This window comes from Mesoplodon bidens (genome assembly GCF_964165515.1).
Source record: "Mesoplodon bidens genome assembly, chromosome: 4".
Classification (NCBI taxonomy): Eukaryota; Metazoa; Chordata; class Mammalia; order Artiodactyla; family Ziphiidae; genus Mesoplodon; species Mesoplodon bidens.
This window is the reverse complement of record NC_138160.1, coordinates 146,001,057-146,142,817: the sequence shown is the minus strand read 5'-3', so window position 1 is coordinate 146,142,817 and position 141,761 is coordinate 146,001,057. Positions and strand designations below refer to the sequence as shown.

The 141,761-nt window shown below is 52.7% G+C and overlaps 3 protein-coding genes across 3 annotated transcripts; 1 reads left to right on the top strand and 2 right to left on the bottom strand.

The window, feature by feature from the left end:
• Window positions 1–6,297: 6,297 nt before the first annotated feature.
• Window positions 6,298–47,167, bottom strand: ELAVL1 (ELAV like RNA binding protein 1). The gene is made up of 6 exons (XM_081231670.1): window positions 47,003–47,167; window positions 31,983–32,170; window positions 23,107–23,210; window positions 19,070–19,223; window positions 14,173–14,398; window positions 6,298–11,404 (listed from the first exon to the last, which is right to left on the bottom strand). Exons 2-6 carry the CDS (start codon window positions 32,152–32,154, stop codon window positions 11,080–11,082), a joined length of 981 nt encoding a protein of 326 aa, XP_081087796.1. The 5' UTR covers window positions 32,155–32,170; window positions 47,003–47,167; the 3' UTR covers window positions 6,298–11,079.
• A 21,481-nt stretch (window positions 47,168–68,648) lies between these two features.
• On the top strand, window positions 68,649–71,518 carry CCL25 (C-C motif chemokine ligand 25; the record flags this gene model as incomplete). The annotated part of the gene is given in 5 exon segments (XM_081232722.1): window positions 68,649–68,683; window positions 68,685–68,803; window positions 70,427–70,544; window positions 70,620–70,756; window positions 71,087–71,518. Coding segments are annotated over 5 exon segments (540 nt in total). The 3' UTR covers window positions 71,218–71,518.
• A 2,433-nt stretch (window positions 71,519–73,951) lies between these two features.
• FBN3 (fibrillin 3) lies at window positions 73,952–132,557 on the bottom strand (the record flags this gene model as incomplete). Its single annotated transcript, XM_081232655.1, has 64 exons — window positions 73,952–74,284; window positions 76,747–76,897; window positions 77,650–77,884; window positions 79,560–79,679; window positions 79,768–79,896; window positions 84,727–84,843; window positions 85,019–85,141; window positions 85,694–85,819; window positions 86,310–86,516; window positions 87,416–87,541; window positions 87,703–87,837; window positions 88,658–88,780; window positions 88,903–89,022; window positions 89,417–89,542; window positions 89,761–89,826; window positions 89,971–90,123; window positions 90,792–90,917; window positions 91,641–91,760; window positions 92,259–92,387; window positions 94,044–94,160; window positions 94,517–94,642; window positions 95,092–95,217; window positions 95,502–95,627; window positions 97,498–97,569; window positions 100,161–100,310; window positions 100,689–100,814; window positions 104,276–104,401; window positions 105,605–105,673; window positions 106,634–106,795; window positions 107,144–107,266; window positions 107,981–108,103; window positions 108,218–108,343; window positions 108,782–108,904; window positions 109,102–109,224; window positions 110,566–110,691; window positions 111,680–111,805; window positions 111,975–112,097; window positions 112,450–112,575; window positions 113,509–113,634; window positions 114,664–114,792; window positions 115,147–115,272; window positions 115,451–115,675; window positions 117,925–118,050; window positions 118,322–118,372; window positions 118,478–118,615; window positions 118,729–118,848; window positions 120,002–120,127; window positions 120,216–120,341; window positions 121,884–121,937; window positions 122,214–122,489; window positions 122,613–122,735; window positions 124,478–124,603; window positions 124,723–124,842; window positions 124,912–125,055; window positions 125,443–125,574; window positions 125,686–125,838; window positions 128,291–128,416; window positions 128,554–128,679; window positions 128,790–128,987; window positions 130,764–130,859; window positions 131,104–131,199; window positions 131,476–131,574; window positions 132,144–132,226; window positions 132,361–132,557. 64 exons carry the CDS (start codon window positions 132,555–132,557, stop codon window positions 73,952–73,954), a joined length of 8,526 nt encoding a protein of 2,841 aa, XP_081088781.1.
• Between the last annotated feature and the right edge of the window lie 9,204 nt (window positions 132,558–141,761).

The following is a 141,761-nucleotide window of genomic DNA, read 5'->3' as shown; positions in this document are numbered from 1 at the left end:
ATCCTGAAATTCTTAATACATCTTAAAAAACTTTATTTTTAAGTGTGGTAAAATACAAATAACATAAAATGCATCATTTGTAAAAGTGCACAGCTCAGCAGCATCCAGCACATTCACACTGTCGGGCAACCATCCCCACCATCATCTCCAGAACTTTCTCAACTTCCCAAACTGAAACTCTGTCCCCAGGAAACGCTGACTCCCCATCCCCCTCCCCCAGCCCCTGGCCCCCACCATCTACTTCCTGTCTCTATGGATGTGACTCTAGGGACCTAGCAAAAGTGGAATCATACAATATTTGTCCTTTTGCGACTGGTTTATTTCACTTACCATCATGTCCTCATGGTTCATCCGTGTTGTAACGTGTGTCAGAATATCCTTCCTTTTAAAAGATGAATAATAGTCCATTTTATGTATATACTAACATTTTGTTTATCTGAAATTCTGAATAAGTTTTGCACAAGGGGCCCTGCATTTTCATGCTGCACTGGGCCCCCCAAATTACACAGCCTGTCCAGCTGGCCCCTGTCACACTAGATCCAGTAGGAGAAATCCTTCCAGGCCCAGCCAACAGCTTACTCAGTCCCCTCCTCCCTGAAACTCCCTGAAGGGAACCCAGAGGGGGTCAAACGACTAACTCCCCCCCATACGCTGCTTTGGGGAAGAACTCGGAGAAGACCCAGTGACAAATTTTGAAGGGCCTTTTATGGGTTGAATTGTGTCCCCCCACAAAACGTATGTTGAAATCCTAACCTCCAGGACCCCAGAATGTGACCGTATTTGGAGAAGTAATCTCCAAATCTTTCGAGAAGTAATCAAGTTAAAATCATTGTGGGCCCTAATCCAATAGGACTGGTGTCCTTATAACAAGGGGAAATTTGGATACAGAGACAGACATGCACAGAGGGAAGACAACGTGAGGACACAGGGAGAAGACAGGCATCTACAAGCCAAGGAATGGCGCCACCCCTTCCGCTGAGGCTCGCACGGGGCAGGCACAGGGAGAACCCAGGCCTGTGTGAACCCACCTGCCTGTGGATGCCCAGGGGCGCCTGGGATGCTTTCAGCCTCTCCCTTCCCTCTGTCCCCTGCCTCCCTGACGTGGTGCCCACACCTTCCCGTCTGATGCAGGATCTAACCTGCACTGGGCAAGGGAGGATTCAAAGGGCCTGAAAAGGGGGAAGGCGAGGAAAGGGGTGCTATACACACATTGTGTCTTTAAATTAAAAATGTTTACAGGTTGCATCTTTGTGTGGCCAAAAGGGTTTAAAAAGAACTTGATCTTTTTTTTTTTTTTTTTTGGCTGCATTGCCAGTCTTTGTTGCTGTGCGCGGGCTTTCTCTAGTTGTGGCGAGCAGGGGCTACTCTTCATTGCGGTGCGCGGGCTTCTCATTGTGGTGGCTTCTCTTGTTGCAGAGCATGGGCTCTAGGTGTACAGGCTTCAGTACCTGTGGCATGTGGGCTCAGTAGTTGTGGCGCACAGGCTTAGTTGCTCTGCGGCATGTGGGATCTTCCCGGACCAGGGATCGAACCCATGTCCCCTGCATTGGCAGGCTGATTCTTAACCATTGCGCCGCCAGGGAAGCCCCAAACTTGATACCTTTTAATGTTCTTCTTCAGTCACGAAAGTAGATGAGTGAAATGCTTTACGATTTTTAAAAATTACCAAAAAAAAAAAAAAAGAGAGACCAAGCCTTTTGAAAAAGGGTATTTAAGGTTTATGCTTTTGGTTTTCTGTGGGTCCGGGGCCCCGATGCATCCACAATCAACAATCGTCCTCCTTCGCGCTCTAAGAAGCACGTTGATACCTCCATCTGGGTCACATCTCTTTGTAAGTTTCCCTTTATTCATTCACATTTTATTGTCACCTTGAAACGCTGCCCTGTGGTCCATTTGTTCCTTAGCCGCAGGCCTCCTAGGTCAGACCACAGGCACCACCGCCAGATGCCACGTGAAAACTCTTTAGTGGCGTTGCCCCCTTGTGCCCCGGCCCAGTCCACACAGCCCAGGAGGTGGAGTTTACGTTGAAGAGCTGACACGAGAAGGGCAAGGCCACTCCCAGCAAGGGGAACAGCAAGGGCCAGGCCTGGCATCCAAGGAACACGGACCCCTTCACTGCTGGTGTGATTCGAGGCCCCCACCACCTTGACTTGTGAACCTTGAGATAGACACACCCAGTGCCCCGTCCCCGGGAAAGGCCTGCGTGCACATCTACGCTGGCTTTCAGGGTCTGCCTTGAGATTTCTGTGCAAGCACACATGCATGGCTCTCTGAGGGGCCCTGGTGTGAATCTTTTGGTTGCCGTGCATCCTGTATGTCAGGTGAGACATCCCCATCAGGCTATCTCCCTGTTTTCCAGGCATGCGGCAATTTTATTGATGTGGACGACTGAGAAAGCTCATGTGCATTTGTCGGTTACAACTGGCTTTAGTTTCAGAGCCTCTGGATCCCAGAGTCTCTCCCGCGGGGCCCTGGAGGTCCCGGAGCTCCAGCCCCTGCACAGACGATGTCTGAGGACTCGCTCTGCCCCGTTCCTCCGTGCTGCCCCGGGGGCTGGCTGCGTGGTGTGGGTCGGGCGGGTGGGTGGTTTACACAGTTGACCCACCAAGCTTCTCCAGGAGGCTTCACTTGACAGAGAGAAGAGGGCATTCGTGCCTGTGCCTGCCCGGCCCCACCTCTTGTCCTGGGATTCCTCCAACCGGAAAGGACTCTTCAGCGGGGCCTGCCCCGAGCCCTGGTCCCTCTCCCCGACACCCACCCAGCGGCTCTGAGCTGCAGTTTCTTCCGGGACCCAGGCCCTCACACCGCAGGGCCCAGGTGCCGCTGTGCTCTGACTCTTTAGGCCCTGCACCAAATCCTTCAACTCTAAGAAAAGCAGTCAGACGGAAGGTGGTCCTTGGAATGAAGGGGAAGGTGGATTTTTTTCTTTTTAATTAATTTACTTATTTTGGCTGCTCCGGGTCTTAGTTGTGGCATACGGACTCTTTTGTTTAAAATTTATTTAATTAATTTATTTATTTTTGGCTGCGTTGGGTCTTTGTTGCTGCACATGGGCTTCCTCTAGTTGTGGCGAGCGGGGGCTGCTCTTCCTTGTGGTGCGCGGGCTTCTCATTGCGGTGTCTTTTCTTGTTGCAGAGTGCGGGCTCTAGGCATGTGGGCTTCAGTAGTTGTGGCTCGTGGGCTCTAGAGCACAGGCTCAGTAGTTGTGGCGCACAGGCTTAGTTGCTCAAACCCGGTCCCCTGCGTTGGCAGGCAGATTCTTAACCACTGTGCCACCAGGGAAGCCCGGCATGCGGACTCTTAGTTGCAGGCATGCATGCGGGATCTAGTTCCCCAACCAGGGATCAAACCCAGGCCCCCTGCACTGGGAGCACGGAGTCTTACCCACTGGACCACCAGGGAAGTCCCGGGAAGGTGGATTTTGAGACTCCACAGTCTCCAGGAAGCCCAAAGAAAACCAGAAAACTCCTGAACAGAGAGGGTGGCAGGCCGTGGGACCCATGCTTCCACAAGACCCCAAGCTCAGAGGGCCCCACGCCCCACGCTTGGTTTAACGCTCTGAGGTCACCGACTTGAAATTCTTGGTACTTTCTGAACCAGAGGCCCCTGCAAATTCTGTCCCAGTTTGGTGGAGTTTAGGAGAAGCCCTCGGGCTCTCAGAGGACACTGTCCCTGGAGGTCCAGGTTGGGGGAGCTGGCTGTGCGCTCACGATGCAGGGGCTCAAGAGAAATTCCCTCCCTCACTTGCTCTGGGGTGACCGAAAGACCCCCGGGAGAGCTGGGGGCTGGGTCCAGGCCCCTGGCACGTGCCCACGGGCACCTGAGCCCCTCCCCACCCCTGTGCAGTTACACAGGCATAATGTCCCACCTGTGGGAGGAGTCCTGCCCCGTACACACCAACTTCCCATCCCTGGCTGGACCCCAAAATGGACACATTCAGAGGCACAGAGCTAAGGGGCAGTCCAAACTCAGGATGCTCTGTATCAAACCAGTGGGGGGAAAAAAAAATCGCCAGCACCGAACGGTGTCTGTTTTTCCAACTGGCTAAGCTTCAGGGCATCACCTTTAAATGAGTACGTGGGCAGTACTAACACCTCGCTCACAGATCAGTGAAGTACTCTGTAACGTGCACAGCACGCTGGTTGCTAATAGCGATCACCTCTCACCGCCACCTCCTGGCTCCTCGGAACTCGCTCCTGCTCGGACGCCCCGCCCCGGAGGGCCTCACATGCCCCGGCACTCGGCACACCCACAGGTCGGATGGGGGTCTTCGGTCTGTTCTTTTGGACCTCTGGGTGGGCAAAGCAAGGCTCTGAACTGGGGAGAAATGCTCCCTGGCCAGCTTGAATTGTGCTGCGGGACTTCTGGGCGGCTTCCCAGAGCCCGGGGCTGCCACTTGTCCAGGCTTGCAGGCCCACGTCACCACCATCTGTCCTGCTCTGAGTGGGCTCCAGGCCAGGGGCAGAGGGTAAGACCCACTGTGCTCTCCCTAGCGCCCCCGACTCCACAGTAAAAAACACTCTCACAGCAGAACGGTCCTTCCTGTCACTAAACAGAAACCATGGTTCTCAGGGACACCACCAGTGTCTATGATTTTCTCCCTTCTCTTTAGGAAATCCTTTGCAATTGTGCTAGGAAAGTACTGAGGTGAACAAACAAAAAGACCCAAAGACAGGGACTTCCCTGGTGGTCCAGTGGCTAAGACTCCACGCTCCCAATGCAGGGGGCCCAGGTTCGATCCCTGGTCAGGGAACTAGATCTTACATGAGTGCTGCAACTAAGACTCAACACAACCAAATAAATAAATAAATATTTTAAAATATATATCTTTAAAAAAAAAAGGACCCAAAGCAAAGGGATGCAGGCATTAAGCCCTCAGAGTCTTAACCTTGAACGGAACCGTGAAGACGGCACCCCCCTACCCCGGGCAGGCTGGCGGCAAGAGCCCCGCGGCAAGAGCCCCCCACCTCGCACGTGGACTCAGCCTCTCAGCTCTGAATCCTGGGGTGGGGGGAATCGGAAGCTGTCCTGCACACCAGACGTGGAGCTGGGGGCGGCAAGGCTTTGTGACAGCACACCCCCACTTACACCACTGGCTTCTTAGAGGGGGTCCCTGGAGCATCGGCATCACTTGGGAGTTGGTTAGGTTAGAAATGCAGAGTCTCGGGCTCAGCCCAGAACTGCTGAAGCTGGATCTGCTTTTGAACAAGGCCCCTGGGGGAGGGGGATGCACACTCTGGTCTGTGATGCGCAGGGAAGGGCTGACGCCCAGACCCCTTCTCCTCAGTGCAGTAGGTGTAGACGGCACCTGCGGAGCTGCCTGGAGGTCCCAGGACACCCCTGGAGCCACCTCCAGCTGGAGCCCAGCCGCCTTCCCCACGTGGTGCCGGCCTGCCCCTCTGCCAGGGACTCGGGCTGGGTTTTCTGAGGGAGCTCAACACAGAACCACAAGACACACACACAGACAAGAAAGAAAATCCAGTGACTTCAGGAGAGGCCCTGTAGTGCCGCTGGGGAAGCACGTCCGCGGGTTTAGCTGAGCCCACTGGGTGCGGGGGAGCCGGGGGGGTTACTGCTCTCTCTGCCAACCCTAGCCTCTCTCCTTGGATGCGTCTTGGATTCAGAGTGGCTGTGGTGTGGTACCTACTTGATCTGTTTTCCTTTCCACAAGGATCCTATGGGCTGGGCGTTATGGACCCCATTTCACAGCTGGGGAGACTGAGGCTCAGAGTCAGGGGCTTGCCTGCGGTGCACACTAAGGAGGCAGCAGAGTCAGGATTCGAACCTAAAACTCCGACCCTAAGACTCTTATGCTCCGCCCTGCCTCTGGGTGAGTTCGAACTCACCTTCCATCACCTGAGGAGATAAGTGTCAGAAGACATTTGGAATGGCCAGGGGCTCAGGTGTGGGGAGCAGACAGACAGGCAACACTCAGGGACAAGACAGGAGGCCCAGGAACCTTTGAAGCTGGAGAAGAGGAGTCCCTGGGTCTCCAGGGGGAGGGGGCTGATTTGTGAGTGCGTCCATGGGGGAGGCCAGCATCTGGGCGGGGCAGAGGGAGGTGGGGGAGCCAGTCACAGGGCATGTCCTGGTGCCTTCCTCTCTGTCCTCCAGGCTGGGCTGTCTGAGGGCTCCCTCCTTCCCCACATGGGTCAAGGCCACGGCCTGGCACAGCGCCTGGCAAGGGGCAGCCCACGCTCACCTAGGAAGGAGCAAGTCACCTGTGGCCCTGGCTGGCGCGTCACTCGGCGATGGCTGCTTACAAGTCACACACCATCACCCCTACACCACCGTGTCTCAACGATCCCACTTCATTTATTACCAAAATATCACAGAGGTCCAGTCATAGTTAACATACAGCGTTTAACACAAACCTAATATCTGTGAAAAGAACTAAGTATTCGGACAATCGAGTCGTTTGGAACCGTAACGCCCCAAACCGTTATCACTCCGTACTCCAAAAATACACTTTGAGAGCTTTGGAAACTGAATTAAAATGTCTACACAGCTATGAACAATTGTTTAATAAAACTTTTTCATGTTTCCATTACATGTAAATATATCAATTTGGCATCTCTATAAAAACTCTGAAAATGGTGCAAAAGTTTCATTCTCTTTGAGAAAGCCATTGACAAAAAATATTCACACTTCACTAAAATTTTGAAAAATGGTCTTCTTTCAAAGCTTCTTTATTAATCTGAAATCTTCTGGTTTATCAAAATCTAGGTTTGCTTTTTCCTCCTAAAACACTAAAGAACATTTATTCACAAGGATAAAAAGGCAAACTTGGGGAGATGGAAAACTGAGAAGGACTTTTTTTTTTCTTCTGAAAAGCAAAAAAAAAAAAGGCAAAAAAAGAAAAAGGCAAAAAAAAAAAAAAAGGCTAGTTACATAAGCATCCTCCAAAGAACACAATGGGATTCATTTTATTGTTGACTTTTGGACAGCAGTGTCATACTTTATTGAAAACAAACCCATGTAAAAACAAAGTTAAAATGAAAAATGGTACCTGAAAAATAAATTATTTTATATAAAACAAATCAATAACTTAAAACACACTAATATACAAAAGGTCTACCCATCTACTGTACAACATGGGAAGCAGCTGGGAAAGTGCCCCCCAGAGCAAATCACTGTAAACGGAACATTACATGATAAAGAGGTGGCCCCAACCAACAGACAAGCCTTCTCTCCTGGTGGAAGTGAAACAGTCCTCCCGAGTCCGGTCAGCCTAACTTCGGTCCTCATGGGGACTTACAAGGAGTCATTTATTTATTTATTTTAACGACCAAGCGGAAAACTGAACTCTGTCACCAAAAGGTTGTGGAAAAATACAATCATTAGAAGTCAGAGTCCAATCAAAAGGTGTGGAAATGTGAACCCTGCCGGGAGCCCTACCGCTAGCTACCGTAGGACTGTCCATTCTTGATGCCCCTCGACGGAAAGCACGTGGGGCTTCGGGTGGGGGCCGGGCCTGGGAATCTGACGAGCAGCAGGTGTTTTCCTGAGGAGCTGCCTCAGGGCCCAGGAGGTACCGCGGGTCCTCGGAAGACGGGAAGGATTTCAGGTGGAGGGTTGGGGTTATGGGGAAGAGAGGCCCCCGGCAGCTTATTCTCACTCTCTGTGATCCAACCCAGGATGGGTGCAGAAAGCACAGAGAAGTCCGGTCAGGCTGAATCGGATGGGAAATGGGGCAGCTGGGAGACGTGAACTCTGATTTTCAAGGCCAACAGCGACTGGGGTCAGTCCATGGCCCTAGTCTGGAGGCAAACCAGCGATAAGTTATTGCCAATAACTGTCTTGGGATTCATCTGTCTGCCTGACCCGGCAGGGCTCCCCCCAAGCTGCCAGCTGCCAAGGGGCCGGCTCCCTAAGCAGCACGGTTCAGACCCTGGGTTTCCAGCACTAACACCAAGTGCAGACTCTCGGAGGTTAAGGCAGCTGCCCTTGGCAAGGGAAAGACTCACCTTTTGGGGGACAAAGGTGAAACCTACCCGGTGCCACGTGCTCACGGGCTGAGAAAGCCCAGCTCCTCCGTTATTCTGGCAAGAGGGTGGCCGTGGTGGCCGGGGGATCACAGTCACAGGACGTGTGACCAGAGGCACAGCCAGTGCAGAAAACCACAGCTTGCCATATCACATCGAAAAGCTAAAGAAAGGCAGAGCCACGGGGTCATAAACAATGGATAACTCAACTGGAACCAGGTTCACAAATCTGGAGCTGCTTAGTGAACAACTATGAGGAGAAGTTACATAGGCCAAAAGAGAATTCAATTCAATCAAAAGAGAATTCTTTGGTATTTATGTACCAAACCAAAGTTTCAATAAATTAACATCATCTACTCTTAACTTTTTCATCAAAATTCCCAAATAAAAGGAGATCATTTTACGAAATACAAATAAGATTGATGTAAAAAAAAAAAAAACCCACAACTTTTTTTTAACACGGTTTCTTTTGGATTTAAAACTTTTTAAAAAATGGGATCTTCCTTTTGCAAACAGGCCTAGAGAGAAGATGTAATGAACTTTTTGGACACAGGGCCAGCATCTGGCACTTCCATGGGAGTGACAATTACTTCTCAGGAGTAAAACACGTCAAAGGCCAAATCCTCCCGCACGCTCACAAATTAAAACTCCCAAAGAAGCACATTGGGGTTTTCAGCCAGAAGGATGTTCAAGGAGTGGGGACCATGTAAAACGAGAATTTTACTGAGAAACTTCAGGCAACTCTCAAAGGTCCGTATGCGCTTCACGTTTCCTGTTCATCTGTGCCAGCACCAGGATAATCAGTGTGGTTCCAATAAAACAGAGGGGAGGAAATCAGCTGCGGTGCTGGCTGTGAGCCCATCACTTCGCAGTTTAGGCCTCTGACAGAATTCTCGTAGGAAATGGAACACCAGTGCAGGCTGGCAGGATGGTGTGTCAGCGAGGAGACTCAAGGATCACTCTCAGGACTGGGCACCTCATCTTCACTGAAATGTTGGCCTGAAGCTAGCACAACCTACACGGCGTATTTTTCCAGGAAAACATCCCAGCCCCGGGGTGCAGACCACTCCGGGGCACATGCAGTGGGGACCCTCTTTGCATCAAATCTGGGCAAACGGGCCTTGGTTCCAGGAAGAGGCACGCAAGCTAGCTTTGACATAGCATCTGGAAAATTCTGCTGCAGACAGGAGGTCCTCCATGGCACTTGGCCAACTTATGAGACAAGGCTTCAAGGTATGAGCTTGGCCCTTTGTGGGAGAAGAAGAGGGCAACATGGGAAATTCAGGAGGACCACGCAAGCAGCTGGCAGCCCCTCAGTGAAGTATGAGGGAAGCAGTGGGGGGAGACGGGCAGCCTCAAATGGTCCAGGGGTTGCTCAGAACACAGACCCGCTCTGGAGAACGCTGTGCCTACTGCCCAATGTCTTCCACTTAAATAAACAGGTAGATAAATAATGCCGCAATTCCATGACATCAATAACTAAAAAGCAGCTTACTGTTACATGTTTCAGTCTCGTGTCAAGGCTAAAAACTGCTGGTACTAAGTTATTGTGTTTTTGATTCTCTTGCACACTGGTTATTTATAAAAATCAGATCACGCTCCTGAGGAGTTGCCCAGAGATCGGGCCCTGCCTATTTACTTCTCTGGCCCTCTCTTACACTCTCCCCCTGCCGGCTCCCCATTTTAAAAAAACACCATCTGTGATGGCACAATCCTAACGTCACAGATTTGTAAATGCTTTGTCTTGAGGCAAATATGTTTGTTTCTTAAGATCTTATAAATCCTCCCTGAATGCTGGGCTGTCTGTACCTTACCTAGCCAAAAAGAAAGAAAAGGTAAAATAAAAAACAAAACAAAATTCGAGCAAAACAAAATCAAATTTAATGGTCTTAAATGCAAAAGTAAAAACAAACGAAAAACACAAAAAAGCAAAAGAAAATTAACAGAACAGAACAACCCAAAATGTCAAGGCAGTTATGAAGAGAACTTTGAAGGTTAATCTTTAAAACTACAAATCAAAGGATTTTTTTTCTTTTTTTTTCTTTTTTCTTTTTTTTTTTTTTTTGTTAATAGGTAACTGGCAGGAAGTAAGTACTTTTCTGCTGAGTGTTCATAGGAAAGCAAAGTTTCAAAACAAAATCCGACTAAAATAGAAAAAAGCCTAGCGCTCACGAGAAGGGATGCGAGAAATACAATGCTCAAATGTTTCTGTGTCATTAAAAAATAGAGCTATTTTACGCACTGGGGCCATGTTCAATGCTCTTGGAAACTGGAGAGATGATTGTGAACAACAGTATCTGATGTGTGGAGGCACCATGCATGCAATGTGTGGACAGGAATCGGGATGTCAGAGGAGCGACACGTCTTCAGGTGTGCCTGGAGCTGAGATCTGACTCTGGAATATACTGGAGTTTCCCTGAAACTCTTTGGTCCGTTCCCATTGGCGCCTGGGCTTAGGAAACCCACTTGTGTCCTCGGCAGAGCCTGGCCCGGCCTGGTGTGGCCCCCCTCCCCGCTTGTGGCCCACGGCAGACGGGTCCGCTGCCACTGCCGGGGCCAATCGGCTGAGTGAGCAGGAGGTGGCAATGGGACCTGCTTGGGAAAGCAATTTCCTGTCAACCAAAGCAGAAATCGCTTAAAATGTTGAAGCGGTTGAGAAAACGCACACAAGGCATCTGTCTAACATCTTTAGTTTAAAAACTAAAACTAAAAGGTCATTTCTTTTTGTTTGTTTCTATCCAGTTTGTGGAGACATCGAATGAAACGCGTGTTAGACAGTCTCAGAAGTTAAAGCATGCTTCAGTTTCACCACCATCCCGAAGGACTGGTTAGTCAATGCAGTCTACTTAGATTTCTGTTTAATATATATTTTAAAGGAAATAACTTAAGAAACTTAAAATTGATCTAACATTGTGGGATTTCAAACATTTGAACATGTCGGTTGCATCCCAGAGTATAAAAACCTTTTCACTTCTCATTTAGACTAAGACAAACACTTGTGAAAATTGGCGCAAAATGAGTTGTACACTAACAAAAAAGTTTCAACTTCTTCACTCTTAATTATCTATTCCGTACAAAAAAAAGCATGAGCGAGTTATTTGTGGGACTTGTTGGTTTTGAAGGAAACCTGTAAGATTTTGTCCCCCAGGCGGTAGCCGTTCAGACTTGCTATGGCCATCGCGGCTTCTTCATAGTTTGTCATGGTCACAAAACCAAAGCCTTTGCACTTGTTGGTGTTGAAGTCGCGAATCACTTTCACATTGGTAACTGCACCAAAGGGGCCAAACATCTGCCAGAGGATTCCCTCATCGGCATCTTGACCAAGGTTGTAGATGAAGATGCACCAGCCCGAAGAAGCGTTGCCTGGGACATTGACACCAGAAAGCCCACTCATGTGATCTACACCCATAGGGGAGAACCTAGCAAACAGAGAGCAAGGTCAAGGTCAGTGCGGGCCAGCGAGCTGCACGCAGCCCATGTGAGGCGCTCGGGCTGACACACCCCACTCAGTCAAAATCAGGACTTTTCAACTGAGAGGAACTCAATATGGGGGCGGAGGGAGGGCATGGGCTCCCTGCTCTGTAGGGAGTCGACTCCGAGGAGAGACGCTTGCTGCCTGCAGGGGGTCAGGCCTCAGAGCGATGGCCTCTAGTGGCCTCTGACCAGCCGCTCCCTCCACCCCTCCCACCTTCGTGGGGTGGTCCTGTTTAGTCACACCCGTACTTCCCACATTTTAAGTGATGGAAGCTTCTCCACATCCTCCGAGGTGCCGTTACACCCCCAGCTCTCCCTGGAGGAAACCGTTCCTCATCCTGTGTATCTGTATGTGTGTTTGCGGGGGTATGGTGGGGGTGGGGAGAGGGCTGAATTTTTTTTTCTTTCTCTGAATTTTATACCCCATCCCCACCCCCATCGGCACCCTCCCTCTCCGAGGGTTCACGTCCGAGCGGTGCCTGCATATAGCACACTCCCGCGAAGGGACACTGCCGGCAGGGCACAGCTCCAGACACCCTTCCGCTGCTGGCTCTTAACAGCCCAGAAGGGCCAGGGCTATGAACTCTAAGTCCACCAAGCTTTACCAAAAATGTGGAGCCCCTTTCTAAAGCGCCACTTATTAGTCACATCAAAAATAAGCCTTCTACAAGTCGTGGGCAATAAGGATTAAGGGAGGTGACAAGATTGTTACTGAAGCCACGTGGCCCTTAAGATGTTTCACAAGCTCAAAAGTAACTGTTGGAGGATCAATTTAAGAATATTTGAGCACGATACAGCATCTCTGAAGCCACACAATGCAAGTGGAGAAGTATTACCTGCTCCAAAATAAAATCAGGTTCGAGTTGTGGGTCTGATCCAGGGGTGAGTGGGGGGTGCCTTCAAGTGTCACTAAACAGATTCACACCCTCAGCAGACACGGGAGAAGAGTGGCCAGCCCCCGAGGTGCAGACCACTGACACAACGGTGATCGCTGATGCAGGTACAGAAGAATCAAGGCACACTGTGGGCCATGGTTTTGAATTTGTGAGAATAATTTTAAACAGCCCGTACCAAATGTCTGAATTGGTTAGATGACTCAGGAGGCTTGTTAGTGGTGAGACCACAGTATCATTGAAATGGGGGTGGGAAAAGGCACCCAAGTATCTGTATGAGCTGCTTTTCAGTGAGAAATGGAAAGACATTCTGACTTTTAAAAGGACCTCCTTTTCTCCAAGTTTTGTAGGACACGGACCCAAGTTACCATAGTTAACTAAATCTTGACATAGATATTATACTGAAAATAATCTGAGGTAATATTTTACTGTCTTTTATTGACATGATTCTCATTCTTATACATTCTTGTGAGTTTTCTCCTGCTAGTTGGAGCTGATCTGTTTCATCTCAACTGTCATGAAACCCACCCCCATTCTTTCCTCTGATGGTGCAAGAGGAGAACTGACTCTTCCTTGATTTGGGGACTTTTCCCAACATGATAAGAACTGACTGCAAACCCTCTCCTCTTCTGGGTTTTCTTTCTTCTTATTCTTATCTTAGTCTGCCTTCTGGTGGCAAAACTTCCCGCCCGCCCCTTCCTTCTGTCCATCTCTGGAGGTCACGGTCCCTCTCCTGCCTGGCCCCTTCTGCACCTCCCATCTCTCCTTTCTCTTCTCCTCCAAGCTTCCTGGTTTTCCAGAGTTCCTGGGTAACTCACTGAACTTGGCTATCTACACATCCCACCAGGTCACCAGTGAGGCCGACCGTGCTGACTTTCAAAACTGGATTTAGCTCACTTCTGTCCAAAGACGCTTCCCCTGCTTTGCCTTTAAACCAGAAAAGCCAATGAAGGAAGGCCAGCTTTGGAACCTGAGTTGAGAACCCTGGATTATTGTACTGTGAAAATAAGACCTTGAAAAACAGCATCTGTGGAAATGAGCAGGGTGTTACCCAACCTCACCGCTTAAAACAAAGACGGGAACCCTGAAAAGTTGCAGAGAGAAATCCATAACATACCTGAGATTAGCCCTCATGCCACTTCTCAACACTGGGAGAAGTGGGATCTCAGCTGTTCGTGAGGCAGTAACACGCGTGATTTCAGAGTCCAAGTTACTGGTTCTACTTGTCTCTGTTCTGCTAGATCCTGGCGACTAGAATCATTTTATATGGAAAGACTGAGGAAGGTGGGAAAACAGTTCACCTCTAGGATGCGGCTTTTAAACAGAAGGCATATAATAATATTTAGACACCAAATGACTCCACAAGGTAGGTGTATGAGAAAGGTTTGCCTTAGGGCCGCTGATCAAATGTCTAAAACCTGTTTAAAACTCTGGAAGAACGGCTCTTGCATAAGCACCCCTAAAGCTGTATCTTTTCTCTCCCAGGTACGGGATGATCTTTTAAACTCGTGGGTCTACTCGCATATCACTAGAAACTGCAGGCTGCAGCGCTATGCACTCACTCTCCTGGGAGCTGGTTGGAGCTGCACTACCTTTTTCATTCTAGTTAAAGACAACACTTGGATGGAAATAAACAGCTTCCATACAGATACCTTTCTGATGGAGGTGGGGGACATGGGGACATGAAATGGCTGTGAGCGCGACTTTCTGATGTGATCAGCCCAGAGGCTTCCACTGCACAGTCACCAACCAGCAGGGCTCCGCGCGGCCAGAAGGGGCCCAAGTGGCCGTGGTGGGAAGAGCGCGTCCTCCTGACCCACCTGAATCTCTGCGCCTGGTGATGAACGGGGCCTCCGAACCGCCTAGCTGGCGAGTGGTACAGCTGGGAGAGCAGCGCCACGTTTTTGTTCTGGTTGGGATTGGCTGCAAACTTCACTGTAATGGGCTCGGAGGAACCTGGGGGTTTATGACCATTGAAACTGGTAATTGCCTCTTCTGCTTCCGACCGTTTGTCAAACCGGATAAACGCAACCCCTCTGGACAAACCTTTTTAACAAACCAACAAAAATGGAGTTAGGGGGAAAACTGCAAGGATTTTTAAAACTGAAAAGCAAAAGTCAAGTCAGTCAGGCTACTGTGGTTCAAACTGGATGCTTGGTTAATGAGGTAAACAAAAATTAAACCTAAATATGGAAACATGAACAAATTAAAAAAAACAAACAATGACTAATAAAAGATTAAGGTTTCAGACTTTCTTCTGAGTTGAAGCAATGACTCCACAGCCTCAGTGCCAAAAGATACTTTGGTGACAGGAGTCTCAAATAAGACACCCCAGACCTCTTTCTTAAAAGAAGCCACATTAGAAGAGATTATGTCCTCCATCACCATTTTGATGCCAGGTGCCCACCGCAGTGTGGGTGCACGGCGTGCTGAGGGGTAGGTGGGTGATAAGGAATTGTCCCTGGGCTCCGGGAGCTCCCTCCCATGGCCTTCCCGGCCATCTGGCCACATACCCCAGCTGAGCCTTTGCAGTATGTCGCCTCCTGGGCTGGCCTGACCAAATCCCTGTTTGCTCGGTGCCTGGCTCAGCCTCCTGCATCCCTCAAGGGCGTGGAATCCTAGTAACCAAGCTGAACCCTGATGACTCTTTCCTGCCACCAACACCTCACTCACCTCTTGGATATTTCCACTGTAAGGTCCTGGGACCTCCTGTGGGCCCCAAGTTGCCCTCAGAATCAAGTGAGGCCACGCATTCTTTCCCCAGAAAACTGCCGACAATGGTGCTGACACACCCACCCACAGACTCCCCGGCAGCTGAAGAGTCCCTGTCTTGCACCCGTTCATCGCCGCCTCAAGCTGCCTTGGGAGAACACCTTCTCTTGCCACGTGGACTGAGCCACCAAAGGCAAGTCCTGGGCCTGCTGTAACCCCATCCCTCAACAGAGCAAGGACATGGCCCAGGACCAGGCTACCTAAGTCCCAGGCCCAACTGCTGAAGGCAGGGTCAGCTTAGTCTGGCACAAGTGTGAGACCTGAACAAACCAGATGGTAGGGGGCTCAGTCACCCTCTAGCCCCATATGCCGTCTCGTTCTGGGTCTGGGGGGAATGATGGGGGCCCTCGTCCCTTGAAGAACTCGAGGAATGGGGTGGGATTGAGGTGAGGGAATGTGGAGCTGCGGAAGAGAACTGGCTCCTTCTCCTGGGGAGAAGAAACAGAGGTCAAGTGTGAAGGTCGAAGTGTACTGGTGACGGCCGAGGGCCAGCCTGGGGGTGACAGGCCTGGGCTGGAGGCACAGTGTGTCCTGGTAGGGGAGGCTGAGGCAGACAGCCGTAAGACACAATTTCTTCTCTAGACAAAGGCCTTTAGCATGTGGTGAGTGACGACCATCAGAGCAGAAGAGCCCAGGGCCTCGGGCCACCGGCTAAGTGAGCGTGAGGAACGTCCCCCAGTCAGCTCCCACACCCTGGCACCTTTCCTCGCCATTTCCCGCAGGGTCCCACCCATCGTCCCCATGATGGGCAACAAGGCGTGGGTATCCCCAGCTGGCCCCAAGGCCTTGGAGGGGCCTGGGAGACTCGGGCACATCAGGCTGGTGCGGAGATGACAAGTGTCACTGCAAGGCGCGGTCGTCCCCTCGGGGCCTAGAATCCCAAGCTCTGTCCTGACTTGGATGCAACACCGTGGGCCCCCTGTGAACAAGCAGACAGTAGTCAGGGGCCCTCAGGTAGGGGCTCTTTCTTTACAACAGGAGCATCCTGTGGATGCCCTCCGCCAAGCCCTAAAGCACACACCCCAATTCTCCAACTGGGAAATTCTCCCTTCTTGGGCGCCCCCAGCACAGCGGCTCCTCAGAGTCTCAGGGCTGCCCCCGCATTGGTTCCATCACTATTTAAGTATAAATTTAAAACTGACACAGCCAGAGATGCTCACTGAATTAGTGAGATCAGACCCAGCAATTCACACGTGTGCCAGGAAAATTCTAGAGCCTGAGCCCATTTTAAAGTTTCGGTTCAGAAGGAACACCTGAAAACATACTTGGCATACACTGTTTTTATTTACTCTTAAACGGCACGAACGACAGCTTAGACAGATGGGAACCCGAACAAGATCTAACTGCAGGCAAATCCCACTGGAAGCTGTGGTTGGCTGGCTGCTACAGAAAGCTGCCTGCAGGATACGGTTCCACTCTATTTATAAAGACCTTGCAATCAAGCAGACAGAGTGTGTGCGCGCAAGTGTGGTTTCCCTGTTTGGTTTTGCAAAATGACTATCAAATGAAAACTGCCCGAGTGAAATGAAGAAAACCCGAGTAAGAGAGAATGTTACTTACGGTGAGGGAATATAAACTCACTCAATGATTGGATGAATGTATACTTTTTGAAGATGACTCTGTGGATTTTTTTTTCCTTTAGCGTTTTTAGGATTAAGAGCAGAGGCCAATAAGTGGCACGATCTCCAGATGAGTCAACTACGAAGTTCACAATTAAAATGTATAAAGAAGCAAAGACATTCTTTGAAAAAGTTCTGTCAGCTCAGGAGATAAAGGTTTTTTAAGAGAGCTTCTCTGTTTCTTCAAAAAGCACGTCATATGAAGGCAAACTTGACACACAAACTTGCTTGCCCCGCTATTCTCTGCCACAGCCACCGGGGCTCCATGGGGTCCCAGCAGAGGAGCCCTGCATGGTGGCCTCCTCCGGAGCAGAGGGAAGGAAGGGGAGCCCACAGTCCCGGGGGCTCACCTTTCTACTCTCCAATTCGACACACGGCCTAGGGGAGGGCTGTGGAGAGGGAGGAGCCCCAGGGGCTCCCTCACGGCTTCCGTCCCCCACCCTCTCGCAAAGCTCCTGAGCACAGACACAGGTGTGGGGTAGGGACCCTGTGCCCTCGCCTAAGTGGCAGAAGCTGGCGGGGAGGCCTGAGGGCACAACCCTGAGGTGCCCCCAAACTCTAGGACACACCAGCCTTGCAGAGAGAAAGGAGGCAAAGTCCCAGCAAAGGGGTGAGGGAACTGTCTGCAGGAGAGACCTCCCTCAGGATGATGCAGACAAAAGCTACGTGGCAGGGGGTGCGTTCTCAAGGTGGGTGGACTCCAACTTGAGAGCTGGGCCCTGCTCAGCGGTGCTGGGCTGGACAGAGACGAGCAGAGGCACAGCAGTCCGTACAGGATCAGGAAAAGCAGGGCCATGGAGGCAGAATACGGGCCAGCACCGTCACCCCCGCCAGGTCTCCAGGTGGCCCACTCAGGCGCTTCTGTGCAGGTGGGGCTGGGGATAAATACATGTGCTGACCAGCCGACGGGATCACTCTCTCAACTGGCACTTGAAGATAAGTAAGGGGAACTTTAGGGACCACAGGAAGCTCTTCTGGCACAGAACAGGGGTTTACACCAAGTACACGGCATCTTTACCTCATGCCCATCCCCCCGCCCAGAGCCGAGGGGCAGAAAGGAGGAGGCCGGGTGGGTGGAGTCTATGTCCCTCCAGCAGAGCCTGGGGTCCAGAAGCCCCTTCTCCTCCTCAGGCCCCTGGGAGACTCGAGCTGTCCACTCGTCTCCAGGCCGGGCCCCAGCCCAGGACTGCAGCCTGGGCAGCAGGTAGGGCCAGCCCATGCCAAAATGAGCTTCCACAGCTGGGACAGGACAAGGGAGTGCAGGTGACAAGACTGTGGGCCCCAGAGCACACAGCTTAGGGGGGATGTGGGAAAACAGGCATGCACCTCCACCCCCATCTGTCATGGGCCAGGATACCCTGCCCACCTGCTCTCTGTGTGGCTCTGCAGCCTCCCAGGGGAGGTCACCTCGGAGCCACGACTGCTCTGGCCCGACCACCCAGTGTGTGTCTGACTACCTCAGCCAAGGGGGTGGTGAACACGCTCTGTGCTGGAAGAACATAAAAACCAACCGCAGTCAATTCCACTGGCTTCGCTGAGCTCCCTGAGCAGTGATCTTTTTTGCTAGTTGGTCAGTAAATTCCCACTCCTGCTGAGAACAGAGATGAAGGGCCCTAAAGCAGGGTGGCCTGAGCTCGCTGCTCCCCAGACGGAGCCACGCACAGGGCTGGGCGGGGCCGGCCCGACCCCAGGTGTGAGGCCAGTGGGGCCGGTGGCCACAGTGAGGGGCTGCTTCCGGGGCACGCAGGGCTCAGCTTGGCAGTGCCTTACTGCTTTATGCAAAGCCCATCGCCCAAGCTGCTCGTGTCCTGAACTGAGACGACCTGAGAGGGGCTGGCAAAGTGGCCAGGATTGCCTGAGAGAGGAAGTCACTGCTTTCGAGCTCTGAGCTTTGAATGTGCGACCTGAGGCGGGCGGGGTACCCAAGTCATGAAGACTGAAGAACAGCTCCTCAGAAACAGTCACCCTTGGAGCTCTGGGGTAATGAAAGGTGGGGACTCTGGACCTCAGCTAAAGACTGTCTCACGCAGCACACCACTGCCTGCAGTAAGAATGGCAACATTCGTAGTCCAGGCTAGGACGTGTGGGTGTCTGCAGAAAGTGCCAGAATCTCTTGGTGTTTTCACCATAAGAGGCCTAAGCTTTTATGTCAGGGCTGCTTTTATGCCACTTAACCTCCCCAGCCTCATTAAACAAAAACCAACGTCTTCTCATTTTGATTCTGTCCTCATTGGTGGAATAACTAATGACAGCGATCTGTCTTCCCTAGGAGACCCAGCCCCTGCCTGGAGGAAAACCTCGCCGTATCCCGGGCCACCCGCCGTACCTGTGGTCTGATCCACGAGGACCCGGGAGTTGATGATCCGCCCGAACCGAGAGAACATGTCCTCCACATCCTTCTGGGTCATGTTCCTCGGAAGTCCGCTGATGTACAAGTTGGCATCTTTGATGACCTCTGAGCTCGGGCGAGCGTATGACACCTTGAAAACAAAACCGCTCACTGGCGTTAGGGCAGGTGTGTGGCCAAAGCATCGAGGGAGGGTGTTAAATTTTCGGGTGAGAAAAAGCCAACCCTATGGAAGGAGGTCACCTGGAGCAGCCCGTGCTGGCAACTCCCCATGGGCCAGGCAAGGACCCTCACACACCCTGATGACAAGACATTATTCTTGTTTCACAGTCGAGAGTCTGAGGGTCCATGGCTGATCAGGGGCAGGGCAGGGAGCCAACCCCAGCTGCCTGTGCTCCAACCATGGCCTCAGGCCTCTCTGGACAATGAGCAGGGCTGGGAAGGGGACCTGGTCCTGCCTGTGAGGAGCCGAGGGGACAGCGGGCTGGGTGCTCTGGGACCGTGACACCCACCTGACAACAGGCAAGCTCGCCATGGGAGCCCAGATGGGGCCCGAGTGCTGGGGGTACACACATATTAAATGACCCCATGCTTTTTAGGCTTATGTTCTGCAAAGCTGAAGAAAGGCTAAAAGGAGCTTGTGCAGTGGTTTAGATAAGAGGGTGCATGTGTGTGGGGCTGGTAGCAAGGAAAGGGTCTCTGGCGCTCTCCCAGGTTGGGGCGACAGCTGGGTGGACCCTGCAGGCCAAGGGGGCAGCACAAGGGCAAGACGACAGCTGTGTTCTCGCCACAACACTCAGGCCTGCCAGGAAGGGCAGGGGTGTAATTCTACATGCTAAGACCACACACACACACACACACACACCCCTTCATTCATGTGCTCGTTGACTCTCAAACATTCAAGGTGCACCTGGGACATTCCAGAAAAGGAGAAGACAGACACTACCTTTGCCTGCAAAGCAGAATGCAGTCTAGCGGGAGAGACGGCAGATGGAAGGAGAAACCGTGTGGCGTGGTCAGAGTCCAACTCCACCCAAAAAGGAGCCGGGCTCATGGAAGTGAGTGTCAGAGGAGAGTGGAATAGAAGTGATGCTGATCAGAAGGGTGCCCCAGGGCACCGGGTCCCGTCAGGGGCTGGTGGCCTCCACAGAGCAGTACTATACAAGCTGACGTACCCTGGAAGCTTCCCTGCACTGCAGCCAGGCCTAAGGCACTCTGGGGACACTTTGGGGCCACCCAATGGTTTGTTCACGACCTGGGGCAGAGGCAGCACTGTCCCCAAGAGGCCACCTTGGCCCCTGGGGCCTCCCCAGGGCCTCCCAGGTGGGCGTGGTCATGCTCCTTGACTACCAGGAAGGATGTTGGCCCCACTTCTGGGCCTCCACTTTCCGGATCTACGTCAACCAGCCCCACAGAACACCCCACTCAGACTCCTGCCAGAGGGGGTCACTCCAACCGTCTGCTGTCCAATTTTATCAAATGTCCCAATGAGGGGCGTCCGATTTCAGGCAGGACAGCTGAAGGAAGGAGGCAGGCCTGCTGGGACTCAGGCTAGTCTGTGCTTTCCCAGGATCAGGCTGGGCCAGTAGGGAGCTGCCTCCCAGGACCATCCTGTCTGGTCCCTTGTAGATCTGTCCAGAACAGGTTGCATTGGGGTCTGCCCTTGGCTTTTGGTCAAGGTCACTGTGAGAAAGAACATTCTCAAATTAGCACCGTGGGAGTGGTGTGGAGGCTGGCACTGACTGTAGTTATAATTGTCCCCTGATAAAGCCCCAGAGAGGCAATGCTTTCAAAGCCAAGTGAGCTTCAGCTCGTTTCAGCACAGGTGTCTGCAAGGACCTTGATGGCCACTGCAGCTTTCCTTTTCTCTTCAGCCACTGTCAAGCTCAGAGTCGAATCAGAATCCAAGAAGACTGCACTAGAGAACCCTCTCGCGGCAGGTGTGTGATGACGCAGCAGGTGCCCCTGGCCCCACTCTGAGACACTAGGCCCAGAACCCTCTTTTCTAAGCTCCCGGCACCACCTGCTCCTTTGCCTCAATCAGGTCTACTGTCCTATTCTTTTTTTTTTGCGGTACGCGGGCCTCTCACTGTTGTGGCCTCTCCCGTTGCGGAGCACAGGCTCCGGACGCGCAGGCCCAGTGGCCATGGCTCACGGGCCCAGCCGCTCCGTGGCATGTGGGATCTTCCCGGACCAGGGCATGAACCTGTGTCCCCTGCATCGGCAGGCGGACTCTCAACCACTGCGCCACCAGGGAAGCCCTACTGTCCTATTCTTAGGAAACATTCCTGTGAGAGGTTTTTGAAGAACAAGGAATTTTTGAATTACGTTCCCCCACAAATTCACATGTTGTAGTCCTAACCCTCAGTACCTCAAAATGTGACCTCATTTGAAACAGGATCATTATAGATGCGATTAGTGAAGATGAGGCCAAAGCGGAATAAGATGGCCCCAAATCAATGACTGAGGTCCTTATAAAAAGGGGAAATTTGGACACAGACATGCACTCAGGGAGAACCCCGTGTGAAGATGAAGGCAGAGACTGGGGTGATGCTTCTATTAGCCGAGGATTGCCCAAGATTCAGTGACCACCAGGCACCAGAAGAGGGGCATGGAACAGATCCTCCTTCACAGCCCACAGCCCTCCGAAGGCATGCAACCTGCCGACACCTGGATCTTGGACTTCCGGCCCTCAGAACTAGGTGTGAGGAACTGGAAGATGCAAAGGCTCAACAGGATGATCTCATTCCAGTGGCTTCGGGTCGAGGGAGACAACTCTGGTGACTCTGGCAGGCGTGTGTCTCAGGAACGAGGGCTGACTCACCAGTCTGCAGGTGAGGGGCAGTGGGCACAGTGCTGAGAGGCTGCTGCAGGAAGCCAGGTCAGGGTCCTGCGTGGGGCAGGGGTACGAGGCATATTCTACAGGAGGGCTTGGCAGGGACTGATGGTCGGGAAAACCCAAGGTTGGTCCAGGGGTAGGCAGAGCCTGAAGACAGACACTTGGGGTGGGGAGGAGGTGGGGCTCCGGGCTGAGAGAAGGAGGGCATGGTTAGCAGTGGCAGGTTGAGAGGAGCGTGAAGGTTGGGGAAGCCACCCTGAGGCCTGGAGGACTCGCCGACTTGTCCCAGGAAGCCGCCACAGCCCTTGAACTGGGAATGACGCTGATGACGGTTTGCCCAAGGCCCTCCCAGCTGGTGCTGCATGGCTCCCTCACTCCCCTCAAGTCACCTCAAGTCATCATGAACCACCCCCCCAGGACACGGCGCCCCTGGGACGCCTACCTCTGCCACACCTGGCTTTCACTGTTTTGTTTATCGTTTGTGCACACACACGTGCGCACACACACAGGCCCAGCCCCACAAGGGCATGGAATTTGTTTTGTTCACCGCATAGCACATAGTAGGCACTCATAAACATTTGCCAAATGAATGCTGAATGAACTGGTGGGAGAAGGGCTATACCAGTGACGGAGCAGGAATGGAAGCCTGGGCAGGAGGCGGGAGGGATGATGCTGCTGCCGCCGCCGCCACAGCAACGACCGGGCACGAGCAGGAGGGCAGGGCTGGCCCAACACCCGCTCGGCATGAGGTCGGGAGCTGCAAGAGGACAGGAGCACCTTGGCCAGTAGAAGAGACCGGCGGGGAGGCCTTCAGAGGAGGCTGCTGTGAGCCAACACACAAGGGACACCCGGGGCCAGGGAGGGGGCTGTCCCAGCCTAAGTCCTTCAAGGGGACCCTCTCGTTGCTGGTGGGGCTGAGGAGGACATGAGCCAGAGGCACAAGGCCTGGGACGGTCACCACCCGACACACATCTGACATGCAAAGTCTCTCTTCTGAGCAGACAGGAGGCCCCCCAGATGCCCTGAAAAAGCGGCAGGCCTCTAAGGCGCAACTGTGCTAATGGTGCGGTGATGGTGACGGTGAAGTAAGGGTAGGGGGGTCTCTCACCCAGGCCAGGGCTCAGCACAGATCTCTGTGCAGCCAGGAATGAACAAGATGGTGATTGCAGCTCCTTACCTTAATAGTTTTTGACTGGAGCCGCAGGCCGTTCAGCGTGTTTATCGCTCTCTCTGCATCCTTTGCAGTCACGTAGTTCACAAAGCCGTAGCCCAAGCTGTGTCCTGTGTGGGAGAACACAGGGACATGGGTGAACCACCGAGAGCCAGTGAGTGAGCGAGACAGAGAGATGGGGAGGATGAACAGGACTATGTCCAGCTGGGCTCAAAAGGACAAGACCAGAGAGAAGACCGAGAGAGAACACTAAGAGCCATGGCCTCTGGGAAGGTGGGAGGTAGAGATCGACGGTTACAATCTATATTGATGGTTTATTTGTTACACTCCCTTGGCAAACCTGTACATTTTCTGCAAGGAACAAATTTACAAAATGTTACTTTTTTTAAAAAAGTTTATTTAAAGAGAAACTCTGTGTTACTAAGAGCATCCTAGGGAACCCATCACCAAAGCAGTGACAAGGAGCCGTCCCACTGGTGCCGGCCGCTCTGTGTGGCTCCGAGGGGGACTGCGTGGGGGGGTGAGGAGGAGGACAGTCACAGCAGCACACAGGACAGGCTGGTGGGGAGAACCTGACTACGATCAGCTGTCAGTGTCCAGGCTGTTTTCGGCTACTTCCATGCCCAGACTGGGAAGGCCTGCTGGGCTCTGGCGCCACCCAGTGTCGGTTGCACTCACTTTCCCAAACCTGCCGCCCAGCTCGAGGAGGAGGGAGGAAGCACAGGGAGAAGCCGGGGCCCCACCTCCACAGCCCCGGCCAGGTATCCAGAGCCCCCCTGGGAGCAGCTCCCGCAGCAACAGCCTCATTAGCTGAAGCCTGGGGGAGTCGTAAGGCAGGTGCAAACCTGAGTTCTTCCCAAAGAAATCCAGGGTTACAGGCAGGGTGTCCACACTCCCTCTTGAGGAACTGTTCAGAAGTGGCGGGAGTGACCACCAACTGGATACACAGGAGGGACACGCACAGCAGGAGAGGGACTGTGGGTCCCCGGGAGGCCCAGAGAGAAGCAATGGATGAGGGTCGGAGTGGAAGGAGCCTTGCATTTTCACTGCAGAGGAGCAGGAGGCGGCCCAGGGAAGAGAACCGCTGCCAAGCTGCTTCTTACCCATCCACACGCTCTGCGAGCGGGCAGCCCCTGTGCACCGGCCAGTGCTCTCGGCACAGAGACAGAGGGGTGAGTGGGACAGAGGCCCGCCCTCTCTGAGCTCTGCACCACCCCCTCCCCCCACTGGATGGTAAAAACATGATGAGGCCTGAGCCACAGGCAGGCAGAGATCCTCACGGCAGATGTGCTGACTCTGAACCCAGGCCCATCTTGCCAATAACGAGACCCAGTGAGAGCCTAACCCAGTTTTGCCACCTTGAAACAAACACACCAAAATGCTTTATATTTTAGATTTAAAGAAAAATTACAAAGGTAATGCAGAGTTCCCATATACTCCACATCCAGTTTCCCCTATCAGTAACATCTCATCCTAGGATGGTATATTTGTTACATTAGTGAACCGATACTGATATATTAACTACCATCCACCTCTGATTCAGGTTGCCTTAGTTTTCCCCTAGTGTCCTTTTCTGTCCCAGGATGCCATCCAGGATCCCACTTGACATTTAGCTGTCAAGTCTCCTTAGGCTCTTCTTGGCTGGGACAGTTTCTCACACCTTCCTTGTTTTTTTATTTTATTTTATTTTTTTTGCGGTACGCGGGCCTCTCTCACTGCTGTGGCCTCTCCCGTTGCGGAGCACAGGCTCCAGACGCGCAGGCTCAGCGGCCATGGCTCACAGGCCCAGCCGCTCCGCGGCATGTGGGATCTTCCCGGACCGGGGCACGAACCCGTGTCCCCTGCATCGGCAGGCAGACTCTCAACCACTGTGCCACCAGGGAAGCCCACCTTCCTTATTTTTGATGACCTTGACAGTTTTGAGGACTGGTCCAGGAATTTTGTAGAATCTCCTCAATCTGGGTTCATCAGATGTTTTTCTCATGGTTGGACTGGGGTTATAATGGGTTTTTAGGAGGAAGACCACAGAGTGAAGCACCCTTCTAGTGCCATCATACTGGGGTGCAGGTTGTCCACATGACTCATCACCGTGGATGCTGGCCTTCACCCCGTGGCCAAGGCAGCTGGTCTGCCAGGTTTCTCCACTGTAAAGTTACCCCCACCCACCTCCTCCACACTGTAGCCCTTGGAAGGGCTGCCTGCCCATGTCACCTAGGAAGTCACACACCCTCAGACAGCCACTGGCTCCTTCCCCAGTCCTGCTCCCCCTCCACTCTTCCTCAACGAGCCCAAATGTATTAGCTGAGCACCTACTACGTGTCGGTCCCCGTGTCAGGCTGGCCGGGGGGTGGGGGTGGGGTGGTGGTTAATGATAATCACAAAGGAGGACAGTTCCTGCCTTAATAAACACATCCCACTGCGTGAGTCAGATAACAAAGCAAGAAACCAAAAAACAAAGCCATACACAGGTGCTACAAGGAGAATCTCCGTGGTGGTGTGAGAGGGACTCACAAGATGGTCCAGGGAAGACAGGTGTGAGACGGGGGCCACGCGCCCGGGCAGGGGTGGCGATGCAAGAGTCACCAAGAGGACCTGCAGAATCGCTGACGCAGCAGGGAGCTCCAGTGGGGCTGAGGTCCCTAAAGCGCCAGCACTCTCAGGCTGGGACCGGCTCTTGTCCTCCAGTGTGTTCTACTCTCTGTGGTGGGCAGCTGTGTGCGCCAAGAGGGAAGGCGGGTGAGGAATGAAGGGGAGTCCCTGGTTTCATCCACTGGATGAGGCCGGTGACTAAAGCGTTAACACACAGTGCTGAGTGCCCACCTCCACCCTTTCCTTCACTATAAACCAACTGCTCTCAACTCTAACCGCTTGTTAGAATCACCAGGGCGTCTGCTAAAAACTATCACTGCCCAGGCCACGTCCCGACCAATGACATCAGAATGGGGGTGGGCGAGGCAGGAGTGGGGACAGCTTCAGAAGTTTTTAAAGCTTCCCAATGATTCCAATTCAGAGCCCAGGTTGAGAACGGTCACTGGAAGTGCACGACAGGAGCGGGGCTCCCCGTGCTTATGCAGAAGAGCCCCCACTTAACGGGCTGTGCTCAGAGCAGGTGCCTGCGGGAAGGCCCTCACTTCCCAAGTTACTGTTTCTCTAACAGGGGCCACAAGCCACACGGGGTAATGATGCAGCTCCCCAGGGCCCTCCTCAGCCCAGGCGTCGGGATCCACACTTCCAAGCCCCTAATTGATGATCCTGCCCCCTAGAAGCAGCGGGCCCGCTGCAGTCAGTGCCTTGAAGGCAGGTCAGCTGCTGCCCCCCTCCTGCTTTAGGGGCGATGGAAGACCAGCCCTGAATGAGGGGGGTCTGAGGTCTGGTGGGGGAGCAGGGGGGTGGTGCTCAGGCACAAGCCCGGTCAGTGCGTGGATCCTGTACAGGCTGCTGGGGCTTGAGGAGGTCGAGGCCTGCCAGGGTCAGGGGTGGGGGCAACCAGAGCCCAGGATGGGAGATATGGTGGAGGGTGGAGGAGCAAGAGATGAGGGAAAGAAGGACGGGGACAGAGGATGAATAAACCCTGGGCCTGGTCTAGGGATGTATGAGGCCAGCGCCCCCCAGCTCTCACTTCCCTGCACCGTAGGAAGGGCACTGCTTATCAGCTCTGGTTCTGACTATGCCCAGCACCGGCGTTGCCCTCCCTCCAGAAAGGTTCAAACACCCCAGACTGGCCGACTCAGTGGGTCTGACTGGGGCCTGAGAGGCACTTCTCCCAGTCCCCAGGTGCTGTGGCTGGCCAAGGGCTGGCACCCGGGAGCTGCTGCCCTGGAGAAGGCAAGGCTGTCTCCACAAGGGGCACTCTGCATGCCTGGCTGGGTGACCCCTGGGCCAGTGCTCTTGCATTGCCAAACATCTTGCTCTCTCTTTAGACAAGGGTTAAGACTAAGAGACGATTCCATGGCATTTCGCCTTGCTTTCGTGGACCAGAGCAGCCAGACATAATGTTTTAATCCCTTAGTGTTCCTCACACTGACCTGGGGTGCACAGCTGAGGAAGGTGAGCGCCCCGTGGACGAGGCCCTCCTCTGCAACGTGAGTCCTTTCTCTAAAGGTCCACGGGGCTCAAGGGAAGACATCACTGATGGAGAGATACTGGGTCTTGGGGGGGGATGAGTGAATTAATTAGGCAATAAATAAGAAGTAGCAAATGTCCCCAAAGGAAAGAAGATGGGCAAAGGACAAGAGTCCTTTTATAAAAGAAGAGTACAAACAGCCAGAACAGATGAACTTTACTAGAAATGCAAACTGCCACCAAGATCAGATGTCATTTTTCACTTAAGAGGTGAGAAACCCTGCCTGGCCTAGGGGATGGCAGGGCCGAGCAGAGGGTGAACCGCAGACCCCTGGAGGGCCAGTTGGCAATAAGGGTCAAGAGCTTTTAGAAACTACACTCTCTCCCCTCTGCCGGTTCATTTCTAGGAAGATATCCTACAGAAATAACCAGTGAGTAAAGATTTGTGCCACGATATTTATCTCAACCGGGCTTGTAACTATGGAAAAACAGTTACAACCTGTTGTAAACTCAGAACCTGCATGCAACAGAATACCACGCAACCCCTGTGACCATGAGACAGCTGTGTTCAGTGACAGGGAAAAATGTTCACAGATACAGGAAGAAAAGTTTCCCACAGAGCTTGGGAGGTGCGAGCCCATTTTTGTAAAAGCACATGGCTGCTCACAACCATAAATATGTAAAGAAAACGCTCTGGACGGACGTGAACCAAAAAGCTAACAGTTGTGGGATTACGGGTAACTTAAACTTTTCTTCCTGCTTGTCTCATGTTAAATTTTTTTCTAAAAGGAACAGAGGTGATTCGCATTAAGAAAAAAAGTAGTCAGCTGGGTAGGTGTGGAAGGGCATCCCTGCAGCGGGAAGAGTACTGGAGAAATCACAAGAGTGTGAGAGCAGGGTGTGTCTGGGAAATGACAAGCAGCTCAGTCTAGCCCAAGAGGAGGGTGAATGGGGGGGTGCGGTGGCTGGGGAAGAAGGGGACAGGGTCTCAAGGAGACTTGGGAGCTGCAGGCCAGGGTATGGGCTTTATCCTGACCAGAGGTGCAAGGCAATGAGACAGAAGCTGAGCAGGTAGGCTGGAGCCTGGGGACCAAGTGGCCAGCATGATGTAATGCAGCAAGGTAGAGGCTGGCTCATGGTCCCACGTGGGCCATATGTCATCTGAGGAGGGGCTAGACACCAGGACAGAGAGCAGGGCAGGGCTGCACAGTAAGGCCAGGTAGTGACTGTGGATGGAACAGGCATCAACAAATGCATGTCTCCCACAGGGGGGACTGGCTGGCCAGAAACACTCTGAATCTCGAGGCCAGCACATCAAACATTCTCAGCATCCCAGCCACCACGGTGTCCCCGCTTCCTCCTATCACTGGTGCTTGGCCCATGGTCGGCACTCAATAAATATTTGCTGAATGAATGAATGTCCATGCTGATCTGCATTCTCCCCCAATCCCTAGATCTACTCATTCATTCACTCAACAAACACTGACTCTGGCTACATCTGGGAATACAATAAGGTCCTCGCCTCCGAGAACCATAAGGACCTACTGGACCAGAAAGTTGCAACCCCAGTGCAGTGTGGAAACCCACGTTGCAGGTCTGCCTGATTGCTGTGGGGACCCAGAGAAGATCATCTAACGCCGAGTAAATCAGGCCAGGAAAGACATCCTAAAGCAAACGGGGCCCAGGAAGTGAAGGCTTTTAAAGCAGGTGAGTGACAGGGTACATCTGGTATGTTAAAAAGAGATTCCTTTGCCGCAGTTGGGAGAATGGGCTGGAGGAAGCATGGCTGGCCAGTTAAGAGCCTAAAGCAACAGGGCAGGCAGAAGACCATGTGGCCTGGTCTAAGACGGTGGCAGAGGAGATGGAGGAAAAAGGATGGAAGCAACCAGAAGGACGAGTGTCAGGGACACACGTCAAAGCTCATGCTTAGACTTCTGACTGGAGCCACTGAGTGGACAGTGGTGCCATCTGCTAAGATGGGGACCCTGGGAAATAAGGAGTTGGCTTGTGGGAGAGTCAAGGTCAGTTTGGGAAACACTGAGAGGCTGAAGGGCCTAGAGCTCAGGAGAACTTTCTGGTTGAAAGAGAGGTGGCCAAACTGAATGTCCAGCTAAGCTGTGGGTGTGCATCCGCTGACCCGAGGGTTGGCTTAGAAAGAAGAGGGGGCATGGGAATAAGCCGAGGACTGCCTAGGTCAGCGGCTGGGAAGGAGCTGCAAGAGAGACAGAGGGAAGCCTCAGAGGTAGGAGAAAGCCAGGTTCATGGACCCGAGGGAAGAGGAAGCTTCCAAAAGGAAGAGACAGAGGAGATGGCTCTGTGATTGGGAGGAGAGGGAGGACATCAGCTAGAGCAGCTCCTCAGTTGGGGGCGATTCTGCTCCCCAGGGACATGGCAACATCTGGGAACATTTTTTGGTTTTCACAACTCAGAAGGTGCCCCTGGCATATCTACTGGGTGGAGGCCAGGGATGCTGCTCAACAGCCTGCAATGTACAGGACGGCCCTCCCACAAGAGTTATCTAGTTCCAAACGTCAACAGTGCTCAAGCGGAGAAACCCTGAGCTAGAGGGAGTCCGGGCATCTCTTAAAGAGCGCAGAGGCTGGAGCGTGTTTGAATGCTGGCAGGTGATCCTGGAAAGACCCACCAGGAAAGTGGGTACTTGCATAACTTGAGGTTCCTGGGATGCCAAGAAGGGAAGGGATCCAGCACAGAGGTGAGACAGCTGTTATTTTCACTGTAAAGTAGGAACGGTCATCATGTGAGAGGAAAGGGGGCCTCAGGGGAGAAAATGCGCTGAAGTGGCTGCTGTGCCACGGGGATGCCCGTGTTGTGAACTCGGTTGGGGGTTTGATCAGACGGGGTGCCTGTCTGCTGGGGTGCGAGACTCTCTCTGGGGTGGGCACCTGAGCCAGGCCAGGAGAAAGCAGTCAGACGAACATAACCGAGTCCGGGGTTTCAGCAGAGCGGTGTAATAAAGGACAAAAGAGAGTGAGATGTGAGGCCACAGCCCGGGACCAGCCTCTAATTAGTTTTCACACACCGGTGGCAGGAGGAGAAAAGTGAATGCGGTAAGTTTTCCATAAAGTCAAGTTCATTCAGTTTAAAGAACTGCTAGCAAGATGCAGAGCTGAAATACAAACCCAGGCCCACCCACTCCACAACTCCTGGTGCATTACACTCAACTTTGCCCGGAGAGCAGAAAAGGACTATTTCTGTACTGAAATAATTTCCAAATTACGCTTTTGCTGCTTTCGCTGGTTCTCAAAACCAGTTCTCTCCGGACTGATCTTGCCAAATCTAGGTGTTCCTATTAACATAGCTCACATTCCTTTGAAAACCACAACAAGCCAACAGACAAAGAAGTCAGGAATATCAACAGGACTGAAAATTCCCTTCCACCAGAACACAAAAGGAGAATGAAAGACTTAGTAGCAGTGCAGGAGAATTTCAAACCCCTCTGAACAAGGACTCTCTTATTCAGGATGGTCTCCTGGAACTGGAGAGAGTGTGGCTTCTAGAACATTCCAACACTTCAATTTTGTGTATTATCTAAAGATTCTATTTTGAAGACATTTATTACATTGCAGACTCTCAGAATTGGAAGGGTCCTTAAAGGACTTTTGAGTTCAAAGTCCCGTTCTGATGAACCAACTCCCTGTATAGTAGTCAGCCAGCCTCTACAGGAATCACCTCAGGTACAGGCATCTTCACGTTATTGGCAAAGGCTGAAAGTCCATGAAGCAGGATGATGGGTACATGGGGTTCAATAATATTACTCTACTTTAATGTAAACTGAAATACAATAAAATATTAGATTTCTATAATAAATACGGCTTTTACTTTGAAATTATTTTTCAGTGTAGGGAATCCTGGTCCCACAAGCCAGAGTGGCAGCCAGAGCCCTCCTGAGAGGACTGGCCATTCCTCAGCACAGTTATGCAGAGAGGAGGAAGAAGAGGAGGAGGAGGGAAGAGGGGAAGAGAGAGAGGAGGAGGAGGGCTCCCTAAAACGTTCCTCCCTGGGGAGAAAAGAAAGGAAGAAGTGCTTCGGAGCACCTGGTCTCCCCATGTTTTCCTCCAGAGCCCCTGAAACCATGCTCTCAGAACAGAGGCCTCTCTGTAGGGAGGGCCTTACCAGGCACCGGGCCTTGTGCAAACCCTTAGGCAGCTGGCAGCATCACGATGTAGGAGCCACCATCCCCACTTCATGGATGGGGACACTGAGACGGGGTGGGAGGGTGGGGCTCTGAGCCAGCCTGCCAACCCCACAGCCCGCCCATGACCCGCTGCCCTGCTCAAGCCCCCCTGAGAGTGCAACCTCAGTTTCAGATGTTAAGTTGATAGCACAACAGCAGACAGTCAGGGTGGCCCAAACCTAACGAAGGACAGCCCACAGGGGACTCAGTGTTCTGCTGCGGGCCTGACCTTGTATATGAGCCTGGGAAGACAGGGTGGACCTGCCTGGGCCTGCCCTGGGCAGGGCGCTGGCCAGAGTCCCTTCTACACGTGGCACCATGCCCCTTCCAGCTCTCAGAGTGCCCCTGTTCTCCTGTCTCTTCATTTTCCCTCCCCTCCCACCGTCGTGTTTTGTATATGCTCTCCATCTTATGATGGATTTTTCTCTTTGGGGAACCTACGTCCAATCTTACACCTTGGTGGGGGCAAAACAGAGTTGAGATAAAAATGAAACTTTACAGCTATCATTTCAAGGCTGTGGCTCTTCCTGGCTGAGGAGCACTGCAGGGTCACAGGCAAAGAAGACAGTGCTTAGCAGGATGGCCACACGTACCCCCTTCACAAAAACGGCTCTTGTTTCTTTACCTGCTACTTTATCCCGAATAAGTTTTGCAGATTCAACTTCACCAATACTGCTGAACAAACTTCGTAACTCATCCTGGGTCATGTTCTGAGGGAGGTAGTTGACAATCAAATTTGTTCTCCCAATATCATCCCTGCAGTCTTCAGCCATGTGGTCTTCATAACCATTAGACATTGTATTTTTTTTTAATCTGCAGGGGAAAAAAAAAGGGAAGTAAATCCCAAATGTTCATAATGCAGGATATTAAGGCAACGCTCGTGACTGTGTTGCATTTAGACATTTTTCTTTTCAACACTAGAAGTTCAACTTATGTCCACACAAAAACCTGCATGTGGATGTTTATAGCAGCTTTATTCATAACTTCCCCCAAACTGGAAGCAGCCAAGATGCCCTTCAGTAGGTGAATGGAGAAACACACGCCAGTTGTCTGGTACATGCACACAATGGAGTGTTATTCAGTGCCAAAAAGAAAGGAGCTAGGAAGCCACAAAGACGTGGGGGAACCTTACATGCACACTGCTGAGTGAAAGAAGAGCTTGAAAGGCTACATACTAGAGGGTCTCAGTTATACGACATTGTGGAAAAGGCAAAACTAGAGTGACAGCAAAAAGATGAGTAGTTGCCAGGAGTTGTGGGGAGGGAGGGTGAATAGGCAGGGCACACGGGGTTTTACAGGGCAGTGACACTATTCTGTATGAGGGTGTAATGGTGGATACATGTCATTTGTCCAACCCCACAGAACATATAACATGAAGAGTAACCTCTAAGGCAAACCCTGGGCTTTAGCTAGCATGTAATAACAATAGCTCATCAATTACAACAAAATATCACACGAAGGCAAGATTTAATAATAGGGGAAACTTTGTGTTGGAGGAGGGGTTTATGGAAACTCACTCTGGACTTTCTTCGCCATCTTTCTGTAAACCTAAAACTGCTCTAAAAATAACGTCTACCGAAACAAAAATAAAACAAGCCCAAGTCCAACCATTTCCACTTACCAAGAGGGCTTTAAGGAAACAAACCTACAAACAATTCCAGCACCACAATTCAAGCCTCTGGGAAAAGTGGGTTGTCTTGAGAACGTTCCAAAGATCTCTGATTGCTTTCTCTCATCTCCATGTGCCCTACTGATGCAGCTGTACACGGAGGAGCCTGCGAGGTGCACCTGAGCACCCCACCCAGGCACCATGTCTGTACTCTAGCAGGCAGGTAATGGTCCTCTGCGCCCCTTTATTCCCAAGACAGAGCAACTGAGCCAAGAAAGAGGTTAAGATTTCTCTTTCTGTTAGAGGAGCTTGGTCTCCAAAGCTGGCAGGCTCTGGAATACCTTTAGCCGCCTGCACAAATCTTTACTTTCACTGACAAATGCCAGAGCACAGTGATGGCTTCGGACTAGAGTCAGCTCAAGACCACTCTTCTGGAAGCGCCACTCACTCTAGGTTTTGCTCACAGGCACTGTTTTGTGGCTGCCTCGTCCAAGATGTCCTGTGTCTCTGCCTCTAAAGAAATAGGCACCCCGTGGGGCTGAAATGTCATCACTGAGAAAAAGGCCCTGTTGCCCATCAGTCGGGGTAGGTTACAGGGGAGCAGCCCACTCCTTTCTCCAGATTCCTACTGCCCAGTCCTGATTTTATGCTTCAAAACCCAGTGCCCAGGGCTTCCGGGGGGCACAGTGGTTAAGAATCCACCTGTCAATGCGGGCGACACGGGTTCAAGCCCTGGTCCGGGAAGATCCCACATGCCGCGGAGCAATGAAGCCCAGTGAGCCACAGCTACTGAGCCTGCGCTCTAGAGCCCGCGAGCCACAACTACTGAAGCCCGCACACCTAGAGCCCGTGCTCCACAACAAGAGAAGCCACCGCGATGAGAAGCCTGCGCACTGCAACAGAGTAGCCCCCGCTCGCCGCAACTAGAGAAAGCCCACGCGCAGCAACAAAGACCCAGAGCAGCCAAAACAACAACAACAACAACAACAACAACAACAACAACAAACCCAGTGCCCAGTGTCAGGAGCATTTAGCCTCCTCTAAAAATAGCCTTGCCAGCGGTTATATAGAAACCTGAACACATCTCCTGCACAGGATTTCCCACCTGCCCCGAATCAAGAAGCAGAGAGGAATCAGGTCTGGTTCCCTGTTTTCTGGTGGAGACATTCAGGTCTTCTCTACCTTCCCACCCTATCACTTGCTTCAGACCGTACACAACATGCAGAATTAGTCCAGTCTTCCAGTATTTCTTTTATTTATTTGAAAATGTTCTATGCTTCCTGCTCTTTACAAAATATTTCAGCATCAAGAGCCATAAAAGGAAAGATCGGAAACTTTAGACTTCATAAGGTTAAAAACTTCTGGACGGCAAACGCATCACACACAGACAAGCAGCAGACTGGGAGAAAATGCCTGCTCTCTATCATCTTATTTAGAGCTGCAGTTCTCACATGGGGTGATTCTGCCCACCTCCCCGCCCCCCAGCCCCTGGGACAGGGGCAGTGTCTGGAGACACTGTGGCTATCAGGACTGGGGGGTGGTGCTGGGCCACTAGCATCTAGTGGGTAGAGGCCAGAGATGCTGTTAAATACTCCATAAAGCACAGGACAGGACAGCCCCAACCAAGAATTATCTAATCCAAAGTGTCAGTACTGCTGAGGTTGAGAAAAGTTGATTTGGGGCATCTGCAAATTAAAAAGAAAAAACCCACATATCACTAGCAGAGAAGTGGACAAAATACATGAGCTGCAATTAATAGATGCTGGCAATTCATAGAGCTAATAAGCCATGAAAAGAAGCTCATGTTCACAAACAATGAGGAAAATGCAAAATAAAAAGAGATGCTACTTTGTGTCAGTCAGATGGAATACAATCCAGGATGGATAAAACCCAGTGTAAGTAAGGATAAGGGGGAAAAACACCCTTATTCACCATCGATATGAGTGTGACATGGTACAACCTTTTGGAAGGATAACATGGCAGGTCCTATCAAAATGTTTAATGTGAATGCTACCCTCTGACTCAGAGCTGTAGGAAACTGCTCTACAGAAATAATCATATATATGCAGGAAAATATGTGCGAGGAACACACCAACCCCATGGCTGGTAAGGTGCTGGACACAATCTAAGTATGTTATTAGTGGGGGATGGTTAATAAATAACAATTTTCAGTAGAAAGCATGGCATTAACGAGTTTAATAAGGAAAAACTCCACAAATCTATTAAACCTTCTGTGGCCACGAGACTTTAAGATAGATCATTAGCTCGAAAACAAACAAACAAACAAAAACATTTGTTGAAGCCCGAACCAAAGTACAAGGGTTAACTCTGAAGAATTCTAATGCACGCTGAAGTTTGCTCAAAATGTGACTCAAACATTTTTCTTCCTCCTTCCTCTTTTTTTCCTTTATCCCCCTCTCTCTTCACTCTTGTTCTGAGTTAGGCATCCACTCTTCTGCCTTTTCCCTTGCCCTGCTTTCATGGAAGATAAACTGGGCAGTAATTACCCCATTCTCGTTATCCAGAGTGGGATGTCCTCTATGCCTGGTAAAAAGTTAGCTTCCTAGAACAGTGGTTGGCAAACCATGGCCTGCAGGCCAAATTTGTTCAGCCCACCTCCTGTTTTCATAAATAAAGTTTTATTAGCACACAGCTACTCTCATTTGTTTATGAATTGTCTATGGCAGCTTTTGCACTCCAGTGACAGAGCTGAGTAGTTGTGACAGAGACCATATGGTTCACAAAGCTGAAAATATTTACCATCTGGCTCTTTACAGAAAAAGTGTGCCGACCTTTGTTCTAAAATGTAAAAAACAGAAAAATTTCTTGGAGAAAATCTCTGCGACACCAGGTGAGGCAAAGAGTTCTTAGATACCATGCCAGAAGCCAAATTCATTTAAAAGAAATAGATAAACTGGATATCATCAAAATTTAAAACTTCTGCTCTTGCAAATGACACTGCTAGGAAAACTATAATCCACAGACTGGAAGAAAATATTCAAATCACATATCTGAAAAAGGACTTGTATCCAGAACATATTTTTTTAAAAAACCTTTGAAACTTAACAATAAGAAAACAAACAACCCGATTTTAAAATGGCAAAAGATGTAAACAGATACTAAGCCAAAGAAGATACATGGATGGCAAATAAACACATGAAAAGTTGCTCAACATTATCAGTTATTAGGAAAACGCAAAGTAAAACCACATCAAGGGAATTCCCTGGTGCTCTGGTGGTTAGGACTCCACACTTTCATTGCCGAGGGACGGGTATTCAATCCCTGGTCAGCGAACTAAGATTCTGCAAGATGTGCGGTGCTGCCAACAAACAAACGAACCACATTGAATTACCACTACCCGTCTAGGAGGCCTAAAACCAAACAAGCAAGCAAGCAAGCAAATGACGACAAAACAGACAATATCAAGTTCTGGTGAGGATGTGGAGAAACTAGAACTTTCATGTACTGCTGGTGGAAATGTAAAAACGTTACAGCAGGGCTTCCCTGGTGGCGCCATGGTTGAGAGTCCGCCTGCCAATGCATGCGACACCGGTTCGTGCCCCGGTCTGGGAAGATCCCACATGCCGCGGAGTGGCTGGGCCCATGAGCCATGGCCGCTGAGCCTGCGCGTCCAGAGCCTGTGCTCCGCAACGGGAGAGGCCACAGCAGTGAGAGGCCCGCGTACCGCAAAACAAAAACCCCCAAAACAAAAAACAAAACGTTACAGCCACTGTGGGAAACAGACTGGCACTTTCTTATGCCTAAACATACTCTTACCATATGACTCAGCAACCTTTTCCTAGTCCTCACGTAGGAGAAATAGTTTTGTTCATATAAAAACCTATGCAATACCGTTTATAGCAACTTTATGAATTTTTTTTTCTTTTTTTTTTTTTTTTTGCGGTACGCGGGCCTCTCACTGTTGTGGCCTCTCCCGTTGCGGAGCACAGGCTCCGGACGCACAGGCTCAGCGGCCATGGCTCACGGGCCCAGCCGCTCCGCGGCATGCGGATCTTCCCGGACCGGGGCATGAACCCGTGTCCCCTGCATCGGCAGGCGGACTCCCAACCACTGTGCCACCAGGGAAGCCCTATGCATTTTTTTAACACTCGGTTTTTATTATTTATTTATTCTTTTTCATAGTCTTTTCCATTATGGTTTATTACAGGATATTGAATATAATTTCCCTGTGCTATACAGTAGGACCTTGTTTATCCATTCTCTATATAATAGTTTGCATCTGCTAGTCCCAAACTCCCACTCCATCCCTCCCCTCCCGCTTGGCAACCACAGTCTGTTCTCTATGTCTGTACGTCTGTTTCTGTTTTGTAGATAGGTTCATTTATGCCATATTTTATCATTTTAAAAAATTTATTTATTTATTTGGTTTTGGCTGCACTGGGTCTTCACTGCTGCGCACGGTCTTTCTCTAGTTGCGGCGAGCGGGGGCTACTCTTCATTGCAGCGCGCAGTCTTCTCATTGCGGTGGCTTCTCTTGTTGAGGAGCACAGGCTCTAGGTTTCAGTAGTTGTGGCTCGTGGGCTCTACAGTGCAGGCTCAGTAGTTGTGGCGCACAGGCTTAGCCACATGTAGGATCTTCCCGGACCAGGGCTCAAACCCGTGTCCTCTGCATTGGCAGGCGGATTCTTAACCACTGTGCCACCAGGGAAGTCCCCATGCCGTATTTTGGATTCCACATATAAGTGATATTATATGATATTTGTCTTGCTCTTTCTGACTTACCTCATTTAGTATGATAATCTCTAGGTCCATCCATGTAGCTGCAAAGACATTATTTCATTCTTTTTTATGGCTTAGTAGTATTCCATTGTATACATGTACCACATCTTCTGTATCCATTCATCTGTCAATGGACATTTAGGTTGTTTCCATATCTTGTCTATTGTAAATAGTGCTGCTATGAACATAGGGGTGCATGTCTTTTTGAATTAGAGTTTTGTCTGGATATATGCCCAGGAGTGGGACTGCTGGATCATACGGTAACTCTGTTTTTAGGTTTTCTGAGGAACCTCCATACTGTTCTCCAAAGTGGCTGTACCCATTTACATTCCCACCAATAGTGTAGGAGGGTTCCTTTTTCACCACACCCTCTCCAGCATTTATTATGTGTAGAGTTTTTTTTAATATATATATTTTAAGTTAATTAATTAATTTATGGCTGCGTTGGGTCTTCATTGCTGCACGCAGGCTTTCTCTAGTTGCGGTGAGCGGGGGCTACGCTTTGCTGCGGTGCGTGGGCTTCTCATTGCGGTGGCTCCTCTTGTTGCGGAGCACAGGCTCTAAGCACGTGGGCTTCAGTAGTTGTGGCTCACAGGCTCTAGAGTGCAGGTTCAGTAGTTGTGGCGCAAGGGCTTAGTTGCTCCATGGCATGTGGGGTCTTCCTGGACCAGGGCTCGAATCTGTGTCCCCTGCATTGGCAGGTGGATCCTTAACCACTTAACCACCAGGGAAGTCCCATGTGTAGAGTTTTTGATGATGGCCATTCTGAGTAGTGTAAGGTGGTACCTCACTGTAGTTTTGATTTGCATTTCTCTAATAATTAGCGATGTTGAGCACCTTTTCATATGCCTATTGCCCATCTGTCCCATCTGTATGTCTTCTTTGGAGAAATGTCTACTTAGGTCTTCTGCCCATGTTTCAATTGAGTTGTTTCTTTGTTATTGAGTTGTATGAGCTGTTTGTATATTCTGGAAAGTAAGCCCTGTCGGCAGCATTGTTTGCAAACATTCTCTCCCAGTCTGTAGGTTGTCTTTTTCATTTTGTTTATGGTTTCCTTTGCTGTGCAAAAGCTTATAAGTTTGACTAGGTCCCACTTGTTTATTTTTGCTTTTATTTCTATTGCCTTGGGAGACTAACCTAAGAAAACACTGGTACAATTTATGTCAGAGAATGTTTTGCCTATGTTCTCTCTCTCTTTTTATTTATTTATTTATTTTATGGCTGTGTTGACTCTTCGTTTCTGTGCGAGGGCTTTCTCTAGTTGCGGCAAGTGGGGGCCACTCCTCATCGCGGTGCGCAGGCCTCTGACTATCGCGGCCTTTCTCGTTGCGGAGCACAGGCTCCAGACGCGCAGGCTCAGTAATTGTGGCTCACGGGGCCAGTCGCTCCGCGGCATGCGGGATCTTCCCAGACCAGGGCTCGAACCCGTGTCCCCTGCATCGGCAGGCAGAGTCTCAACCACTGCGCCACCAGGGAAGCCCGCCTATGTTCTCTTCTAGGAGTTTTATGGTGCCATGTTTAATATTTTATTTATTTATTTATTTATTTAGTCTTTATTTATTTAGTCTTTATTTATTTATTTAGTCTTTATTTATTTTTGTGTATGGTGTGAGGTGGTGTCTTAACTTCTTTGATTTACATGCAGAGCAGCTTTCTTCATAATCACCAAAAACTGGAACAACCCAAATGTCGCTCAAACCTTCAGTGGATAAACTATAGCACACCATACAATGGAATACTAGTCAGCAATATAAAGGTACTACTATTCACACAATTTGTATGAATCTCAAATACATTTTGCTCAATGAAAGAAGCCAGACTCAAGGCTACTGCATGATTCCATTCTGGAAAAGGCAAAACCACAGGGATAGATCAGTGGTTGCCGGGTGCAGGGAGCAGGGGAAGGGTTGACTACACAGGGGGAGCATGAGGAAATATTTTTGTTTCCCGGGCGATAAAATTTTCCAATATCACGATCATGGTGGTGGTCACATGACTCTACTCATTTATCAAAACTCAACTCTACACCAAAAACTGGATTAAAAAGTAAATTTTAGGGCTTCCCTGGTGGCGCAGTGGTTGAGAGTCCGCCTGCCGATGCAGGGGACACGGGTTCGTGCCCCGGTCCGGGAAGATCCCACATGCCGCAGAGCGGCTGGGCCCGTGAGCCATGGCCGCTGAGCCTGCGCGTCCAGAGCCTGTGCTCCGCAATGGGAGAGGCCACAACAGTGAGAGGCCCACGTACCGCAAAAAAAAAAAAAAAAAAAAAAAAAAGTAAATTTTAAAAGATTTAAAAAGTGAAGCTTCTGCACGACTGCCCTGCTCCTCGGCATGCTGACTCCTCATGACTGACGGGCCCAGCCAAGGCTGAGCAGCCCGCTGCGGGCCCCATTCTTGGTCAACTGGCAACAATGAAGAACCCAAACACCAAGAGCACAGTTTCTCGGTGCTTCAGTGCCACCCTGCCAACCAGGCCCCTTCCCCTGACCTTTCCAAACCTGCATATCTGATCCAGGGCCAAACCAGCTCTGTTCCCACAAGTACCAACTACGACCTGGCCTTGGCATCTGCCTGACAATCAATGACTCCCAGTCATGGCCACCTCTGGTCACCTCTCACTCAGCGTGTCTCTCCGCGTGGCAGTCCTGTGGACTCCTCCAGGTCGTCGCACTCAGCCCCATCAAGCTAGTCCCTCCCCCGGCTCTCCCTGTCAGTGGGGTCACCACTTGCTGAGGCTCAGAGGTTACATGACTTTGCTCAGGGGCAGTACTCACACTGTTAATCAGTGGCAGGGCCAGGCCTTGAGCTGTGGCTACAGAGCAGTCTTTCAAGGATGAAACACCAGGCCCTTTGCGATGGCCCCTGCTTGTCCCCCTTCTCCCCTCACTTGAGCTCCCCCAGCACTCCGCAGACCTTCATCTTCCTGTGCCTTTGTTATGGCTGCTCCCTTGGCAGGGACTGCCCGCCGTCTCCACCACCTCCTCACTTGTCTTTAAAGAGTCTCCCAGGACGCTTGGTTGCTCTAGTTCTCAGTGCTCGTATACCACTGGTGTGAACCTTTATTATTGCATGAATCACTCCAACTCGTAATTAGTTGCTTTTCACCCACAGCACTGGCGAAAGCCTCGGGGCCCAAGGCTTCAAGGCCAAGGGTCCCCAGGTAAATCCAAGGTACCCGGCAAAATGTAGGTGCATCATGCAGGTACACACAGGAGAGGGGGACAGACACAGGATCTCAGACTCACCTGGGAATCATGTGTATTTGGTGCATTCTTTTACATTAAAGGGTGGCTGGAAATTGTACTGACAATCTATTAATACACTTAGTACCTTACTTTTTTAGAATCATCCCATCCCATCCCAACCCACAGAATCAAAGTCAACTGCAGGGAGCAAAAGGGAAACTTAGTTTAGCAAAGCAATTCCTGCTGATTTGGAAATGTTTCTGGTAACAGATATACCATGCAGAAGTTCTGTTAGGATGATCTCCGAGGGTTTTCAGCCCTACTGCACTATTTTAAACAATCCTGGTTGTCTGTGTGACTTCAGAGATGTTTTTCACATCAGTAGTATACCTACTATGTATATAAGGAACAGATACGATATCTCTGTATGTGTACGTGTGTATGTATATATATAAATATAAACGACATAAAAACATGTGTAGATGGTACGTATGTAAAGGAGCAAGACCGGATTCCATCAGGCACCCATGAGAATCTGTCTCATTTCATAGTCACAGAGCAGGCTTTCTAAACTACTTGGGCCAGAACAAAACTAGAACAGTCAAATATAACCTCAGGCTCAACCCTGACACTTCACACATCCTACGACAGGGCTTGGACTCAATTATTTCTGCAGTTCTTTCCAGATGTATAGTCCTGAGCTGTTCAAGATAAAAGTCTTAGGAATGCAAGGTCACCCAAGAAACACGTGGTGCCAGAAAGAAACTGAAGGCACCACCTGACCCAATTATAACTGCTACGCAAGGTGAGGGCTCATTCAGGTCGACTCGGTCCACGTTTCCTTACTCGTCCCTTCCCACCGCCCACAGAGGGGAAAGAGGCCCAGTGGGGGCAGCTCATCTAAGTCACAGCAACTCCACGCCTGCCAGCCTGAGAAGCCCAGGGGAGGGGCAGAGCAGGTGCCCATCGGTGCAGCCCGGTGTCTGGCCCAGTCAAAGTGCGCCATGGGTCCCAAGGGGACCTGATCAGACCCAGAGCCCTGCTACGAGTCCTGGCTTCTTTCTGGCTGGTCAAGGGCCCTCCAGGGCTCTCACAGGGAACTGCAAAGCAACATGGCACAGCGGGAAAAACCCACGGGCTTTGACAGACCTGAGTTCCAACACTAACCCTACGGCTAATCAGCCGAACCACTGTGGGGACGTCACTTCCTTTCCCTGAGCTTCCGTTTCCTTGCCTGCAAACTGGGGTGTTACCCACTGCTCTGCAGCTCTCAGCACACTTCCCGACACTTGGTGAGCGCCCACCTCACCACTCACCTCAGGTTTACTAAGGAACACTTTGACTCTTTCCCCTTGGGACCCTGGAACCGATCCACACCTTTGAGGCCATTTCTAATGGGCCTGGGTTCCATGGAAGCCACATGCGGTTCTACCAGCCTGGGCCCACGAGCGCAGCGCCCCATGGAACGTGGAAGATCTTGCTGGTAGTCCTGCTCAATCACTCATCAGTCTCACACATAACCTTGGACGAATGAGCGGACCTCCTTATCTGTTCACCAAAGATATCAACCTTATTCAAGTCTTGTCCCCCTACTCTTTATCAACAAAATCAAGGTGAGCGCGTGTCTCCCTGCCCTCCCCACTTGCAGCTGCAAACACCCTCATCTCCTCTCCGCCTGTCCTCGCCCCCCTCTTCAAACCTCCTCCTCCCCCAAATTACTTCATTTGGTGGCACACGCACACACTTGTCCCCGAGGCCACCGCTGTCCATCCCCCAAACCTAAGTAAGCACCAAGTTCTGCCAGTTTTACACCTGAGATGTCTCACTCTCCCTCCATCTCACTGCCATCATCCTTGTTCAGGTCCCTGTCACCTCTTGACTAGACTGACTCCTAACTGGTCTCCCCGCCACACGATTATTTCGAACCGAGAGTCATTTGGTCTTCTCCCTCCAGATCACTCCTATTCCTTCTGTCTCCCCATTTCTGTTTGTGGTGACATCAGTCTTGCCACTGGGTTGCTCTGGACTGTTCCCTCTCCTGTAAATCTTTCCTCTGGCATGAATGCCTGTCTGATGGGTAGCTGCATCCAGTCACTTCTGAGCTCCTTTCTAACTCTTCCTTCGCCCAGCACACAAGGAGTGTGACCACGTGCCAGCACGAGCAAGGCAGTGTTTATAAGATAAAGAAGCAATCCCAGTCCCAACCCTCAAATTCAGGCCAGTACCAGACCATCTCAGTACCGCAAAAGCCTTTGACTGGTCTGTCCATCCTTACCTCTCACTCAGAAAAGCGATATTCTGAGCTCACCTCTTGACTGTGCCCAGAAACCCTCTACCACCTGACCATGGCATACTTTTCTAGATTTATCTCCAAGTCCACCTTCTTGACCCTTTGCCTGCCCAAACTGGTCCCCTCAGGCTTCCGGACCTGTTTGCACTCGCCTCATTTCTTACTCACTCGGGCTGCTGGCCGCACCTGGAAACTGTTGCCTAGGCCTCTCTGGTCACAGCGACCAGTTTGGACACCGGCTCTTTCATCAAGAACAAAACCCAAGCAACGGACAATCATTTCTTTCAATAGTCTCGATGCTGTCACCACCCACGGCTTCCTCCTTTCATTACTTTAATCTCACACATCTATGTCTTTTCTCCCCAAATTCAGGGTGTAAATTCCTCGAGGAGGCAATTTCTTCCACTTCTCCCCGTTCCCCACAACAATGAGCAAGCAGTAAGGTTACGTGCGCTCAGTCTATAAAGCTGTGCTCACTGACTTGGCCAGTACACGCAAGGCCCTGGGTCAAGTGAGGATGGACAGTGATCATATGAGCAAGTACCGTCAACACATATGGACACAGGCAGTACCTTCTGCCACCTTCCCACTTCCTGTCTGTATATCCACGTACGCACACCCTACTCGAGTGATGTGTTTTGTCCACGTCTACATTCTAAACTGCTCTTTCTCCTGCCTTCTCTGTTTCTCTTAACAGAGTGACTGTATCCATCTGCCAGGCACTCAGGCAGGGACCCAGAATCATCCAACCATGTTTTCTCTAGCTCACGTCCCACAGCTAAACACCCACTGAGCCCTGTGTCCTTTACCCCCTAACCATGTCTCCAACCCACCCCCTCTCTCTCCCGACCACTACAGCCCTGGGTCATATTAGCGACTTTTCTGCTTTATGGGAAAGTAATCACCTCCTCAATGGTTTGCTGGCCTTCAGCAATATCCCCCTCCAACGTGCAGAACTGACCCCTTCACTTTGTGCACTGAAACTGCCCAACAGACACCCTTGGCCTGGCCCACAGGCCAACAGCCAAGCCCTCTGCACACCAGCTGTGCGAGTCCTCTTGCCGCCCCTCACTTCACCTTTCTTACCTCTGAGATACCAGACCCCATGTGGTTCCCTGAACAAACCTAGATGTTCCCACCTCCGTGCCTTTGCGGATGCTGTCCCAGTCTCCTGCCAAGCCCTTCCCCACAGTCTTGGCCTGGCTAACTCCTCTCCTCACGTTTCACCTCCTCAGGGAAGCATTCTGTGATCTCCTTTGCCCACCAAGGCTAGGTTAACAGTTTCTGTGCTTCCATCAGGCAGCGCGTAAGAATCACCACACTCAACAGAGTGGGCTAAAACGATCTATGCACACATCGCAATCACCAGTGCCTCCCCAGAGCCTAGTACAGGACCTGGGACACAGTAGCGGAGCGGAGAGAGTTGGTTAAAGGTGGGAAGCAAGACTAACTTCCCTTCCCTAGGCTGGTTTCCTCTGGTCTTCCCCTGACCCAAAATCTCAGGTCGGCCTCGCTGCTTCACTACTGCCACCTAGGGGTGAAAGGAGGTAACTGCACTTCTTTCACCATTCAGCATTTAATTTGATTCCATTGAATGAGATGGGGACACAGACGAGGTAACAGTTGACTCCAGCGTGGGTAGAGTGGGTAGAAAGAGTGGCAGTCAGGGGAGGCTTCAAATGGTGAGTGAGCTCTGACCTGGGCCACACAGCATGGGAAAGAGATCTCTAGGTGGAGGAAAACGGCATTCCAAGCAGTGGGGGCAACACGCAGAGAGTGTCAGAGTTTAGGACCTATGTGCAGGTGAACTCAGAAAGGAGGGGAGCGTTAGAAAGTGCAAGACCTGGGACCCCAAACTTTAGCTTTTAAGCCACCTAAAGAGGCTAAAAAAATAATTTTTTTTCTACCCAAAGACTCTTAATTGGGAGTAACATAATCAGATCTGCATTTAAAAAGACAGCTCTTGCTGGAGAGTGGAAAGATGATAGAGATGGGAGGCGGGAGTGAGAGAGGCAAAAGCAAGGCATTAGGAAGATGGAATTTTCATAATTCTCTCATTTTCCACTTGCTGCCCCATGACCTCAGATTGAACACATCCAACCTGAAACTCCGCCTCCTCAAAACCAAGTGCTTCAACATAAACGTGATTTATTTCCACATTTTGAGATGTTCTTATATCTTGGCTTCTTCTTCTTGAAGTCGCAGAATTTTATAACAGATCCCACCGCAGAGCTTTGCACACTGAAAATGCTCAATGACAATTGAATGGAATGTCTCTCGGGGTCCCCCAGACCCTGGGATTATAAGAACAGTAAACCCCAGTAGTTAAGAGTAAGGACTCTGAGTCAGAGGGCCTGAGTTCAAATCCTGCCATCAGCCACTTTCCTGTGTGAGACTGGTCTCATTAAGTGACCCATCGAAACCTCAGTTTCTTTGTCCCTAAAATGGAAATTACAACACACAGCACCTACCTCCAGGGCTGGAGATAAACATCTGTGAGTAGAAAGCACACAGTAAATCCCCACTAAGTATTACTGTCGACTACTCATAACATTATAAATTCAGTGTCTACCAGGCATAGGTCACGCACGATGCAAGGGGCTTCCCACACCCTTAAATCTGCACGGCAATATTCTCATCCATCCCATTTTACAGATAAGAAAACTAAGGCTCCCACAGTTGAGTTTGTTCAACGTCTCGGGAGCACTGGATTCCAAGGCATCAGAGATGGGGCTAGGGGACCTTTTAGTGGAAGATCATTTAGTCCAGTGGTGGTTCTCACACGTGTGAGTGTGTATGTGTGTGATACTTTGGGCAACGTCTGCAGATATTTTTGATCTTCACAACTGGAGGATGAGGACACTGCTGGCGTCTAGTGAGTAGAGGCCAGGGATGATACCCAACATCCTACAACACACAGGACAGCTCCTCCCACCCCAAACCAAGAATGATCAGACCCAAAATGTCAGTAGTGCCAAGGCTGAGAAACCCTTCTCTAGTGAATCCTCCTCCCCATCGTCCCACTTCTGGAGCGTTGGCTATCCGGATCCCCCATGAATACTTTCAGCAAGGGGGTGTGTGTGTGTGCTCTATTCCTCCAGGGGCAGCACCTGCAGAAGTCCTTCCCCACCTGCCCTACACACGATAGGTATTAGAACCCATTTTAATAAGCCTAGCAGCAAAGGACGCCGGAAAAGGAAGAGCATCCATCCCCCATTGTTCAATTGCGTGCAGTCTGTGTTCCCCCCCCACACACACACTTTACAAATCCAAACGTCCCACGCCCCAAAAACTGTTTGTTAGAGATGGCGTTCAAAAAAAATTTTTTTTCTAGAACTCTCATACATACTGAAGGGTTTGCACACTTCTAGGAGGACCTCAGATCGGCCGCGGTCCTCTGACAACGACCACAAAAGAATGTGTAGGATTTCCCGGGGTAGCGAGCCCGTGGGCCGTGACCTCTGCGCGCAGAAGACGCCCACCCCACTCCCTCGCCTCTGGCTTCGCTCTCCCGCCCCCGGATACCCGGCCTGCAAGGCTACTCGGGCCCGGCCTCGGAACCCGGCCGCCAGGCGCATGCCCACGCCGTGCCCCCCTATCCCGGTCCTCCCGGTGGCCTTGGAATCCGGCCCGGGGCCTGTCGCCGGCGCCCACACCGGCCGGCCCCAGCCCGCTCGCCAAGGCCCGCGCGCGTCCCCTCCCGGCCCGGCGCGGCCTGGGCCTAGACCGGTGCAGGCCCGCGAGCGCCCGCGGCCCGGCCAGGCGAGCTCAGGCCTGCCGCGGCCTACCCAGTCGGGCGCCGCCAAAGGCCCCCGCCTCACCTGGAAGCGGGCGGGCGGGCCCGGGTCTGCTCCGGGGCGGGCGGGCGGCGGCGACGCGGCGCTAACGGCTCCGCTCGGCCTCGGTAGCGGTGGCGGCAGCGGCGGCGACGGCAACGGCAGCGGCGACTCCTCCTCAGCGCGCACGACCCGCTCCGGACCACGGCCCGGACACGCCCCCCCGGCGCGCGCGCCCATTGGCCGGCGTCCGCCACGGCGCGCTCCTCATTGGCCCGCGTTGCTGTCGAGGCGAACCGGGGCGCACGGCGGGGGCGGGACTTCCGTCTGGCACCGCCTGAGAAGGGCTCGGCGGCAGGCAGAGACGCGGGTGGCCAGCGATGGCCGCGGAGGGGGCTGGCTGGGGCCTGGCCCACGGAGGCCGATGGAAGGCGGTGGCCGAAGAGCCATGCCCCTTGTCGAGGGCATGCTGTGGGTCTCGCTCCTGTCTGTCCCGCCGCCGCCGCGGCCGCCGTCACCACCCTGCGAGGTAGGAACGGTAAGGACGCCAGGGCTCTGGGGACAGAACCCGGGTTCGAATCCCGGCCCCGACGTTTCCGCACTACGTGCCGTTGGGCATGAGCTGACGTCACCTCGCCGGGCCTCAGTTTCCTTATCAGATGTAGTGAGGAGGTGGGGCCTGGGACGTGATCAGTGTTCCATCACTGTTGATTATTAGAGCTAGCGGGTTTCCAGAGGCTCTGCCTAACATCCATTCGTTAAAATTTAATTGAGCGCCTACTATGTGCCAGTCACTGTATGGACAGTGAAAAGACAAAAATACCTGCCTCTATTTGGCTGACATTCTAGACTGGCGCTGTCCATGAGAAATGTAAGCGAATCACAAATGTTACCCACGTGCATAATTTAAAATTTCTCGTAGCCATACTAAAGGAAAAAAAAAGAGAGAGGAAGAGAGAGAGAGAAACAGGTGATGTTATCTTTAATCATATGTTTTATTTAATCCAATTTACGTCCAAAATGTTATTTCAGCGTGTAACCAATATAAAAAGGTATGAGATCTTTTTACATTCTCTTTTCTTTTCATGCCTTTGAAATCTGGTATGCCTTTTACACTCACAGCCCATCTGAAGTTAGACTGGCTACGTTTCAAGGGCTCAACAGCCACAACTGATAGCGGCTACCGCATCGGACCATGCAGAGCTAGATGGGGAGGCAGGAAAGAAATCAAGTGGATTCCACACCAAGTGGTGAAAAGTGGTAAGACTGAAAAGTAAATTGGACATAGGGCAAGGGTGGGGTGTGGAGGTTGCACTTTGAAAGAGGGCTGTCAGGAAGGTTGAGAAGATAGGATTTGCAGAAGGACCCCAAGGAGTCAAGAACACTGAACCAATAATCATGTCATTTATTGTTTTGTGCAGTGTTTGTCCAGTAGAACTCTCTGTGATGATAGGCATGTTTTGTTTTGTTTTTTATCAGCACTGCCTAATTTAATAGCCACTAGCTCCATGTGGCTTTTGGGCCCTTGACATGTGGCTGGTGGCACTGAAGAACTGAGTTTTTAATGTACTTAATTTTTACTTAATTTAAATTTGGTCACCTAGAGCTCGTGGCTCCCAGAGTGGATGGCATAGATTTAGTAGAATGTTGATGAGTCCAGTGCTCTGAGTTGAGCTTGTACTGTGTGCTAATGCTTTATGTGGGTTCTATGGAGTCCTTACAATATCTCTGTGAGAGGGGAGTATAGTCACTGTCACCATGATGAATAATGTAGTCTTTCATTCATTCATCTGTGCTTTATCCTTGCTATCATTAATAGACTTTATTTCTTAGAAGAATTTCAGATATGCGGAAATATTGCATAGAAGATACAGGGTTGCCATTTTCCCCATACCCAGTTTCCCCTGTTTGTAACATCTTTCATTAGTATGATACATTTGTTATACTTAATGAACCAATATCAATACATTATTTCAACCACAGTTCATGTGTGTTTAGATTTCCTTTGTTTTTACCTAATGTCCTTTTTCTCTTCCAGAATCTCATCTAGGATACCACATTACATTTAGTTGTCTTCTCTCTCTAAAAAGAGATATAATTGACATACAACATTGCATTAGTTTTATGTATACAACATAATGATTTGATACATGTATATATTGCAAAATGATCACAATAAGTTTGGTTAATGATTAACCTCCATCACCACACATAGTTACAATTTTCTTTCCCCTTGTGATGAGAACTTTTAAAGATCTATTCTTGGGACTTCCCTGGAGGTCCAGTGGTTAAGAACCCGGGCAGTGGGCATGGGTTCGATCCCTGGTTGAGGAACTAAAACCCCACATACCCCATGGTGCGGCCAAAAAAAAAAAATCCCTTTAAAAAAAATTTATTTATCTGGCTGCACTGGGTCTGAGTTGCGGCACGCGGGATCTTCATTGCAGCTTGCAGCATGCGGGATCTAGTTCCCTGACCAGGGATTGAACCCAGACCGCCTGCATTGGGAGTGCAGAGTCTTAACTGCTGGACCACCAGGGAAGTTCCAAAATCTATTCTCTTAGTTGTCCTGTCTCTTTAGGTTCCTCTTGGCTTTGGCAGGTTCTCCAACTTTCCTTGTTTTTGATGGTCTTGATGGTTCTGAGAAGGGCTGGTCAAATATTTGGTAGGATGTCCCTCTGTTGGCATTTGTCTGGTATTTTTCTCGTGGTAATACTGGGATGATGGGTTTGGGAGAGGAAGACCAAAGAGGTAAAGTGCCATCCTTATTACATCATATCAAGGATACATACTATCAACTTTATTTATGCATGTTGATATTGGCTTTCATCACCTGGCAGAGTTAGTATTTGTCAGGTTTCTCCACTATAAAGTCACTTTTCCCCCCTTTCCTTTGGAAGGTAGTCACTACATGCAGCCCACACAGAGAGTGGAGATGTCTGTTCCCCTTCTCAAGGGTGGATATCTACTTAAGTTATATGGAATTCTTCTGCATGAAAGACTTACCTCTTCTTCCCCCCATTTATTAGTCTATCCAATCTATTTTTTTTTTCTTTTGCCGTGCTGCACAGCTCGTGGGATCCTAGTTCCCTGACCAGGGAACGAATTCCACCCCTTGGCAGTCAAAGCACTGAGTGCCGAGTCCTAACCACTGGACTTGCAAGGAAGTCCCCAGGTTATTCTTGTTATCTCTCTAAGCACATGCTCTGAGGGTCCATGAGATCAGGAGACAGAAAGATGACTCAGCTTGGGGTCCTGCTCTTGAGGACATCACTGCTGCAAGGGAGAAGAGGACATGTAGACACATAAACCCAGTTAGTGTGACGAGGGCCAGGCACAGAGCACCACCTCTCATGAGGGCAGCGTCTGGGCCAGAGGACAGCAGGAGCAAGGGTCTACCAGCCAGAGGATGTGGGAAGTGGGGCTTCCACATAGAGGGACCAGCCAGAGCAGAGGCATAGCTTTTGTTCCCGAGCGTGGTTCAGGAGCAGGGAGCGGTGGGACACACCAAATGCAGGTCATGAGGAATGAGGACGGTGAGATGGGACTGGAGAGGTATCTGTCTCCAGCTGCAAAGGGCCCTAGAGACTCAGGCAGGGAAGGTGGAATTTTATCCATAAGACCAGGAGCCGGCAGACTACAGCCTGATTCCACCCACGCCTTTTTTTTTGTACAGCCTGTGAGCTACAAACGATTTTTACATTTTTTATTATTTTTTTTAAATAAATTTGTTTGTCTTATTTATTTATTTTTGGCTGCGTTGGGTCTCTGTTGCCGCACCCAGGCTTTCTCTAGATGCGCAGAGCTGGGGCTACTCTTTGTATGGTGGGCGTGTTTCTCATTGCGGTGGCTTCTCTTGTTGCAGAGCACGGGCTCTAGGCGTGCGGGCTTCAGTAGTTGTGGCATGAGGGCTCAGTAGTTGTGGCTCGCGGGCTCTAGAGCGCAGGCTCAGTAGTTGTGGCACACGGGCTTAGTTGCTCTGCGGCATGTGGGATCTTCCCTGACCAGGGATCAAACCCGTGTCCCCTGCATTGGCAGGCGGATTCTTAACCACTGGGCCACCCGGGAAGTCCCTACATTTTTAAATGGCTGGAAAAAAACAAAAGAAGAATAGCATTTTGTGACATGGGAAAATTACATGAAGTGCAGTTTCAGCATCCATCAAGTTTGATGGTAACACGGCCACACGTGTTGCTGGTGGCTGCTTTCAGGCCGCAGGAGCAGAGGTGGACTTGCTCAGGCAGGGCCCACTTTCTGGCCACGTAAACGATGCAGTGACACAGGGCCCTGCACTTCTGCTGTCACTGTTCTGAAATTCCTAATCTATGAATGAGGAGCCCCATGTTTTTATCTGGCACCGGGCTCTATAAATTGTGTAGCCAATCTTGGCAACAGGGATCAGATGGCCCACAAAGCCTAAAATATTTACCCTGGGGCCCTTTTCAGAAAAAGTAGCTTGGTCTTGCTGTGGTGGGCAGAATAACCACCCCACAAGCGGTCCATATCCCGGTCTCCTGGACCTGTGAAGATGTTCCCTGACCTGGCAAGAGGGACTTTGCAGATGGGATTAAGGATCTGGAGATGGGCAGGTGACCCTGGATTATCTGTATGAGACCAGTGTCATCACAAGAGTCCTTATCAGAGGGAGGCAGGAGGGGCAGAGAAGGAGATGCAACAGTACTATAAGCAGTGATGCCATTGACATCTTTGAAGATGGAGGAAGTGGCCATGTGCCAAGGAATGCAGACAGCCTCTAGAAGCCAGAAAAGGCAGGGAAACAGATTCTCTCCTAGCACCTCCAGAAGGACCGCAGACCCGCAAGCACCTTGATTTTAGCCCGGTAAGACTAACTTTGGACTTCTGACCTCCAGGACTGTAAGATAATAAATGTGTCTTGTTTTAAGCCACCAAGGTTGTGGTTATTTACTGTAGCAGCCACAGGACCCTGATATACCTGCCATAGGCAGGGGGCACCTAAAAGAATTTGTCTTTCAGCCAAAGAGAATTTTAAATGAGACACTTAACATGATTCTTTGCTTATTTGTTAGAAGGAAGGGACCCAGAGGCAAGCGGGGTGTGCACTCTTCAAAAGAGGAAGTCTGTCAAGAAAACCCCTCGGGAGAGCTGTCAAAGCAGGCATGGGGCGGGATATGGAGAGGAGGAGGACTCCAGATGTCTTAGAGGTGGGATCTCTGGGACTTAGTGACAGTCACGTGTGGAGAAGGTGGTGGCCCGAGTCATTAGGCACAGCGATGGGGAAGCCATGACATCTGGACCACTTACAGGGCTCAGAGTGTGTGTGTGGGGGTATCTTGGGGACATAAGAAATGGGTTTAGGGAACTCCCTGGCGGTCCAGTGGTTAGGGCTCAGCGTTTCCACTGCAGGGGGCACAGGTTTGATCCCTGGTCGGGGAGCTGAGATCCTGCAGGCTGCGCAGCATGGCCAAAACAATAGGTTTAAATGTCAGGGGTGCCGTTCACTGGTCAGCCCCCAGAGCCGAGGCATTGAAGCCGAGCACCCACCCTGAGGACAGAAGCCGAGCAGCCTGGTCGAGCCCAAAGAACCTTCTGGCACTTGAGCTCTTTGGGGCCCGACTTCAACCTGATTCCATCGCAAGTGCTGAATAGGTGAGTTATTTAGAAAACCAGAAAGCTGTATTGACTTTTCCCTGGACGGTTGAGTTTATTTTTGGGTGGGCAACCCTTTGGAGCTCATGGCCCTGATTACTTCAGTGTTGGAAGAGTGGGTCGCCACGGGCGCTGGCTCCTTCCGGGTGTGGGTCACCCGTGCTTCCTACTTGTACACATTTCTCATCGGAAGAGTCTGGCCCTGGAGTGGGCACAGAAGCACAGGGCTTTCGTCCAGGAACTGCTGTACTGATAACCTCCCTGAGCCTCCGTGTGCTTATTTGGAAAAAACGGGGCACCAGGGACACACGTAGAGCAGGCCCCAAGCAGAGCAGATGATGCCTGGGACAACCGTTGTGGCGCAGGCCCACAAAGGAAATTCTATGCTTAGTGCCCGGGAGAGCAGGAAGGGCTCCCCAACTCGTCTGAGAAGCGAGGTCCCCAAATGCCCCAGCATGAGATCACGTGGGTCACTGACCTGAGTGAACGTGGCGAGTGTTGGTTTCCAGAATTACCTTTCTGGACCTGACCCATGCCCCTTCCACTCGGGTGACCTTCCGGCAAGAACAGCAGTGGCATTTTGCGTTTTATCTCACACTGGGTCAAAGGTTAGAACAGGCCCCACAGCTTTGATTCTGAGGGTCACCGTGTTATTGACAGTGATCACTTTCACTTCCGCCATGTCACCCTCCCCATTTCTGCCAGTGACCAGGTAGTAACCGCTGTGTCACTTTTTTTTTTTTCCATTTTTAAGATTTCTGGGTTTTTTTTTTAAAAACCCAGCTGTTCTTTTTCACGCCGTACAGGTTCTCCTTCTCGCTCTGTCTCTAAATGTTTTACATGTCTCTGCTGGGCTTTTTGCAGTGCTGCTTAAAAAAAAAAAATTAAGCAGAAATTCAGTGGTTTCTAGTATATTCACACTATCTCATTCCAGCACATTTTCATCACTCCAAGAAGGAACCCCATGCCCATTAGCAGTCCCTCCCCCAGCCCCTTGCAACCATTAATCTACTTTCTGACTCCATGGATTTGCCTGTTCTGATCACTTCATATAAATGGAATCATACAGTATGTGGCCTATTGTGCCTGGCTTCTTTCCCTGAGCATCGTGTCTTCAAAGTTCATCTGTGCTGTAGTGTGATTTAGTACTTCATTCATTTTTAGGACTGTGTAGTATTCCACTGTGTGGATGGACCACATTTTGTTGATCCATTCATCCATCAATGGATGTTTTCTGGGCTGTTTCCACCTTTTGGCTTTAGTGAATCATGCTGCTGTGAACGTTTATGGACAAGTGTTTGTATGAACATATGTTTTCATTTCTCTTGGGTAGATACCTAGGAGTGGAGTGGCTGGATGACAGAATAACTTTGTTTAACTTTTTGAGGAGCTGCCAGGCTGTTTTCCCAAATCTTTTCTTTGTAAATGAGATGGAGGCTGCGTGCCTGTCAGTCGTTGGCTCACCTGGCTGTGATCATTCTCCAGCCCTGTTCCTCGTCCAGCCTCCCATGGGAAGCAGGCCAGGGGCCCGTGGATTTGCCAGGGTGCCTGCCACCTGTCCTGATGTGCCGGGCAAGTGCAACCAAGGGTGGGTGTTCCCATTACAGGCCTCTGCCCCACCCTGGCAACTCCCACATTCCATGTAGCAGGAAACCCTCAAACCACCCAGCTCCCCAGACGAAAGGTCCAAAAGCACAGCCGGTGGCATGTCTCGGAGTGCTCCACACGTGCTAACCTCTGATCGTACATAGTTAAGAGCAAGTTGCGCCAGAGGAAAAGCCAGGTGTGTTATCAGCTGTTAAAAGCTCACGCAAATTCATAAGAACCAAAGGAGCAAAGATCAGAAACAGACAATTCACGGGGTGGGGGAGGGGGGGGAGTCAACAAACCCCAGAGTGGCCCCCGGGTGCAGGCTGGTTAAGATCATTCCAGGGCTGCCGGGACCCAGACACTGGCTTTCCTCAGGGTGGTGGCCGTGATCATCAGAAAATTCCAAAACCTTTGGAAGATACTTACCCAGCATCTTACAGGGGTCATAGTCTCACCCTTTGGTTAAACCACTGAAAAGTGTCCTGAGCCCCCAGTGGAAGGGCTATTCTTACAGCCTTTAATGAGTAGGGATTGAACCCAGGCCATGGCAGTGAAAGCCCAAAGTCCTAACCACTAGGCTACCGGGCAACTCCTTTCAATGAGTAAAAGGTTGGCAGTGATCTAGATGCCCAGTGACGCAGCTGGCTTGGGGAATCGCACATCCTCTAGAAATGATGGGCAGGAGCCCTGCAACCACGTGGATTAAGAGTGCCTCTCAGGCGTGGGCTGAGCACTATGGGGACGGAGTTTAATCCTCACCATAAGCCTGTGAGTTGGGTACTGCTGGATGGGCAGGAGGAAGGACTGAGCAGGATGCAGATAACTCAGGGGTGGGCGTGGGAGCTGGGCAGAGGGGAGGGGCCGGGGGGATGGTTTTCATGGACCACTCTGGGGAAGGACAACCCAGCTGGGGTGGAGGGTCGTGGGTTCGTGGTAGCATCTGTGGGGTGTTATTTCCACTCCTCCACCCAGCCAGGGTCCAGCGGCTTAAGATGCTCGAGGATGAAGGGAAGCAGGCATCCTCTGTGGTGCAGTTAAAGTGATGGCTTCAGGTTCACACGGGGGGAGGAGGAAACCAAGGCCATGGAGAAAGGGTCCATCTTCATCTTTGTCCCCCCACACACATCCCTAGGCACCCAATGGGCTGCCACCTTACTCAGGTGCATCCTGGGTGTGTGAGTTCACTAGGGCTGCCAAAAGAAAGCACAGGCTGGGGGCTTAAACAACAGAAACACATTTCCTCACAGTTCTGGAGGCGAGAAGTCCAGGGTCAAGGTTGGTTTCATTCGGAAGCCTTTCTCCTTGGCTTGCAGACGGCCGTCTTCTCACTGTGTCCTCACGTGGTCTTCCCTCTGTGCATCTGTGTGGGTCCTAATTTCCCGATTTTATAAGGACACACATATGACTGCATATTGGATTAGGGTCCACCCTGTACTCATTTTTAACTCTAAGACTTCTTTAAAGACCCTAAATGCAGGGACTTCCCTGGTGGCGCAGTGGTTAAGAATCTGCCTGCCAATACAGGGGACACAGGTTCGAGCCCTGGTCCGGGAAGATCCCACATGCCACAGAGCAACTAAGCCCGTGAGCCACAACTACTGAAGCCTGTGCGCCTAGAACCCGTGCTCTGCACCAAGAGAAGCCACCTCAATGAGAAGCCCGCGCACAGCAACAAAGACCCAGCACGGCCAAAAATAATAAATAAATAAGTACATTTATTAAAAAAAAAAAAGGGCTTCCCTGGTGGCGCAAAGTCCGCCTGCCGATGCAGGGGACGCGGGTTCATGCCCCGGTCCGGGAAGATCCCACATGCCGTGGAGCGACTGGGCCCATTAGCCATGGCTGCTGAGCCTGCGCGTCCGGAGCCTGTGCTCCGCAACAGGAGAGGCCACAATAGTGAGAGGCCCGCATACCACCAAAAAAAAAAAACCCTAAATGCAAAGACAGTCATATTCTGACGTCCTGGGGGCTAAGGCTTCAACATGAATTTGGGGGAGGGGGACACAATCCAGCTCATAACACTGGGGGAGCATGTCATTCTGCCAGAGCCCACTGGGTGTGGGCAGGGGAGCTCAGGTGGCCCTCATCACACACAGGCACTGCCCAGCCTTCCATAGGTCAAGGGGATTCTGGGGTTTGGGTTCCGCATTCTCTGGTGGATGGAGCAGCCCTGGGGCTCCAGTGGGTGGATGGGGAGCCATACCTTAGGGGCTCTGACACAGCCAGGGGCCACGTGGAAATGCCCAAAGGCTAGCCACAGCAGGGGCAGGAGCCAGTGGTGGTGGGAGAGGTGGGCTGTCACCCCAAACCAGCCCTCCGCTCCAGGAGCAGCGGTTTTCCTGGGCTCAACCCAGGGAAGTCCCACTGAATGCTCGCCTCCCCCTTTTCCCCGGGCCGTTGTGCAGTTGCGCCGGGGCTTCCTCTACCCAGATCACCGCAGCCCTCCTTCCTCCCACCCCCGCCCCTTCCTCCCACCCCCTCGTCCCTCCCCCCAGAAATGCAGTCCCTCTGTTCCCACACCACCTTGGGAGATGGGGCGCCGGCACAGGGTTTGGCTCTTGGTTAAGCGGTCAGCAGAGTGAGAGCCCTGCCCTCCCCAGCCTCTGCGGGCTCTTTGAGGGAACTGCTGGCCTTATCACCCCCAGCGGCCAGCACGGAGCCTGGCACCCAGTAGGTGTCAAAGGTCTGCTGATCTAATGAACCAGAAGCCAGCTTGCTCTCAAGGGCCAACGGCAGTAAGACACCAGCCCGGTTTCAAACATGTCGCGGCAGAGCCCACCCCACTCCGTCCCCCCAACTCCAACAGGGGTCCCGTCCTCAGCGGGTGAGATGGGCACCCACTCCTGCCCAGACCCAAGGAAGACCCGTCGGACTCAAGGGGCCTGTATTTGAGGGACATCACCGACCTGAGCCCTGCAGGGTGGCGGTAACAAGGAGCTGGAGGGGGGATCCCCTGCCCCAACTCACCCCTCCTCCTGTCACAAGCCCTGTCACCTGCTCTCTAGTGTCCTGTGGGTGAACTAGATTGTCCCCCGTCCAATGACAGATGCAGCATCCTTAGCACACCGTCTGACTCCCTTCCCTTCCCGGTGCGCAGGGACCCAGAGGTCAGAGTGGGTCAGGCCTGGGGTGGGGCTGCGGAGCAGGGCTCAGGGAGAAAGCACTACTCAGCTCTGTCTGCTCCCAGGGCCTCACATTCCAGAGGTATCAGCCTTCAGCCCACACACAGGCTTCTGTTCTGGGGCGGGCCAAGGGTCAGGAGGAAGTAGAAACAGCTTTTCCCCAGAAAGGTGGGGTAGGGGTAGACGGGCCACAGGTTGCTGAGCAGAAACCCTCCATGTGGAGAGAAGAGGAGAAGCCCCTCTGGGTTTGGAGAGACAGGGCCAGAAAGTGGCCGCAGTAGGGCTTCCCGCTGATGTTAGGGCCAGAGGATTCTTCCTGGTGGAGACAGAACCCCGTGCATTGCAGTATGTGTAGCAGCATCTCTGGCCCCCCACCTCCCCACCCCAACTGTGACAGCCAAATATCTCTCCGGACTTGGGCAGCTGTCCCCTCAACCAGGTTCCTGTGCTGATGTTAAGGGCCCTCAGGTCACATCCAGGTCAGGTATTCAGGGAACCTGCTGTTTTATGTGCCCTATTCCCTCTACCTGGAACTCTCTGCCCCCCATCCCCCTCCCTACCTGCCATCTTCCAGAACTGAGTCTACATATCACTTGCCCCCAGGAGTGTTCCCCGCCCCCCCAGGAGGTTGACCCCCATGGGTGCTGTGGTAGGCCAAATAATGCCCTTCCCGCAAGATGTCTGCATCCCGACCCCCAGAACCTGGGGATATGTGACCTTACACAGCAAAAGGGACTTTGCAAGTGTGATTAAGTTAATCACACCTGGAGATAGGAGATGATCCTGGATTATGCAGCGGCCCCAGCGTCAATCGTGGTGGTCCTTATGACAGGGAGGCAGGAGGGTCTGGGTCTGAGAAGGAGATGTGATAACAGAAGCAGAGGTCAGAGAGAGATTGGAAGATGCTATACTGCTGGCTTTCAAGATGGAGGAAGTGGCCAGGAGCCAAGGGATGCAGGCGGCTGCTGGAAACTGGAAAAGGCAAGGAAGCCCATTCTCCCCTAGAGCCTCCAGAAGGAACCAGCCCTGCTGACACCTTTATTTTAGGACTTCTGCCCTCCGTGACTGTAAGAGAATACCAGGAGTCAGGGCTTGGGTGGACCAGACCTTCTCAGGCTTAGAACACTGAGATGGAGAAACAAGACAAAATGATCACTTTTTCTGACCAAATTAAAAAAAAAAAAAGTTATGCACATAAAGACTGAAAAGCCCTAATCCTTGCTTCACGTAGTTGACTTTGAAAGGCTTCCCACATTCTCCAACATGTCCTGGACCAATTATTTTCCCCTCCTCCCTAGGAGAAAACATCTCATTTTTATAGCCATACGTCTTGAGTTGGCAGAAGTTCACAGCCAAACAGACATATAGTCTGCGAGGCACCTCAAGCTCTTTCATCAACAGCTAAAATACCAAAGCAGGGTTTGTGCAGCCTCAGCCCTCCCAAAAAAGGACCAGGGACAGAACCTTGGGAAAATGCTCTTGTCACAGAGATGACGGACACGAAATGGGTTGTACATAAAATTCATCAGTACAGGACCTGGCAGTGGATATAGAATTCATCAGCACAGGACTTGACATGCAGCAGGCAGATTTACAGTTGTGGTTGCAGTATTCACTATTAACAGCTGAGAGATCAGGGCCAAACAGCGTGGCATTTAAAACACACATACACACTCAGCAACACGACACGTGAGACAGAAGTGAAACTTGGGTCCCCCGATTTCTCACTAGAGCAGTTGTTCTCAGCAGGGGGCGGGGGAGACAGGGACTTTTGTCTAGGGGCATTTTGGGTTGTCACAACCAGGAAACAATGCTTAGCGGCATCTAGTGGGTGGTGGCCAGGGATGCTGTTCAATAGCCTATAATGCACAGCACGGCCCTTGACAGCACAACACAAAACATAACACAAAAGTATCCAGACCCACAGGTCAGTAGCACTGGTGGTTCTAGGCTTCCATTTTCTTGGCTATTGAGGGTCCCCTGCAATTCCATATGAATTTTAGAATCCGCTTTTCCATTTTTGTGAAAAACAAAAATGGTCATTGATATTCTGATAGGGATTGCATTGAATCTCCTTCTATTCCTAGTTTGTTGCATTTTTTTAATCATAAAAGGGTGTTAGATGTTGTCAAATACTTTTTCTACAACAATTGAGGGGATCATTTTTCCTTCATCTTATTAATGTGTATTAATTGATGGATTTTCATTTATTGAACCACCCTTGCGTTCCTATGATAAATCTACTTAGTCAAGTGTATAATGCTTTTAATATTCTCCTGGATTTGGTTTGCTAGTATTTTGTTGAGGATTTTTGCTTCTATGTTCATTAGGATCATTGGTCTGTAGTTTTCTTGTGATGACTTTGTCTGGCTTTCATATTAGGGTAATGCTGACCTCAGAGAATGAATGAGTTAGGAAATGTTCCCTCCTCTTTTTCCTGGGAAGAGTTTGAGAAGGATTGGTGTTAATTCTTCTTTAAATGTTTGGTAGAATGAACCAGTGAAGCCATCTGGTTCTGGACTTTTTTTGTTGGGAGGTTTCTGATTACTGACTCAATCTTCTTACTTGTTATAGGTCTTTTCAGATTTTCTATTTCTTCTTGAGTCAGTTTTGGTAGTTTGTTTTTAGCAGTTTGCCAGTTTCACTGAGGCTATCTAATGTGTTGGTATACAGTTGTTCACAGTATTCTCTTATAATCCTTTTTTATTTCTAAAGCTCAGTAATGTCCCCACGTTTGTTTCTGACTTTATTTGGTTTTTTTCTCTCTTCTGGGTCCCTGTTTTGCGTCATGTTAGCATTCCTCACATGCTATTGCAACCCCTTTGTTAGAAAAACAAAAATGAAAAATCTCCACGATAGTAGGCACCAGTCTGTCTTGTCACCGCTCTAACTACCCAACCTGGCACATAGTAGACCTCGGTAAATATTTCCTGAGTTACTTCTTGCTAAGGTAGGGCATGAGAAGGATCGGGAAAGAGGCTTCCCCACAGCCCTCATGGGAAGACAGCCTGGTGACTGTTGAGTCTTCTTGTGCCTGAGCTGATGCCCCTCCGGTGCATCTTCCATGTGACCTTGGCAGAGCTGTGACACAGGCCTGACCACAACCCTCCCTCTGGCTAAATCCCTCAGCAGCTCCCCAGCGCCCTCTGGATGAAGGTGGCCCTTCTTAGCTTAGCACGTGAGGCCCTGAATAGCCTGTCACCTCCCACCCCATCTTCCACTATCCTCCCCCCGCACCTCCAGTCCCCAGCCATCCTGAACGTGGCAGGTCTCTCTGGTGTCCTGCTCCATCTGGCCTCTAACACCTGCTTGTCTTCAGGTCTCCATTCAAGTTATTCCCTCTGGAGACCTGATAGGGTGCCCTCTGAAGTGAATGTTTTTCTAGAATGCTGACCATGTAGCCTTGCAGCATCCCACGAACATCTCCCCCACTAGCTGTGAGCCCCATGTGGGGAGTGATGCATCTGTTACCTGCCCTCTGTCTCCCAACTCTCTGCATATCACTTGACACCTGTTTTATTTGTTTTTATTTTATTTATTTTAGTTTTTGGCTGTGCCGCACAGCATGTGGGATCTTAGTTCCCAATCAGGGATCGAACCCACGCCCCCTGCATTGGAAGTGCAGAGTCTTAACCACTGGACCGCCGGGGAAGTCCCCCTTGACACCTGTTTTAAACTGTAGGTTTTATAATTATTCAGGTATGGTGAAGCCAACAGATCAGGAGACGATTGCCACTGAAAAGGCACTTTGTTACTCACAGAGCCCAGAAGGAGGGGGCACACACTGTGCCATGCAGGGCCACATGGGGAAGCACCAGGGCCAGTCAGGAGGCAGAGGGAGCGAGGGGGAAATGTGGGCAAGAGGCTTTATTGTAATTTCTGTGGGAAGGATTGAGTGAGGCAGTGTAAGCAGGCTTAGGACTGGCTAGTTTGAATAATTCCAGCAGGCTCTGGGGTACAGAGACTGTCCCTAGTTGTCTGGCACCTGGCCCTGGGGTGATCAGGGCTGGAGGATAGAGATGCCTGATAGATGAGGGGGTTAGGGTATGGGCTCTGGATTGTCTGGTTTGCATATGAAAGGTGCCCTTATAAGGAAGTCATTTACTATCTTTGGGAATCTGCTAGCCCTGGGAGGGGTAGTACTTCCACGATCAGCAAGGCCCCGGCTGTCAAAACATCAGAATAAAAAACACATGCTGGGAGCACAGAGGATTTTTAAAGCAGTGAAATACTCTGTATGACACAATAATGGTGGGTACATGTCATTATACACTTGTCCAAACCCATAGAATATACAACAGCAGGAGTGAACCCGAATGCAAACTATGGGCTTTGGATGATAATGATGTGTCAGTTCATTAATGGTAACAAACATACCTCTGAGATGCGGCATGTCGATAATGGGGAAGGCAGTGCATGTGTGGGAGCAGGGGGTATATGGTAAATCTCTGCACCTTCCCTTCAGTTTCGCTGGGAAAATTAAACTGCTTTAAACAAAAATGTCTTAATAAAAAATAAAAGGAAATAAAGCTAGAGGTAGAACATATAGTAAGTTCAAGCACTGTAGTAACCACTGTATACTCAATCCCAGCTCTACAGCTTACTCGTTCTGTGCTGTTTCCTTATCTGTTAAAAGTGATAAGAGTACCTTGCTCACAGAACGTTGAGGTTTAAATGAATTAATGTTTCATTTATAGTAGAATCCAACATATGCAAGCCTTACATGCACTGGCTATTTCTCCCAAAATATAACTGTTAGATGGTGTCCCACTCTGGTTACAGAAATAAATGTCTTGGGGGAGAAAGATGATACTTATAAACTCTAAGCACATCAACACAAAAATAGGTTACTTTTTCCTGTTACCGATCATTTTTTTGATCACTTAACATTTTATAAAGTTCTGGTAACAAGTTTCCTGCCATCTTTTGTAAAGAGAGAAAGAGGAGACAAGTTGTATGAGGGGAAGCTTACATTCTACACCACTCTACTGGTAGAAGAGACAGGCTTAGGCTCTTAGGGAAGACCACAGAACCATTGGCAAAACAGTCACGTGTTCATGTATCATATACAATGACTTACGTTTGTATCAACTAGTGTTTTTCCTGAACCAACTGTAACTAAAATTTAAAATGTAGAAATTTAATGTACCCAACTGTACAAACTGCCAGAAACTATAAACTACTTTTCATTTTTAACATTTTGAAATCCTCATTCTCCTACAAACACAAAATGAAGCCAACAAGGAGAACAAAGTCTTCATCATTTAAATTTGTGAAACAGGTAAAATGCTTTGTGGGCATAACCAAAGGTAAAACCTTCAGTAGCTTACATTTTGTTCATGACGAGGCTAGTGTGTAAACACTACCTAAAAACATAGTAAATTTTTCCAAGAGTAATAATAAATATTAAACTAAAAAGAGTTAACAAGCATTCAACAGTTCTCAAACAGATACTCATCAAAATGAGGTAAGTCTAGGGCCTCCCTGGTGGCGCAGTGGTTGAGAGTCCGCCTGCCGATGCAGGGGATACGGGTTCGTGCCCCGGTCCGGGAGGATCCCATATGCCGCGGAGCAGCTGGGCCCGTGAGCCATGGCCGCTGAGCCTGTGCATCCGGAGCCTGTGCTCCGCAACGGGAGAGGCCACAACAGTGAGAGGCCCACGTACCGCAAAAAAAAAAAAAAAAAAAAAAAAAAAAAAAAAATGAGGTAAGTCTAATGTGTCATCTGCTAAAGAATTTAGTGCTGAAGTAGAAAAAACTCATCAAAAATATCAGTCTTCATAACAGCACCACTTCTATAGTGATGTGAATTAGTAGCTGAGTTACTAAGGTTTGAGGGTGGCAGTCTTGGGGGAGAATACTTTGCTAGGGACTCAGTACTGCAAAAAATGATTCGTCAGATTTACTCCCAAACCTCCCCCTCCCTTTTTTTCTGATTGCAAAAGTAACGCATGTTTATTGTAAGGAAAAACTGGGAGAATACAGGAAAACACCAAGAAAATTTCGGAGCATTCATCTTAACACTTAGTGGTAATAACTACTGCAAACATTTTCATATTTTTATGCATTTAGACTTTAAGAAATAAATATGAGATTCTGTTGTACCTATTTGTTAATGATCTGTGTTAATGTTTAATGAGCATTTTCCATCTTAGTTTTTGACAACTTTTGGATAGCTATATAATGTTACATTGTGTGTATTACCACTGTTTCACCAATTTATATTTTGAGGTGATTTGTATTGTTTTGGTATTGTTAATTATCCTTATTGATAAAAATTTTCACAGAAAAATCAATAAATAAAAGGAAAAAGAAACAATGTAAAATTTCGAATTGACTGTAACCTGTAGCTGGAAATGCATTCTCCAATAAGATAGACACCAGCCACATGTGGCTATTTAGCACTTGAAATATACTGGAAATGTACAGTAAGCCATGTTTTGAAGACTTAAAAGGGAAAGTATCTCATAAATCATTTTGATTTGATTATACATTAAAATGATATTATCTTGGATAGGGTTAAATAAAATATATCATTGAAAAAAAAAAAGACACACTTAATACAGCACCCAAGCAGTATATGTGGAATGGAGTCAGACCTGGACTTGGAATCTGACCCCCTGCTTACTTGGTCAGGTAAATTAACCTCTCTGGACCTCAGCTGATTATTTTTTTCCCTGTCAAGTGGAGATAAATATTAATCCCATAGGGTTTGCTTTCACCTCAAGTCATTCTCTTTAGAGGAGCCCAAACCATCCCCAGCGTCTTCCTGTCATGCCTTGCTTCGCTATTTGCTACCTGTCTGTTCTGCACTGCTTACCCTGGTACCCAGCCCAGTGCCTGGCATACAGCAGGCAGGCGCTACATGTCTGTTCAATGAATGAGATAACAAATGGCCCCAAACAGGTATCTGGTGAGGATCAGTGACATCACCGTCAACTTCTGTGCCTGGGACACATCTCCTTGCTCACTGTGGTCACCCCAGGACTTAGCACGTGGCTGGTATGTAAGAGGTGCCCAGAAAACCTGTGTGGAGGGTGTGAGTGGAGCTCAGTAGCTTCAAAGAGGGACTCACAACCCTATGGAACCCTCTCCTCAGGGCTCACCACCCTTGCCCCCCATGTCACCCTTGCCCCTAACCCCAGCCCCAGCTGGCTCAGCCCCATGTGTCCAGTAGGAGCAGAAGAAGCACAAGGACCGAGGCCAAGGCCACGACCAGTGCTGGTAGCCCAAGTTCCCCACCCAGGTTCCCTGGAACACAGAGGCAGCTGGTCAGGCTGGGGAGGGAAGCCCCTCAAGGCTGGCCTTTCAGGAGGCAGCTGGGCCATCCACATCGGGAACACAGTGAAATGGGCCCCACAGGGCCAGTCTAGAAACCAAGTTCCTGAAAGTCAGGCCAGAGGCTTGCAAGGCATCCTTAAAAAAAAACACACACACAACAATTTTCCCTCCTTCCTCCAGTTGCCTGGTAACCACTCTGCATCAGGACCAGAGTGAAAGGCAGCTGGGTACAACAGGAGTCCAGGCCTGGCAGACAGGGCACCCAGGGCCTGGTATGCTCCCCATGAGATGCACAACTATGTAGAGTTGTTGGGGGGTGGGTTTCCAGCTGCTTCTCTCAAAGGCCACCTGAGCTGGGCCCTGCAGGCACCGTAGGTTCAGGAGGGTGGTAGGCAGCACTGGGGTGGGGGGGGTGGGGTCTGATGCAAAAGCAACTGCCGGAGGACCCCTACTTCAGCTGGTGGTGCTTCCTCAGCATCCTTTCTGATGAGCTCTGCTCAATGGCCTTCCCCCATTAGGGGACTGTCCCCCTTTCCTTCACAATATTTAAGAAATAAAAGTCGGATTTTCCTGGCCAAGAATAAAAAGTTAGAAGGGGGAATGACTTGGCCTCTCTATTTTTTTTTCATTTTGGATGTGCCCCGCGGCATGTGGGATCTTAGTTCCCTGACCAGGGATCGAACCCGCACTCCCTGCATTGGAAGTGTGGAGTCTTAACCACTGGACCGCCAGGGAAGTCCGACTTGGCCTCTCTGACCCTCGGTCTCCTTCTCTGTAAAAGTGGGTCAACCGTTGAGCATCTGGGAAGTTCCTCCAGCAGAGAAATGAGAGGGAGCCGGTATTCAGTCCGCCCCAGAGGAGCTCACTCCAAAGGCAGTAGTTGGAATTTCCCCTCACCAAGCCCACTGGCTGCCCCACTCTGCAGTACAGCCATCTGTGTGCACCCACTAGAGGCGCCCTGAGCTGAGCTGTGCCCTTGCCCACCCCTCCCCCACCCCGGGGGCACTGCGGCCTGCCCTGCAGTCCTTGGGGTGTGGTCAGCCCCTGCGTTTGGCTCAGCTGCAGGCTGGAGGCCACGTACAACGGCCCCATTCTCTGAGCTGCTGACCGGGAGGAAGCTTCTGTCCTCTGTGCCCGGTTCACATGTGCGGAGAACAGAGTCCCCTTGCTGGAAGCAGTTTACCCTTAATGCCTCCAGCAGCTGTAGGAATGGAGGCTTCCCCTCTCCCAATTTAGCCCTGACCGCGAAGCAACTGCGGTCCTCCGAACTCTGGGTTTTAAGAGCCTTTAGTCTCTAAGCATCCCGTCCACTGCCGGGACACCTGGGTTCTGAGCCGGGTCCAAGAGCGCACAATCCCTGTCTGCCCCGCGCGCGTGTTGGTTCTTCTCACCCCTTCCTCCCCGTTAAGGCTGCCGGTGGGACAAATTGTGAGGTGCAGGGAGGTGAGTTCGCTCACGGGGGACCTCAGCCAAGGTTTCATAACGCCACGTCTTGGCCGCTGACCGCTGGCGGGGCAGGCAGGGGCAGTGGGCCGCAGCTGGGAGGCTGGCCTCGGCCCGCCACGCCGCGTCCCCACGCCCTCAGCCACGCGGAGCCGCTTCCTGGCCCAGCCTTACCCACCCCGGGAGCACCCACTGCCACCGGCACAGCACCGCGGGCCGGGCAGCCGAGTCTCCGCGGCTATGGAGGGGAGGGGCGGGGCCCGTAAGCCCTGCCCTGGCCTAAGCCCCACAGAGAAAGCCCCGCCACGGCGCCCAGTGCCTTTCATCAGGCCCCGCCCCCGGGGCTAAGCCCCACCCACCCGGCCAGACCCAGGGAGTGGGTGGCGTGCCCCACCCCCTGCCAGGGCTTCCTGGTGGAGCGCGAGAGATGAGAAAGCGGTACAGAGTGTCATAAATACTCAGGGTGGTCCTTAGCTAAGGATTCAGACAATAAAAAAGTTAAAAGCAATCAGCAGCGAGCTCTCTGCAGAACCCCCTTCCCCTTCCCCGACTCTCCCCAGCCCACCACCCCGATCCCCACACCCCTGTTCCGGGTGGGCCGCGCTAACCCAGGAGAAAAAGAAACTACTTCTAGTTGGGTTTTGCTTTGCTTCCTGCCTGCGTGGTTACCTGGGGCTCCCGCTTTTCTTCCAAAACCAGAGCATTGCTTTTTTGTTGTGGTCGTTAATAACAGTTCTATTGAGATTATTCTCAATGTAATATTAGGGAAAATTCATGTTCCATACATTGCATGATAAAAGAAATTTTTACATATTGAGATATAGGGAAGCCATTCTGGCTTATACATGAGCTAACTTGAATTTGATGCTAACTAAAATAGCCTGTTTGTGGCCTATCAAACATACACTGCAGTCTGCTTTAATTATTAAAGAAAAGGGCACACTGACCAGAAGTCAAGAATGTCCATGTTAAAAATAAAGATTAAAGCCCCTCTTCCTGGGATGCCAGGGCTGGTCCTCCTTTGATGGTAAGACTCCCTTCCAGGTGCCAAGGTCATACTGACTTGCTGTGTACATGCTGGTCTGTTTTTCTGAAACCTTGAAGAAATGTCTCCCTGACTTGTTTAATATTCTTTGTTCTGACAAGATATAAAACTGCCCTGAAAACCCTGCTTCTCCGGAGCAGTTTCTCAGAGTAATCTGGGAAGCGGACTTCTGGGCTAGTCCTCAGTTTGGCTCAAATAAAACTCCTTTCTATTCTTTTCTCTCTTTTTAAATTAATTAATTAATTTGGGTTTTTTTGGCTGAGTTGGGTCTTCGTTGCTGCGCGCGGGCCTTCTCTAGTTGCGGCGAGCGGGGGCTACTCTTCATTGTGGTGCACGGGCTACTCACTGCGGTGGCTTCTCTTGTTGCGGAGCACGGGCCTCAGTAGTTGTGGCTCGAGGGCTCTAGAGAGCAGTAATTGTGGCGCACGGGCTTAGTTGCTCCGTGGCATGTGGGATCTTCCCAGACCAGGGATTGAACCCATGTCCCCTGCATTGGCAGGTGGACTCTTAACCACTGCGCCACCAGGGAAGTCCCCAAACTCCTTTCTAATCTTAATATTGATTATCTTCGCCGACATCACCCATTGAAAGTGTAGCATTCCGTGGTGTTTACTATATTCACAGAGTCCCTTGACCATCACCACCATCTAATTTCAGAGCAAGAAGAAACCCATACCTTCCCTTTCGCCCACACCACCCACCCCCATTCTCCCCTCCTCCCAGCCCATGGCAACAACTGATTTTACTTTCTATTTCTACGGGTTTGCCTGTTCTCAAAAACAGGGCTTTTCTGTGACAGGATAAGTCATCCCATTGTGTGGAAGGAGAGAAAAATGCGGTGAAGTCAGGGCCCCATGGGAACAGGCGGCTTGGGAGTGGGGAGCAGAGGTGGAGTCTTTCCCCCTGCTCTAGGCTGCCTGGGTCCGGCCCCTGGGAAGCCAGTATCCACCTAGAGGTGCAGCAAGAGAGGGGCCGGGACAAGGAGGAGAAGGACCCTCCAGGGAGAAAGCCGGGGTGCTGGCTGAGGGGCCTGGGATGGGGGCACGTGAGCCTTCAAGGGGGCTGGTTGAGGTCAAGGCTGTGTCTGTCCACCTGCATCCGTCCACCTCTCATCACTGAAGGAGCCAAATCCCTGTCTGTCCCCCTCCCCACCGTCCGAGTACTTAGTTGAAGGTGTCATTGTTTCCTGCCCAGCTCTTTGATTTGGGTCCTTTTGCCCCTCGTGCTCAACTTCCAACAGGTGCACCCTGACATTGGAGAGAGGAGCTAGAAAGAAATGGGGAGAACAGAGGAGGGCAGGGCGGGAGGGAGAAGCCGGGAGGTGGAGTGGGAGAGGAGGTGGGGAGGGAGCGGCAGGGCGGGGCTCCATCTATAAAGGGTGAAGCCTGCTGGCCTGGCAGGCAGGAGAGCTTGGGTCCACTCCAGCAGGTACCGGCTCCAGGGACCCCACTGGCTTTGGTGAGTCCTCCCCCCGAGACCAGCAGCAGGTCCCTCCAGCACACTTGTCCCCATCCTATGCCACCTGCCTCCCTTGCCGAGGGCCCTGGCTTGAGACGGGGTGCTCCCAGTGTCTGCCACTGTCCATGTTGGGTCCTCATCAACCACCTACCCCCACCCTTCCTAGTTAACCCTCAAGGCGCCGGAGGAGGAAGACCAGCCTGCACTATGAATCCGTGGCTCCTGGTCTGCCTGGTGGCCTGCTTCGTGGGTGCCTGGGCTCCCACTGTCCACGCTCAAGGTACTGTCTCAGACAATACCTACCCTCCCCCCCTGGAGTCCCCCTCTCCCCATCCTTCTTGTGCCTCCCCTGCCATGTGCCTGTCTCCTCCTCCAGAAGCCTCCCCCATCCCGTCGCCACTGAATTCATTCTCGGGTGGACAGCTCCCCCCAGCAGGCATGCAAAAACTCCCAGCATTTGTGCAGCTCCTTGGGGCTGCAGTGTCCTCAGCCCCTCCTTTCAGAGCCCCTGGGTGCCTCCTCCACAGTCCATGACCCAAGGCCTCCCTCTGGACTCCAGCCAGCCCAGGGACTGCAGGCGGTGGGGCCGCTTACCCCCAGGGACACACTGCAGTGACCTGAACCTGCAGAGCCAGGGGTAGGGGTTGAGATCAGAACCTTGGGAGGCCAACAAACATGGGTCTCCATCTCAGCTTCCCCTACTCCGGCTACCTGTGCGGTCCGGCTGAGAGTTGCTACTCGGCGTTTATGAGCCCCAGTTTCCTCATCTGCAAAGTGGGGCTCCAAACTCCTGTTGCAGAGATGGGACATGAGGATCCGATGGGCTGATTCCTGCAAAACTCTCGGCCCAGTGCCTGGCAGCAACACTGATAACCATTACTGTTATCAATGGGAAATTCCTCTCCTCCCCTCCCTAGCTTAGGCATTTGAGGATATTGGTGACCAAAGGTTATTCTGGATGCCCCCAGTGTCCCCTAGCTCTGCCGCTGTGTTCTGCATCCCGGTTGGCCCGAGGAGGCAGCTGAGCCCCAGCAGCTGGCCAAGCAGGGCCCCTGGCCAGGTGGAAGCCCCATGGCCCCACCCACCTGCCCCTCATTAGCTCTGAGAGGCCCTAGCCCTGCCCCCAGAAGACCTTACCCTTTGCCCAGGAGGGGGCTGGGCTTCGTTCCCCTTGTCCTGCTATTAGAGGCCCGTTTCAGGCGCCAGGCCCAGCCTGGGCTCATTGATACTGGGGCCAGAGGGGCCCCCAGCCCCGGGGAACTGCCTGCCTGGCACTGCAACACAGGGTCCATCTGACTCCACTGCCCCTTGCTCTCGGGGTCAAGGTGGGGGATGGAGGGAGCCTCCAAGCCCTCCCCACGGCCCTCCCAGAACTGAGATGTGGCCCCTGGAGGCACGGGTGGGCAGAGGGACGGATCCCAGAGGACCTTGAAGGCCCAGCACCGTCTCCACATTAATTTATCCTCTGCTCATTTCACCTGCTCATTCTTCCAGAACCTTCTGGCACCAGCACCTCCTCCTCCTCCTCCAACCACGCCCTCCTCCCCTTCTCAGGGTGCTGCACCCCCTCCTTGCCCTCCGCCCCAAAGCAGGAATGGAAATGGTCTTGGTCCCCCATTTATTTCGTGGTCCTGGGCCCTACCCAGCAGGGGCCTGCGGGGCCCTCTCCAACTCCCGGTTCCTGTCCCCTTATCAAGGACCAAAGGTGAGGCGAACAGCCTCCTTACCGTCTGGGCCGTCCCCGGGCCTCCACAGGGCGTGGGAGGGTTGTGGTGGGCATGGGAGGGTTGTGGTGCGCGTGCGGGCTCGCGGGTGCCCAAGGCTGTGGGCGTTCCTGAAAAGCGCATGCGCAGCCGCACGCACGTGTAGAGACGCGAGCCTCTGGGCGGCTGTGTGGTCGCAGGTGCTTTTGAGGACTGCTGCCTGGCTTACCACGGCCCAGCAAGACGGTCCATGCTCCGGTACGCCCAGAGTTACCATCGCCAGGACGTGAGCGGGAGCTGCAACCTGCCTGCGGTGATGTGAGTGGGACCATGGGGGAGGGGGTGGGGACTCTCACACAACTTTGCTCCCCTCTTACACCCCCATCCCTGCAGATTCTTCTTCCCCCAGAAAAACAAGATGGTGTGTGGGAAGCCAGGGGCCAGGTGGGTGCAGATTGGGATGAAGATCCTGGATGCTCGGAAGAAGACTCAGTTAAAGCCCCACCACGGCACCCGGAGAAACTTCCAGGGTGGGTGAGACCCCAGCCCAGCATCTAACGGGCCGACCCTCCCTGCTGCGGGCCCCTGAGCTTCTCAACCCCCAAAGGAGAGGATGGCAGGCCAGCATCTGACAGCTGCCTGCACCCCAAGAAGTCAGTGGCTTGTGAGTGGGAAGCTGAGTGAACAGTGCAGCTTTTTGTCAAGACACTTTCAATTGCTAGAGATGGAAAATTCAAGCAAATGGGAAACTCATTGGCTCAAATAACCACCCAATGGGCAGCACCAGGCTGGGCTGGATCCAGGTGCTCCAAAGGTATTGGTGGAGCTCTTATCTATTTCTCTTGCCTTCTCTCTGACAGTCCCTCATTCTGGGGTGAGGAAGTTGAGCTCTGGAACCTCCACGCTACCATTGTCAAAGTTTAGCGGTCCCACCAGAAGCAGCAAGAGGAAAACCTCTCTCCTGACAGCTAATCCAGGTCAGGACTCTTGAGCATGTGACCATTCCTCCCCTCATCACTGCTGAGGAATGAGGGCTCCTGATCAGCCCAGACTGGATCAGGGGACTCACCTCCAGGACCACGGAGGGCTGGCTCTGTGGTCAGCCCCACAGATTCACACGGGAAGGTCCTAGGGGGCTGTTCATTATCCTGCTCCGGCCCAGGGGGCTTCGGCAAGTGCTGAAATGAAACGCCAAGTGTGTGGACCGAAAACTTCACGGCCCCTGACTCCACTCCAGCCCCCCCTCCCCTGCCGATCCGCCCCGTCCCTCCTGCAGGACCATGAGCCCGCGCTTCTCTGTATGCCACAGTTATCACTGCAGCCTCAGCTGCCCCAGCCCCTCTGTGCTTCAGGGCAAATCTCAATCCCCACACCTGAGGCTGCATCAGTCCCCTCCCTGTCACCCCTGCTACCTCCTGCTCCTCAGATAGCTGGAACAAGGGAGCTCTGTTATTTCAAGCCCCGTGCCTGCTCGAGGCACCAGAGTCACACCTGCCTGGGCAACGATTCTTGGAAAGAACCATCACTATAGTTGCCTACCTGTAGGGACACACCTGCCTGTGTCCCTCTGGGTCTTTGCAAAGCTTCAGTTCTCTCCCAGAATGTGCTTCTCTGTAACTTTTAAATAAACCATTGGTGGGATGTCATTCCTGTCTCTGTCACCTTTCATTGTGGGGTGTGAGTCCCCAGCCTGTGTTGAAACCCACGTGATCCCCTCCCACCCCAGGATCTGTGCTCTCAGCCTGGGGTGCTGAGCACTGGGGCCTGGGGCCAGGGTGCAGACTCAAAGGAACTTCCAGGCCCCACTACACTGTGTGGGTACCCAGAGCAGATGCCATAAACTCTCTGAGCCTCGGTTTCCCCGCTGTAAAACAGAGGTGATAACACTGCCTGCCTCATACAAGTTTGTGGGGACTAAATACACTACCGTTTGTGACATACAGCACACGCACAAGCTACATGTTAACACAGTGAATATCCCATCCACTGAGCTCAGCCATCAAATTCAATAGATCCAGTCCAACCTGGAGCCAGGCAGGATGGAGCCAGGACACTGGCATGGCTGCCCAACTTTGAATCTGGTTCTTCTACCTGTAATCTGGTGTCACCTCGGCCAAGTCACTTAACCTCTCTGAGCCTCAGTTTTCCTATATGTAAAATGGGGATGAGAATAACAGTATCTATTCCATGGGGTCATAGTGATGATATAATAGGGAAGAACTTTTTATATTCTATTACAAGTTAATCACTAAAGGGATGTTGCCTATAAGCTGAAATTATACATAATGGCCCATCTTGGGCCAGGAACCCTGCTTCCCAGGTAATGAGCACTAAGCTAAAATACCTTTGTTTAGCTCACAGGAAACATCCAGGCCAGGCCCACCTGTGAATGTCTGCAGGAAGGAAGAACTGAACACATCCCCTCCAGAAGCTGACCAGAACAAGGACATTGGTTTGACTTTACTCCCTCCCCTTTTAGTATAAAAGAAGCCTGAATTCTAACTCAGGCAAGATGGTTCTTTGGGGCACGAGTCCACCACCTTCTCAGTTTGCTGGCTTTCTGAATAAAGTCGCTATTCCTTGTCCCAAAAACTCGTCTCTCAATTTACTGGCCTGTCGTGTGGCGAGTAGTATGAGCTTGGACTCAGTCACAAGGACTGAATGGGTCAGTAATTGTACAATACTTAGAATGGTGCCTGGTACATAGTATGGGGTCAGGGATCATGAGCCATTATTATCAGTAATGGTGAACCCACAAGGGATCCAAAGGTTGCCACTTGCAGCCTGGCTTTGTGCCAAACTCCCAGGTCTGAAGTTGGCAGAACCTACCTGCACCCTGGGATGGTGTCCCCCACCCCCAGGTGCAGGATGGTCTTCACCCACCTCTCCCGTACACACTTCCTCTTCAGAACCCTAGGCAGAAGTGCATCCTTTCCAAAGCTGCTGCCCTCCTGGGGCCTCCTGCTCCCCTGCCACGTGAGCCTTGCCCGGCCCTGCCAAGGGCAGTGTCTACTTACTGCCAGAACTTGCCAAGGGACAGACTTAACCCAAAATAACTTTATTGTTGTCTCTGCTCCTGATAGAAAAGCATCCTCAGAAGCCTAGCCCAGCTCCCCGTGGGAATGAACATGGCTGCATGTCAGCAACTCTGGCTGGGGCCCCGTGGGCCCTTCTGCTGGGAGGGACGAGCCCTAGGCCCACCCTAGCCACCTGTCCCCATGTCCCGCCAACCCCCAGGGCTGAGCCCCCGTGCAGTGCAGAAGTTTAAGCCTGAGACTGACCAGATACAGTGAAACCCAGGGCCCTCTTTGACCCTGGCTGTTGAAGTGGAGGGGGCATGCCACAGCAACTGCCAGCTGTCTCCAGGAAACACCAAATGGTGGGGTCCCTCGGATAGAGGCTGGGCTCACTTGAGGTCATAGGATAGCATTTCACTCTTCCTGAGTTTTGGGGTTCCACCTGGTCGGCCACTGCCGCCGGGGATTGATCCCTCCCAGCTCTAGTATCTCCTGCCTCTGGAGAGGAGGACCCCATAGGGACCCTGGGGACCATTGACGCCAGGGCTTGTCAAGGGTCTCCCGGGGGGCGGGGGGGGGCAGGGGTGTAGCAAACAGAGTGACATCCTGTGGAAGGAGGCAGGGGCGGGGCAGTGCCCAGGTGGTGAGTCTGGGAAGCAGGCTGCGGGAGGGGCCTGGGGCCAGGTGGGAGGTATGGGTGCCTCTGGACTACAGCAGCTGCAGCTGCACCTTTAGCCGCAAGGCCCGGCCTGCCAGCCACCCCTCAGGCTGGGTGCCCCAGGCCCCAGCCACGCTCACCACCTCCAGCTGGTAGGTTCCAGGCCCTGGCCTCCGACGCCCCAGCTGCAGGGAGCTGAGGCCGCGGAGGTGATGCATGCGGAAGAAACCTTGCTCGTTGCCACGGGCAATGATGTAGCGGACGCGGCCCCCCAGACCCTCCAGCGCCGGCCGCAACTCCAGGATGTGCTCGGCCCGGCCCAGGCGGGAGAGGTTCAGGCCCAAGGTCAGCGGAGCCTCCGAATCAAGGCTGGCCAGGCTCGCCTGGGGAGAAAGACCAGGTGGATGATGGCAGGGGCTGGGAGAAATCAGAATGCGGTGGGTAGGGGGCCAAGAGGAGAATTTTAGGCAATCTCTAAAATGGAGGAAAACATGGACCACTCCCTGCCCTTGACTCCTGTCTAGCCCTCCCCACCCACAAGGACAACGGTCAGCTTGGGCTATAGTAGAGGATGGAGGTGGAGGCTGGTTCCCAGGTGAAAAGGAAACTTTTTCACAGGTTGACTCCAGACCCCTTGTTTCAACTGAGGGGGCTGAGTTCGATCCCTGCCAGCCTGGTGGAGGAAATGGAGACTTTTTCCTCAGATACCCAGACTGGGAGGCAGTCAGATGGCATCTGGCCCCAAAGCACCCAAGGTCACTCAAAGGTGGTCTGGGGTGGCTGGAATTATGACCAAGGGCCTTGCAGCACGAGCCAGCCCCAGACACAGTGAGAGAAACACAAGACCCTGCTGGGCCATACAGAGGAGCTGCCCAGTAGTTATCCGGTTCCTGGAGGCTGGCTGCACTTCCTGCATCTGGGCTCTCTGAGAGCCCCCCTGTGTGCAGATGACAAACCCCTCTTTATCTGAGCTCCTCGGAATGCTTCCTGGTCCTGGCAGCCGGACAGGGCCCTGAATAAGCCAGCAAACCTCAAAGGCAGGCTGATGGGGGCTGGGTGATGTATCCAATCCCACAGGAGGTTATCTGTGCTTTCTTCTCCTTTGCTCTGGGCAGAGCTGTTTGTTCTGCCTAATTTACATGCTGATGGAGTGTTTTGCTGTTGCATGAAAGTGAAAATTATTCTTGTTTCCCATCCCTTCACCAGGACTGTTGCTCAGACATGTGCTCTTACTGACACCTGCTGGCAATCTGTGGGTATTGCAGGCAAAGCCACAGGACCCAGCCTGCCTCTGCCCAGATCTGCTTGTGTCCATGCCAGGAGCCCTGACAACCTCTCTACTCACTCTTACTGAGCAGCAAGGGCTGGTGACACAGTGGCAAACCTGACAGACACTGGGCCCTATCCCTGTGATGCTTACAAAAATAACGGTAACAATGGGAATAATATGTACGCTCCTTTTCCCAGAAAGGGGAAACAACTAGAAGGAAAAGGAAAGCAAAGGAACATTCATATTTAGATAATCTAATATTGAGAGCCCCTCAGACGCAGCATTCCTGTCCCACTTCTGCCTTCATTTTTTCCCCATAGCATTTATCATGTATCATACTTATCACGTGTTACAAAATATGATGTGTTTTACATATTTCTTGTCTATTAGACTATCAGTCCTATGGGGACAGGGACTTTTTTTATTGTGTGTTTTATGTGTTGTTCACTGTTGCTCCATTTTTTTGGTTGTTCGCTATGAGTCCAGCACACAGTAGGTGTTCAGTAAAATCTATGGAGTGAAAGAGTTTGGTTCCAGATGTGGGTAATGGCTTCTGTGCTCGGTGATTTTTGTTTTTGGAAGTAACAGAAAGTAATGGCCTCAGAAGGTGGTGGCTGCAGAGGGGCCCAGGATGACTGCCATCCTGCTCTGCCAGTTTTTAGTTCTGTAACTTGGGCAGATGACCTAACCTCTCTGAATGTCAGTTTCCCCATCTGTAAAATGAGGATGATAGTGGTACCTACACCTCCCAGGGCTGTCGTAAACACTGAGAGGTTGTGAATGAATGCAGAATGCTTGGAGCAGCACGTGTATCCAGCAGGTGCTTAATAAATGTTTAGCTTTCAGATTCTTTGGGGCATAGTGGCAGGACCAGCCAGCAGTGGCCTCAAGGACTTTTCAGCTGAAGGACAAGCAAGCTGAATTTGTGACAAAACTGCCCTCCCTGCACAACCTGGTGGGGTCAGGGTCATAGCTGGAGTGGCCCCCAGGGGACAGAGGGACTAAACCACAAGTCTGCTCTGCTGTTCTTGAGAGCATGGCGGGTAGGGTGGGGGAGAGACAAGGAGGGCTCAGGAGGCCTGAGCATAGCTCCAGGAGCATTGTGGGTGCAGGAAAGAGGTGCAGAGGGTCTGAAGAAAGGGGATGATGGAAGGGGTTAAGCTAGCTGCTCTGAGCGCTATTGGTGCTAAATCCAGAGGGGCTCTGAGGGAGGGCTGTGCCAGCCAGGAGGTGACAGGTGACAAGTTCCAGGGTGCAGGCAGGGTTGGGGGGCCCAAGGCATTTTTCTTGCATTGAAGCTCCATGGAAGGGATCCACGGGAGGCATCACACCCAGGGCCTGTGTGGGAGATACCTGACTTCTCATCTGGAGCAAGGTGGGATGCTTGGGGGCCTGTGTCCCCCAGAGAGCCCCCAAGGGGATTCCTCAGGCTGAGGAACTACAGGAAGACCCAGAAAGGCACCATGATTTAGGGGACAAGCTGTGACATGGAGCCTGGTCCTCTTACCCCTGGCCGGTTCCCTGGCTGTCCCTGCCACTCACTGTGCCCCATGCCCAGTGCATTCCCCATGGCACCTGATAGTCCCCATGGGGGCTGCGCCGTGGCCGGTCACGAGGGGGCTGGCCGTTGATCTTGCATTCATAGCAGGCTTCGGGTGAGAGCAGCTCCTCCTCATCTGGGGCATCCTGAGGTCCAGGGCTGAAGCCCAGGCCAGAGACACAGTGCCTGGGCCAGGACAGGGGTGGGCAAGTGTTCAGGGCAGGCTGATGGGACCTCCCCTACCACCCTCCCACCCCCTACACTCCATTTGGAGCCACTCTGGCTGTGGGGGCAACTACGAGTGTACCAAGGTGCCAGTGCAGATTTGCATGTGCCTACACGTGTGTGTGTGTGCATCCCTTGGCTTTCCTGGATGTAGGTGTGAACCTGCATGCATGCAGGGGTGTAGGATATACCTGAGTGTACCCAGGGGTATATGCGTGTATGAGCCTGCGTGCACCCTGGATGCTGACATGCGCTTGCACGCATGTGCACATTGGGATATATGAATGAGGGTGCCCGGGCATGTTGGCACAGGTGTGAGCCTCACACACACTCACGTGTATTACAGGGAGGCATGCATCCTGCACTAAGCACATACAGGACAATTACTCCACGTGGGGTGTGAGCTTGTGTGTGCACAGGTACAGGTTCCACTGGGCCTCTGCACCCATTTCTCGTTTTTTGTTTGTTTTTGTTTTGGCCACGCGGCATGTGTAGCATGTGGGATCTTAGTTCCCCGACCAGGATCAAACCCACGCCCCCTGCAGTGGGAGCGCAGAGTCTTAACCACTGGACCACCAGGGAAGTCCCCTGCACCCATTTCTCCATGCACAAGTATGTATGTGAACGTGTGCACAGGCCCGTGTGTGTGTGTGTGTGTGCGTGTGCACTCCCAGGGTTTGGGTGTTTGTGTCCACCCCGCTCAAGCCCCTCACCCTTGCCCAGCCCGGAAGTAGCCTCGGGGGCAGCCACACAGGAAGCCGCCGGGAGTGTTGGCACAGCTGTAGCTACAGGGGCTGCCCCGCACCGCACACTCATCCACGTCCTGGCAGCCCCCGAGGGCCTGGTTGAAGTCAAAGCCAGAGGGGCAGACGCAGCGGAAGCCGCCCAGCATGTTGTGGCAGGAGGCGCTGCCGCAGGCCGCGGGTGACAGGACACACTCGTTCTTGTCTGTGGAGGGGGAGGAGGAGTATGGGGGGAGGGGCAGGGGACAGCCTTCGCATCTCCAGATCCCTCTACCTGCATCCCTCCAGTCCCCACGTGGCAACTCTGGTTCCTCCTTCAGAGCCCAAGGCCAACGTCAAAACCTTCATCAAGCTCCTGGTGAGCTTCTGGACTAGGTCTGCTGTCCCCTACACTCCTTTATCCGCCCCCCAGCCCCACCCCACCCCCCATCCTGTCATTCTCCTTTAAAGCATTTCTCAAAACTTCCCAGGAATGTTAAACGGTGGGATGGTCTAGAACGAGGTTTCCCCACCTCGGCACTATTCTCATTAGGGGCCATTTCATTCTCTGTGATGGTGGCCGTCCTGCACACTGCAGGGTGTTGAGCAGCATCCCTGGTGTCCACCCACTAGATGCCAGGAGCACCCAGTGCCCAGTTGTGACCATCAAAAATATCTCCAAGAGGACTTCCCTGGTGGCTCAGTGGTAGAGAGTCCTCCTGCCAATGCAGGGGACATGGGTTCGTGCCCTGGTCCGGGAAGATCCCACATGCCACGGAGCGGCTGGGCCCGTGAGCCATGGCCACTGAGCCTGCACGTCCGGAGCCTGTGCTCCGCAACGGGAGAGGCCACAGCAGTGAGAGGCCCGCGTACCGCAAAAAAAAGAAAGAAAGAAAGAAAAAAAAATATCTCCAAGACACTTCAAAACGGTGCCCAGTTGAGAACCACTGGCCTAATTAATCCCTGTCTCCCCCGAAGGACTGGACAATGGGAGGGCAGGGATGGAGTCTGATCTCAGCTCACTTCTGTATCCACGGGTCCTGGGCAAACCATCGCCGAAGGAATGAATAACTAATGTGGAGCAGCCTGAGAAATAGGGATTGGCAGCAGAGGCAATGGTCTGCAGGGTCCCCAGGGGACAAATGCCGAGGGACAGAGGAAAAGATGGAGAACTTAGCTGAGGACCCACCAGGAGGGGCAGGAGGACGAGCTGGAGAGAAGGCAGTGCCGAGGCAGTGGGAGGGAGGGGAAAGCTGAGTCACAGAGGCTGTGGGTGGAGAGTCCAGGAGGGGCAGGCAGTGGTGCCCAGAGCAGAGGAGGTGGAAGGTGAAATATGAGGAGGGGTGATGGAGAGGATGCAGGAGAGTGGTCCCTACATGGGTACAGAGTGAAGGCCAGACTGCAGAGGAGGAACAAAGACAGGTGGTGAGGACGAGGCTGTCATTGGGAGGCCCCGGAGCAGCAAACAGAAGGGTGCAGTGGGCAAGGTTGGAGGGGAGGCAGAAGGCTAGTCCCCCAAACCAAGGGTGCCTGCAACAGCTATGACAAAAGATGCAGCATGCATGCACCCATTTCCGTTGCCACATCCATGGCAGACGTCACTCATCAATCCCAGCACCCCTTTCCCAGTGATCGCAGATACTGTCTCAGAATCTTTCTCCACTGAGCCCTCCAGACCATCACTCCCTAATAAACGGCCACCACTTTGCCAGGCTGACTCTGCAGACCCTTGACTCCCCAGCCTGCCCAGCAGCAGGGAACTAACTACCTTCCAGACCAGCCCATCGGACCTTGAGGTACTTGTGCTTATCACAACATCCTGCCATGGGGGTGGTTCCCAGTCTCCCGCTTTGGACAGATTCTGGTGGGGGGTCGGCTTCCTCCCAGCCCCCACCACTCACCCACACACTGGCCCCACTGGGAGTGTGGGGTGAAGCCCTGGGGGCAGCCACAGCGGTAACCCCCCAGCTCGTTCTGGCAGCCGTGCTGGCAGCGATGAGGCCCGTCACATTCATCCACATCTGTGAGATGCCGAGAGGAGAGAAGGCTTGCCAGGCGGCCCTCAGGACCACCCCCAGGGCCTAGACCCCACCCAAAGCCTGGTTCTACCTTTGCAGCCATGGCCTGAGCTGTCCAGGGTGAAGCCTTGATAGCACTCACAGCTGAAGCTGCCTGGGGCATTGTGGCAGTGTCCACGGGTGCCACATGGGCCAGGCTGGGCCAAGCACTCGTCATTGTCTGCAGAGGACATAGAACGGGCAGAACATAGAACCTTCTGGTTATGGGGTTCATGTCAGGCACCACGATACCAGGCCTACCACCTGATCAACTGTTCCAGGCAAATCTTTTACATATATATATATATATATATATATATATATACACACACACATATTTTTTGGCTGCACCATGCAGCTTGCAGAATCTTAGTTCCCAGACCAGGGATCGAACACACAGCCCCGGCATTGGAAGCGTGGAGTTTCAACCACTGGACAGCCAGGTAAGTCCCCCAGGCAAATCTTAACCTCTCTGGGCCTCAGTTTCCCTCTCTGTGAAAGGAGATCCATAACAGTTCCCACTTCACAGAACTGTCACAAACACTTGAGATCACGCACATATAGGACTTTGAATCTCATCTCTACCACCTCAGTGCTGTGTGACGTAGGGCAACCGACTTACCCTCTCTGTGCCTCAGTTTTGTCAGCTGTAGCATGGAGATGATAATATCTACCTCATTGTGTTTTGTGAGAATTAAATTAACCTAATCACATGAAGCACTGGGACAGTGCTCAACCTAAGAGTAAAAGATTAACAAAACCCCTTTTCCTTCTCTGTGGGAAAATGACCTGGGGTAACTGTTGCACTCTGTCCTCATGGAAACCTGACAATTGTGGGATGTCAGCCAGAGTTATGGATTGAATGTGTGTGTCCCCCCCACCCCACTCCCAATGCCACCACTGCCAAATTCCCACGTTGAAACCCTAACCCCCAGAGTGATGGTATTAGGAGGCGAGACCTTTGGGAGGTGATTAGGGTTAGAAGAAGTCATGAGGGTGGGGCCCTCCTGATGAGATTGGTGCCCTTATAAGAAGAGACACCAAAGAGCTTTACTCTTGTTCTCTCCCTACCATGTGAGGACACAGGAGGAAGGTGGCCATATGCAAGCCAGGAAGAGGCCCTCATCAGAACCTGACCCTGTTAGCATGTTAATCTTGGACTTAGAGCCTCCAGACTGTGAGCAATGTCTGTTTTTTAAGCCACCCAGTCTATGATATTTTGTCATGGCAGCCCGAGCTAAGACAGGCCTAGTTATCAGGCAACATTGCTAAGGTGGTCATGGCCCATGGTGGTAAATTGCATTGGGATTGGGGTCATGGAGAATGAACCATACATTTCTAGGGGGAACCCTAATTTAGGCTTCCTTGACTATGCAGATTTTTTTTAAGTTTTAAAAATTTATTTTATTGAAGTATAGTTGATTTACAATGTTGTGTTAGTTTCTGGTGTACAGCAAAGTGATTCAGTTATACATAAATATATTCTTTTCCATTATGGTTTATTGAGTGATATTGAATATATCAATACTTCACTGTGCTATACAGTAGGACCTTGTTGTTTATCCATTCTATATATAGTAGTTTGTATCTGCTAGTCCCAAACTCCCACTCCATCCCTCCCCTCCCCCTTGGCAACCACAGGTCTGTTCTCTATGTCTGTGAGTTCGTTTCTGTTTTGTAAATAAGTTCATTTGTGTTATATTTTAGAGTCCACATATAAGTAATATCATATGGTATTTGTCTTTGTCTGACTTACTTCACTTAGTATGATAATCTCTTGGTCCATCCATGTTGCTGCAAATGGCATTATTTCATACTTTTTTATGGCTGAGTAGTATTCCACTGTATATATACACACCACATCTTCTTTATTGAGTATGGAGATTCTTGACACCAGGCACATCCCTGGAATCTCTCTTGGATACAAGAGGCATTGGGACATGGGGCTTCTAAGCCTCTGTGTGCACACGCATACAGCTGCACACACACAAATGCCATAGTAAGGGTCCTCACCTTAGGAAGGAGGGAAAATAACTTGACTGTACAGAAAAAGGAGAAATGCCAGTCATTTCGTGGCTAGGAATGCTCACTCCTCCCACAGATATGCATACGGCTCACTCCTTCACCTCCTTCAAATCTTTCCCCTTTTAGTGAGGCTTGCCATTATTCCTGAAGCCCACCTAGCAATTCCACTTCTGGGTGTATTTATCCAAAGTAAATGAAAACACTAACTTGAAAAGATATCTGCACCCCTACGTTCACTGCAGCATTATTCAGAATAGCCAAGACCTGGGAACAATCTAAATATCCAAACATGGATGAATAAAGAAAATGTGTTATATACGTACAATGGAATATTATTCAGCTCTAAAAAAGAAGGCAGGTTTCCCTGGTGGCACAGTGGTTGGGAGTCCACCTGCCGACGCAGGGGGCGCGGGTTCGTGCCCCGGTCCGGGAGGATCCCACATGCCGCGGAGTGGCTGGGCCCGTGAACCATGGCGGCTGGGCCTGCGCGCCTGGGGCCTGTGCTCCGTGGTGGGAGGGGCCGCAGCGGTGAGAGGCCCGCGTACCGCAAAAAAAAAAAAAGAGAGAGAGAGAAAAAAAAGGCGATCCTGCCATTTGTGATAACATGGTTGGACCTTGTGGGTATTTTGCTAAGATGAAATCAGTCAGACAGAGAAAGACAAATGCCATGTGATCCCACTTGTATGTGGAATCTAAAAACAAAACAAGAAAGCCAAGCTCACAGATACAGAGAACAGACTCGTGGTTGCCAGAGGAGGGTTTGGGGGGTGATTGAAAGGGGTGAAGGTGGTCAAAGGTACAAATTTCCAGTTATAAAATAAATAAGTCATGGGATGTAATGTACAGCATGGTGACTGTGGTTAATAATACTGCATTGAGGGCTTCCCTGGTGGCGCAGTTGTTAAGAATCTGCCTGCCAATGCAGGGGACACTGGGTTCCAGCCCTGATCTGGGAAGATCCCACATGCCACGGAGCAACTAAGCCTGTGCGCCACAACTACTGAGCCTGAGCTCTAGAGCCCAGGAGCCACAACTACTGAGCCCGCATGCCACAACTACTGAAGCCCGCGTGCCTAGAGCCCATGCTCCGCAACAAGAGAAGCCACCACAGTGAGAAGCCCGCGCACCGCAACAAAGAGTAGTCCCTGCTCGCCACAACTAGAGAAAGCCTGTGCACAGCAATGAAGACCCAACGCAGCCAAAAATAAAATTAAAATTAAAAAATAATACTGCATTGAATGAGATAATGCCATTTGCAGCAACATGGATGGACCTAGAGATTATCATACTAAGCAAAGTAAGTCAGAGAATGACAGATATTATATGATATCACTTATATGTGGAATCTAAAAAGATGATACAAATGAACTTATTTACAAAACAGAAACAGACTCACAGACTTAGAAAACTAATTTATGGTTACCAAAGGGGAAAGGTGAGGGGGAGGGATGAATTAGGAGTTTGGGATTAACATATACACACACAAAAATAGATAATCAACGAAGACCTACTGTATAGCACAGGGAATTCCACTCAATATTCTGTAATAACCCTATATGGGAAAAGAATCTGAAAAAGAATAAATATGTGTATATGTATTACTGATTCACTTTGCTGTACACCTGAAACTAACACAACATTGTAAATCAACTATACCCCAATATAAAATAAAAATTAAATTAAAAAATCTGTTAAGGAAACAAAAATAATACTGTCCTGTATGTTTGAAAGTTGCTAGGAGAGTATATATTAAGAGTTCTCATCACAAGAAAAAAATTTTGTAACTATGTGATGATGGATGTTAACTAGCCTTATTGCGGTGATCACTTTGCAATATACATAAATATCGAGTCATTATTTTGTACACCTAAAACTAATATAATGTTACATGTCAATTATATCTCACTTAAAAAATAGTATTAGGGCTTCCCTGGTGGCGCAGTGGTTGAGAGTCTGCCTGCCGATGCAAGGGACATGGGTTTGTGCCCTGGTCCGGGAAGATCCCACATGCCGTGGAGCGGCTGGGCCCGTGAGCCATGGCTGCTGAGCCTGCACGTCCGGAGACTGTGCTCCGCAACGGGAGAGGCCACAACAGTGAGAGGCCCGCATACCGCAAAAAAAAAAAAAAAAAAAAAGAATTATATTGCAGCCCTCCTGATTGCCTTCCCCTGCTTTCTACTTTTTCTTTCTTTCATGTCCCACATCACCTTCTAACACGCTACAGTGGTAATTTGCTATGTTTGTTTCTAGTCATTCCCTGACAGAAGGGATGGTTCATGAGGCAGCAAGCTTGACCCTTGTGTTCAATTGCTGTGCCCTCAGGGTCTAGAACAGGACGAGGCAAACTGCTTCCCTAAAGAACCAGGTAGGAAATACTTTTTACTCTGTGGCAACTACTTGGCTCTGCTGTTGTAGCAAAAGCAGCCACAGACAATACGTAAATGAATGGGCATGGCTGTGTGCCAATAAAACTTTATTGACAAAAGCAAGCAGGGGGCCGGGCTTGACCTGGGGGCTGGAGTCTGCTGAGCTCTAGTCTAGAACACTGCCTGGTACACAGGTGTTCAGCAGGTGTTGGCTGAGTGGATTCGTGGGAGCCTGAATGAAGCCACCCGTGTCTAGGTTCAGTGCTTGGGGGTCTGGTTCTCCCAGGTCACAAGATACTAAGAAGTGACAGTTGGATTGCGTGAGCCCCTTGGCTTTTGGGGGCACCCTGGGGAGGCCCTCTGCCGAGAGACTCGGCAGGTCAAGGGCGAGGGTAGGTGTCCTGGGCCAAGGTCAGAGAGACTCCTGAGGGTGGCCTCCCAGGTCCCTAGGGCAAGGAAGGAGACTGAGGTACCAGCTGCCACCAGGACGTAAGCAGCGACAGAGCAAGGGCTTTGTTCTAATCACCCGTGTCCCCGATGTCTGGCACACACTGTGTATTTGCCACTTACTTGGTGAAGGCTGGGGCCAAGCACCAGCCGCGAGGGCCGAGAGGACTCACCGAAGCAGGCCTGGTGGCGCTGGGTGAAGCCAGGGGGACAGCGGCAGGTGAAGGCACCGATGGTGTTGACGCAGAAGAACTGGCAGTTGTGCTGCCTGGAGGAGCACTCATCCACGTCTGCAGCACAGAGGGTCCCAGCGGGCTCAGGGCAGGGCCTGCCGGGACTGGGGGCTTCCCAGGGGAGATACCCTGGAGACGGCACCCGACCCCATGCAGTGGGAGGGTGTGAGATGCCCCTGTGGGGACAGGGACAGAGCCCCATGGCGCGTGGGTGGGGAGAGAGGGACGTCACCTCTGCAGATCCTGCCGTTCTCCTCCAGCAGGTAGCCTCGGGGGCAGGCGCACAGGAAGCTGCCCTTGGTGTTTTTGCAGAGGAAGGGACATGGCGTGGGGACCTGGCTGCACTCGTCCACATCTAGAGGGGACGCAGCACTCAGGAGGGTCAGTCAGACATTCCTGGGGGCTCAGGGGCTGGGGTCCCCACCCCCACCCTGCTGAGGCCTCCTTCCTGGACCCCAGCTATTCAGAATCTGTGGGCTTACACAAGGAACTGGCTTTTTTTTTTTTTTCCTGTAAAAAGCCAGAGAATAAATATATTTGGCTTGGCGGGCCAGACAGTCTCAATCCCAGCTACTCAACCCTGCCTCTGTAGCAGGAAAACAGCCACAAGGGATAAGGAAACAAATAGGCGTGGCCGTGTGCCAATAAAACTTTATTAACAAAAATAAGCAGAGGGCTGGACTCAGCCCTTGGGCAAGAATTTGCCAGCCCTGACTTAGATGAACACCTGCTACACAACGTGACTGAAAAATCTTAGGATGCACCAGATAACAGGAGGAAAGTGGTCCATATGGGCTGGGGGTGGAGGGAAGAAACAAGGGTGCTTTGCTTCTGGTCTCGGTTTTCTCACGGGGGTGTGTGCCAGGCGCTGCATGGAGAGGCTCAGGGGCTGGGGCAGGGGGCTCACCCACGCAGGCTGTGGCAGTGGTGTCAGGCGTGTACCCAGCCCGGCAGTGGCAGCGGAAGGAGCCAAGGCTATTGATGCACTCGCCATGAGGGCACAGGTGAGCGAGCACACGGCACTCATCCACGTCTGAGGACAAGCAGGGCTCGGCTGGGGCCGTCCCCCCTGGGTCACCAGGGCATGCTGCTTCCCTTGGGCCCACCAGCCCTCTCCCGGGACGCAAGGCCAGCATCTACTTCCCCTCCCGGCATCCCAGAGCTGGCGGCCTGGCCCCTGTGAACCCCACCCTGAGGCGAATGAAACTGCTTCCACTGGATGCTGAGAATCCCCGTGGTGGGGACACACCCACACCACAGCCTCATCAGCGACACCTTCTCAGGACACCCCGTGCACATACATGGAAGCAGAGATGGAGGCACAAGCATTGCACACCAGTCACACGCTCACTAATGAGCCCGCACACACAGAACAAAGGACACACGCACACACGCAGAGCGATGAACAGGCTCTGGTTCACGCTGGTCCACACACCTGCCAGCACAGAGATGCACACACTGGCTCACGTACTCTAACACCGGCTGGAGCACAGACACACAACCGTGAACAGATCGCCACCCACCTCGGCCGTCGGCGGTGTAGCCCGAGCCGTGGGGGCACAGCTTCTTGTGGGCGGCAGTGCCGGGCATGGGACAGAGCTCGCAGTGGGGGCCCCAGCCGCGGCCACCCCCGCAACAGCACTCGGCCCTGGTGACCGCCTCGCCGCCACTGGACTGAGCCTGGCACGTGGCCTGCAGCACCTCGGAGAAGCAGGGCCCTTGCCGGGTGTCTGGAGAGAATGGGTGGGGATGGTGGGTGGGAGGAACGAGCTGTCTGGGTGCCCCTTCCCCGTGGCCTCCAGCGGTGTTGAGAGTCTACACGTGGGCTCCCAGCATCTTCGACGCATCTGTGCCCGTGCATGGGGTGACATCTTGCAAGCTGTGGTTGCTTAGTGCTGTTAAACGCCCTCTCGGGGCTGGGGCTGGGCTGTGGCAGAAGCTGCAGACCCCAAATCGGAGAGGGCTGCAGAGGATGGCTTTCTGAGGTCAGAGGGCAGCATCCCTCTGGCCGCAGAGAGAACAAGGGACAGCGTGGAGGCAAAAGGTGGTGGCGTCCAGGACAGACAGTAGGGACAGAGCAAGGGGTGACGTCCAGGGAAGTGGGGAGGAGGCCATTGGGTTACTCCAGGAGGCTGGCTTGGGGGTCCGGGTGGGAGGTAGGGCATCACTGAGGCTTGGGGAGCAAAGATGCTGAGCTGAACGTGGGGTGCGTGGGGGATGGGGGTGTCCAGGAGACAGCTGGATACACACGCTTGATCTGAAGCTGCGGGGTGGAGACTGCGCTCGGGGTCGGGGGAGAGTGAAAAGGGAGAAGAGTGGCAAGGACTGTGGGGACAGGGACAGACAAGTCGCCAGGACAGACGGTACCACTGGGTCGCCCTCCAGGTTTAGCCCTTAGGATGTGGTGAACCTGCGGAGGGCCGGTTCCTGGGTGTGATGATGGACAGGGCAGGGGGAAGATGCTCTCATCTTTCAGGGGGTTTGACTGAAGGGACAAAGGGAAGCTGGGGGCGTGTGGTGGACACGTGTGTCTGGATTGGCTCAGTGACCCTCTCGGTGCCCCTGGCCCCGTCCCCGCCTTGGGGAGCTCCCAGGTGGCGGTGCCATACCTGGGCCTGGCCACACTCACCGTGGCACTCAGTGAAGCCAGGGCTGGGATGGAAGCCCTCGTCACAGTCACAGCGGAAGCTGCCTGCGGTGTTGACGCAGCGGCCGTTGGCACAGAGGCTGGGCTGGGCATGGCATTCATCATCATCTGAGGCAGGAGGGATGCGGAAGGCGGGGGTGGAGGCCAGAGTCCCTTGAGTTGGCCTCCACACCTCCAGGGTCGATGTCTGCCCACCCACGCCCTCTGGCTTTGAACTCTCTCATCCATCGGGGGCAGGGAGGCCCTGCATGCCTGAAGCCCTCCTGTACCTGTGCAGCCCTCCCCAGAGCCCAGCTGGGGCCGCATGCCCAGGGGGCAGATGCAGGTGAAGGTGCCGATGAGGTTCTTGCACATCATGCCCCGGGCGTGGCAGTCCTGCTTGCTGTCTGCACACTCGTCCACATCTGCGGGCAACCCCAGACCAATGGCGCTCAAGACCAGACACACCATGGACCAATTCCAGGATGTGAGGACCTGGACTCCACTCCCCGGTGGCCTCGGTGGCCAGAGTGAGGTCCTTGAAGCACTGCCCGGCGCCCGTTCCTCCCCCGACCGTCCCAGACCTCCTGGGAAGCCAAGGGAGGGGGGGGGTCACAACTGCCCCCAAACACCCGCAACCCCTGCCTACATCAGGGTCTGTGAATCTGTCTGGCCTTCACTGTGGTCCCTGGAACACTGACTCTGAAATAGCTCTTGAGGGACCAAGTCGCAGGCCAGGGTTTCTACCCTCGACACTGGACATTTGGGACTAGAAAATTCTTTGTGGTGGGAGCCTCTTCTGCACACTGTAGGATATTGAATAGCACCCCTGGCCACTCGATGCTTGTAGCACCCACCCACCCACCCAACTGTGACAACAGAAAGTCTCCAGACATTGCCACATGTTCCTGGGTCAGGGGCACAATCGCTGTCCCCACTGTGCTACCCCGCTCAGAGGATGTCCAGCCACAACTGGAGAGGCCTCCAAAGCCACACTCACTGTTCTGTTAGACTGGGGAGCCAAGGACATGCTAGCAACCCCTTCATAACTATAAAAGCAGAATCACTACTCACAAAAGAGCACCCATTGCACCCTCACTTGCCTCAGCTCTCCCCTCACTTTATCACTTATTGCTTATTCCCACCCTTGGAGGCAGAGGTCTTATTTCTTCATTTTCTCTCAGGACCGAGGCATGGGGAGCCCCAGGGCCCTATCCATAGCCCGCCTGCCCATACGGGTCCTACCTCGGCACGTGGCCCCATCCTCTCGCAGGGCATAGCCAGCTGGGCAGGTGCACACGTAGGAGCCCTCAGTGTTGTGACAGCGGAAGGCACAGAGCAGGGGATTCAGGGAGCACTCGTCAATGTCTGCGGAGGTCAGTGGAGGTGCCGGCTGGGCGGGGTCTGCCTGCAGGACCCCCTGTCCCTCTCTCAGGCCAGCCCCCCTCACCCCCATCACACAGCCCAGGTCTGGGCAGGCAGGGTCGTACCCTCACAAGTCATCATGGGACCAGGCTCAAAGCCATCAGCACAGGTACATTCGAAGCCTCCAATGATATTGGTGCAGGTGCCTTCCCCGCAGGGGTGTCCAATGGAGCACTCGTCTGTGTCTGGGGTGGGGGTAAGGGGGTGGTCAGAGACTGCAGAGGGCTCCCACCCTTGACATGATCCTGTCTGCCTCCTGCTGACTGTCTACAGACTGGATAGGGCCAGATCTGCTGCACCTTTAGGCTGGACGCAGGGCGGGCATGCAGTATGTGTTCAATGAATAAGTGAATGAGTAAATGAGTGAGTGAATGAATGAGTGAAGAGCAAGTAAATGAATGAAAAGTGTGCAAATGCGTGAATGAATAAGTAAATGAATGAGTGAATAAACAGCAAGAAGGACAAGTGGGTGGGGGAGAGTGACAGTGGCTGAGCAGCAGGGTGCTGCCTTGGGTGGTGTCTGCCCTCCCTGGCTCCCTCCTTCCCTGGGAAGAAGGCTGGGGCGGGCTGGTCACTCACCCACGCAGCTGACACCTGTGAAGTCCAGGCTGTAGCCAAAAGGACACTCGCAGCGGAAAGAGCCATCAGTGTTGACACAAAAGCCGTTAACACAGACGCCAGGGTTCTCCGCACACTCGTTCACGTCTGCAAGTAGCGGAGGTTGCAGGTACGGCATCTGTCATGCCCTGGCCACACTCAGGGTCTCTTCCTTCCCTCCAGGGGGGTGGGGTCCAGGGCTACCCATGGGTCGAGGAGGGAGCCTGAGACTTGGGAACTAGGGTAGAGCCCAGACAGGGCTGGGCGGGAAAGGAGGAGACTGCGGTGGCCCAGGGGGGCTCTTAGCACGTGGGCGAGGGGCTCACCTTCCCGAGAATCATCCGGGCCTGGGACTGCCCCGTGGCCAAAGGGGCACAGCTCCTGAAAGGCGGCTGGACACCGAGAGGGGAAGGGAGGTGAGGGTCTGGGGCCACGTGCAGCCCCCAGGATGTCCCTGTGTGTAGGGAAGGCTGAAGGAGAGCAGATGGGGGAAGGCAGGCAGGGTCAGGGGACACTTGACAGGGGTGGGTGCTCACCACTGCCCTCCTGAGGACACAGCTCGCAGGGGTCATTCCAGCCCTCGCCGGGCCTCTGGCTGCAACAGCACCGGGTCTTGGTGGTGTTGAAAGCTTTGGGTACCAAGCACTTTCCAGCCTCGAAATGGGTGAAGCAGAAACTCTGCCGTGTGTCTGTGGGGTGATTCCCCAGAGAAAAGCCAGGAGGGCTAGCCACCCTAGTCATCATGAATAGGGTGGTCCTGACCCTACCAGCGACCAATCAGGACACTCCAGAATCACTCCATGGTGATTGGTTCAGGGATGGACACGTGACCCATACTGGGCCAATGAGGGTCAGCCCTGGAGTTCTTGCTGAAAATCTGAGAATCCTTTCCAGCAACACCCCACATTCACATCTGTGGGGGTCATCCCAGGCTGGGAGAATGGTCAAACCTAGCCACGTTATTCTTGGATCAGAATTCCTTTCCTGGAGAGGCAAAGTGACTCATTCCAGAGAGCCAGAGGACCCAGATTTCAGACTCCAAATCCTCGTTACTGACTCCCAGTCCTTAGCCCTGGACCACCACCGGCCTGAGATGTCCTTACAGATAGGTTGGGGTTTGGTTCACCACTGGCCCCCATAACAACAAATACTTGTTGAGTTGCCCTGCCCTCTGCCTTGTTGCCCTAACCTGGGAGAGAAGAGGCCAGCTCAGCCTGGGTGAGGCTAGCCCACACTGGACAAGGCTCCTGGAGATCCATACAAGAAACTGCAGCCCCCTTTCTGGGTGATCCAGCTCTTCCTCACCCCACCTCCCACCTCTTCCCTAACCCTGTGTGCTTCCTGGCCCCAGACTCACCAAAGCAACGGTGCCCGTTGTCAGACAGAACAAAGCCAGGCGGGCAGAGGCACTGGAAGCTCCCGGGGCTGTTGGTACAGGTGCCAAAGAGGCACAGGTTGGGCTCTTCCAAGCATTCGTTGATGTCTGGAGGGGCAGGGACATGAGGTGGGTGGGGTGCAGCAGGCGCTCCACTGGGGTGGGCGGCCTCGGCTGCTGGGAGGGGCAGATGGAGTGGGGGGCCCAGCCAGGGAGGGTCCAGGGACTGACGCAGGGTGGGGTCCCCAGGGCTCAGGATTAGCTGGAGCACCAGGTGGGCAGTGTGTGTGTGGGGTCTTTCCTAGAAGGTGTCTCCAGGGTAGGGGTCATGGTCTGGAAAAGTTCATCATTAGAGAGTAAATTTATACACAGCTAACTAAGACTAGATAAAATTAGCCTACAGTGGAAGAAGTTAGCTTGCATTGTACTAGGCTAGCCCATCTGCTAAGGCCAGATTGGCCCACATTAGCCCAGGCTGTACAAGGCTAGTCCAAGTGGATGAGTGGACCAGAGGTGTTCAGGCCAGACTGGTCCTTGACCACCACTCATCAAGCGAGAAGTTCCATGTTTGGTGCAGTGAGACCCACACACCCATGCTCATTTTATAGTATTCACGAGGAAGCCTGGGGGCCCCAGAGAGAGCGAGCCCCGAGCCAAGAGAGCACCCTAATAACAATAACAGTATATGGAGCTGTATTGGGCACTGTGCTAACTGCATCTCTTCACTCACCACCACCCCAGCTGGCATTCCCATTTTACAGATGGGGGAAGAACAGAGGCCCGGAGGTACCTCCCTGGCCCCAAAGCTGGGAGGTGAGGCCAGACACTCACCGACACAGTGGTCACTCTGAACCTGGAAGCCGGGGGGACAGATACAGCGGAAGGAGCCCTCAAGGTTCTGGCAAGTGCCTGGCAGGCAGGTTCCCGCAAGGCTGAGACACTCGTTGGCGTCTGGGGAGAGGAGGAGGAGGGGTCCCAGCAACAGCTGGTGGCAGGGGCTTGCCTGGGGCTAGGACCGGCACCTATGGTCACTGCATGATAGCCAAGGCCCCCAGACAAGCCTTTCTGGATCCAGAGGAAGGGCTGATACTCAGGAAAACAGGGACATCTGGAGAAGAATATTCTCGGTCTTGATGGGGATTATAGGTGGAGCCAGGGGAAGGGGAGGCAAAGTTCCTAATCTCAAGCCACTTACACACCCCTTTCATGGTTTCCATGGCATCCATTCAACACCTCTATTATACCATACTTCATAAAACTTAGAGCTTCAAGACAGCCTCACCCTAAACCACAAACCCTGTGAAAACATGGGTGTGATGTGCTGGTTTTATACCTTAAAATAAATGCATGCTTATGAAATGGAACCATGCTCACTCAGAAGTACCAACTGCGGGTAAACTTGGAGTAGGGGCTGGCTGAGATGGCTTCCAGCACCATGGTGAGACTCACCTATGCAGTTCTTCCCATCACTTGTGAGCTCAAAGCCATCCTGGCAGAGGCAGTGGAAGGAGCCTGCTGTGTTGAGGCACTGGCCAAATCGGCACACCTGCCCCACGATGGTGGTGCATTCATCCATGTCTGCAGATGGAAGATGGGCCAGTGGGGTCACCCACATAGCCTAGGGCTCTGAGCCTCCCTTGCTCTTCTGTTCACAAAGTTGAGTTGATGGCAATGACTTCAATTTACTGAGCACTTATATACCAGCTGTATATTAACCCTCCAACTATCCTACAAAGCAGACGTCAATATGAGCATTTTAAGGGTATGAATTTGCCTGTACATACTACCTTAGCTTTATCCCTCAAATTTTGTTGTGTTTCCGTTTTCATTTAATTCAAAATGTTTTCTAATTTTCTTTATGATTTGTTCCTTTTTCTATGGATTCTTTGGGAGTATATTATTTAACTTCCAAACATTTGGGGATTTTCTGGATATCTTTCTGTGACTGATTTCTAGTTTAATTCACTTACATTCCAAGGACCTATCTTGTGTAACCTCAATTTTTAAAATTTTGTTATTTTATGGCCAGAATATGGTCTTTCCTGGTGAAGGTCCATGTGCACCTGAGAAGAATGTATGTTCTGGGATGTTCTATCAATATCACTCAGGTCTAGGTGGCTCACATGATTGTTCAGGTGTTCTATATTCTTACTGATCTTCTACTTGTTTCCTCTATTACTGAGGAAGGAGTGTTAAAGCCTCTAACTGTAATTATGGATTTGTCTATTTCTTTTTCAGTTCTATCAATGTTTACTTCATGTGTTTTGAAGCTCTATTGCTAGCTGCATATGCATTTATGATTGTTATGTCTTCTCAGAGAAATGACCCCTTAATCAATATACATTGACTCTCTTTATTTCTGGTAATATTCATTGTTCAGAAGTCAATTTGGGGGCTTCCCTGGTGGTGCAGTGGTTGAGAATCCGCCTGCCAATGCAGGGGACACAGGTTCGAGCCCTAGTCTGGGAAGATCCCACATGCTATGGAGCAACTAAGCCCATGCGCCACAACTAATGAGCCTGCACTCTAGAGCCTGTGAGCCGCAACTGCTGACCCCGCATGCCACAACTACTGAAGCCCACGCGCCTGGAGCCCATGCTCCACGAAAAGAGAAGCCACCGCAATGAGAAGCCCATGCACCACAACGAAGAGTAGCCCCCGCTCGCTGCAACTAAAATAAAAGCCCGCACGCAGCAACGAAGACCCAACACAGCCATAAATAAATAAACAAATAAATAAATAAATTTATAAAAAAAGAAGTCAATTTGGTCTGATATTAAGATAGGTAGGTACTACTATTAATCTTTTTTTTTTACAGAGAAGGAAACTGAAGCACAGAGAGGTAAAATGACTTGCCTAGGGTCACACAGCTGGCAGATGGCAAAGCTGGGATTTGAACTCACACCACCTGACCTTGGAATCAACTTTCAACCACTGCACTCAACTGCCAGCATCACACCACCCACGTCTTGTCTTCACTGTTCACCTTTCTCTCTGTACTGTCCATCTCCTTCTTATCAACCTGAGTGTAAGCTCTAGTGAGGGACCCTTGGTACTTGACAATTGAAGGGGTTTGGAGAACTTTATGGTTAACTAGTTTTCAATCCCCTGAGGTTGTTTTCCTGAAGGCACCCCTGGGGCGAGATCCTTTATTTCAGAGGGGCACCCTCAAGCCAAGAACCCACTTTTCAGTGGGGGTGCACTGAGGCTTGCCCACCAGCCTGGGCAGCTCACCCACGCAATGTCCGTTGTGTGTCGCCACAAAGCCAGGGAAGCAGAGGCAGCTGTAGGAGCCGACGATATTCTTGCAGGTCCCATTTCCGCATGGCTGCTGGTCACACTCGTCGACGTCTGCCAGAGCAAAGCCCCTGATCCCTGCCCAGCTCACCCAGGGCATCGGGCAGCTTGGGCAGTGAGGGCCTGGCTGGACCCAGCCCCCCTCTCCTGCACTTCGCCCTGCCCAGGTGGATGGGAAGTGACGGCTGGGAAATATCCCTATTTATCACTTCCATTCTACAGATGGGAAAACTGAGGTGCAGGGAGGTGAATAAGTCATTTACCCAAGGTCTTAGGTGCCAGGGCTCACAGCTGTGAGTCTGTGAATCAGGATGGAGAGAAGCACCATCCCCACCCCAGGGAGGTGTAGACCCATGGCCCCTCGCCCTTGGCAGCCTGGCCTAGGAGGAAGGAGCAGAGGGGGCTCTCACCCAGGCACAGGGTCTGGTCTGCAGAAGCCCGGAAGCCACGGTGACACAGGCACATGTAGCTATCAGCTGTGTCCACGCAGTCGCCATGGCTACAGACGTTTGGGATCTCCCGACACTCATTCCGTCCTGAGGGAGGGCAGGGAGTGTGGTGCCCCCGGAGTCCCCACCCCACAGTGTGCTGCGAGCCATCGCACGTGGCAGTGGGAGAGCCCGACCGCCTACCCATTCTAGCTGCTGTCCCAGGGCAAATGCTTCACCTCCCATTTCACCCTCATGACTCCCCTGTTAACAGATGCTCTCAGCACCCCCACCCCACAGTACAGGCAAGGAGGGAATTCCCGGGCAGTCCAGAGCTTATAACTCCACGCTTCCACTGCAGTGGGGCACGGGTTCGATCCCCGGTCAGGGAACTAAGATCCTGCAAGCAGTGTGGCACAGCCCCCGCCCCCAAAAAAAGTACAGCCAAGGAACAAAGCCCGGACAGAGCCGTGCCCTACCCAAGTCACAGCGGGAGGCAGAGTCTGGCTTTGTCCTACCCCCCACTCCCTCACCTCTCTACTGGGGTCCCCACTTACCCACACAAGCCCCGCCTGGCGACAGCTTGTACCCTCGGGCGCACTTGCAGCGGTAGCTGCCAGGGATGTTGATGCAGTTGGCATTCTGCTGGCAGGGGCTCTCCCCGCTGGCACACTCGTCCACATCTGGGGAGTACAGCCAGCGGGGTGGGGTTGAAAGAGACGCTTCCCTGCAGAATCAAACCCTAAACCCAGCCCCCCCCCACTTCAGAGCAGGTGGTCCCCTCCAGAAGCAGCCAGTACCACATTGAGCGGGGTGATGTGGGATGGAGCCCCTCGGAAAGGCGTGAGCCCCATACACAGAGGGGGAAACTGAGGCTCACGGGGTTTAAAAGACTTGCCCAGAGAGCACAGGCTGGGATGGGGGGACCAGCATCCCACCCGGGGCTGGGGAGGCAGGGGGGCGGCACCTTCGCAGACCAGCAGCACCCTGTTGTAGCTGAAGCCCACGGGGCACTCGCAGCGGAAGCTCCCAATCTGGTTGATGCAGACACCATTGGCACAGATGGCAGGGATCTCCCCACACTCGTCGATGTCTGGGGAGGGCGCCAGCCGTCAGAAGCAGCCCAGCCCCCGGCAACGTCTGGGGACCCTGACCTAAGAGATCATGCAGTCTAGGAGAAGATGTGTCCCCCAACCAGCACACACTTGAAAAATTCTGCAGTGGCCAAACTATATCTGCTCACACCGGAAAGAAATCAGGATGTGGGAGGGAAGGCAGGGGGAGAGAGCCTCTTTCTCAACAAAAATGCACATTTGCTGTGACCCAGCAAGCCTGCTTTGTGGGGTCTCCGGGAATGAAGCAGCCCCGTGTGTGAGCAGGAAGCTGCACTCCGGGAGGACCTGCGGTGACGTTTAGCGAGAAACTGGTGGTCAATGTGGTCCCTCCCTACAAGGGAATACGATTGATTCATCCTGGAAAAGGGGTGAAGCACTGACACTCACTACAACGTGGACGAACCTTGAAAACATGATGCTCAGTGAGAGAAGCCAGTCCCCAAAGGACAAATACCGTACGATTCCATTTATATGAAACGTCCAGAACAGGCAAATCCAAAGAGATGGAAAGTGGAATAGTGGTTGCCAGGGGCTGGGGGAAGGCAGAACAGGGAATGACTGTTCATGGGGACAGGGTTTCTTTTTGTGTGATGAAATGTTCAAACTTGAAGTGATGGGGCACAACTCTGTGAATATACGAAAACCCACTGAATTGTGCGCTTTTGATGGGTGAAGTGAATTATATCTCAATAAAGCTGTTGTTTATATAAAAGAACCTGGAATCCGCCTATGTGTCCATCCATGGGGGACTGACTTATGACCTGGGATGTGTCCACGTATGGAATACTACAAAGCAGGGCAAAGAGGGAGGCAGTGCTGCGTGTAGTAACCTGGATGGTTCTTCACGACTCTTTGCTGGGTGAGAAAAATAAGTTGCAGACAAGACATAAGAAAGCACAGAATTTATGTCCAACTCCCCAGAAAACAATGCCATACATTTTCAAAGGCGGATCTCTATGTGTGTTTAAATGCATGAAGAAAGAACTAGAAAGAAATACTCCAGGCGTAAAGCATGAATTATAAATCAATAAATCTATTGTTTATATAAAAGAACCTGGAATCAGCCTGTATCCATCCATGGGAGACTGACTTATGACCTTGGGAGAGTATGAAGGAGACTTAGATTTGAGGGGGTGACTGGAGGGGGAGTTGCTCTTATCTGCTCTGTTCCAATTGTTGAAAATAAGGAGAATACAACCGTGGAATGAAAACAACTGAAAATAAGTTCATCAGTGAAACACCGCACGGCTGAAATTTGGCATTCAGGTATTAAATTGTACAAAACCTCATTTAACTTAAAAAGGGAGTGTTCCGCTCCGCACTGCAACACGGATGAACCTTGGGGGCATTATGCTGAGTGAAACCAGACAGACACAAAAGGACAAATACTGTATGCATCTGTTTCTATGAGGTCAGATTTACAGACAGAAAGTAGAATGGGGGTTCCCAGGAGCTGGGGGAGGGGGATGGGAGTTAGTGTTTCATGGGGACAGAGTTTCAGTTTGGGAAGATGAAGAGTTCTGGAGATGGATGGTGGGGATGCTAGTACAACAGTGTGAATGTAATTAATGCCACTGAACTGGACACATAAAAATGGTTAAAATGGTAAATGTTATGTTATGTGTATTTTTACAGAATTTTAAAAAAATGAATAACAATTTAATAAAAATACTCTCATTGCTTTTTTTAAAAAAGGGGCAGGATTCCTGGCCTGGGGAGTTGGAAGAGTGAGGGTGTGGGGTGGGGAGGGTGGAAGGGAAAGGGCTGTCGGGGGAGGAGAAAAGAGGGGGAAGGGCTCTAGGCACAGAGTGACCTGGGGCTACAGGCAGGAGGGTGGGGGTCACTCACCGAGGGGCTTCCCCGTGTGGATGTCAATGACGAACCCGGGAACCCGGTTTCCGCACAGGATCTGGTAATCCACTGGGCAAAGGAGAATGGGGAAGGCAGGGCGCTGGGGCTGCAGCCTCCCTGGGAGGACACCTCCTCCTCCTCTGATCAGCTTGTCCATCCCTGTAGCCCAGTGCTCACCCAGCCTCTGATAACTAGTCCCTCTCCCTCCCTCCACTCTGACCAGCACTGGGAGGGTTACGGGTGCCATTTACCTGTGCGGTGTGATCTTCTAACACATAGACATGACCTCCCTCATCTCTTCCCTGCATGAGTGCCACCAGCCACACCCCACTGTCCTCACTATAAAATGCAGACTGGGGCTTCCCTGGTGGCACAGTGGTTGGGAGTCCGCCTGCCGATGCAGGGGACACGGGTTCGTGCCCCGGTCTGGGAAGATCCCACATGCCGCAGAGCGGCTAGGCCCGTGAGCCATGGCCGCTGAGCCTGCGCGTCCGGAGCCTGTGCTCCGCAAGGGGAGAGGCCCCAACAGTGAGAGGCCCGCCTACCGCAAAAAAAAAAAAAAAAAATGCAGACTGTTCAGTCTGGACCTCAAGAACCTTCACCCTCAGCCCCACCTTTCCTCCAACAGCATCTCCTGCCCTTCTGTTATATGATTTCATTCCATGTCTGGACGTGTCCTGCTCTGTCATGCTACCGGAACTTTGCATATGCTGTTCCCTTTGCTGTTCCCTAGCATAGTCCACTTCAACCTTGAGGATCTAGGGCAGCCCACCACTCTGGCCCTGGACAGCTGATGACACCATCCTTTGGTTCTTCCAGGGCAATTCACTCTCTGACTGTATCCCACTGCTGACACCAAGATGCTGCTTGCCCGACCTAGATCCCCAGGTGGGTGGGTGTCCCTGGACCCACCTGACAGACATGGGCAGGCATTTGGGCAGTGCCACCTTTCCCCAGGTCCCTGCCCTGCTCCTCACTTGCTCTTCTGCCTGTATCATGATGAGAACAGACCAATCTCAGTGGCCCCTATGCCTAGTGTGGACTTCTGTCTCATCATATTCAACCTGCACCTCAGATTCAGGTGCGTAAGATTCAGGTAGGTACCTAACTCCCAGCACATAATTTTTGAGTGACATTTGATCTGTCTTGACAATCTCATGACCAGACTTGGCTGTCTGCAGTTTCCTCCCAGACTGCACAGCTTGGGTCTACCTTATTCTTATTTCCTAGAACCCAGAACAGGGCCCGGCACTCAGACAGCCAGTAATGACCCCTTCTCATACCACTGCACTGGGTTGAACAACGACCCTCCACCCCCAAAGTTCATGTCTACCCAGACCCTCTGAATGTGAGGGAAATAGGGTCTTTGCAGATACAATCAAGTTAAAGTCATCCTGGATCAGAGTAGCCCTAATGCAATGATTGGTGTCCTTATAAGAAATGAAGAGGCATGTGGAGACACAGGGAGAAGCCATATGAGCTGAAGGCAGAGACGGAGGAGATGCAGGTACAAGTCAAGCAACACCAAAGAATGCCTGGAGCCACCAGAAACTGGACGAAGCAAGTAAGAATTCATCCCTAGAGCCTCTGAAGAAAGCGTGACCCTGCCCACACCTTGATTTGTGACGTCTAGCCTCCAAGACTGTGAGAAAATACGTTTCTGGTGTTCTTTTTTTTCTTAAGCCACCAAGTTTGTGGTATTTGTTGCCACAACCCTAGGAAACTAATTGTCTTAGTTCAGGCTGCTATAAGGAAATACCATGAACTGGATGGCTTCAATAACAAACGTTTACTTCTCACAGTTCTGCAGCCTGGGAAGTCCAAGATCAAGGCACTGGCAGATCTGGTGTTTGCTGAGAACTCTTCCTGTCTGTCTTCTTGCTGTGTCTTCACGTGGCAAAGAGAGAACCTTTCTTGTGTCTCTTCTTATACGGGCACTAATCCCATTTAGAGGGCTCCATCCACATGACCTAATTAACTCCCAAAGGCTCCACCTCCAAATGCTATCACACTGGGGGTTAGGGCTCCAACATATGAATTTTGGGGGAACTCAAACATTCAGTCCATAGCACTAATACACTTGTAACCCCCTAGTTATCCTCTCTACTCACCGCTCCATTCCTGCAGCTCTTTCTCATGCCTGGGCTGGTTGCTAGATCATCCTAATAGGTCTCATCCCAACTGCCAAAAAGGTCTTCTGCTCAGTCCTTCTTTCAGGACTTTGCTCCTGCTGTTCCTTGCCTGGAATACCCTTCTCCATCCTGACCAACATTTCTGTAATCCTCCCCAGAGCTTCTGCAAGCTTGCTCCGCCCGCAGCTCATGGGGCCCTGGTGCCTCTAACCAGGTGTGCTTTTCTCTCTGGCCCTAGGCACTCACTCACTGACCCCCCCCACCAAATAATCTGTGAGTGTTCAAGGTTCTTTAGCACAAATGAAAGCCTCATTGATCCATCCTGAATTCGAGTCTGGGAAATAGAAGGATGCCTTGCCCTACTTAAAAGTATTGATTTTTCCATACGTTGATTGGGATGGAACTTCAACTCTTCAGCTCTCATCAAAATAACACAGACTCACCTGGGAGTCCTAAGTGCGGTGTGCCTCATTAAACACTGCGTTAAAAAGGGCCAAGCTGGAATGAAGGCCAGGGAGGGGCACTTACAGCTGGCAGGAGTTGGGCAGGCCTCGCAGGGTCTATTCCAGGCCTGGCCGATGTTGTAAGAACAGCAGCACGTCTTCCGGGTCACGTTAAAGGTCAGCTCATTCCGACATGTACCGTTATAGTGCCGGAAGCAGACACTCTTCCTCATGTCTGCAGTTGGGTTGGGGTGAAGGATGCAGGCAAGTGACACCAGAGGAAGAGAGCCAGAGAGATAGGAACTCATTCACAAATCCATTTGGAAATTACTGGCTTGACTTCTCCCCAACACACATGAGGGTGCCCTTCACATTTAGCCTTTCTCGGGCAGTGCACAACCTGGACAACCATACACGGCAGCCCTGGGTCCCTGAGCCCTGCAGCCTTGTTCACTGCTGCATACCAGCATCTCAAATACACTCACCCTCCCTCTCTCCTCCCACAAACATGCCTCTCCACACTCTTCCAAGGCTTGGGGACTCCCAGAAGCCCCTCCCATACCCGAGTGCTTTTTCCACAACTGCTGGGCTCCCCCATCATCACACTTCGTACCCATGCAGTTGTTGCCACCGTTGACTTGCAGGTATTCCGCTGGGCAGACACAAGTGTAGTTCCCCAGAGTGTTGTAGCAGGTACCAGGGCCACAGATGCCCAAGTGTGCAGAGCATTCATCGATGTCTGCAGGGGGAGGGAGGAATTGTCTGCGTCCAGGAATTGTCTGGATAACTCCCCACCCCAGGTCTGCTAGGGCCACTTCGCTATGTGGTTGAGTTTAGTTTCAAGATTAGGTTAAAATGCACAGACATCTTAGTGATGTGTAAAGATATGGCACAGTGTTAGGTGGGGAAAAAAGTTTACTATGATCCCACTTCTATTAAGAAAAAATATGACCTGAGCTCATGAATTAATGATATTATCACCAAGAGTGGGGCAATCATGTGCTTCTCAGTGTGATGCAATAGGGAGCAAGAGCCCTATGAATAAAATATTCTTGAAAGAAAAAAGTTGATTCTCAATCTGATTGATCCCTTAGTCCAGAAGCAGCACACATTTTCTGTAAAGGGCTGGCAGTAAATGTTTTCTTCAGTTTTGCGAGCCAAACAATGGTCTCTGATGAGCTATTCACTTTGTCATGGTAGCGTGAAAGCAGCCAGCCATAGACAATGGGTAAACAAACTAGCATGCTGTGCCCCAATAAAACTTGATTTATGGCCACTGAAATGTGGAATTCATGTCATTTTCATGCGGCACAAAGTATTATTCTCCTTTTGATTTTTTCCAATAACCTAAAAATGTGAAAAGCATTCTTAGTGGGCTATACAAAAACAGGTGGTGGAATATTAGCAAGCTAGGGGTGACATTTCCAAAAATGGCAGAATAGGGAATGTCAGAGCTTTATTCCTCCACAAAAACAACTATTGAGCTGAGCAAAAACTGACTAAATTAACTTTTGAGGAACTCAGGAATCCAGTCAAAAACTTACAAAACCAGGGGATCTGATATATAAAATATCCTAGAGAATCCACAGAATGAAAACTATTAGAGCTAATAAATGAAGCGGGCACAACGCAGAATGCAAGATCAACACACTGACATAGAAATTTCAGTTGTATTTCTACAAACTACGAAAAAGCAATTGAAAAGGAAATTAAGAAAATAATTCCAATTATAATAGAATCCAAAAGATTAAATACTTAAGAATAAATTCAACCCAAGAGGTGAAAGACTTGTACACAGAAAACTATAAAACATTTCTGAAAAAAATTAGAGAAGACCTAAATAAATGGAAAGACATCCTGTGTACATGGATTAAAAGACTCATTATTGTTAAAATGGCAATACTCCCTAAAGTGATCTATAGATTCAATGTAATTCCCATCAAAATACCAGTGATTTCTCTTTTTTTTGGGCAGAAATGGAAAAGCTGATCCTAACATTCATATGAAATTGTAAGGGACCCCAAACAGCCAAAACAATCTTGAGAAAAGAAAAAAAAGTTGGAGGAATCACACTTCCCCATTTCAAAACCTACTTACAATGCTATAGTAATCAAAACAGAGTGGTACTGGCGTGAGGCTAGAACTATAAATCAGTGGAATAGAATTTAGAGACCAGAAACAAACCAAGACATCTACAGTCAATTGATTTGCAACAAAGTGCAGAAAGAAAAGTCTCTTCAGCAAATGGTGCTGGGACAATTGGATACCAACAGGCAAAAGAATGAAGTTGGATCCCTAGCTCACACCATATACAAAAATTAACTCAAAATAGAAGACCTAAACATGAGAGCTAAAACTATAAAACTCTTGGAAGAAAACATAGGGGTAAACCTTAATGACCTTGTGTTTAGCAATGGATTCTTAGATATGACACCAAAAGCACAAACCACAAAAGGAAAAAAAAAACCCAGATAAATTGGATTTCATCACAATTTAAACCTGTTGTGCATCAGCAGACACCATCGAGAAAGTGAAAAGACAACTCACAGAACTGGAGAAACTCTTTGCAAATCACATATCCGATGGGAGTCTTATATCCAGTATATATAAAGAATTCTCACAATTCAACAACAGAAAGGCAAACAATCCAATTTTAAAATGGACAAAAGACCTAAATAGACATTTCTCCAAAGGTACTCAACCTCATTAGTCATTAGGAAAATACAAATCAAAACCACAATGAGATACCATTTCACACCCGCTAGGATAGTATTTTAAACAATGGAAAATAACAAGTGTTGATAACGATGTGGAGAAACTAGAACCCTCTTATGTTGCTGGTGAAAATGCAAAATGGTGCAGCTGCTGTGGAAAACAGTTTGGCAGTTCCTCAAAAAGTCAAACATAGAATTACCATATGACTTAGTGATTCTAGGAGTTAGATAAAATGTTTGATAAGGACTGGCTACAGAATTTGTCCAGTGCAAAGTATGTGAAGAATTTCAAGATGGCGACAGCAGAGCATTAAACTAAGCGGGGGTGGGAGGGGTGGGGGAATGGCACCCTTTGGAGTACAGGGCCCTTGAGTCTGAAAGCTGGGAAATGCTGCAAGCCTGCAGCCCTCAAGGGCACAAACTGGCCCTGCGAGGCTCCACAGCCAAGGTTAACATTCAGGTTGAAGTCTCCCTGCCCTGTGACAGTCAAGAAATGCAGCACAGGACCATATCTGATGACAGGACTTCTCCCTTTTTCCCTTGAGAGTCTAGGGAATAGGGGAGGCAGGGAGGGATGAGACATTTTTCAAGCATTTTGGGTTCTGACTCTTGTTTGAAAGCTCCCACCTCCATGTAGAAAGGAAATTGGGCTTTCAATCTTAGATCTCTCCCTTCTTTCACCATCTCCTTGAGTTTCTAAAGAGTGCTGATCAGAGTGAGGCATCTACTGTCCTCGTGTGCTGATGTCAGTGTCTGGTTGCATGCAGGTGCTCAGTTAATACTGTTGAAAAGAAGAAAAAGAATGGATTGGTGGACAGATGGATGGATGGATGGATGAATGAAGGAATGAATTTCATATATTGCATCAAAAGAGCTCAGACTCAAGGATAAGAATGGCTGGGCTCAAAGCCAGTTTCAGTCACTTACTAGCTGGTACCTCTCAAGTGACTTAACCCCCTTGAGCCTTAGTTTCTGCATCTGAAAAATGGGGTCATAATAGGAACATCTTTCTCATGAGGCTGTTTTGGTGAATGAACGAATGACAAATGCAGATGCTCAGCACCGTGGTGACATGCAATCACAGACACCAGTTAACTGCTGATTGTTATTAAGATGCAAAAGAGAACAGTAAGGAGACAAGTGAAAAGGAAAGGTATGGCTGTTCCTTTGGTGTCTTTCCCTTCCCCTTCTTAGCTCTGGGCCTTGTTCAGCTTTTGATCAAAGAAGAAGGGCATGGCTGCTGAGATAAAGCCAGGTCATTTCTGAGTGGGAAGGAGGCTGGAGGTCAGGCAATGGGGATACGGGGAGGGGGCAGCGGCGCAGACGGTAGATTGGGACATTCCAAGGAAGCCTTCCCAACCCTTCCAATGGGCCCCAGGCAGCAAAGCAGGTGAGCAGACTCCGAGGGGCATGTGAGGCCCCAGTACCTGAAAAGGAGGTGAGGCTGAGCAGGAAGGCAGGGAGGATGGGGTGGGTTCAAGCTCACCCTCACAGATGCGGGTGTCCTCATTGAGGTGGTAGCCAGGTGGACACTCGCACTGGAAGCTGCCGAAGGTGTTCACACAGTTGCCCCCCTGGCACAGCCCTGGCAGCTCCTGGCATTCGTCAATGTCTGTCAGGAAGTGAGGAAGCTGTGATTGGAAGGTAAATCCAAGCAGAGGACTTGGGGGACACCCACGCCTTGCCCTGGGCTCTCCAGGGTCCTGGAGAGTCAGTCCTGCTTCTTTAAGAATACTCAGGGACTTCCCTGGTGGCGCAGTGGTTAAGAATCCGCCTGCCAATGCGGGGTACATGGGTTCGATCCCTGGGCCGGGAAGATCCCACATGCCATGGAGCAACTGAGCCCACGCACCACAACTACTGAGCCTGTGCTCTAGAGCACGCGAGCCACAACTACTGAAGCCCACGCACTGCGAACCCGTGCTCCACAACAAGAGAAGCCACCACAATGAGAAGCAAGCAGATCGCAGTGAAAAGTAGCCCCCGCCTGCCGCAACTAGAGAAAGCCCGCATGCAGCAATGAAGACCCAACGCAGCCAAAAATAAAATAAATTAATTAAAACAAAAAGAATACCCAAGAGCTGTTAGATATTTGGAGGCTGCACCCAGACTCTCCTGGGTCAATGTCACCCTGAATTCATCCTCTTTCCCTTCATTGGATAGAACATCCTTTCATCTATCCATCCATCACAAAGTTCCGTCTTGATGGAATTCTCCAATCTCATTACCCCCATGGATAGAAGGATGGATAGATGGATGGATGGATGGATGGGTGGGTGGATGGATGGATGGGTGGATGGGTGGGTGGGTGGATGGAATGATGGATGGATGGGTGGATGGATGGATGGAATGATGGATGGATGGGTAGATGGATGGATGGAATGGATGGATGGGTGGATGGATGGATATGGGAGGATGGATGTGTGGATGGGTGGATATGAAAAGTGCTAGATGGGTGAATAAGCAAATGGGTCAATGGATGAAAAGATAAATGAGTGGATGGATGGGTGGGTGGGTAGGTGAGTAGATGGATGAACGTACTTATATATATGGATGGATGGATGGATGGATGGATGGAAGGAAAGAAGGAAGGAAGAATGGATAAATAGGGAATGGATGTATGGGTGGGTAGATGAGAGGGGAATGGATCGATGGGTGGATGGGGGTGGATAGAAGAATGAATCAATAAACCAACAGGTAGAAGAGGAGATGGCTGAGAGGATCTGTCCCCAACCCCAAAGCTGCCCAACTCTGCTCCTCGCTGAGGGGGGAATGAGAGGAAGGTCAATCAGTGGATGGTCTACCAGGAACTCACCTTCCAGAATGACGGTGATGGGATTGGGCCGGAAGCCCTCACCCCCTGGGCACAGGGTTCTGTACTCAGCTGCAAGGGAAAGAGGTGCTTGTGAGGGGCTGTGGGATGGGGCATCTGGGCAAAGCTCAGGAGAAGCAGGAGAGGAAAGGTCCCCTAGAAAGGGCTCAAGAGTGGGCCTTGCATCCCTTTAGCACAGAAACTACATCCCCTACCTCCTCAGCCTCTTGGGGCCAGAGACATTGATCCAATCCTGGGGGATCCAGTGTGTGCGTGTGTGTGTAAACATGTGCTCACAATTCAACATGTGAGCAGATGGATCTTGTGGTAGTAGCTGGGGGTAGGGAGGGATTCTTTGTGATCCAAAACCAGACCCTAGTGTGACCACAAGTTTCCCCCATGAAAGGAAGACCTTGGATGTACACACACACACACACCTGAATAGGTGGACAGCTGCCTCCCCACTTCACACCTGACGACTCTGCACATGCTCTTCCCACTGCACCCCACACCCTTTCCCCTACTCTGCCTGGAAAACTCCTACACATCCTTCAAAACCTCATTCAAGTCCCTATGTTGGGAAGGCTTCCCTTACCCCCTTCCTCTCCATGGCTTCCTCCTGACCCATCACTATGCCTCAAACAGACCCTTAGGATAGTTCTACTCTCAACAGTCCAGGGACTGTTGGTTTATGGGTAAGGGGCAGTGTGCAGCGGTTGCGGTCCCTCCTTCTCTAGGTCCCCACCCCTACGACAGGACACAGAGGAATGCTCAATGTTTGTTGACTGACTGAGTGAGCAAGTGAATATAAACACACAAAGAATTTGCAGGAAGAGATGGCAGAAGGAGACTTTGGGGAGAGACCTAGATGATGAACTGCTGAGAATATGCTGTGTGACCCAGGGCGAGCCCTTCTCCATCTCTGGTTCCCAGTGTCCCTCCCTTAGCAGAGATGACCCACTAAGCCCTGCGGGAGCCTGGACCAGGGCTAGGTCTCTGCCTTCCCCCGCCCCCACTTCCCCAGGGACTCACTGGTATTGGCCAGCGGGCACAGCTCACAGGGGTTGCCCCAGGCCCGTCCCAGGGAGCAACAGCAGGATGCTCGGGTGACGCCAACCCCAATCTCCACACTGCAGGAAATGCCACCGTCCCCTCGGTCCTGTGTGTCCAGGAAACAGTTCCCGACCCGGGTGTCTGAAGAGGCAGAAAGGGATGGTTAGCAAGTGGTGGGGGAGAAATGGTGTGTGTGTGTGTGTGTTTGCACTTCTGTGTATGTGTAACTGTGTGTTATTCTATGTGTGTGTGTGCATGGGTGTCTCTGTGTGTGACTGTGGAATTGTGTGCATGCATATTTCTGTGTGCATGTGTGACTCTATGCGTCTGTCTGTCTAGAGCAGAAGGCTGTATCTCAACAGACGATCGGGATGATCACTCTGGCCAAGGCTCTGTGTGTCAGGAACAGGTGGATCTGGGTGACCCAGGCTATGGTCCCATCCAGCCCACTGACCCCAAAACCCCACCCGGAGTGGAGTGTGTGCTCACCCACGCAGCCCACCCCGCTGGGGTTCAGCTCAAAATCCTGGGGACAGTTGCAGAGGTAGCTGCCGGGGGTGTTGACACACAGGCCGTTGATGCAGTTCACGGGGTCTGCACACTCATTCACATCTGTGGGGTGGGGGCACCGTCAGCAGGGAGCCCTCCCTTGACCCGCTTCCCTCCTGCCTTCTTCCCAGGGAGTCAAGCCCTGGCTGTTGGGGGCCAGGCTTAGGGGCAAGGTCACATCCTCCCCCGGGAAGAAAGCCTGATGGGACAGCAGCCTCTGGGGTCTGCCCTGTCCCAGGCGACCCCACGCCCTCCCCTGCTCTGTTTTACTTGGCCTGGAGGTTTGCCCTTGACAGCTCTCCCTGCCCCAGATTCCACGAGCGAACCTACAAAAAGCAACATTCAGGACATGTTTTGAGCCAGGGGCTGGCAGACTACAACCTGTGGGCCAAATCCGGCCCCCTATCTGTTTGTGTGAATAAAGTTTTATTGGCACACAGGCACGCTCATTCATTCATTTATCGCCTGTGTCTGTTTCCGAGCAACAAGGCAGAGACTGTATGGCCGAAACCTGAAAATATTTACTGCCGAACCCTGTTTGGGACACACAGGTGGGAGACCATTTTGATGGTTGTGGTGGAGGGAGCTCGACTTTGTTGATCCACTGCATTTATTCAGGGGATGATAAATGAGGATGATGAAGGTTAAAGGGGCAGGAGCACTACTGGAGACGGGGGTCACACAAGGCCGCCTCCATGAGAGGACATGTGAAAAGATATCTGTGGGCAGTGAGGGAGTGAGGCGCACCCCCCCTCCCCAGCCCCACGGACCCCACACCTGTACAGTTGCCGCCTCCGCGGTCCAGCTCATAGCCCTCATCGCAGACGCAGCGGAACATGCCTGGCAGGTTCTCACAGCTCCCGAACACACACAGGTTCCCGAGAACACACTCGTCCACATCTGGGGGGAGACCCCAGCTCAGCGCAGCCCAGCCCACCTGGCATCCTGCTCCTGTCACCCACAGTGCCAGCGGCTCCAGGGACCCGCCCACACCCCGGCAGCCCCAGACCTCACCCTGGCAGGCGTGCTGGTCCTCTGTGGGGTTGAAGCCCATCTCGCATTCACAGCGGTACCCCCCTGGGGCATTGAGACACTGCCCGTTCTCGCAAAGGTCCACGTTCTCCGCACACTCGTCCCTGTCTAAGGGGACCCAGAGATGGAGGGCTGGGGGTCAGCCGGCTAGGTGGCCCCTGTCACTCAAATCCTTCAGTCACCCAGGGTTCCAGGGAGATGGCAAGTAGCCCAGGGAACTTGGAGGGCAGGTGACCAAGTCAGGGCCAGGGAGCAGATAGGGGACCTGGTCACTCAGGATCTGGAGTGGAGGGCCGCCAGGAAGTAAGCACATCCAGAAGGCTCCATGCATTCTGAGTCCAGGGGAAAACACTGCCTCCAGGGACTCAGGGTCTGGCCTGTGGCCCCAAATGCTGAAGGCACGTTCTCTCCGGCACCCACGGGGTGGGTGGGTGGGTCAGTGCAAATCGGGAAGCCAACTGACCACTGTGGCCACCTTGGAATCCAGCCCCCATGGCTGTCCCTCTCGGGCCCCTCCAGCCCTCCCATCCCAACCCCCGACCTCACCTTCGCAGAAGTAGCCATCCCCAGTAAAGCCCAGGGGGCAGGCACAGCGGTAGGAGCCAGGGGTGTTGAGGCAGTCAGCTCTCGGGCTGCACCCATGCTCCTGGAAGGCACATTCATCCAGGTCTGCAGGAGATGGAACCCAGAGTCCCCCGGGTGTGTGCACTGAGGGGCTGCAGGGAGGCAGACCCTCCGATCCCAGCCCTGACCGGCCCCCCTGGACATGCCTGAGCCCAGCCACCCCTCCCTGCCACCTGCCTCCCCGCCACCGCCCCACCTACCTCTACAGCTCTTGCCCGGACCTCCTGCCCTCAGGCACTCACCGTGGCATTCGAAGCCATCCCCCACCCAGCCTGGCTGGCACCTGCAGCTGAAACTCCCAGGGATGTTGAGGCAGGAGGCGTGACCATCACAGCTGTGTCCCCCAAGCTCGCATTCGTCCACATCTGAGAGGAGAGGGACCCAGGCATAGGAGGGGCAGGACCAGGAGAGGGGGTGGAGGATGCAACACCCCCGGGAAACCTGGGCCCAGTAGAAATAGGGCTTCAGGTACAGAGTGGCAAGACTCAGTGCAGGAGCAAGGGAAAGAGCAAGGATCTTCCCTAGGGCAGGGCTGGCCCAGAGATGTCCCCACACCACTGCGGGAGCTTCCACCTTCACCCAGAGCCCAAGAGGAAAACCCCCAAACCCAACAGGGCATGACTCCCAGCAGCTCCCAGAAATGATCTGAAATGGCAGCATGAGAGACTTAGGGTAGACACTAAGAGTAACTGTCCTAACGCACACGCTCCCTCTCTAAAGCAGGATTTCCTTTTAAACCAGTGTGTCTAATCCTCAGCCAATTTTGCATCACCCTTATCTCGTCAATGTTCATACACCACCTAAATGAGCTGCTGTTCGCTGCAAGTTTCTTTAGACTGCCCCCCATTTTTACTCAGGTGAACATATTTTAAAAGAAAAATAACAACGATCTCTAAGAAATCATCAGTTTGATACTGCTTTCCAAGGTTTGTTTCTAGCATGCATTAAAATAATTATGTAATTACGGCAAGTAGAATTATGTTCTCCCAAAAAAGTGTGTTCCAGTCCTAACTCCCAGAACCTCTGTATGTGGCCTTTTTTGGAAATAGGGTCTTTGTAGGTGTAACCAAAATCAGATGAGGTCATCCTGGATTACAGTGGGCTCAAAACCAATGACTGGCGTCCTCATAAGAAGAGGGAAATTTGGACACAGAGAGGAGAACACCCTGTGATGACGGGCGTGGAGATTGGAATGGTGCGTTCAAGGATGCCAAGGACCAATGGCCACCACCAGAAGTGAGGAGAGAGGGATGGGAGAGATTCTCCCTCTGGGCCCCCAAGAAGGAACCAACCCTGCCGATACTATGATTTCACACTCTGGCCTCCAGAACTGTTAATTCCAGAGAGAGTAGATTTCTGTGGTTCTGAGGCACCAGGTTTGTGGTCAGGGGTTTCAGCGATCCTAGGAAGCTAAAACAGGAACTACGGGAAGTGTTTAAATGTTCATTCCTGTACCACTTAAGAGCATCAGGCTTGCGTGCTTTGGGAACTGATGTGGATACTAAGGGATCCAGAGCTCCCCCCCGCAGAGCTGTTAAGGGAGCCCCAGCGGCACGTGATCGGATCCTAATTTTTGCTTTAACATGAGGCCCCACCAGTGGAAACGTGTAAGAATGAGGTCTGGCTGTGCTCCGCTCCAAGACCCCATGAACCCTAAGCTGGCCCCTTGGGGGCCCCCTCGCCTGCTCCACTGACCACCAGCTCACCGGAGCAGCCCGTGGCCCCCTTCCTGACGACGTAACCCAGCTGGCAGTGGCAGACAAAGGAACCCCTTGTGTTCTCGCAGACCCCATGGAGGCAGATGTAGGGGTTCAGGTCACACTCGTCCACGTCTGTGGGATGACAAGAGAGGAAGGAGCAGGTGAGGGTGGGGATGCAGCAGCATTGCTAAGTGCCCTGCCACATGGGTCCCCTGCATCGGGGTTCTCTTTGCCCATCTTCAGGGGTGGGGAACTCCCCCAATTCCACCACTAGGCAGCCGCGAATATTCAGTCAACAGTCTACAGCACATATTCCGTGGAACACACCAGACACGCATTCCCAAAAGGATTTTATACCAATACATTTAGACAACGCTGAATTAAACAAAGCTAACTGGATTTTTTTCTCCTGCAGGCCTTTTCAGAGCCTTTATGCCAACGTGGATCTGCAAGAAGGGATGGAGGAAGCAGCATTTCTTATTTAACTTGGTCCTAAGCCCCCTTTTCTTCAGTGTTTCCTAAGACACCTGTGCTCGGGAATGCTTTAAGCTGCCCTGGGCTGGACACATCTCCCTGGGAGGGTTATGTTTTTTACTTCCTGGTACTTCCTCACGCTGGCCCCAGCTCTGCCCTGATGGGGCACCCAGTAGACATCTGCTCCCTGGGCCCCGTGACAACCTGCAGCCAGGACAGGACGGTGATCACGGCTCAAACAGCCTGGGTCCCCAAGCAGGGCTCAGAGAATACAGTGTCTTTCCATCTAGCTCAGCTTCCTCTGCAGAAAACCCCTTGGTCTACAGTGATCCTATACATTGCTTTCAGAACAGGGCACACGCCTCTGTATGCACTGGGTACACGGTAAGTGTTCAATAACTGTTCATAAAATAACAAGGTTCAAGGGCCTCTGCTGCTGTGAATGAGATCCCATGGGTCTTGGTGCAGGGGCTCTAGGCACAGGTGGCCAGGAGCAGACCGCCAAGTGCAAAGCCTCATCTCCCCTGCCCGCGTGTGATGGGGATGGGACTGGCGTCTGTCTTGCCCACGTGGCCTCCTTGTGGAAGGCCTGGTGGGTGAATTGTGAAGCTGCCTCCTCCACCTGTATGTAGTCCCAGTTCCTCACCTACACACGTCCTCATGTCCAGCGTGGCCACAAAGCCGTCGTAGCAGAGGCAGCGGTGACCCCCCGGCACGTTGATGCACTGGCCCCCATCACAGATGTCCGGGTTCTCCTCACACTCGTCCACGTCTGGGGGAGCAGGGTGGGGGGCTGGGCTGCAGGCAGGCAGGGATGGAGGGGGAGTCCCAGGGACCCTGCTGCAGGGTCAGCGGCCTGTCCCGGGTCTGGCCGGCTGCGTCTGGGTCAGGAAAGGTGTGTTCCCCATCCCAGGTGGAGGGAGGGGGCCGCGCCCACCCACCTGCACACGCCCTCCCATCAGGCATCAGCGAGTAGCCGTGTCCGCAGCCACACCGGTAGCTGCCCTCGGTGTTAACGCAGTGCACGTGGCACCCACCGTTCCCAGAGCGGCATTCGTCCAAGTCTGTGGTAGGCAGGGCGAGGTAGGGGGCGTGGCGGGAGTGAGGTGGGGGTCGTGGCGGGGTGGGAGGCAGGGCGAGGTGGGGGTGTGGTGGGAGCGAGGTGGGTGGGCGTGGCAGGGCGGGAGGCAGGGCGAGGTGGGGGCTCGGCGGGGCGGGAGGCAGGGTGAGGTGGGGGCGTGGCGAGAGTGAGGTGGGTGAGCGTGGCAGGGCGGGAGGCAGGGCGAGGTGGGGGCGTGGCGGGGGCGGGTCAAGCAGGGGTCTGACTAGGGGGCGGGGCCAGCAGAGGCAGGGACTTCGAGGGACTGCTGTGGTTGTGGGGGCCTCGGCTGGGGCTCGGGGCGGGCGCAGTCTCACCCACGCAGCCTTGGCGGTCAGGTGTGCTCTGGAAGCCGGCGTGGCAGGAGCACTGGAAGGCACCGATGACGTTGACGCACTGGCCGTGGGGACACAGGCCGTCACTCAGGGAGCACTCATCAACGTCTGCAGGGGGAGCACATGGCTGGTGGGGACAGCAGGTAGGGGAGGGGCCCCAGGGAAGGCCCGGCCTGTGTTCAGCCGCCATCTGCAGGACCCCGAGGCACTGGGACACGTGTGCACTCCGATGCATTCATGCTCCTGGCATCCACACGCCACCACAGGTGAGTCCACACCTCACCCTTGTACAAACACGCACCCACACCCAGATCCACGTGCACACCCACGTGCACACCCACAAGACCACGTGCATATCCACGTGCACACCCACAAGACTCACCCAAAACACACCCTTGAATACACACTCACCCTCAGCAGATAACACCCACACCCTGATCCATGCATCTACATCCACACAGCTCACACACAAACACACCCTCACACCCACTCACATGCAAACACAATCACCCTCAGTAGACACACCTTCACAGCCACATGCACACTCATAAGACTCACAAATACACCTCACACCCACTCATGCAAACACGCTCACCCTCGACACACACACGCACACCCACATGCACACAGCCCCATCCACAAACACACCCACCCGTGTGCACACATCCACACCTAGACACACATTCTCTCACAAGCTCACACAGATGCACAAACACCACATCCTCTCACATAAGAACACGCATGCTTGTGTAGACACTTACACACTCACACACTCACACAGAAACACCCATGTACACACTCACTCTTGTACACATTCCCAGATACACTTGCATGCTCACAAATACACACTCCCTCCGCCTCACACCCACGCACAGTCATATCACATGGACGCACAATGACCTGCACCCATACTACCTCATGCATGTGACCGCTCACATGCATAGAGACTGACACATGTGTGCACACATATACATAAGTATGTACTCAGGGAGATGCACAAGCACACACTCCCATCATCTCCCTCATGCAACCCACACTCACCCTCACAAGCAGTGCCCTTGGCCACCAGCGCATGTCCAGCGGGGCACTGGCACTCATAGCTCCCATCCGTGTTGGTACAGGTGCCTCCCCGGCACAGCAGTGGGTCCCGGGCACACTCATCCACATCTGGGCGTGTGGAGAGAGAGAGGAGGTGTGAGGACGCTGACCTGGCAGGGTGTGATGTGGCTTGTGGAAGCTTCTCCCTGTGCCCCTCTCCCCCAACCCTGTCACCCTGGCTGAAGCCGAAAGGGCCTGGAGTTTGAGGACTCGGGTGACCCATGGGAGTCAGACTGGGAGGGAAGCTGGAATTCTGAGAATTATCAAGGACACAGGCTGACACTCCTGGAGCTGAAGGAGGCCCTGAGAAGCACCCCCTGTAGGACACAGAGGGAAGGCAAGGCCCAGCCCCTCCAGGCATCAGCACAGGGAGTGGGGGACCTCACCACCCACCCCCACTCTCCTCCCACTCCAGCCTCATGGGCCTCCTTCCACCCCTCAGATGCTGTTCCCCCTCCCACCCGGCCCTCCACACAGCAGCTCCTTCTATCCTTCACGTCCACCCCAGGGCCTTTGCATGCACTGTTCTTTCTTCAAGCTGCTCTTCAGCCCCTCTTCACCCCAATTACTCCCACTCTCTCAGCCCCACAGAATGGGATACATCCTAGGGGTCTATGCTCCCACTGCACCATATGGCCCTTCCAAGTGCTTATGACAGTGGCTATTTATTTTGCATTTGTCTGGGGATTTATTTTATTAAACATCTATCTCCCCATTAGGTCAAGAGCTCTGAGAAAATGGCCCTCTGCTGCCAAGCTCTCTGTGGTTCCCCTGAGTCGATGCACATGAAATGTGCACTGAATGAAAAAGTGAATGAAAGGGGAAGAGGCTCCTCTGTCCCAGGCCCCCTCCTCTTCTCATGCTACAAACCCCCGGGAGACCTGCCCGAATCTTGGTTCCCAGGCTTCTCATCTGAATGCCACATGCAATGTCCAGCAGCCTACAGGGATGATGCCCACACTCGCCGTGTCCCAGCTGGATCATGGCTTCTCTCCACTCCGGCCCCCTCCACCTACATCCATCACAGCAACGTCACCCCCATCCCTCAGCTCGGCCCCGAGACCCCCGAGCATCACCCTTCCTGGGGTGGCTGCCTACCCATGCAGTTCTTCATCATCATGAAGCCACTCTCGTAGCCATGGAAACACTCACACTCGAAGCTGCCCGGAGTGTTGACGCAGGTGCCCTGGCCACAGAGGTCAGGGGAGATGCGGCACTCGTCAATGTCTGTGGAGAGAGTGGGCACGGGCCGGGCCTCCACATCTGCAAACACCCAGGGGTGCACAGGAGCCCCAAGCTGCTGAACTGAGCCAGGTTAGCAGAGGTGCCGTGACTGCACCCCAAACGAGGGTAGGGAATTTCCTTCCAGCCTGGAGGCCCCTGGAGGCCGCCTCTCCCAGCCCCTCCTTTTATAGCTGGGATCCCAAAGGCCCAGAGAGGGTGTTGAGCTGTGCTTGCTCACAGAGCAGGCAGGTAGACAGGCAGGAAAAGGCCGGTTCTTGTCTTTTAGGTGCCTCTAGTTCATGGCCCCCATCCCTGTAGGCGCCCCCCACCTCCCAGGAGGCAGATGCGGGCACGTACCTGTGCAATTCCTTTCCTGGGCATCCAGGGCAAAGCCCCCAGCACAAGAGCAACGAAAGCTGCCCACGGTGTTGCGGCAGGTGCCGTGTGCACACAGCCCGGGGAAGGCTTTGCACTCGTTCACATCTGCAGCATGGGAGCACAAAACGTCACACTGCCCCGATGTCTCTGGGTCCCCACCTCCTGAGCGTTCACCCCTCTGGCCACAGATGTTTGCTCTCTCATAAACACACGTCCCATCTCCAGGCCTCTGCCCACACTGTGCCCTCTCCCCATCCACCAGGCTCCCTGAGCCCAAACACACCTTTATAGAAAGGCTGGCCTGAGAGGAAGTCCCGGCTGGCAAAGCCCAGCCCCCGGGGACACAGGCTGGCAAACGCTGGGGACTCAGGGTCAGGGCACGCCTCGCACGTGGCCCCCCACGCGGCGCCCAAGGAGCAGCAGCAGACATCCATCCGGTACTTGCCGGGCAGGGCGGCCCCACATTCATCCTCATCCCAATGCAGGAAACAAAGCTCCAGGCGCACATCTGCAGGGAGGGGCAGTCACCAGTCCTGCCCCTGCCACACTGTGCCTGCCAGGACAGGCATTAGAGCCTCCTTCAGCAGCTTCTTCTGAAACTTCCTCCCCAACGGGAAGAGTGACTTCCTCATGCTGAGATTCGATATCATCCAATACTTCCTTTTTTTTTTTTTTTTTTTGGCAGCGCTGTGTGGCTGGTGGGATCTTAGTTCCCTGACCAGGGATCGAACCTGGGGCCCCCAGCAGTGAGAGCACCGAGTCCTAACCACTGGGCCACCAGGGAATTCCCAACAGTTACTTTTTTTTTTTTTTTTTTTTTTTTTTTTTGCGGTACACGGGCCTCTCACTGCTGTGGCCTCTCCTGTTGCGGAGCACAGGCTCCGGACGCACAGGCTCAGCAGCCATGGCCCACGGGCCCAGCCGCTCCGCGGCATGTGGGATCCTCCCAGACCGGGGCACAAACCCGTGTCCCCCGCATCGGCAGGCGGACTCCCAACCACTGCGCCACCAGGGAAGCCCCAGTTACATTTTTAAAATGATATAATCCAACAGTTACATTTGAATAATGGTATAATCCAAAACTTACACTATAATAGTAACTTGCACTGCTAGGTGCTTGCTATGTGATGGGCACTGTTCTAAGCTCATCAATCCATTGAATCCTCAAAATAACACCAAGAGGAAAATACTGTCATCATGCCCATTTTACAGGCAAGAAAACTGAGGCAGAGAAGGGTTAGGTAGCTGACCTGAGGCCAAACAGTTAGTAAGAGGTACAGCGGGGTTCAAACCAGGCCATCTGGCTCCAGAGTGTGTGTGTTTAACCTGTAAAACTCCCTTAGAATAATCTGGGAGTGGATAAGCCTTCCTCAGCACCAGACGCGAGGGTCTAAGAATGGGGCTGGTTAACTACGGCCTGGGGTGCCAGCCTCCTGTTTTTGTAAATAAAGTTTTATTGACACACAGCCACATCCATTTGTTTCTGTACTGTCTGTGGCTGTTCTTACACTACACAGCAGAGCTGAGTAGCTGCAACAGACTGTGAGGCCCCAAAAGCTGAAAACATTTACTCTCTGGCCCTTTGCAGAAACAGTTAGCTGATCCCTGGTCTAAGACAACGTCTCACTCTTTACAAAAGGAACATACGCTTAAGTGGGTCCATTTGAGGACAAGACCCTGTTACAGAATCTTTAGGAAAAAATAAAGATAAGCAGAAGTGCCATGACACACAGGGATCTGTCTTAAGCTCCCATGTACCCAGTGCCTTGGTCCAGGGCTGACCAGACTGAGCCATTTCACCTGGCTGTGAATTCAGCAATGGCTTTTTTCTCTTTACTCAGTTACTTTCTTTCCTTGTTCACCTTTTGGAATCAGCAAGAAGACCCGCTGCACACCTGAAGCTCAGTTTAGAAGGAAATCGAAGTTGAGAAGGGTCATCAGGGTCCATCTGCCTGATGTTGACCAGGCTCCAAGGTGACCCCGAGGAGGCTACCAATGGATTGATGGGACTACAGGAGGAAAAGCTGATAGAACTCGGAGCACTACCTGCTGGCCGGCACATGCTTTTGGCCAAGAAATGTCCAGTTCAAGATGTTGATAGGGACAAAGCAAGAAGCCCTCATCGAGGGGGAAAATATCTCAGAGCCTTTGAGACTGAGGGTAAGCCATTCAGGGTGAGGGTTTGAGCCTTGGATGCTGAGGAAGGTTCACCAGCATCACTTACCACTCATGCTAGAGGTGCCTCCTGCTCAAATCCCCCCGTGTAACCCTTACTCGGTAATAAGAAAGAATAAATGAAGGTTGCAAGTATTATTCCACGAGATTTTGCCATCTGCAATGACCTTCCTTAGAAGGGCAGTTAAGAAGATGCATCCCGGGCTTCCCTGGTGGCGCAGTGGTTGAGAGTCCGCCTGCCGATGCAGGGGACACGGGTTCGTGCCCCGGTCCGGGAAGATCCCACATGCCATGGAGCGGCTGGGCCCGTGAGCCATGGCCGCTGAGCCTGTGAGTCCGGAGCCTGTGCTCCGCAACGGGAGAGGCCACAACAGTGAGAGGCCCGCGTACCGCAAAAAAAAAAAAAAAAAAAAAAGATGCATCCCCCAAAACTTTGGAGACACGTGGGCAGGAGGTGGGCAGTGAGAAGAGGGTCCTGGAGGACCCCCGAGATCCCGCTTGTCCCTAGGAGGGGTCTCCAGCGCTGGGAGTGGAGGCACTGAAGGGCAGGGGGCCCGGCATGGGGACCCAGCCCGCACTCACCCACGCACAGCCGGCCCGTGGCATCCAACGTCAGGCCCTCAAGACACTCGCAGTGAAAGGAGCCAGCAGTGTTGAGGCAGCGCCCATTGGGACAGACTCCCGGGAAGACCTCACACTCGTTCACATCTGGGCAGCGGCAGGCAAGGAGGAGAGGCAAGGGCTGGAGGCTCCCAGGAGCTGTTCCCCTGGGGCCTCAGGACACCACGTGGTCCTTGAGGTGGGGGGAAGGGGCAGTGCCAGCCTCAGGGGCTGGCGGATCGCGGGGAAGACCCAGGTACCAAGGAGGGAGAATGCCTCAATCTCAAATGACTTCAGGGAGGGGCCCCAGGCAGCCCCCATGACACTCGCCCACGTGTGGCTTGGAGGGCGAACCGCAGAGGGTGGGGTTGGGGGTTACCTTCGCAGCTGAGCCCCTTCACGCGGGCGAAGCCACGGGCACAGGCGGGGTCTGTGGTTGGGGAGAGGAGTCACTTTCTCCACTTAAACACAGGGGATCTGTTACCCCCGAGTTGTCCCGATGGTGTGGGAGCCCCGGAGCCCCCCCAGGCATTACCCATGTCACAGCGTTCGCAGGGGCTCCCCCAGGCAGCCCCGAGCGTGGCGCAGCACTCGGACCGCAGGGTGGCTCCATGCAGGTTCGCCTCGCAGCGGCCATCCTGGACCTTTAGCCAGCAAGTGCCTTTGGTGCTATCTGCGGGGAGGGGCTTGCTGTCTCACCTGGCGGGCCCACACCTGCACGCCGACCCGCAGAGACCCAGCCTACTCGGGGCATCGGGGTCCCCGCTGCTCCGTGGGGCCTCTCACCTAAGCACACGGTGCCAGAGGGTCCCAGGCGGTTGCCGGGGGCGCACTCGCAGGCGTAGGAGCCGGCCAGGTTGCGGCACACACCGTTCACACACGGATTGGACAGGCACTCGTCGATGTCTGCAGGGACAGCCCCCCCCAGCCGCCCCACCCCCCAGCGAGTCCTGAGCTGCAGGAAGGGGAACCCCCCCTGACCAGGGGCCCCTCCTCCCCACGGCTGCCAAAGTCCAGAGGCAGGGGGCGCAAGCGGTTAGAATACAAGGGAACGGACTGCGCAGGCTCAGACGCACGTGAGTTTGCACTGAATCGTCTTGTGCACCTGCACAAGCACGCTGACGTGCAGGGTCCTGGGAGCGCACACAGGTAAAAGTGCAGAGGGATAGGCACGGTGGGGAACCGTGGCCCTCAAAGGGTCGGTCCTGGCACAAGACAGGTGAGAGGCAGGAGGAAACCCCAGAGAGGATGGAGGCCTGGGTGTGGCCAGGGTGGGGGAGGGGTGTCAGCTGGAAAGAAGACAAAAGGACCAGGGGAGGGGTGGGGCCAGACGAAAAGCTTGTGCGTGACTGTGTGTGTGTGCGTGTGCAGGTGTCTGTGAGTGCCAAGGGATCTATGTGATGGGCAAGGTCATCACAACAAAGTGTGTGTGGGCAATGGTGAGCATGCACAATTGAACATGTGTATGTGTCAGTGACTGCACGTGTGTGAGAGGGAGGATGGGCACGTATTCTTGTGTATAAGCGTGAGTGTGTATGAGCATGTGAGTGCACAACTGTGCAGGTATATGAGAGTGTGACTGCACACATAAGTGTGTGTGGCTGTGAGCCTAAGTGTGTGAAAGGGTGAGTGAAAGAATGTGGGCACACACATCTTTGAGTGTGTGCACGTGAGGGTGTGTGACTGTGGGAATGTCTGTGAGTGTGAATATGGGTATGTGTGTTTTGTGTACCGGTGTGTGTAACTGAGTGATCATATGCACACATGTGTGAATGTCAGAGGGTCTGAGTGTCTGCATAAGGGTGTGCCTTTGAGGGTGTAACTGTGGCTGTGAGCATGCGTGTAAAGTGTGAGAATAAGTGTGTGAATGTGGGTATTGTGTGTGTACCTATGTGTGTAACTGTGAGACTGAGTATGAACACATGTATGCCTTTGAGCGTGTCTGTGTGCGTGAATGCAGGTACACATGCGTCTTTGAGCACGTGTGTACCCACAGCATGCAGCGTGCATAAGTATCTGCATGTATGTATGCGTGGCTGTGTGCCCCGGGACCCTGTACCTTCGCAGGTCTCCGTGTCTTGCCAGAAGCTGAAGCCCTGGGGGCAGGAGCAGCTGTAGCTGCCAGGGCTGTTCCGGCACCGCCCGTTGTCACACAGGAGGCTGTTGAGTGCACACTCATCCACGTCTGCAGGGTGAGGGGGAGAGAGCGGGGTGAGGGGTGTGCAGTGGGGGTGGCCCACCCACCTGCCCGTCCACTTGCCAGGCACGCTCACCCATGCACTCCTTGCCGGCCGCGGCTGCCTCGTAGCCCAGGTTGCAGATGCAGCGGTAGCTGCCCCGCAGGTTCTCACACATACCGTTGGCACAGACATCAGGGTCGAGGGCACACTCGTTGATGTCTGCACCAGGAGGAGGGCGTCAGCAGCTGCCCTGGCTCCCTGGAGGCTCCAGAAGCCATGTCCCCCGGGGCCAGAGCTCCAGCCTAGACCCTGCCTCCTTCCCCTTGAAATCAGGGTTTCTCAGCACTGTGGATATTTGGGGCCAGATCATCCTTTGCTGTGATGGGGGGCGTCCTGTGCATTGTAAGATGTTGAGCAGCATTCCCAGCCTTACCCAGGAAATGCCAGTAGCACCCTCCCAAATATTTGTCCAGACATTGCCAAATGGCAATGTCGGGAGGGGGGCAAAACTGTCCCCAGTTTGGAACTCATGGAACAGATGTTTATATGGCAGCAACATAATTTTGAAAAGAAAAGTGCAATCATAATCACTACCATTATAGGATGTTTACTATTTTGTGCCAAGCATATTAGCTCATTTGATCCTCACAACATCCCTGAAATGGGTCTTACCGTTATCTTCACTGCACAGACAAGGAGGCACAGAGACAGTAGGTAACTTGCCTGAGGTTATTCAATCAGTAAATAGTAGGGCCAGGATTCGAACCCACGCATCTGGCTCCAGAATCTGTCCCTTTAACTGACAGGGGGTGGGGGAGGGGTGGACATCTGTCCTGCCCTGATGGCCTAGCAGTGGATGGGAAATCTGACTATTCTAAGTCCTTTTATTTCTTGCTCAGGCAGAAAGGCTGTTTCAGGAAGGGATGGTGTCATAGGTTGGAGTCCTAACTCCCAGGATCTCAGCATGTGACTTTATTTGGAGACAAGGACTTTACAGAGGTGATCCAGTTAAAACGAGTTCATTAGGGTGGACCCGCAATCCATTCCAATATGACTGTATCCTTATAAAAGGGGGAAATTTGGGCACAGACGCACAAGGAGAACCCCACGTCAAGAGGAAGGCAGAGGGGTAATTCCCTGGTGGTCCAGTGGTTAGGACTCTGCATTTTCACTGCCGAGGGCACGGGTTCAATCCCTGGTCGGGGAACTAAGATCCTGCAAGCTGCACGGCGTGAAAAAAAAAGATGAAGGCAGAGGGCGTAGGGATGAATTAGGAGTTTGGGAATAACATACACAATACTATATATAAAACAGATAACCAACAAGGACCTACGGTAACTAACAGGGAACTCAATATTTTTAATAACCTATAAGGGAAAAGAATCCGAAAAAGAATAGATATGTATGTATAACTGAATCACTCTGCTGTACACCTGAAACTAACACAACATTGTAAACTTAAAAAAAAAAAAAAAAAAGATGAAGGCAGAGATCAGGGTGATGCTTCTACCAGCTGAGGATTTAACAGTGAAGTGCCAGAAGCTACGGGAGAGGCATGGGACAGACTCTCCCTCACAGCCTCGGAAAGAGCCATCCCTGCTCCCACCTTGATCTCGGACTTTTAGCCTCTCCAGAGCTGTGGGAGAATAAACGTCTGCTGTTGAAGCCTCCCAGCTGGCGGTACTTTGTTACGGCAGCCCCAGCGACATGACAGTGCCCAACCACGACCCCACCCCTCTGTCCCAGCACTGCCCCGCTCACCTCTGCCATCCGCGGTGATGCCAAGACCACTGCTGCACAGGGCCTGGAACTCGGCTGGAGTGGCGGAAGCAGAGCGAGAGGGGTCACTGGCCATTGCCGAACCCAAACCACGCCTAGGATGTGGCCCCTTGGAGCTGAACGAGGGTCTGGGACTAAGATGCCCCCCCCAATGGGAAGAGCAACTTCCTTCCGTGTCTTCTGGGGGAGAGAAATCCCCACCCCCCCACCCCATAGGAGCCAAGCCCCCCACCACTGTCTCCTCCTGCCCCCTGGGTGATCAGAAGCAAGAACTAAAGGAAAGCGGGTGGAGGTGGGGTAGCCGACCCTCACCGGAGTTCTTGGCAGGACACAGCTGGCAGGGCTCCCCAAACCCGTGGTCGGGGCTCGCACAGCAGCACTCGGATTTGGTGACGGCACCGGGGAAGGGGCGGGCACAAGAGCCCTTGTCGAGGGTCCCGTAGCATGTGCTACGCACGTGGGTGTCCACGCACACGCGGCCATCAGCACCCACCGCTAGCCCCCCCAGGCAGTGGCAGCGGAAGGAGCCCTCCGTGTTGGTACAGTAGCCGTTCATACAGATGCCTGGTGTCTGGCACTCGTCGATGTCTGTGGGGGGCCATGGGCGACTGCGACAGGTCCCAGTCCCCCGCCACCCTGCCCTTGCCGCCTCCCCTCACCTCTTCCTCCCCAATCCCCATCTCTCCCCTGTGGTCCAGCCTCCAGCCTCACCCACGCAGTGGCGGCCATCGGGCGCCAGCAGGAAGCCAGGTTTGCAGAGGCAGGAGAAGCTGCCGTCCTCATTCAGGCACACTCCGTTGGCACACATGGTGGTGGTGGCACACTCGTTGTGGTCTGGGGACACCGGGAGAGGATGGTTCCCAGCAGGGTCCCAGCAGTCACCCCTCTTTGGGCCAGCCCTGCCAGGTAGACCAGCCCCGCCCCTCACTTTTCCAGGGACCCTTCCCAGGGCAGTTCAAGCCTGACAGGACAAAATGTGACTGTCGGGGACTATGTCGACTTGGATATAGTGAACTGCTGGAGTGTGAACTCCCCTGGGGCAAGACTGGGGCTACTAGCTCGAGTCTGCATCTTTCATCCTGGCACACCGTAGGTGCTCCATAAATAGTTGTTCAAAGTCGGGCTTCCCTGGTGGTGCAGTGGTTGAGAGTCCGCCTGCCAATGCAGGGGACACGGGTTCATGCCCTGGTCCAGGAAGATCCCACATGTCGCGGAGCGGCTGGACCCGTGAGCCATGGCCGCTGAGCCTGCACGTCCGGAGCCTGTGCTCCGCAACGGGAGAGGCCACAACAGTGAGAGGCCCGCGTACCACAAAAAATAATAATAATAAAATAAAAATAAATAAAATAGTTGTTCAAAGTCGAATACGTGAGGTGTGGTGGTTACACAACATTGCACTAAATGTCACCAACTGTTCCTTTAAAAATGGTTAAAATGGTAAATATGTTATGTATATTTCACAATAAAAAATGCAAAAAAAATGGAAAAAATGAGGTAGTGTTTGCATGACTTTATGAATGTACTAAATGCCACCAGACTGTTCCTTTAAAAAGGGTAGGGGACTTCCCTGGTGGCGCAGTGGTTAAGAATCCGCCTACCAATGCAGGCGACATGAGTTCGAGCCCTGGTCCGGGAAGTTCCCACATGCCTCAGAGCAACTAAGTCCGTGGGCCACAACTACTGAGCCTGTGCTCTAGAGCCCGCAAGCCACAACTACTCAGCCCGCGTGCCACAATTACTGGAGCCTGCGCGCCTAGAGCCCATGCCCCGCAACAAGAGAAGCCACCACAATGAGAAGCCCGTTTGCAGCAACGAAGACCCAAAGCAGCCAAAAATTAAAAAAAAAAAAAGAAAGATGATGGTAAAATTATAAAACAATGAATTAATCAAAATTACTTTCAGTAGGTGATATCTAACTAATAAAAAACAATGCAAATAAAAATAATGATTTATGCACAGACATAAATTATTATACCTAAAGTTAATGCTAAGAAAATAGCTAATTTAATAATCAACTTTCTAAATGTATCTAAAAATCAATAGAAATTAAATGCTCTGCAAAAAAAAAAAAAAGAATGAAAGGAAGAAAATCCTTCCTGATGAGGGAAGACTGCAAGGCAGGTCTCCTCAGAGAGCGTGACAGAAAAGAATAAAGGGAGTCCCCGGTGGCCCCTACAAGCTGTGGGGAGCTTGGGTGGCACCCCCATACCCCACAGGGAGCCTGAGATCGGGGCGCTCTCCACGGTCCTGACCCACCTCTCTCAGAGGCCAGACTCTCTCGAGGACAGGTGAGGGGCCATGAGTCAGGGGCAGGAGCAGACAGCTGATGGCATGGTCTTACCCCAGAGGCCCCTTCCTGGGATTCAGGGAATGAATTCAGGAAGGAGAGAATGAAGGAGTGAGTAGGGGCTGGACAGACCACAAGGAGGATCTCAGATGGGCTGGTTCGGCTCAGAAAGGGAAGCAGAGGACCCACCGTGAGGAGGGAGGTGGGTGATGCAGCAGGAGTGGCAAGATGCAAAAGGCAGCTACTGGGGCCCAGAAGCCGCGTCCCCACCCGCTCACCCTCAACTCACCCACACAGTGCTTGCCATCGGGGCCGAGCTCGAAGCCCGCATTGCAGACACACTGGAAGCTGCCTGCTGTGTTGACGCAGCGGCCATGGTGGCAGAGGCCACTGCTGGCGATGCACTCATCCATGTCTGGTGGGGAGGCAGGTGGGCAGTCAGCAGGCATCCTCCTAGCCCCCAGGCTCTAATTCAGATGCAGGTTCCATCAGCCAGGCTCCCGGTCACCCCCACTCTCCGATGGACGGCCATACCCACGCACTCCTGCTTGGTGAGCGTCGCCTGAAAGCCCTCCCAGCACCGGCAGTGGTAGGAGCCGGGGGCGTTGACGCAGTCTCCGTGGTGGCAGGGGCTGCTGGCACACTCGTCCACGTCTGCAGGCAGAGGACCCTGAGCCCCAGCTCCCCCGCCCCCAGCCCACCCCTGCCCCAGCCGCTGCTCACCAATGCACTCCCCTCGAACGTCCTGGGTGTAGCCCACGTTACACTCGCAGCGGTAGCTGGAAGAGGTGGGCAGGCAGCGGCCATTGAGACACAGGTTGGTGAAGTGTCGGCAGATGTCAATGGTCTGGTTCAGCGTGGCTGTGCCTGTGAGTAGGGCTGACGTGGGGCACCCGAGCATGTGCTGGCCCCCTGGGTCTGGACCTCACCTCCGGGTTCAGACACCCACTCAAGAAGCTGGAACCCTACCCCAATGGCCAGGCTCTCCCACTTCAGCCCAGAGTCCTGCCCTAGATTCACACCTCCACCCTGGCTGAGACCCCCAGCCCTCCACCCCAGCCCTAGACCCTCACCCAAAACCCAAACCTTGACCTGGAGGCCTGGATCCCCAATCTATCCCCAGCCCCAGACCACTGTCAGTACTTTCATCCCTACTGCCCAGGCCAGGACCCACACTCCAAAGCCCTGACTCTCTGTCTCTGAGGCCTGGACCCCCTTCCCCCAAGGGAGGAGTCTTGGATCCCAAGTCCTCACCAACGTTGGTGTCACCAAGGCCCAGGCTGGGAACCCCACGCCCACTGGGTCTGAAGCCAGGGAGGCCGGGGAAGGGGCCTGGGTAGGGGGGCAGCAGCGGGAGCCCCAGGGCACACAGTCGCTGGAACTCATCTGCAAGAAAGCGGGGTTGGAGGCCAAGCCTTCGGTTGTGCCCCGGGATCCCAACCCGCAGGCCAAGCTCTGGGGGCAGAGGAAGGTGGGAGGTGGCCCCAGGCCACTCACCAGAGCCCCGCGGCGGACATAGCTCAGGGGCCGGGCCAACTGCCCAGCACCTGCCCGTATCACAGCAGCACTGCCTATGGGTATAGCGGCCAGCGAGGTCTCCGGCACAGCGGCCCACGATCAGCGCCGAGAAGCAGGTGCCGGCACGGTGGTCTGCAAGGGGGTGGGGGGTCGGGAGGATCTGTTACCAGACTTCAAATCCCAGCTCTACCAGCACCGTCTGCAGGACAGAACTCCTTGCCTCTCTGCGCCTCAGTTTCTCCATCCATGGATAGGAGATGCTCAGAGCACCCACCTCACCTCGGTAGAGTGTTGCAGAGTGCACTGTATCTGGCACGTGGCCCATCCTCACTGAGTGAGGATCTTATTACCAAGATTTCCAAATTACCCCCGGGAGGGAGACTTAGGCTCATGCTGAGCAAAAGTGTCCCAACATCTAAAGCTGGCATTGTTAGGAAGCTCCCTGTCACTGTGGGTATTCAACCACACTGAGGAAGACCCCTGGTTCAGGGGGCTGCCCCGGTGAGAAGTCATGCTGGGTGCTCAAGCAGAGATGCTGGGATCTGTATCTGTGTGTCCCCGCCTACCAGCCCTGGGCATCCTGGGGAAACCTAAGAGGCTGTGAATTTGAGGAGAGGCTGGGGGAGCAGACTGGTGGACTGATGGCTGCAACTCTTGGGGAGACTGAGGCAGAGACTCCCCAGGTACGAAAACCACAGACGCTTCCACTACGCCCTCGAGCCTGATGGCGTTACACGGTGATCGTATTTCTCAAGCTCTGACTCCAAAAGGGCGTATTTTTAGGTTTGAAAACCCACAAAGGTTGGCCAGTGGCCCACAGCGGAAAAACCCCTCCCACCAGCCGGGAGGGCCCTTGCAGCTGTCCCTGAGCTGCCCGAGGCGGAGAAAACAGAAAGCGTTTCCACCTCCCCAGCCATACCCCATGCACCTGGCGGGAGGGTAGGGGGGTGGTCCCCAGGTGCATGTGTGGGAGTCGAGGCTCTGCACTCCCAGCGCCACCCCTGGCCCACGAACAGGACTGGGCCTGCCCAGGCAAGAAGAGGTCAACAGACTTGTTCAAGGTCTCACAGCTGCTGGAGAGTGAGGCAGGATGGAAATCCAAATCTCTGAACCCCAGGGGACCTGACCAAGCAGCTGCTTCTCAAGTAGGGAAGATGAGGCAACATGTAAGAATTTTGACAAAAATGATGCTGCCTTTGCTTATTAAGCACCTACTGTGATCAGGCCCTGCTAAGCAGTCACAACCCCAACTTCCTTGCTCCCCTGTCTTTGTGAATGTGTATGGAGTGCCCCCTACATCCAGCCCTGGGCAAATCTCTTCATAAATTGTTATTTAATCCTCCCCATGTGGTTCAGTACAGCCGTTATCTCCATTTCACAGATGAGGCAGCTGAGGCCCAGAGAAGTTAAGTCACTCGCCCAAGGTCACAGAGTATGCAAGCAGCTTAAGTAGCAGTTGGAACGCAGGACTGAATTCCAAGCCCATGTTCAGAGGACACTTGACTTTGGTTCGCATCTAGGCTCTACTATTTAGTAGTTGGGAAATGCCCCACAGTCCAGGGAACATGCCCAGAGGTAGCCTCCATGCCAGCCAAGATGGCCCCCGGAGGTGGAGGAATAAATAGGTCTGGCGCTGGCCATGGCACACTGGCAGAACTCCAGACACAATATTCCCTGTCCTGGCTGGTAGAGACCCAGCCTGAGAGGTCCGAGTGGTGCTGGAGACCTGCCAAGCCCACCCAACCTCCCCAAACCAAGACGCTGCCCATGCCCCACCACAAGTGTTCCTGGCCAGCCCTGTTGGCCACTGGCAACCTCTGACGTCTAATGACGAGCTCATCAAGACAGCAGGACAGGGAGTGAGAGCCCAAGGATCCTCCCGCCCCAGCCAGGAGGGTGAGCCTCCAGGGGGAGGCACAGCCCAGACGACCCCACCCTGGCTGGGGTCAGGGAGCGGGGTGGTCTGGGGAGCTGGGGTGTGGGTAGCTCTCTCTTCTGGACTTGCGGATTTGGCTTAAGCAAACCTCCCCTCTCTGGGCCTCAGTTTATCTCAAGCACAGTGTGGGGGAAGATGGGGTACTTTTAAAAAGTCTTCGGGAGAGGAAAGAGGGATACAGAGACGGGGCCAGAGAGGCTAATGGGCAGGAGAGCGTAGAGACAGAGGCCAGATAACCAGATGGGCATCGAGATGGGGGCATTGAGGTGGGGGCTAGAGGGGCACAGCGGGGGGAGCCAGAAAGGGAAGAAAGGTGACCAGTGAGCAAGAAGGGCATAGAGTCCAAGGGGCAGAGGGGCACAGGAGGCCCGTGAAGCCAAGATACCGAGACAGGGGACCAGAGAGCTAAAGGGCATAGAGATGGGGCCTAGAGGGCCTCTCAGACTGGGGTCCAGAGAGCACAAAGGCCAATGGGTAGGGAACCAGAATTAACGAGGGGATGGAAACCGGGGTCCAAAAAAGACAGAAGGACATAGAAATCGAAAGGCTAGAGGAGCCCGAGGGCCAGAGGGTTGCAGAGATAGATGAGCAGAGGGTCTGTCTCCTCCCTGCCCTCTGCCCCTCCAGCCCCCCTGGGCCCTGGCTCACCCAGGCAACGGGTACCATCCAGGCTGCTGGCATAACCATGGGGACAGGTGCACACGTAGCTCCCGACCGTGTTGGTGCAGTCGCCCCCGGAGCAGAGGCCTGGCACGCTGATACACTCGTCCACGTCTATGTAGATACATGTCCGGTTAGAGTCCAGCCCCCCACCAGCCTTACCCCACCTCCACCTCCTCCTCCTTGCAGGGGAGCCTGAGCCACCCAGAGCGGAGAGGAGGTCCCAGCTTGAACCTCTCCTGGTCGCCCACCTTCACACTTGGCGCTGTTCTCTCTGAGCTGGTGTCCAGCTGGGCAGCGGCACTCAAAGGAACCCACAGAGTTGACACAGCTGCCCCCCTGGCACAGGCCTGGGATAGCCTGGCACTCATCCACGTCTGCAAGGGAATGAGAGGCACGTCAGAGGGAGAAACCAAGGCTTCTGAGGGCTCCCACTCAGCCCTGGCTCCCAGGACCTCGGTCCTCACATACTGGGCCCCCCACTCACCTTGGCAGGCCCCCGTGTGTATATTGGGGATGAAGCCCCGGCGGCAGGGGTGTGGCTGAGCAGAGCAGAGCTCACATGGGAAGCCCCAGGCCCGGCCCACAGTGGCACAGCAGAGCGCCTTGGTGCAGACGAGGCCTGTCAGCTGGTGCTGGCACCCCTCCAGGCCCACTCGACCAAAGCAGGGCCCTGTCCGGTAGTCTGCAGGGCAGATTCATGTGGGCAGCTGGCCTCAGGCTGCCCCCACCCCATAGTCTTCTGCATTTCCATCCCGGCAAGCCCAACTCAGGCCTCTACCTCTCTCGCCTGGACCACGGTGGTAGCCACCTTCCCAGCCTCCCTATACCAACACACCAGGTTTTTTTCCTGACCTCAAGCCTTTACTCATACTGTTCCCCTTCCTTACCTGATGAACTCCTATTCACCCTTCAAAACCCTTTCTCTCCAAAGCATTCTCCAACCAACCTCCAAGAGAGGCCAGGACCTCCAAGCCTACAAAGCCCAGGGCGTATCTGGAGACCCCCTCCACTCCCCCAGGCCCACCCTCCCTTCAAGCCCGGGCAGGGACCCATGGATGCCCCACTGGAGAGCCTCTCTCATCCTTGAGCACACATCTGGCTCTGCCAAATCTCCCAGACCCAGCATCCGCCCAAATGCTCTGAACCCACAACTCTGCATCCCTGACACGCCCTCCCCAACCAGCTGAAGGTGGTCTCATTGGTCCCCCCACCGCCGTGCACGGGCCCAGATGTGACTTCCTGGCTCCATCCTCCAGATGGCTCCAATCAAGGGGCTGGCACTGGACCAAGGGAAGCCCCTTCCAGAAGGAGACGCCAAAGCCAGCCCCCAGGCCTGTATGAAGGAGGGGAGACCCGCGACAGTCCTGACTTCCTAAAGCAAAACACGGCCCCCAGAATCTCACCTCAGTCATCCAGGACCCTGGAACCCCACTCACTCCTGCCTAGGCACCCAACCCTGCCTCTCTCTGGGGCCCCCACCCCCCCTCCAGGCCTCTCCTCTCCCACCCTCTCCACTAACTTTCATTTTCCCTCAGCCATCCCGACTGCTCCCCAAGTCAGCCCGAATTCCAACTCTGTTTTCTTGCCAAATCCAGTTTCCAAATGCTCACTCTCAAAGCCAGGTAACCCCCAGCCCCTCCAGCTTCTGATTCATGGCTGTACCCTCTCCAACCCAGCTCCGGCCACAGATGGGCCTCCATCCCCAGCAGCACCCTTCACACTGGGGTGAGTCCCAGGGTCCTGCCCATTTTTTGCCTTCCCGGGCTCCTTGGACACACAGGGCACTCTGATGGCTCCTACAGCTGCAAAACTCGCCAGCCCTGCTCTTGTTCACTTTCTCATTCTCAGCTGCCCATGGCCTCCATTTCTCTGGTAGAACCTTAAATCGCCCTCCCTTTTCTTCCCCAAGAACCTCAACTATCCTCTGGGCTTCAGCCCCGTGGATGGGGCAGCCCCAGGCCTGGGTGTCCAGCTGCCTCCTGGGTGACCCACAGGCTCCTCGGCCAACACTGAGCCTCAGGGTCTTCCCCCTCCCTACCCCCGGCTGCACCACCTTCCCTCCAGTTTTCAGAGCAGACCTGGGATTTGTCCCTGCTTCCATGCCTCCCCTTGCCCACCCCAGCCCCCAACATCCAACTTCTCACAAAACATTGTTCTTTCCACCGTGTTTGTCTTGGTAACAGCCTCCCAGCAGGTGACCTCCACCCACCTCAGCCCGTGGGATCATTTCAACAGGATGCAACATGAGGGGGCGTGTCCATCTCATGACCTCCGACTTATCCCTTCTACAGGAAGCCCTCCGTGACTCCCTTCCCTGGAGCACAGTTTCTCTGCCCTTCACAGCAGCAGGGACAGCAGGAAGGAGGTCAGCTGGACCCTCCCAGGGCCTGGCCACGTCTCAGGGGCTGCCAGGAAGCCCTCCTCCCCCCAAACCCCTGCCCCGCGCTCAGCTTGGTACCTTTCTCACACTGAGGCCCCGTGAAGCCGTACACACAGGCACAGCGGTTCGGCCCGATGCAGCGGCCCCCGTTGTGGCAGCCGTGGTCACAGACGGCTGTGGAGGAAGTGGGGGGGTGTGGCCTGAGGTCCCCCAGCAGCAGAGGGAGCTGGGGCCCGGGCGAGCCCTCCTTCACACAGGAATCCCCACGATCCGGCCCAGACCAAGAGATAAGATTGTGACAATGAGTGTGTCCCCTCCAATCCTGGTCCCAGAGGAGTGACCTGTGGGCGGTGGGCAGGTGGCAACAGAGACCTGACCTCTGGGGTCCCAAGCCCAGGTGTGCGTGATGGGTACTCACGTTGCCCACACACGGTGCCCGTGTAGCCCCTCTGGCACAGGCAGGACTCCCCTCGGCAGCTGCCCCCATTCATGCAGCTCACACTGCACCCCGACCCTGCGGGTGGGGAAGAGGGACACACAGGAAGGCCCCAAGATGCATGTACAAGGCGTCGGGACCAGGTGCGCCCAGCCTGGCTCTGGTCCTTCAGCAAAACCAGCCTGGGCTCCCAGAAGCTTCGGGAAGCCTCTCACCTTCTCTTCCCACCCCTGGGGCGGTCACTTTCTTTCTTTCTTTTTTTTTTAAGCTTAAACCCAGGCTCCCTGAGTTGGGAGCGCAGAGTCCTACCCACTGGACGGCCAGGGAAGTCCTGGGGGGTCACTTCCTGCTCACCTCGGCTCACCCCGCAGCTGGGGGCCAGCTTCCCATCAGCACAGGCGCACAGATTGGGTCGGGAGCAGAAGCCCTCGCCGCAGGCGTGCCTACAGACCGCTGGAGAGTAACAGGCGTCGGTCAAGGCCAGGACCCGAATCCTCCGCCATCCCCACCCCATGGGTGCCCCGGGGGGCCGAGTCTCTGCTGGAGCCATTTGGGAGACAGAGGTGCTCTTTGGGCCAGAAATGCTGAGTAGTCAGGACAGAAGCTGGAGGTGCTGGGGCACTGGCTGTACTGCTGGGGAAGAGGCGAGGGGGCGTCTCCTGGGAGCAGAGTCGGATTCTAGACACATTAGAATGCGGTGCGCGTGGGAGTGGGGAAACAGAGAGATTGCGAGAGACACACACACACACAGAGAAAAAGACAGACACAGAGAGACAGAGACTCGGAGAGAGACCAAGACAGAAAGAGACAGAGACTGAGACAGGCAGACGGACCAACAAGCAGACAGACACACGGCGGGTGGCCTGGGAGCCTGCAGACAGAAGCAAGGGCCATTCCTGTGGCTTAGCCAGACGTCCCAGGCCAAGTCCCCTTTTAAACAAGGCTGGACTTGCTGGCAGTAAGAGAACTGCCCCAGTGTCCCCTGCCTGCACCCCCCGCCTCCGGAAGGAAGCGACACTCACGCACGACACACTGGTTCCCACCGGGCAGCGTCCTCCAGCCGGGGCAGCAGTAGGCATGAAATCGGGAGCCACACACATTCGGCCTTCAGGAGAGCAGGCATGGCTGGTGAGCCCCTGCCCAGCTGGACATCCCCTGGGCCCCATCCCCCCCACCTAGCAGGACAGCCCAGCCCAGCCCACACCCCAGGGGCTTCTCGGCATCCCGGGTACCACACACCCCTGCAAGAAGCCTGGGCTGCCACGCCTGCGCACACGGCCGAGACCTGCAGGCTCCACGGCCCCATCCCAACGGCCTTGGACACCCGCCACGCACGACAGGGCTGTCCAGACAAGCAAGAGAAGAGCCAAGGGGTCCCGGGCCATGGTGTGGGTGCCGGCCCCTCTCCTTGTCAAGCACAGACCCTCCAGAACCATGACGTGTCCCTCGGAGGCTGCAGAGAGGAAGCAGAGTCAACCTCAGCAAGAAGCCCTTGGCCACGGGGCACCCAGGAGAACCAGAAGCAGTGGGACCGCTGCCGGGATGGAGAAACTGGGGGCTTGTGGGAGCCCAGGGAGGCATCCAACCCCGACCTGCAAGCAGGTGAACAGTCAGGGGAGGTTTCTCGGAGGAGGTGTGATGTCTCAGCGATGGAGTCATCCAAGAGAAGGGTGTCGGGGCAGACACAGCACACTGAGAGCAGAGGCAAGAAGATCGTGGACCGCTGAGTGGAGGGGAGGGGGTGGCAGGCAGCCAGGGTGTTTCAGGAGTGCATACCTGTGTAATGGAGCTTCTACTTGTACATCAAGGGCAATGGAGAGCCCTTGAAGGGCTCTAAGTGGGAGGAACAAGGGCCGAAATGGGTGTTTGATGGAGTGTGGAAGGATTTGCAGGGGCCCCAGAGGAAGTATGCAGTTGAAGAGGCTGGGGCAGGCATCCAGATGAGAGGAAAGGATTCCAGGAGCAGGGGGCACAGGCTGGAACTTCCCAAAGGACAGACCACCCCTCTGCCCAGCAGGGAAGGGGCAGCTTTTGTGCCCACTTCACAGAGGAGCAAACAAAGGCCATCACACATTTAGCGAGGAGCTGAGTGGGAGCTGAAGCCCAGGCAGAGGGGAAGGAGGGGAAGAAGATCAAGGGTACCCTACCCTCCAGGAGGTGGCTGGCTCTCTCCAGGACCTGGAAGGATGGGAGGGAGGCGATGGGGACACGGCCACTCCTGGCAGAGGAGATGACCAGGCAAAGGTTAGGAGGATGGAAGCTGAACCCTCAGGGAACAAAAGGCAGACCAAGTGGCCTTCATGGGGGGGGGGGGCTTTCAAGTCCCACTTTCCGCACCAGGGAGAAGAATTGGGCCTGGGTGCAGAACATTGGGCCTGGGTGCAGAACAGATGGGAAGTCTGCTGTGTGCCCTTGGGCCAGTGGCTGCCCCTCTCTGGGCCTTGGGGTGACATGAGAGTCTAACCAGGTGGTCCCAAGGTCCTCAGAGAAGGAAAAGACCTTTTAACCAGGTGGTCCCAAGGTCCTCGGAGAAGGAAAAGACCTTTGTCACCTTTGACGGGGAAGCGAGAAAGAATCGGCCCGGCTGGTGAGGGGCACCCCTTTCTTGCTCCCAGGCTGTCCCGGCTGGTCTGCACTCCGAGGACGCCTTCTCTAGGCAGACTCAGGGCCCACGGGGCCTCCATCTCCGGCCTGGCTTGATCCAACTCCTCCCTCACCCCCTACTTTGCCTGAGAACCGCGCCCGGGAGTTTGTGGAATGAATGAGCGGGGGGACGGCGCGCACTGCACGGGGTAACTGAGGGAGGGGGGGACGGGAAGCGAGGAGTCCCGGGCTCCGCCGACGAGGAGGGGGCACGCGTCCTCAGAGCCCGCCAGCCGCGTTCTCTACCGGGCAGAGCCGGAACGCAGGCCCAGGAGCCGCGACCACGCTCGGCTCCGCCCTCACCTGCGGGTCAGAGCCCGGCTGTGTCCGCCGCCCGCGCCCGCACCCGCACCCGGGCCGAGCCCCTCCCGCCCGCGCCAGGTCCCCGCGCCCCACGCCGGCGCCGAGCGTAGCGCAGGGAGGGGAAGGGGCTGGGTCCGGGGCTGCCGGCTGCAAACAAAGGAATCCCCTCCCCCTCCGTCCCCCTGGCCCCCTCCTCCCGCCCTTGCCTCCCCCCCACCCGCTGCTCTCCGGTTTCTCCGCCCGCCGATGGTCCCGCGCTTCCCCTACCTGCCAGCCGGCGCGCGTGGAGGCAGGCGCGGCGAGCGGACGCGCGGGGCTCGGCGTTGGAGGGTCGGTTCGGCGCGGCGCCGGGGGCCCGGGGCGGGAACGCGAAACCGAGAGGCCGACCCCGCCGAGTTCCCAGCCCAGAGCTGCCACACGGGGGGAGTCGGGGGCGGGAGGAGTTGGAGGAGGGCGCGTTTGCACCTCTGAAGCTCCCGGCGCTGGGGCCGGGGGCTCCGATGCCGGGCGGAAGGAGGGGCTGGAGCTGGGGGAGGGCCTGGGGCTACGGGAGAAACTCCGAGGGGCTGAAGAAATGGGATGGGGGGCACAGAGCCGTAGGCGTGGGCTGAGACGCGGCGTGGGGAGGCTGGGGGGACCACGTTTTCAGATAGAAATTGAGTGGTGGTGCCCTGAGATGGGGCTGCGATTTGAGGTGGCCTGGAAGAGAACCAAGTTTGAAAGGTCCTGGGACTCACCTGGAGGCCCACTCCTACGTCCTCCCGAGCCGCCGCCTCCTCCTCCCTCGGGCAAGGAGAATTCCAAGGGTGACTTGGGAAACTTACCTGGCGCCTGGGGCCTGGATTCTTAACTAGACTGAGATCCGGAAGCCCCTAAAAATGTAGGCAAAACGTTGGCCAAAGATGAGTTTTCTAGAGAGGAGGTCCACATTTTTCATCTGATTCTCAAAATGGAGAGTTTAAGAATCCAGAAGTTCTAGACTTTCTGAGCCTCAGTTTCTCCACCTGTCACAGGGGCTGAATTTCAGAATTTCTGCTCGCTAGCTGGAGCTTCTATCCAAACAAAAATTTCTAGCTTTCCCCACTACTTTCTCACCTCTGAAAACAGACACCACCAGACCAGTGAGCCTGAATGTGGGGATTAGTCAGAAGCTGTTTGTTGAACCTGAGGCTGTTATTCCACTCAGCAAACTCCTATGCATCTGGCAAAGCCCAGTTCAAAAATCCATTCCCCACACCGAAATTGTTAGTTTACCCTACTGAATTCCCAAAGCTGATTGTGCTGATCATGCCTCCATCAAAGTACTTCTGGAATGTAATAAATAAATAGCAAATAACAATTTGAGGTGATATTTAGCAGGTGCTTATGTTCCAGACTTGGGGTTAAGAGTTTCATACACATTATCTCATTTAATCACCAAAAAAACTCTACGAGAGAGATAACTTTTATAATCTCCCAATATGGGTCCCAAGAGACAGACCTGGACTCTATGACACTCCTGGGCCAGAGAGAAGGACCCCAGGAGGGGGGAAAGAAAGGAACATTCTTTCTTTTTTTACTTATTTATTTTTGGCGGCGTTGGGTCTTCGTTGCTGCTCGTGGGCTTCCTCTAGCTGTGGCAAGCGGGGGCTACTCGGGGGCTACTCTTTGTTGCGGTGCGTGGGCTTCTCACTGTGGTGGCTTCTCTTGTTGTGGAGCATGGGCTCTAGGCACGCGGGCTTCAGTAGCTGTGGCACACGGGCTCAGTAGTTGTGGCTCTCAGGCTCTAGAGTGCCACGGGCTTAGTTGATCCGCAGCGTGTGGGATCTTCCTGGACCAGGGCTCAAACCCGTTTTCCCTGCCTTGGCAGGCCGATTCTTAACCACTGCGCCACCAAGGAAGCCCAGAAAGGAACATTCTGCCTGGGAATGGGAGCCTTGAAGGCTCAGTGGAAAAGAGCAAATATGAAAAGTTGGGGGAAAGATAGGCTAATGCCTAGAGACAAGAGAGTATGGAACATGTGCAAATTGAGCAAAACTGGAGCTTTTGGGGAGGGGAGAAACGGGAAGGCGGGCAAGAGGGAAGCTGGAGGGGTAAGCAGAGTCCAGGAGCCCTCAGTAGTGTCCTGCCACCTCTGAGGGGGCCCATGGTGGACTTGCAGGAAGAGGAGTCACTCTGAAGGCTGCTCTGTGGTGTCTAGAACTGGGTCTGGGGAACAGTGAGGGCTCCAGGGCTGGGCTAGGGGGCATGAGGCACAGCGAAACTTTGGGGACAAGATTCAGGGCATCCTGACTGAGGGAGAGGGGTTTCCGGGGCCAGTGAGGATGGTCAGGAGGGGTGGTGAGGTGTGGGGAGAGTGAGCTAGGAAAGGAACCCCAGGATCAAGTTGACAGAGGTGTGGAATTGCAGCGTGGGAAGGCCCAGGGGCTGTCGTGGATGAGCCAGCTTTCGGGGACACCTGTGTCACCGCTTCTTAGGCTCCTTTGCCAAGGTCCACCCTGGTCTGCTCTTCAGCCACCAAGTGTGCCTCACATGGGCGCTGAGATAGGTTCTGGCTGCCCCAGAAGCAGCCCAGCATACGTGTGCAATGTGGGGAGGTACAGTCCCACACCAGGGACACGGCATGACCAATACTTTGATGGCTAAACCCAGAGGTAGGCTGGTAGATCAGGCAGTGATTCCTTCTAGAATTCTCCCTACCTGCTCTCCAGAAGCCAGGGGAGAAGGAATCCATCAGGTGTGGCGAGACAGAGGCGGTGTGGAGCTGTGGGAAGTCTCAGTGACACGTGGAAGTGGTCAGTGACCGCGGGGAGTGAGTGTTTTTTGCCACTGCACCCCCCTCACTACTGTCACACCACCCTGCCTTCCACTGCCCGAGTCTGTTACACTGGTGTCCGTTACCGATATGATGATTCTGTTACATCACACTGTCGTGAAGAGACATTTAGGCTCTCACTCCCCCTCCAGCATCCTAGTGCACCCCAGCACTGTCATAAGGGTAGAGCATTCACACAGTCTCCCTGTCGATATTGCATGACCGCCAAATTCCTATTACAGGGTCACCTGTCAGTGTCACCCACTGCTGTCGCCCTCTCACTGTCACCCATCCATGGGACACCTTGCTGTTTTCTGGTTTGCTCCACGGCCTGGGACATTCATGTTGTCTCATGTCACCATTATACCTTTACCTTATTGCTCTGACGTTGTCACCCATTGACAGTTGTACCGTCACCCAGAGCGTCAGGATTCTTAAACTGCCAGCAGCAGAAATCGGTCACAGCAGAAAGAACCGTTGGTCTGCTGCAGAATCCCTGGGAGGCTGGAGACCCAAGCCTGGGGGTTCTGCAGCCAGCAGAGTCACCACCAAATCACCCACAGATCGGGTCCCACCAAGACACCATCCATTCCTTCTCTGCTCCCCGGGCTCAAATGGTGCTTAATGATCCTGGACACGGGAAACCAGTGCCCCTCTCAGCAAAACGGAGTCCAGGGGGCCCCGCTTCTGACGCCAGCATCCATCAAGGTTTGGGGCAGAGTCACCTGGCTGGAGGACTGTGGGGGGCGTATGTCCCCACCTTGCTTCAAGGGGACTGGGAGAATGGGGATCTGGTGTCTTGTTTTTTCATGGGATCCGCCTCGTGAAGGGGGCACTTCCCAGACCTGGGGAAAGATCATCTGAGTCACCTGATGGCCAAGGAGATGGCAAAGGTCCTATATGTTGTGCTGTCCCCGTCTAGTCATCAGTCACTCTTCCTGCCCCACCATCTCCCTGCTGTCACCCATTACCACGGCAGTCTTAATATTGTCATCTCTCACTGCAGCACTCTCCTTACTGTCCCTTGCCCCCATTATGTGGCTGCCCTACCAACATTACACCAATCCCTAGGGTATTTTCTTTTTACCATGTCACCTGTTGCTGTCCTGATGTCTCCTCCTTGTCACCTGTTGCTGTCACACTGTCTCCATCACTCCCTGTTCTTGTTCATCATCGCCTGTCCCTGTCACATTGCCACACCATTCATGCTACCCTGAGGACCTCCACGCTGTTGTCATCCTGTAGGGTCAGTATGGAACGTCGAAGTCATCCCAGCTCTATTCTTTCTCCCCACATCCCCCCGCCCCAACTCTCTGTGCTGTCCTGGAGTCGCCTCTTGCAGACAGAACTCAACTGTGTGCGTCCAGGAGCAGAAGATTCTGAAATGCCCCATTAACGTGGGCCTGAGGGAAGGACAGAGCCAGGGCTGGCAGAGCGTGTCCAGGAGCACAGGGCCAGGGCTGGGGACAGAGACACGGCGTGGGGGACGGGAGTGCAGTGCGTGCTGTGTGGGGTACACTGATCCTGCCCAAGCCTGGTGGTCTGGGGACAGAGCTCTCTTTGTCTGAGCACGGGAAGCAGCTGGGCTCAGGGAGGATGGAGCACATGGCCGGGAATTTTGGCCGGATGCCTGGGAACGAGGCTGAGGAGGTGGCTGGTCCTGGAGTTCCCGGGAAGGTCAGGGGCAGGCAGGGAGGGACAGAGACAGCAGCTGAACCCCGAGGGCTTCCCCATCTGGTTCTCCAGGAATGACAGCTCCCCCACCCCCACAACCATTCTCACAAGAGACCCCCGAGGCAGGCTCTGCTATCCCCATTACACAGATGGGAAAACGGAGGCACAGAGCCCCAAGTCACTCACCCTGTCCCCAGAGCCAGTAAAGATCACAGGCAGAACTGAATCCAGGTCACAAAACCCCAAACCTCAATCTCCTGGGCAGAGGGAGACAGCAGAATCCTGTGTCTCTTTGATACAGAAACATATATTCTTTTCTCTTTAACAATGAACACAAATATGCATTGTTCCGTCCTTCCTTTTTTCTTTTTGTAAACATTTATTTTACTTGTCAACCAAATAAGTGCCTCTTAATGATTATCATTTTTATTGTTTTTTAAATTACATATGTATGTATATATATTTTAATTTAAAAAAATTTTTTTTGATGTGGACCATTTTAAAAGTCTTTATTGAATTTGTTACAGTATTGCTTCTGTTTTGTGTTTTTTGGCGTTTTGGCCATGAGGCATGTGGGATCTTAGCTCCCCGTCCAGGGATCGAACCCACACCCCCTGCACTGGAAGGCGAAGTCTCAACCACTGGACCGCCAGGGAAGTCCCTATCTATCTATTTATTTATTTATTTTAGGGACCGGGATAAAATTTATTTTTTATTTTTTAAACTTATCTTGAATTTACTTTTTTAATTGAAGTATAGTTGATTTACATTATAGTGTTAGTTTCAGGTGTATAGCACAGTGGTTCAGTTATACATATATACCCTTTTAAAAAATTTTTTTGTTGAAATATCATTGATTTACAATTTCAGGTGTACAGCGAAGTGATTCACATATGTATATATATATACACATATACTTTTTTTACATTCTCTTCCATTATAGGTTATTACAAGATATTAAGTATAGTTCCCTGTGCTATACAGTAGGTCCTTGTTGGCTACTTTATATATAGTAGTGTGTATATTTTAATCCCACATTCCTAATTTATCCCTCTCCCCCTTCCCTTTTGGTAACCATAAATCTGTTTTCTATGTCTGAGTCTATTTCTGTTTTGTAAGTTCATTTGTATCATTTTTTAGATTCCACATATAAGCGATATCATGATATTTGTCTTTGGCTTACTTCACTTAATATGATAATCTCTAGGTCCATCCATGTTGCTGCAAATGGCATTATTTCACTCTTTTTCATGGCTGAGTAGTATTCCATTGTATATATGTACCACATCGTCTTTATCCATTCATCTGTCGATGGACATTTAGGTTGCTTCTATGTCTTGGCTATTTTAAATAGTGTTGCAATGAATATTGGGGTGCATGTATCTTTCCTACTGTTTTTTAAATTAAGGTAAAAATTTACATAACATCAAATTAACCAAAGTCCGCAATAAGTGGTGTGCAACCATCACCTCTATCTAGTTCCAAGATATTTTCATCACCCCAAAACGAAATCAAGTACCCATTATCCCCTCCCCCCAGCCCCTGGCAACCAATAATCTACTTTCTGTCTCTATGGCTCTGCCTATTCTGGATTTTTCATATCAATGGAATCACACAATATGTAACCTTTCAATCTAGCTTTTTTTACTATTAATAATGATTTCGAGGTTCATCCATGCTGTGGCATGTACAGGAATTTCCTTCCTTTTTATGGCTGAATAATATTCCACTGTATAGGTGGACCATAGTTTGTGTATCCATTCACCAGCTGACACACATTTGGGTTGTTTCCACCTTTTGGCTCTTGTGAATAATCTGCTATGAATGTACTTGCTCTTTTCACTTATTAAGACATCTCGATACTGCTTCTGTGTCAGTTCTGAGATAACTTGCTCCTTCTCTTTTATGTCTACAGAGGACTCTTTGGTGGGCTGAACTGCGATTTATTTACCTGGTCACCTGCTGGTGGACTTTCAGGTGCTAGACCTTTGGTCATTTCAGACAGTGCTTCAGGAAATAGCCTGGTACAGGGGTCATCCTACACTAGACATCATGCAGGGTTTCTAGAAATCTTTTTGTTATGGACAGTGTCAAGCATATACAAAAGTAGAGTGAATATATAGACAGTGTGATGAGCTTCCATGGCACCATCATTCAGCTTCAATACTTATCAATATATGGTCACCCTTGTCCCCTCCCACCCAACCAGCCTGTCCAATGAAGGAACAAGGGACAGAGTGGAGAAGCATGGGTAATGACAACTCTCGGCAGGGTCAGCTACTGGAGAGCAGGAGCCTGAGGTGCACGGGGGACCACTTGTCCCCCGTGATCCCTCTGAAGCCAGAGTGATGGGATGGGTGGGAACAGCACATCCACAAGAGCATGCAGGGAGCTCTAGGGGAGCACTAAGAATCCTCTGGTGGTGGCAGATGTGACTTAGCCATCATGTGGTCGAGTGGTTACTCAGCCCAGGGCAAGGAAGGATGGCCATTGCTGACAACAAAAGTGCTGGCCTGGAGGAGAGATGGAAGAAACGCTGGTCATAAAAAACACTTGGAGGTGGCCAACAGGCACATGAAAAGATGTTCAACATCGCTAAATACTAGAGAAATGCAAATCAAAACTACAATGAGGTACCACCTCACACCAGTCAGAATGGCCATCATTAAAAAATCTACAGGGAATTCCCTGGTGGTCCAGCGTTTAGGACTCCGTGATTCCACTGCAGGGGGCCCAAGTTTGATCCCTGGTCGGGGAACTAAGAACTAGGAACCTGCAAGCGCGTTCACATGGCGCAGCCAAAAGAAAAAAAGAAGTCTACAAATAACAAACGCTAGAAAGAATGTGGAGAAAAGGGAGCCCTCCTACACTGTTGGTGGGAATGTAAGTTGATGCAGCCACTATGCAAAACAGTATGGAGGTTCCTCGAAAAGCTAAAAATAGAGTTGCCATATGATCCAGCAATCCCACTCCTGGGTGTATATCCAGACAAAACTCTAATTCAAAAAGATGCATGGGGCTTCCCTGGTGGTGCAGTGGTTGAGAGTCCGCCTGCCGGTGCAGGGGACGCGGGCTCGTGCCCCGGTCCGGGAAGATCCCACATGTCGCGGAGCAGCTGGGCCCGTGAGCCATGGCCACGGCTTTATGTTATGTGTATTTTACGCAATTTTTGAAAAAAATATGGAGGCCACAGTCTCACTGCTGAGCTCATCCGAGCCTGGCCTTT

Coding starts and splice junctions, on each gene's coding strand:
- ELAVL1 (XM_081231670.1), bottom strand. CDS start 32,154: ATGTCTAATGGTTATGAAGACCACATGGCTGAAGACTGCAGGGATGAT. Junction 23,211..31,982: donor TATTCGGGATAAAGTAGCAG/GTAAAGAAACAA, acceptor TCTCCCACACAG/GACACAGCTTGGGCTACGGC. Junction 14,399..19,069: donor CCTCGTGGATCAGACCACAG/GTACGGCGGGTG, acceptor TTTGTTAAAAAG/GTTTGTCCAGAGGGGTTGCG.